Source organism: Erigeron canadensis, chromosome 8, assembly GCF_010389155.1.
Source record: "Erigeron canadensis isolate Cc75 chromosome 8, C_canadensis_v1, whole genome shotgun sequence".
NCBI lineage: Eukaryota > Viridiplantae > Streptophyta > Magnoliopsida > Asterales > Asteraceae > Erigeron > Erigeron canadensis.
In genome coordinates, this window is record NC_057768.1 from 29,998,578 (window position 1) to 30,133,559 (window position 134,982).

Genomic DNA, 134,982 nt, shown 5'->3' on the forward strand with positions numbered 1-134,982 from the left:
CCTCCAAATTTAAATTTTGTCATGTATTTTTAAATTTTTCATAAACTTTTTAAAAAATTCTATAGGTTTTTAACATTTTGCCCCCTTTTAGATTTATTTTTCATAAGTTTTCTAAGTTTGTCCATTTTGAAATTTTTTCCTAGTACCGCCTCTGGTGATAGCCAATGCCTTAATGGTTTTTAAGATAAAAGTTTTTAAATGAATTGGAAAAATAAATAATTTATGCAGTAGAGGGGAAAAAATGATTAGTTGAGACTTAAAGAAAGAGAAAGGATATTATAGTTATCTTAGGTAAATATAGAATAAATAAGGAGACATTTTAGAAAAAAAAATTTTGAAACTGTAAATTTAGACAAGGGACATTTGCTTTATAATAAAGTATATATATAGATAGTGATAAAGTATACTAAAAATATTACTATCCTTTATCGAGTAAGTTAAATATCTTCATCTAATATATCTATAATATCTTAATGAAATTATTTACAACATACATCATTAACTCTTAAAATAATTACAAACCACATTTTATATTAATAACCACACCTAACGCCGCCACCGCCACCGTCTCCGCTACCACCATCACAATCACCGTCGCCGCCACCACCGTCGTCATGTCGTTCAACTCAGTGGCAGATCTTAAAAGTTTTAGCGGTGGGGGCCAAAATTTTTTTTTTTATCATCGTTATGTTCCGGTTATTATGTTATAGTCATGCAATACACATAATCGGATCGGGTCAAACAAAAATAACACTAATAATCTAAGTTTTCCATTCAAATTACCAATATATATTTTCTAACCAACAAAAAACTACAAAGAGTTATGAATATACCAAGAGGAAAGGCGTTGGATTGTGGGAGGAATACCTTGTTACGTGAATTGTGGATTGTTGGCTAAAACATAGAATTATGAATGGATTAAGTAAATTGTGAGTTATAAAAACTAAGAAGGTAAATTTTATTTTTTTTCCTGGAGCCTAAAAGTCAAAAAGGGAGGAAGACCTTGTTACGTGGATTGTGAATTGTAGGCTAAAACATAGAATTATAAATAGACTAAGTTAATTGTGGATTATATAAACTAAGAAGGTAAATTTTATTGTGCTATTAAATTTATTAAATGTATTAAAAGTTTTGAAAAAAATAATCCTTGAAGACCGACTTAATAGATATAAATTATTTTGAACGAAATACAGATATATTAGTACTATTAAACAAAAAACGGCGATGGTCTGGACCCTTACAGGTCCCTAAAGAGAACTGCCCCTGGTTCAACTACCACTTTAGTGTACTTTTAAAGGAGTTTATGAATTCAAAAAAGCAATAAGCTTTTAGGAAATATTTGAATTAGTCCAATATGTCGAAACTCAAGCATATATTATTTTAATGGATCCACGTTAAAGGCTTTTCTCGACGAGTAAAAAGTGACTAATAATTTTGTCGGAAGCATATATTAATCCATGTTAAAATTCTCACTACAGCAAATATGTCACTACACTTGTTTTTTCATACTTTTAAAAAGTGTGAAAATTTTTGTTATCTTGATCAGATTTAAAAATGTGTATAAATTTACATTTAAACATGTAGAGAAATTTAAAAAATCACAATAACTACACACTTATATATGTAGAAAAGAAAAGTTTATATTTTCAAGGGTGTAAAAATATATCAATTGTTCACACTTAAAAGTGTGAAAGTTCATTTGTAATACTTATTTTTTTCACAAATGAAGAGTGTGAAAAAATCATGTGTTATACTTTTAAGTATGAAAATATTTAACAATTGTTAACACTTTTAAGTGTTAACATTTTATTTACAAATTTATAAGTGTGAAAAAATTATAACTTTTGAAATTTATTCACATTTTTAAATGTATAATTTTTTTTACACATTTTTATATGTGATTAAATTCATAATTTTTTTCCATACTTTTTAAAACCAAATGTGGACAAATAAAGTGTCTTCGACAAACGGAAAGTGACTCACAATTTTGAACAAATAATCAATGTTCTTACCTGTTGTCTATCATCAGAGATATGAGGTAATTTTACATTGACGTTGTGTATCGTGATTAATGATGCACTTCTAACTTTATTAATCACAAAGTAAATTACATATGATTTGTAGTGAAGGATAACCTTTTTGGAATAGAGATCATGAATATAACAATTTGACGTTACACTTTGGCCCATATTATTAACTCGTTAGAGCACTTACGAACTCATCGTCACGATCAAGATCCATCATATATTCGGGCGATAGGCAAACTTCGACATCCATGCTCCCACCACCCTCCTGTCCCGGATACATTGTCATTTTCCCATCGGCTTTGTTAGCAAAACCACTTCGAGCCGCTATTGCTTTCCCCAGCCCGAATTCACATCCGTACATATCAAACCTTGGTGAACTCCCAACATGTACTAAATTTGGGTCAATCCACTTTTCCATTTTATATATCAATGGGTTTTTGACCCATGACTCGACAATTTCCTTTATTGCCTTATCATCGTAGTTTACTACGGTTTTGTGTAGCTGCAGAGCGGCCCAACTGAGCCCGTTGGCCATCAAATCTTGTACGTTTGCTAATGTTTTAACGGTTTTAATTGGGTTACCAAAATATTCATCAGATAAAGGCGGGTTCCGCCTACGACGGTTATTGATCACTAGATTACAATTGGTTTTACTATCAAGTGGTAGGCAATGTTTTGAAAACCGGACCGGACACTGAACCGGTTACACAATATTTTACTGGTCTGACCGGTCGGATCGATTGAACCGCGGTCAGACCGGATATTATATATATGTATATAATATACATATAAATATATTCTATATATAGGTTTTAGGTAAAATAATACAAATATTAAAGTAAAACAAATAAAACAATAGATTTTTATTAACTGAAAATCACTGTAAATCATGAAAATTATCGTGCATCAATTATATATTTGTGCTTCGTGAATCTTCGTGTATCAATTTTATGTTTTATTTGTTTTAATTTAATATTTGTTTTAAAATAATCAACCTCTTTATATATATTGGTTAATGAATACAGGTAATAAAAATATATGTAGATATTAATTTTAATAATAATAATTTTATACGAAGTATATATTTACTAATGAAATAGAGTAACTAGTTAGTTAAACATTTATAGTACATAGAAATAAAATATTAAAGAAATGTATTGAGCAAAATAGTCTACCACATGTTTTCCTTCTATCTTCTCTCTACCTTATACACTCTCATCGCCATCTCTTTTATTCTTACATCTCCATCTTTCTGACTTCCTCCATTTTTCGTATCTATCACCCCATAAATCTAGTCACCATGATGACCACAGCTCCATTACTTCGTTCTTGCATCCCAGATAAGCACTACCTTCAAAATACACCACAATGATCGAAACTCCGACCAGATCTACCACGACGGCGACGGAAGTTTTCCGACTATGGTTCTGATTAGATTCAAGTTGTGTGTCCCTTTTTTTTATTTTTACCCTCTAAAAATTAGACGAAAAACAAAAATTGGTCGCTTGACGTTCGTTGACCGACTCGAAACGGTTCGATTAGCGGAACGGTTCCGATCAAGACCGTCCGGTTTATACGGTTCAGGGCGGTTCTCTAACAGCTATTCAACTGGGAGCTTTCCAACCGGAAATCTAAAAAATTCCGGTCCGATCGCGGTCCAATCGGTCGGACCGGCCGGGTTGAAAACACTGGTGGTAGGCGCCTCACACGGGCTAAGCACCTCCATAAAAGCGCAATCACTGCTTGTAAACTTGAAATTTTATTCGTTTTGCATTCGGAATTTGCTTTTGCTTTGAGTCTAAAAACGGAGGTGGATGAGAAATGGAAAAATCTTTCCTTAAAAGGTGGAGGTTCGAAACGATCAATAAATTGATCGTGGTGGGTATATGGGAGACTTATAGGCAGTGTTTTCAACCCGGCCGGTCCGACCGATTGGACCGTGATCGGACCGGAATTTTTTAGATTTCCGGTTGGAAAGCTCCCGGTTGAATAGCTGTTAGAGAACCGCCCTGAACCGTATAAACCGGACGGTCTTGATCGGAACCGTTCCGCTAATCGAACCGTTTCGAGTCGGTCAACGAACGTCAAGCGACCAATTTTTGTTTTTCGTCTAATTTTTAGAGGGTAAAAATCAAAAAAAGGGACACACAACTTGAATCTAATCAGAAACATAGCCGGAAAACTTCCGTCGCCGTCGTGGTAGATCTGGTCGGAGTTCCGATCATTGTGGTGTATTTTGAAGGTAGTGCTTATCTGGGATGCAAGAACGAAGTAATGGAGCTGTGGTCATCATGGTGACTAGATTTATGGGGTGATAGATACGAAAAATGGAGGAAGTCAGAAAGATGGAGATGTAAGAATAAAAGAGATGGCGATGAGAGTGTATAAGGTAGAGAGAAGATAGAAGGAAAACATGTGGTAGACTATTTTGCTCAATACATTTCTTTAATTATTCTCTACCTTATTATTTTAATATTTTATTTCCATGTACTATAAATGTCTAACTAACTAGTTACTCTATTTCATTAGTAAATATATACTTCGTATAAAATTATTATTATTAAAATTAATATCTACATATATTTTTATTACCTGTATTCATTAACCAATATATATAAAGAGGTTGGTTATTTTAAAACAAATATTAAATTAAAACAAATAAAACATAAAATTGATGCACGAAGATTCACGAAGCACAAGTATATAATTGATGCACGATAATTTTCATGATTTACAGTGATTTTCAGTTAATCAAAATCTATTGTTTTATTTGTTTTACTTTAATATTTGTATCATTTTACCTAGAACCTATATATAGAATATATTTATATGTATATTATATACATATATATAATATCCGGTCTGACCGCGGTTCAATCGATCCGACCGGTCAGACCAGTAAAATATTGTGTAACCGGTTCAGTGTCCGGTCCGGTTTTCAAAACATTGCTTATAGGAGTAACGGACTATCTAAAAACCGGAGGACGAGACACCGAGCCATTATATTGATGTTTTGATCTAAAAATATCGCTCCAAGTAGACATGAAATGCCAAAAAGATGTACCATCCGCGACTAAGTGGTTAACAGAGCCAGCGATAAAGATCCTGTCTACAAGTTGTCACTTGAATAGATAACAGAGGAAGTGTGTGACCATCATGGTTGATGGCGTCATTAAGATCAAAAAAAGAATGAACGATGGATGGTACTACTATAGGGCCAAGTATGTCGGATACTTTGGCATCTGTCTTTGCGTAAATAAACTTAACTCCCTGGATGTTTTCTGGGTCTAAGTAAATAACATAAGGGGGGTTTTCTTCAATCCGAGTAGCAAAGCGGGCTGCGAGCGGATAGAAATGATCGAGGGTTGCGGATAAAAAGTGTTTGAGGTCTTGGTTTTCGAGTGGTGATGGTTTCGCAAAAAGGATCCAAAACGGATCCAAAATTAAGGATCCAAAATGGATTGATGCCATGAGACAAGAAATTAATGCATTAGAATCAAATATCACATGGACTCTTACCCCATTACCTGCTGGAAAAATTCCCATTGGTTGCAAATGGGTTTTTAAGATAAAATATCATGCTGATGGTAGTGTTGAAAGATTTAAAGCAAGACTTGTGGCTCAGGGTTTTACATAAAAAGAGGGTACTGATTTTAAAGAGACCTTTGCACCTATTGCAAAAACGGTCACTGTTAGAACATTACTTGCTGTTGCAGTCATTAATGGTTGGTTCATTAAACAATTGGATGTCAACAATGCATTTCTGCATGGTGATCTAGCTGAGGATGTTTACATGTCTATTCCAAAGGGTTATCACAACACTTTAGAACCTAACATTGTCTGTAAACTCAATAAATCATTGTATGGTCTAAAAAAACCAATAGGCAATGGTTTACAAAGTTGACAACCTTTCTAGCAACCCTTGGCTTCAAACAGGGTTATGCAGACACTTCCCTCTTTACCTATTCCAAAGGTTCAGATTTTTTAGCCCTCTTGGTGTATGTGGATGATATAGTAATTTGTGGAAACAAACAATCTCTAATAGACTCAGTCAAACAACAACTTCACAATCAATTCACCATTAAATCCTTAGGACCCCTTCATTATTATCTGGGTATAGAGTTTCTCAGAAATTCAGGTGGTTTAGCTATGAGCCAAAGGAAATATGCACTTGATTTGCTGGATCATGCCAACATCTCTCGTTTAAAGCCTGCCATAACTCCAATTGATCCTTCTCTGAAACTCACACCAAATACTGGCAGTCCTCTTGATGAACCATCTCTATACAGAACCTTGGTTGGGAAATTAGTATACTTGACCATCACTAGACCAGACTTGGCTTTTGCTGTCCAATTGTTAAGTCAATTCTCCTATTCACCAACAGACATTCACATGAAAGCCCTCATCAGAGTTCTCAGATACATCAAATTGAATCTTGGACAAGGATTGTTCTTCTCCAACTCAATTCCCTTGAACTCACAACCTTCTGTGATAGTGACTGGGCAGGATGCCCTATGTCAAGAAGATCAGTTTCTGGCTTTGCAATCTTCTTAGGTACAAGTCTCATTTCATGGCAATCAAAGAAACAAACTGTTGTTTCAAGATCTCCAACTGAAGCTGAGTATAGAGCCCTTGCTGACAACACTTGTGAGGTTACCTGGTTAAAATGTTTACTGCAGGATCTTCATGTTTCCATTCCCACACCTATCCTTATGATGTGTGATAATGCCTTTACTATTGCATTGGCTTCTAATCCTGTCCACCATGCCAGAACAAAGCATATTGAGTTGGACTGTCACTTTGTCAGAGATAAAATTAAAGCTGGCCACATAATTCCTCAGTTTGTTCCTTCCAAATTTCAAGTTGCTGATATACTGACCAAGGATCTTCTAAAAGTTCTTCACTACAATTGCATTTCCAAGTTGAATTGTTGCAACCCTTACAACACCTCAACTTGGGGGGGGGGGGGGGGGGGGGGGGGATAAAGATACACACAGTGTATCTGATAAATCAACTTCAAAAGATAACAGCAAACATGAGTGCCAAAGAAGAAGATTTTGATGCTCAGGAGTATGTATATATGTGACAATATGTAGTTTAGATAGAAATAGAATGGAAATAGAAAGTTGAAGGACCATTGCTCTATTTATGCCAAAGTGTGGCAGTTGAGTTTCTTAGGATAGTATAAATACTATGCACGTGTAATACTCTCTCTTCAAGAATTCATTTTCCAGAAATAATAAAAGTGTAAAATGTTATTTTCCCTCTCAAGACCTTTCTTCTTCATTTCTTGATAGAAAGATTTGGACCTTATCGATATGATAAGAACATTATGGAGAACAGGAGAAGTTTATTTTATGTTACGAAAAGAATTAATCTTTTTAAGGGTGTGTTTGTTAAGCAGGAATCAGACATGGAAAAGCAATACCCATTACATACTGAATCATATTCCTTCCAAGTATGGATTTTTTATTCCAGCCCAAAATGCTAGTTTTTTGCTCATTCCGTGCATGAATCAGATGTAAAAGACAAATCTGCCCCTATATAGATAACCAATTGCACGGTTTTTTTATTGTCACCCACATTCATTGCTACATAGCACCTGTTTTTTAATAAAATTTAATTTAATACGAGTATTATATTAACTTAATATAGTAATTTAACTTGTATACTTTTTAATTAATATTTTAAATAGAATTATTTTGTTGATAATTTTTGTCCATCCAACAAATTATAATTTTTATTTAAACTGTTTTCATATTGATAATACAATAAAGAAATATAATATGACTTTAAAAAATACGTTAATACTTTATTTTCATATTATAGGGTATTTTGGTCATTTTCTTTTTGATTTCATTCCATAGTTATTTAACAACCAAACATAACAATGAATGGTAATAACTCATTCAATTACCACGTTCATTCCATTACCTCTTTCATTTAATTCTTTTGTTATTTCATTCAGTCCAACCAAACATACCCTTAATTTATTAACCTAAAAATCCTTTTAATTCATATAATTGTAATGTATAAAAATTCAAAGGTAAAGATTATAAAAAAATTTAAAAAATTCCACTAGTCATATTCATAGATACATAGATATATAAAAAGAATATTTTGCTTCAATAGGTTAAAAAATACCAACCTTTGAAAGAAATAAGTCATTGATATAAAACGCTTTTTGATAGCTTTGTTTTGATGGAAACATTTTTTTTCGAAGACTTGTATAAATGAAAATTTACTTATATTTTATTTTTACATCAATTTTAATACCAAACACTTTGATTTTGACAGGATATTCTTAAATAACTAGTCAACTGATTATACATAATCAAGAAAAAAAGGTTATAATTGTAATTTTTAGCCACCTCAAAATTACAATTACTCTAGTTAGGATAAAAACAAAATAATTGGATTTAATCTCATATATCGATCATCTGATACCTACTATTCTTTCAGTCAGGTTAGTGTTCAGGTGAATTTCAACCACTTAATAATTATTTAATTATCTTAAATTTGTCTTTAACAAAGCTCAAACTCATAATTCTCCTTAAAAAGTGACACTTTGTGTTCATTGGGTTATTACCTAGTGGTTTAGTTAGGATACTAAAATCTTTAAATGTAGATAATTGTAGTTGATTATTCAATAATCCATCAACATCTCTGACCAACTAATTTTGAATTTTTGACTGAGAAATTATTAATTGGTTTATACTATTTTTGGATAGCTTTTTACATAAATGGACGTTTGTACTTTTTTTTTTTTTAAAACAAAACTGGTTAACCCTCTTGACTAATTTGGCATGACCACGTCCTAAAGGCCCGACAGTGATATGATATCTCCGGTCTAAAACACATGACAAAGCCCGGCGATAGAAACGCCAATTTAACTGTTTTTATAAAGAAAAAAATTTTAACGTCCATTTTTGTAGAATTATATTCAACAAACACCATTAAAATCTTTGACGAATAAATAAAGCATATAAAAACAAGAAATTGTAAAAGGCCTTGGAGTCACGTGATGATTGGGCTGTTGCCTGTTGTGATAAAAAAAAAACAAAAACAAAAAAAAACAAACAAATAAACAAATAAAATTACAAGAATGTTCGATCACGCTACATTCCATGTACTAAGTTGTTCAATTTAACCATTCAAAGAAACCAATGAGTGTATGTCATGTACTTATGTATCAGACATGTGATACGAGTAAAATTTAACTACTTGTGTGTAAAAGTATTAGAATAAACTTATGTCGCGTTTGTTAAAGGATTGATAACGGGTGTTTGAGGTTTTGATATAGGTAATAATAAATTCACAATAATTATTTTCATATACAGCAAAATATAAATATATTCTAATGGGAGAATGACATTGCTAAAACAATATTTAGCCATCTACAACAATAAATGTATCATATAGTTATATACTATACAATAAAATTTGTACATTTATTATAGATGACTAATTAATGTTATAGCAATATCACTCTCCATTCTAATATATATATACCGCTGTTTAAACCAATAATTATTGTATGATAACAAATTATCATGAATTTACTATAAAAGCTTTTGATATTGCTATGAAAAAAAAAAATAGAGATGTGTATGATTATTTTAAAACTTTTTTGTTTTATTAGTTGGATTTAACTACTGAAACTACCTCTTTCCTAAATTCACTAATTTGAATATTTTCTTTTAATATACCTATAGGGATTAGTTTCCTCGAATGTAAGAAACTTTGAACGAATGTCTATAATAGGAAATAACTAAAATTGTGTGTATTGTATGTAAACAACTTTGAAATAATGTTTATTGTATGTAAGAATTTCGTTTCAACCAATTAAAATCTGACAAGTGGTACCTGTATATGGTTGCCACATATTACATACAATAAATATTTTTTCAAGTTGCTTACATACAATACACATAACTTTAGTTTTTTCCTACTATAGACATTCGGTCAAAGATAATTACATTCCAGAAAACTAATCCCATACCTATAATACTCTTAATAAAATTATTTACAACATATATCCCATAACCCTTAAAACACTACACTATCTCATTTTATATTAATTAGTTTTACATTAATAACCAAACTGCTATCACCAAAGTTGTCGTCACCACTACCACCCATTTTTATCACCACCACCACCACACCGCCGCATCATATAGACATATGACTATTCTAATAAAGTTTGCAAGTTCATTACAATTACTATGAGTTTTAGATTATCTATTAACCGGTGCATTGAAGGAGATGATTGTCATTTGACCATTTTCTCCACAATTTTGGTTGGATCTAATGTAAATAACACCAATTTCATAACACTTTCATTCCAAGTGAAAACTTTCTATGGAACTTTGACAAACTCCATAAGCATGTTAAAAAAAAAGCAACTTGTGAACTCCTAAGAGCACTTAAGAACTCCTCGTCACGCTCAAGATCCTTCATAGATTCCGGGAATAAGCAGACTTCTACATCAATGCTCCCGTCTCCTTCCCGACCAGGATACATTGTCATTTTCCCATCCGCTTTGTTAGCAGGCCTGCTTCGAGCCGCTATTGCTCTCCCCAGCCCGAATTCACTCCCATACATATCAAACCTTGGCGAGCTTGAAATGAGTACCATGTTTGGAAAGTAGACCGAGAGCCTATTCTTTTTATACACTACCGGGTTTTTTAACCACGAATCAACCCATTTCTTCACTTTTACATCTTCGTGGCTTGTTACTGCTTCATGTAACTTCAATGCTGCCCATCCGAGCCCATTTGTCACTAAATCTTTTACAGTTGTTGTCCCGCTTACTCCGCCAATGGGGCTACCAAAATAATCATTAGATAAGGGCGGATTCATCCTATGTCTGTTACTAATAGCAAGTCTACAAACTGTTTCACTATCTCCTGTTGCCCTTTGTTGTCGTACTCGAGTTACACACTTCCATAAAAGAGCGGACACAGCTTGTAAACTTGAGATATTTTGAGCATTATTACACTCAGCATTTGCTTTTTTCTTAAGTCTTGCTACGGATGCCGATGAGAAATGGAAGAATCTCTCTTTAAGATCATCTTGTGGACGTTCGGATCGTTCAATGAATTAATCCTGATGTGTATACGGAAGACTAATAATAATAGGAACCGAACCTTGTAGCAGAGGCTTAATCTCTCTTTAAGATAACACGATAAGGGCCGTTTTGATCATCTATATAAGAATTTAAGAAAATTTTACTCCAAGAACCCATGAAATGCCAGAAAGATGATCCGTCCGGAATAAGGTGGTTAATCAAGCCACCAATGAAAATCCCATAAGTTAGCTCGGTCACCTTAATGGACAACAAAGGCAATGTATGACCATCATGGTTTATAGCATCATTGAGGTCAAAAAACGAATGAACGATGGATGATACATACGTAGGGTTAAGTACATCATATATAGTGGCGTCTGTCTTTGCGTAACTGAACTTGACTCCGGGGCTGTGTTCGGGTCCGAATAAATGACATATGAAGGTGGGTTATATTATATTTGAGTGGCTAAACGGGCTGCAAGCGGGTAGAAATGAGTAAGTGTTGCGGATAGACAGTTTTTGAGGTCATCCAAGAAGGCGGTTATGGAGAAATTTGTGTTTTCGGGTGGTGATGGTTTTGCGAAAAGGAGACCTTTTTGGATGTAATTAAAGTTGAGGAAGGGAAGCTCAAAGGGAGTGAAATAAATTGGTGTTTTTGTTTCGGGTGAGAGGTCGTGAAGTGGTTTGACAGAACATTCCGATACAAGTGTTACCGCCGGCGGCGAAGTCATTGTATAATATATAGAGGGTTTGCAAATTATACAAAATCCACATAAACATCTGCCAAGGCAAATTATAATCCATAGCCATATTTAATTTGTTAAAATAAGTGTTGTATAATGAATATTGAAGCGTATATAGCCCCACCCGTCTAACAAATGGATGGAGAGGGGAAAAAAACAAACAAGAAAGATACTAATTGTTGACACCGTTTGAGCTTTACTTATATGATTTGTCTAAATAATAAATAAGTTTATCTTTGGTAGGCATGGGTATCAAATTTGATATGTTTGGAGCATAACTTCTTTATATGGACACTAATTTATTGGTTTGCTTGCGTTTGGTATATCCTGTCACTTGATAGAAGTTTTTGTTTTAAATGAATATCAAAATTTAACTTTTTTATGTGGACTTTAATTTATCGGTTTGTTGGTGTTTGGTATATCCTGTCACTATTAATCAAAATTTAAATATGGAAGGTGATATTCGGACCATTGTTCTTGATTGATGTACCACAATGTATAAGTTTTACAACTGACTGTACAAATCAATATTACAATGGTACATCAATCAAAACAAATGGTACTAATTCCCTTAAAAGATTGACTAGGGTCATTGTGCCAAAAGTCCCTAGTCAGAATATAATCCGTTAACGGAATTTCCAGCCTATCCGTCAATTCTTGATGCACGAACAGATAACTGAAAATTCAATATGTAATTCTATAATTTTGCAAGTTCATTACAATCACTATAAGTTTAAGATTATCTATTGAGAGGTGAATTAAAAAAAATGATTGTCATTTGACCATTTTCTGCACAATTTTGGTTGGATCTAATATAAATTACACCGATTTCATAGCTAAGTGATCTTCAAGACTTTGCAGGGTTCCACATCCAACTGAAAACTTTTTAAGGAACTTTGACAAATTCCATGAGCATTTCCCTAAAAATCTACTCAAAATTGTCTCACATTATCTCTAGATTCACAGTCTATGTTTGTGTAGTTTGTTGTTTGGATACTTGGTGACAGTTTCCTTATATTGTTCTACTAATGTTCTACTAACCTTTTGAGCAACGATGGCTGGCACAGCCAGGTCCAACTCACATGTTTTCTATGTTTGACGTTGGTTCAAGTTCTTCAGCTAGGTCCCGTTTTGGGAGATGTTCAATGCTTTTCTATCTATTTTGTTCCTTGTCTAATAGTAACATTAACACATCCCTGCATAATTAACTAATTACGTATTTAAGCCCATGTCAAAGCGCTTGTGAAACTAGCATACAATCAAACAGTCAGATTCTTTCTCAATTTCCGAGTCTAATTTACAAGACATTAACTTAGGACACATGTATAATATATCACCTAGGCTATCCAATGATCCCGGACTGTGGATAATCAACACAGACTTTTGCCCTAGGAGGTTTCCAAACTGGATAATAACTACAACAAAATAGCAAGCCATGTAGGCAACTCACAGTTTAAACTATAAAGTGCAGTGGTAAAAAAATTTACCTCTGACCGCACCAGAAAGCATAGTGTTCATCTTTGCGATTAATACTAACAATACCTCCACAATGCAAACAAACAAAGCTAGTTCCATCAGAGAATGCGTCCATTATGACTTGCTTTCTTCCAGTCTCTGCTAATATAGATGTTCCAACAGCATCTTGTTCTGGGGATTGGTTATTGTAAAATTGGGTTGGCTCTTGTATTTTAGGCAAAGCTTCAGCAATAGCACATTTGGCAAACAAAGAAGCCAACTCATCAGTAGCATTAGCTTCGTGTACCTTGTCCTTATACAGCTCTTTTGCTCTATTCAGAGCATGAATGGCAGCTGCTTCACCTCCAATCGCTCTCAAAGCCGCCACCACCTGTAAACAAGGATAAATAATTAAACAATATCCTCAAAACACCTATCTTAAGGCCACACTACCCCACATATAAGTACATAATGATATATTACAATTACTATATGCTGCTTAGAGCTGGCAAAATGGATGGCAGGGATGGTTCTGCAACGGGTTGAAATAGTAACACGTTCACTGCAGGTTGGGCCGTATCACGTCAAACCTCAAATACTTTTTTGATCATTTATTTTAACTTTTTGTAACTAAAGTTAAAGCTATAAACCAATTATCATAGTAGCTAATATATGAAGTACACAAGTAATATGGAGGTTCTTAGCATTAAATTAAGCTTCGGACGACTCTCAGCACGTTTGATATATTCGACACATTCACCAGCTTCTTTTTGGCTAAACTTATTATCTAACCCAACTGACTCGTTTGATATCAATCATAATCCAATCGACCAGTCCTTCAGTAAATGAGGTCGAAATTGCAATCTCTATACTAACAGAGTAACAGTACATGGCATAGGTGGCTGAGGTTAGTACACTCTCACACTCATCAAACATAAAGAAGACAAGTCGTGGTTTTATTAAGCTTTCTACTTCTCCTCAAGTAACAAAATGAAAAGTGAGAATTTTCAGTCTATAAAAATGCAACAAACTGAAAGAAGTAATTAATATGATGATTATGCTGACATTCAAGAAAAAAAATGATAAGCATAGAACTACAAAACAAGAAACTGTTTTTTAACTCTACAACGTCATGTTTTACTTATCTATAGCCATATGAAGGGCATTTCATGGAGTAAGAATATTTTAAGTATCTCTGATTTTAAAGTTGACATATGTATAATATGCAGTTAGCCTATGAACCTTTTGTTCATGTAATGTATGACTATATTTCAATGAATTTTTCTGCATAATTATGAATATCGAATATATGTGAAATAGCATACAGATCAACAAATTTAAATAGCTAAAAGGGGTTACTTGTTTGTTCTGTTCATTTCACCTGTTTATCTCTGTTATTTAAGCCCTGCTCCTTAAAACTTTTTTCCCCGCTATATGTTAATTTCTTCTTTTTTGGCAAGACAAACACGTACACATTTATAACCATGTGATTTTTACACTTTCAATTGTCTCCAATGAAACTTGAGCTGACAACCTTAAGGTTGACGGGCCACCCAAAAGCTCTTTTATTGATCAGGGTAATCTCCACCACTTAAATGAGTTATCTCACCGGAATATGTTATCTCCACCACATTTATGACCATGTGATTCCATATATTAGTTTTTCGTACTAGTTTGCGTTTCCCGTACCGTATTGTACTGCGTTTCGGTACGGAGTGTACCGTACAAAAAACTTAGGTGCGTTCCCGTTTCCTGTGACTATGGTCCAAGACCTTACTTTTTAGTATTTTGCTTCAATTGTGTTGCGACAAACATTATTTTTCTAGTTTAGACACCACCCCGGTAACTCAGGGTTCAGGGGCTTGGAATGAGGTCAGCCCTCACACACATAACTTGGTCCTGGATAATGACCACTTTACGAAAATGATAATGTTTCACAGTATGAGAGACAGGACACTCCTTTTAGCGAACCCCAACTACCCAAGTCCAATGTGGAGCAGAAACCCCATATTTTCCTTCCTCGTATTGTCCTCTTGAATCGCTACAAACGTGGCCTAAGGGTCAAGTGTCTTGATAGAGGTCTCAAGTTAGGGCTTTTTGCGATTGCTTATTTATAAACAGTTTTTCTGCTAGAAAAAAAAAAACAACAAATAGGTGCCCTATATAAAAAAGGGCTTATTCCTTATAAAATCAGCAAATAATCAGTTTCTTACAGAGTGTTTGTTATTGCTTACGGGCTTAAAAAAACAAGCAATAAGCAGAATAATAAACAACCTAAACACCTCGATGGTGACCATCTGGGTTACAGCTGGCCACCTGCCCCTAAAAAGCATTTTGGTGGGAATACCACCCAGGTTCGAATCCCTGCAAAAGCATATTCAACCAGCAAGGTTTACGAGGGTCGCTAGCTTGAGAGGAAAATTTTCGTTCTTGGGCATTTACCCTTTTTTACCTATTAGTCTAATAATAAAACAAAAATTATACAAATAGTATTCACCTTTATGGCCCAAGAAAATAAAAGAAACAATTTTTTTTTAATAAATAAAGAGGGATTTGAATTTGAAACATAGAAAACAAACAATTATATAATAAATTGAAATAACATCTGTATTTGTAACATAAACAAAGAATTACCGCTTGAAGAGCTTGAGAAGGCTTGCCCTGATCAAAGTGTTGGCGAGCTAAACTCAGCAATCTTTTAGAAACTTCAAGTTGGCCGGAGGCATGTGGAAGCTCCGGCGAAGGTGCCGGAGATGTCATCGGAGCATCTGAATCCATCATATCAGTGTCCATTAACCCCAAACAAAAGTGTTGTGTGTGTGTGTGTTAAGTTTTGCGTATGACACCCAAACCAAAAGCAGAGGATGTTTCTAGTGATGTCATCGGGCTTATTTTTGTTTGTATTCGTTTTTGTTGGACATAAATAAACACCTTTGAGGAAATAAACGACAGACTAGTTATGATTTTTTTTTTTTTTAAAAAAAAAAATTATCACAAATCGTCCCTGTGGTTTGATCGATTCGCGTTTTTGAGCTATTAATCTTAAACTAGCAAACTCTACGTCTAAAAATATACCAATTAATCTTAAACTAGGATATGACAATCAATTGTTTTCGAGCTATTAAAGTTTGAGCTCCTTTGAATCAATGATGAGATTAACTATTTCATGTTTAAGTGAATCTCGAACTGAGTTATTGAATTCGAGTAAATATATAATCAAACTTAAATAAGAGAATTTTTGGCTAGGCTCTAAAAGATCATTTAAATGTTTATAAAGTGAGTCGAACGAGCTTTATGAGCTAACTCTACATGATTAAATATATTCTTTATATATCATGTTAATATGGAGATTGAAAATACACTGTTAAAATGAGTTACATGATTAAAAATACTCTTTATATATCATGTTAATATGGAGATTGGAAATATACTGATAAAATGAGTTTTATATATAATATCTGTTTATACATGATCACAAAGGAGATTATTCGAGCTTGAGTTCAAGTAATTAGACAGTCTATCGAATTCAAGACCTTAAATTAAATATAGCTAAATAAAAGTTTAAAAAATAATAAACAACTATCAAGCTCGAATGCATTTTAAATATTTATACGAGCTAGAGCTTGATCCGGATAATAAATAAACGAACAAACCTAAAATCTCTGAAACTCTGCTCGACTCGACTACTTCTCACCTCTAATGTAAACTATTTCATCATCAAATATTGAACTTTGGTCTTTATTCCAAGAGTTGAAGGTGGACTAGCCCTGCATTGATTAATTTATATAAGGAAATGTTAAATACAGCCCTAAGGGCTGCATTTTAACGTGCATAAAAAAACTTGTACATTTCATATTTAAAGCTCGTCCTCTGATTTTCATGATAAATGTACAAACAATTTATACACCTTAAACACAGCCCTAAGGGCTGTATTTAGCAAACCCCATTTATATATATATTATTATTGTTTTTGCACACGACGCTGGTTATAATTTATACCACTTACTACAGTTTTAAAACTCATGCGTTGCATGACATGATTAAATTTTAATTGGTTGCATGTATAAAATTTTCACTTTTAAAATCCGTTTTAAAAGGGAAAATAATCCGTACTGCATGACTTTATCTATCTTAGTTACTGTCATGTTTAAAAAAGTTACAAATTAAACATTTGAATTTGATAAACATACATAACCCCCTAAGTTTTACATAATCCCCCCCCCCCTAAAAATACACTTGTTTTACCTAATATAAGTACTACATGTTTTACCTAAGTTTTCCCAATAATAGAATGTAAGAAAGAAACATGTTCTTATCACGACATATAACTTAAATGAAACTGTAAATGACGAAAAAGATAAAACTTATTTTACCAACCTTTACGAAATTTTCTATGATCATATCAGATCGGTGTGAATTTAACGTGTTGATTGGAGCAGCTCGCATTTCTTCATATGTACAGTAAACTAATTATAGTATAACAAGAAAAGATCCAACAACGATCTATAATCATATCATGAAAATTAGAATACTTAAAATTGTAAGAATAGAAAGTGAGCTTAGATTATACGTACCTTTTCCTTGCCTTGATGAAGAAACTGCAAAAGCGAAAGCACAACAACAAATAAAAAAAAATCCTAAAAGTAAACCGACATTGAAATTAGCATTTGTTAGTCAAAAAATCATGTGCTACTTCTAATTCCATACAACTTCACAAATTTCAGATCATTTATTTGTTTCAATTGAAACCACGAATTGAAAGTGGTGATTCAACATTACGATTTATTATCATTTATTAAATTGTTTCAATGAAGAAGAAGGAATTGAATATGATAGAACTTTATTAATAGATGGTCATAATAATCAAAGTTTAACATTTATCAAACCATCTCCACAATCAAGTTTTAAGATTATAGATTGTCAATGGTATCACTTCCAAAACGACCGTACTATATTTAATTACAGAGATATTTTGTGATACCTATGTATTATGAAATTTCATGTCGTACATCTAATCAAATACTTGATAGCTTTCAGACTTTCAAGTTTCAACTAGGATATGTTCAAAAAAGTTGAGAGTAAAATATAGAGGACTAATCAATATATATTGGCGTGTAGTATATATATATACTAGCATTGGCTTTCCTATATATACATACAAAAACTATTCATTCGTGTGTGTGTGGTTTTTTTTTTATCAAATTAAGATTCACTATAACATATACACCTGAAATAATATCACATATCATACATGAAATAGTTATAGTGACCAATCTTTAAATCTTGAAATGGCATGGGTTGGTTTGTACAAGTGTTAATGCACACAAGTATTGGCTATGCATGCAACAAAGGATTGTAACATGATGGTTAGTAAGTAAATACAGAAGAAAAGGAAGGCTAGAATAGTAAAATGGAAACTTTCAGTTTAGGGTTAAGTTTACCATCAATTACTTTTTCTGCACAAAAAAGTAATGTATAACAAAAATGGAAAGAGTCATTGTCTCATGCCAGCATTATGAGTGATATGGTATGTAGGAATTTCAATACAAATATATACACATTTTATTGATCAAGAGAGAGAGAGCTAGAGAGGTGAATTTCTTGAAAGGGGTGTTGTTTCTTGTTCAAAGGTACTGTTTTTGGTCTGATTATATATGCCAATTTTACATGTTTATATATATATATACAGATTCTAGCTGGCTGGTTCCCTCTTACTTTCATCTATATCTATATGTATGTGTATAGCAAGTTGTAAGGTGTTATTTCACTCTCTGCTTGTTGTTATTAATTCATCAAACTTCATGGAAAGAAAAGAGTAGGAGCCAGCTTTTGTTTTTGAGGAAAACAAGTACCTAGAATTTCAGTAAAACAATATGGAGCTTATGCCGGATCAACTTCATCAGGTTGACCAGACATCATCAAGAGATCTATATGCAAAGCTAGAGAGATTTGTGTGTGTGTGTGTGTTTATCACTTGTTATTATATATTCATTATTTAATTTTTAGTAGTAATTGTAGCTAGATATGATCGAAATGAAAACCCTAAGGTTGAAATTCTTTAATGTTTAAGTGAAAAGTAGTATTTTCAATTATACAAGTACGTAACTCACTTTTGCTCTTTGTGTAGTGAGGCTTGTAAATTTCCTTTCATTTGATTTGGGTAAAATATAATTAATCAATCAGCCTAGCTAGCTAGCTAGATTTTGGGAATGAAGTATAAACGGATCAATAATTGATCTGTATGTAACATTTGATCATCCAAATGGCTGGATCCTATACATCAAGGATTAATAACTTGGAACTACAAGCTAGTTAATTAGTGATCGAGTCAAAACTTGTTAAAAATTATAATTTCGGTCAACAAACTTGCTAATGATTAGATCTGTATATATCTCTTAGAAAGAAGATGGAGTTTGGGGACGAACTTACAGATCTGGCCTTCCTATATATATAATATAAATATAAATATCTGGTTTTTCTCAGATAATTGCTTCCTTATTTAGCTTAATGTATAGTATATAACATGTATTGGCTAATAGAGATCTTAAAAATGAGCATGTTTAGTTAATATATTAATTAGCTATGTGTTTAGTTAATTAACGAATTAATACATGTATATATGTTGTATAATAGGAAAACGAAAAGATGGGGAGAGGAAAGATCGAGATCAAAAGGATCGAGAACAACACAAATCGACAAGTAACCTTCTGCAAGAGGAGAAATGGACTTCTGAAGAAAGCATATGAACTTTCGGTTCTATGTGATGCTGAAATCTCCTTGATTGTCTTCTCTAACCGAGGGAGACTCTACGAGTATGCAAATAACAAGTAATTTACCAGCTGCCTTAAATTCATTGCTCTTCATTTAGTTGTCTTTTTTTTTTTACTTGAATCTTACAGAGGGAATAAATTCATTTGAAATTACCATCATATTTGTTTATTTATAATTGTTATATTTATTTCTCTTTTGTTTTTTGTTTTTTTGGCAAATTAAGGAAAACATTTCATTTCAAAACTTATTAGTAGAACATTCACTCATTACTATTTAGAGCTAAATGATGTTTTAATAACTTGTGTATGCATGGTATAGTAGTCATTTTAATCAAACCTTAAAAGTATATGTTGTGTTGGGAATATTCATTAATTACAAACCTTAATGAAACATGTTGGGTATGTTCATTCTACATGATTTAATTGTCTTCCATTCATGTCAACACAAAACATTTTTAGTACATTATATTACATCATACATATAATATAATGTATTTAGATACCTCATAACTAAGAAGAGTAGTTAATTGTTATTCTAGCACCTATTTTATTTAATATTTCTGGTCATATTGGTGAATAAACTGTCGCAACTTATATTCGGACTTTACTAGAGAAAAGGAAAAAAAGAAAATGGGTAAAATTAAATGTAAAACGAGTGTGGAGGATTTGAAAAACTACAAGTTTTTGGTAAATGTTTATGGTTTCCTGCCACATGATGATTATAAGTTGCACCAAACTATTGAGTTATCAGGATGACTTATGGATGGTGAATATATACAAGAAATCCTTTTAGCCAGTCAATCGATACATTATTCATACTTACACACAAAATAAGTGTTCTTTCATACTTCTAGTGTGTGATAGTAGGTGTCCATAAATGGAAAGACAGAAAACTTATTGAGTTATAATGGTAAAAATTCAGAAGTAATAATCTCCCATATATCTTTCCAAATCAAACTTTTACTACATTGCATATGCATGCCATGGTTTCTGCAAAAGCAAAAGACTTTTGTTTAACATCGTGTCACTGAGAGTGGCCTTGTACCAAAATGGAAACTATATACCAAGAACTTGTAGTTCCCAAATCCTCCACACTAGTTTTACACTTTTACTCTTTTTTTTTTCTCTACTAAAACTTTGAATATAATTGGGCTAGCTAGTTCCTCATTTTATTTTAATTGTGACAATTTATTCACAAACATAACCAAAAATAATACGAGTAAATGAATTAGGTAGTAGAATAAGAATTTATAAATACTAGAATAACAATTTACTTACTACACAGTATATATATATATATATATGATGTAAAATACTAAAATAACACTAAAAATGTCTTGTTTTGGCATGAATGGGAGATAAATCATGTAGTATAAATATACATTATATATCCAACATGTTCTTTAAGGTTTCAAATGTTTATAAATATACATTATGATTATATATAATAAATAATTTTGGGCTGATTTCATGTCTATAGCATGAAATCAACTATAGAGAAGTACAAGAAGGCAACTTCCAATGCACCAAACACTTGTTCAATTCAAGAGATTAATACTCAAGTAAGTTTATATTAATTTCAATACATACATATGGAAAACATAAATAAATTTTATATGTACATTCTAGGAAATATTTCGTAATGATTAGAAGTGTTATTTTTCCTATCGATATGATCTTGGCTACATACATGTGCTTGTAGTATTACCAGCAAGAGTCGAAGAAGCTACGCCTGCAGATACAAGCTATTCAAAACACTACCAGGTGAACATATATGCGCGTGATGAACTCCTATATATTGAACATAACAAACTTAAGTTAATGCCACTGTTTGGAAATGATAATACTATTTCTATCACATATTACTAAAAGTAGCAGAAATGAGATTCCTATTATATTAGTGAGAGAATAGAACAAAAATGATATAATGTCAGATTTTGAAATAAGTATTATATGAAGTTTATGAAGATTTCAGTAATTAAGATGCCCATATATACGCTTATTATTGTTTGATTTTCAGCCATCTTATGGGCGAAGGGCTGAATTCTTTGAGCTTTAAGGAACTGAAACAGGTGGAGACTAGACTCGAGAAAGGAATCTCAAGGATCAGGTCCAAGAAGGTAAACATATAGTGTGTGTATATATATATATATGTGTGTGTGTGTGTTTTAAAAATCTACCAATAAAGTAGTATATATTCGTAATTTCACTACAAGAATAACCATGTGCGGACCGCAACGACAAAAGTCATTGCCGAAAACCTATTGCGGCGAGCCATAGCCTCGCTGCATTAGGCTTTTAGCAATATGACTTTAAGGATAATCTGAGCGCGCACACAAAAGGTAATAACTAGATAGCTAGGCGAGTTGTGTTAAGTTTGATAATAACTAATATTGATGGTTGATAACTTGATATAGATGGTGTGCATAATATTTGTGACCTAGGTGTTCCTAAATTCCATTTTGTTTGGTTTTGATTTTCTTGTTTTGGTCTTATATATATATGCTCTTACAAATATTGTTGTTCTTGTTTGTTTAATTTGATCAACAGCATGACATGATTCTTGCAGAAACAGAAACCTTGGAAAAAAGGGTAAGTCATCACTCCATATTTCTTAGGTTTAAATGGTGTAACCTTCATATTTCAGTTTTATTAAAAAGTTAAGTATATCTCCTTTGTGACTGAAAAGTTGTTAACTTTGTAGAGAATCCGAGATTCTCATGTCCACAGGACCTAAATGAACTTAAGAGAATATGATTCTATTATATCCAACAATATAGTTCACATTGTTATTTTGACACACTTAAAAACGAATGCTATAGTGCATAAACGAACCAATTGTGACTCTTCAAAAGTCACGACTTTTTTAGACATAACCGTTTATGACTTACTATAACCAACTATTCGGTTATTAAATATTAGTATATCTAATGGACTAATGATGGAGGCCCAAGTATAGAAGCCCAAGCCCTATTGTATTTAGAAGGCCAAAACATGATGAAAAAGATGTCTTCATTAAAATGGGCATAACTTGAGCTATAGGGCTCCGTTTTGGGCCAATGACAAGTCAAAACGATCGCAGAAACGAGACGAATCAAGCTGCGAACGTTGAAGGCAGTTTGGTCGACTTTCGAGCCCTGAAACGGCCTTTTTCTATGACTTTTGGACATTTTTTTCGGTTTTTTGGACTTTGTTTTGCTTATAACTTTCGGCCCACTTGTATTTTAGGGCCCATTCGAAATTCTCCTATCTATTTATATGTAATAGAACCTAGGGAAGTGATCAGTTGATCATAAATCAAAATTTTATTTTTTCCCTATTCAGAGTGTGTGTTTAGTGTGATAGTCCAGATTATCGGTATTCAATCTAAATCAACGATAATTTGAAGAATTGTTCCTGGGTATTCTTATAATCAACAGGTTCGATTTGTTATCCAAAATTTCCGTCTGCGTCAACTAAGCCCTATGACTTATATATGTATTTACGTAAGACACTAAAACACTTGACTCCAACAAGACTTGTACAGTTAGCTCCAACAACCTTGGCTTTAAAAACAATCAATTTGCAAGTGCAACAGACTAACTGTGTGCAAATTGTCATATTACTGATCATAACTCATATAATTTCATAAAACTGTAGCAGGGGATCGAGCTTGAACATCACAACACGTTCCTGCGCTCTAAGGTAACGTCACCTAATCATGGAATATTCACGAAATTAATGAAATGTTGTACAAATATCAGTTATTTTAGTGATTGGACACCATATGGAAAAAGTACAAAACTTCATAAACCTGATGCTCAAATAAGAAGTTATCGCATTTTTCGTGAGAATAATTAACCTGTTGTTTGCAACAACAAAAACACTGCAGATCGCAGAGTGTGATCAGAGGGTGCAGCAGCAGCAACAACAGGTAGATTACAATGCAATAGAAGCATATCTTGCTAGGAGCAACCTTCATCTGAATATAATGGGACCTTTGGATCAGGACGACGCACCTAATTCTCCTTATCCCATTCCTCCCAACAAGTCTCTTCACCTTGGGTATGATTACATTAATTAATTTCCATCCATCATATAGATAATTAGTACGAGTAGTATATTTGTAGCTAGGTCTTAGCTAGTGCTAGTATAATCAAAAAAATTCTATGCATTTTATAACATGAAATGATGCTAATTTTCAGATGATTTGGCCATGGAACCACATCAAATGCACCGTCTGTCCATCCATGATACTGAATGAAGATGAAAGGTCTGCTTGAATAAAGGTTGCTTTTATGTTTGTTAGCTTATTATTATGACAACTGAATGTTTGCATAACCTTGATGTATTTTATCAACTATGATTATGAATGACACTCGTGATTTTTGTGCCATCTCCTTGTGACTAAAATTTGATGTATTTTTTTTTGCCAAGTTTTCTTCAATATAGAGATAAATCTAGCTAAAACAGCTAATTACCTAATCAATCGTGAGATGTTAGAACCGATGTTTAGCTCATCAACAACGTCCGACTGTGCAACATGTAAGTTCGATTAATGGGGTCACTTTTAAACTAAATGGTAATTAATAAAAATGTTTCTACTTACTTTTTTGATAGTTATTTAAACTAAACAATAAGTTTCCCAAGCGCGATCAAAGTATCGAACTGAACATTCTGGACTTGGACCAAGAATCGAGCCCCATGAGGTTGGCCTAATAAGTACATGGCACTTTCAAGTTTCTTTAGGAGCTGATGAGCCCATGTGATGCGAATCCCTTTTGGCTTTCTCTAGATTCTCATCGAGCTTTCGGAACTAGTCATTCTTCCTCTATGGGCTCTCTCTGTCTATACATACATTTGGTTTCTCGTTCCATAATTATCCTTGGTCTGTACTCCGGTCTCCGTACATATATCGTGGTAGCTATATTCGTATCATTCAGTCTACCCTTGAATCCTCATCTTCATCAAAGTCAACTTGTCAAAGAGTATTATCATGAAGCTTAATTCTCAGATCTTCTAAATAAAGTTTTGTAAAAAAATTAATATAAATTGAAGTCGGATTTTTTGTTAGAACAGAAATTTCTTCAAGGACACACCAAAATGTCATAATGAGAGTCCATTTTCGGTTTGAAGAAGTCTTGAGGATGTTTTAGTCAAATGAGACTTTGTTTCCAGCTCATGTAGCTAGGTATCGAGACTGGATGAAGACAGGATGCAGATAGCACCTTCGACAAAACTGGCCGCTCTTGGGCCAAGGACTACTGATTATCCAGGTGGCTCTTTGACCAGGGGACAACCAACTAGGCAGCATTTTCAGTCTGCGTTCATCTTTACTGGCTAAGCTAAACTCAATCGCATCTTAGCCTAAGTGGAACTCAAATGCTCAACAAGCCTCCATGATGCAAACTAGTTCAGCATTACAATAACAAGCTAGGTTCAACAATTCAAGAACTCAAAACAGTAAAACGTGAACAAGATCAAGTTGAGATTAAGCTTTCTATGAATTGGACAGAGTCCGGCTAACTCAAAACAGTAAAACGTAAACAAGATCAAGTTGAGATTAAGCTTTCTATGAATTGGACAGAGTCCAACTCATTTGTAGCACTAGCTGATGACAGCTATATAATAGCACTTACATAAGTAGTGCAGTCCATGGTGCACTCAAAGCTCCATAAGAACTCAGTTAAAATGTTGTAAACTCAAGCTCTCAACTCATTTTGTGTATTCAAACTCCATAAAGCTCGAGGTTAAACTGGAGTTGACTTCAAGCTTATATGAATAGATAAATGCTTGACTAACTCATAGCCCTAGTTGTTCTCTAGACCATCATAAGTAAATTTGTAGATTTATATCATATATAAGTTGATAAAACATGCAGCATACCAGTGAAAGAAGGTTTTTGTTATCCAGCGGTTATGAACACAAACAAAACAATATACATAAAACTGGAAGCCCGGAATTACAGAATAGCACACTTGCCACTTTCGGCTCTCTTTCGAAACTCATCACTCTCCCTCTGGGCTTTCTCCAGATTCTCTCTAAGCTTACGGATCTCATCATTGGATTTCTTTTGAGCAGCTTGAGCCATCTCTTCAGCCTTCAACCGCGCAACCTGCTCTTCTGCCAATTTTTGTTCTAGTCTGGCAGTTGTTTCCTTTAGCCGAGCCTCGACCTGTAAAGCAATATGCCACCACCAAAATATTTACCAGAATAATCGATAATTTGAGTTGAATTCAAATATTATATCTAACTACATGCTTACAGTATGCCTTTTCGTATCCCAATTCAAATAAGGCCAACAAAAACAATAAACCAAATTTAAAACCTTATAATAGGTGCAACAAAACTTTTCATTTCTTTTTTCTCTCTATTTTCAAACGTAACCTACTAATGAATGGACAAATAGTTATAAAAGTTGGTTTGAAAGTAAACATGTCAAATTGGTCAAAAGTCTCCAAAAATTTAAATTTATTGCATAAAATCTCCAATACATTCCAACCCTCACTGAAGAATTACCCATTTTGACTTGTTACTGGACCCACCAACCCATGGCCATAGCTCTTTTCCGACATTAGTTTTACTCTCAATTAAAAAGATTTCACAGCCCTCGCTTAGCTAATAAGCATTGGCAGATATTTGCATTGAACTGATCGGAGAAGAAGCGAAGGAGCATTTCTCAGTATCTGTTAAGTCGGTATGAAATCGGGGGCTAAAATGCAGCTAAGGTTCCATTTTTTACTCGACTTACCATCAGAAGAGAACATATCTGCTATGGTTTAGTGTCGTCTACCACTGGTGTGTTGACAGACATTATAATATATCTTTGGTGGAATCCCTGGGGCCTGGGCCTATATATAGGTGCATGACAACTTTTATAAATGACTGAGGCCACTAAACCTATTTGCCAACGAAGGGGCCAATGCAGACATTAACTTTCGTATGCTAGTGGCATAATCATTATAAACCAAAGAAAATATAACTGAGGCAAGTTGATTTCTGATCAATATGCAAATGGGCACTTTCTCCACATCCAAGTGGTTGTGGCTTCAAAACTTGTAGTGGACATTTCGATTTAGTATTTTAACAGTTCAGCAGCTGAACTGTTCAAAAAAAAAACAGACAAGCAAAAGTAAAATACCATTTCGGTGATTCGCTTAAGCTGTTCCTCATATGACCTATGCATCTGCTCTGTCAGCTCGGATATTTCCTTTTTGGTGTACCCTTGTAAAGACTGAACCTCTTCTGTTTGTTCATGAAGCTTCTTAGTCCCTCTCTGTCAAAATACACAGATAGTTAGACCTAAGAGATAAAAGTCTAGTTATAATAGGTCTATTAAATAACTTGCAAAGAAATGAGAAAAAAAACTCATGCACTACACCTTCAATTCACTGAAGATCTCATCGGTGTATGGCTTTCCGTTATTCTTTGTCAGCACCATGTTGACAAGAGACAGGAGTTCTTGCACTTGCAGTGTTTTCTTCTGTTGATCTTTTGTCTTGTTATCGAACACGACATATCTATCTCCACACATGGCAAGGGTTTCCTGAAGCAATCGTCATTAATTGGCAAAGCGTTTCAATTAAAAATATTAAACCTTTACAATATAAGGAAACACCAGTTAACTATTTACTTCACATGTTGACAAATGCTTCAGATACTAACACGGTCCCATCCAAGATCAAATCCCTACTTGCTTTACACGGACAAAGAAGTAAAACAATTATATATGGGTATCACCAGTTTATAGATGAAGTAGAAAAGATGCGACTACTTAGGATTTGAAAGCAAGAATAAATCAACATTTTTCACATGAAACAATTTAAGCCTCACATGCAAGAAAAATACCAGGATCGTCTTATATTTAAGAAATAAACAAAACAAATTCAGCGGATAAAACTAAAACGCAAACCCTATGCAAGAGTAATTGCTCTTTTGACATATATATCAAGGGTATTATCACAATTTATCACAGTACTTGCCTGAGTTGAGCACAAGAAAGGATACAAATGAGCCTGATGTAATGTAATTACTGGTGATGAGAGAACACTATAAAATGGGCTACACGCTGTTTATCCAAATACGAAATGCAGCATAAGCTACACGTGTTATGTTTGGCAGTAAATTCAAGGAGACCACGACATGACAACCAGAGATAATTCAGTGTTTATCGAAGCAAAAATTTCTACTTTAAGATTTTTCAAGATTTTACACTAGTGAGACCTGTAAGCAATTATGACTAAGAAAATAATAAGGCAACCGCAACCAACAATTAAAAACACAAAAGAGCCTCATGAAGAACGCCGAGTAAAAATAGCATAAAAAGAGCATATAATCGATGGCCAACAATTTGCATTAGACAAGTTTCCAAATAAAAAATAAAAAAGCATCAGTGAAAATGTGTTGGCCAGCTGCCAATGCTCTACCTTTAACGATAAAGGACAATCTTCTAAGAAATCTTCCAAAGTCTGCTCATTATCTTCAAGTTCATCGCCACCGGTAAAAACAACTATCATATAATCATTAATCTTGCTCCCAAACAAAGTACGCAGGCTACTTATTGCAGCTTCTTCTTCTACTGAAAACCGATTCCGGACTGAGAGCACCACAAGAACACCATGTATACCCTCCCTGGCCATATTGATACATTTTACAATCTCCTTGCCAATAAACTCAGTGTCAACAGAAGAATCAAACAACCCTGCCATTCCATAACAACAATAAATAACTAAGTTGGTTAACTAACAACAGAGAAATTACGGCATATGCCATATTTTCTGCAAAAAAAAGTAGTTTGAAGAGCAAATCCAAGGGAGTATCTTATAAATCAGCTTGGAAAGGAAAGAAAAAAACAAGGGCGCCCAAATCTCATCATTTGGAGTCTCAATTATTTCGTTGAAGATTTTTACCCAATTCTTGGAATTTCTTTAAATGCTTTTTAAGCAGATTGCATAATATTGGGCTGTCATTAAAGCATGCATTTTCTTAGTGGTCGAGTTTTACTTTGTTTTTTGTCAGTTTTAAGTTCCAAAATATTGGCAATGCCTGCCAAGTTTAAAAACCATTAGGGCATTTACAAAGCGCTTGTACACATTGTGCATCATCGTTCTGCATCAGTAAACTATCTTAGTTTTTTAAAAACATACACTGCAAACCGTCGATTATATTTCAAGCAAACAACAGATTAACAGCAAAACCATAAGCACTATATAATCTTAATCGGGTATTTCAAAATAACTTCAATACCAGGAGTATCAATCACATTAAGCATCTGGCCATCTTTCAGTACAGTTGTCCTGAGCTCGGACGTACTCGTTACACCAGCCGAGCTAGCCCTGGATAAAAATTCCTTCTTTCCAAGGATGCTATTCCCTGTTGCACTTTTCCCGTTACCTGTCCTTCCAACCAAAACAAGAGTCCGAAGCGCATTCAAAGGCGAAGTGAACTCCCAATCGTCATCAATTGAACTTCCCCCCATCATATAACGTAGGTCTATAACGGAAACTTTCCGTTAGTTACAATTCTATCCTTATACACAAAGTCAAGTGATCAAGTATGCTCTATATAAAACATAACACCGATGTAAACACTCAAACTATAGCCTCGAACAAACTTCATCGTTATGCTAACCGAGTAAAACAATGCTTTACCAAAAAGTTAAGAGCTTTAAGGCCATAAGGTATATAATAAATAAGCAGCTTATTGAAATTTATCAACTTGCTGAACTAAATCTATCAATGATCAAATATATGAACCCTAATAATCATACAGAAGATAAAAAAAATAAAAAAATAAACATATATAACACAGCTAAAATCCATATATAAACCCTAATAATAGCACGAACAGTAAAAATACAAATCATCAGACAATAATATATACACAATTTATAATAGCTTAAAAAGACTGCGGAAATTATAAGAAAATAAAAAGTACCTGAGATTAAAAAACAAGAGAGAGATTTAAAGGGGTTTAAAGAAGACGAAATTGTGATCGGGTTCGGAGGGAAGGGGTTAGTTGGTTTTTATAATATTAATTAATTTGGGTTTTGGGGATAAGACGTCAGGAATCGCGTGGCTACTCAAACACCTACACTTACAGTAACTTGTTTTACACAATACAAAAATTTACATTTTTTTTTTTTTTTAAGAAGTTAATAAATCTAATTTTTAGCTTTTTAAAGATATCTAAACTAATCTTTTAAGAAGTTAATTAATAAATTTAATTTTTAGTTTTTTAGGGTAAATCTACATCAAATTATTGTAGATAATCTCTAATGCAATATTTAGATTTATTATTCAAAGGAGCAATTCTTTAACCTAACATATTTTTTAAAAACTTTATTTTTATTTATTGTATTATTTTTTATTTTTAATTCCAACTCATCATTTTAAAATTTCAATTTGTACTATTAAGTTAAAAATCCACATTATCTTTGTTATTTTTCGTTCAATCTTAAAATAAGTAAACACCTTATGTTAATAAAAATATAATTTTGAAATCTATAAAACTAATTGATAAAATTTTCAAACTAATAAAAGTGATAATTAATGTCACATTGAATAAACAAGCTAGCCAAAACAATGATTTATATCCCACCTTAGTGGATTACTGTTTTTCCTGAAATCTAAGTTTTTCTTTTCTTTTTTTTAACAACGGTAGTGATTGTATTTAGCGGCAAGCCTCTTCATCATTCGGTAAAGACCGACTACGTCACCAGCACAGTCAATCCGAAGGCATGACTGGCGGTAGAAGTCTCACTACCATTCTTGAGTAAACTAGCTAAATGCTAAAGAAAACTTTCATGCCCCACCTTATTGGCAAGGACTTCCCAATATGTCTTTCAAATGTTTCAAACCTGTGACCAACATTTGGCTGAAAGACATAAGGGTATTAAATGTTCAGTTGGGCTAAATCCCAATGACGAAATCTAAGTTTTTCTATTATGGGAATGTTTTGACAAATGTTGATGGAGCTTCTCTTTATGTTTTGTTTAGTTATAACTTTGGCTCTGTTTGATTGTTTATCGTTGAGCGTTATTTTTTCATAACTATCAATCAAACAAAACAAAGTAATCTTGTTCTTGTATTCATTTTTGTTACAATTCATTGTGAATCTCATACTAGCGTGTGTAAAGTTATTCTACAAAACTTACGATGGTTAAGATTTTATTATGGTGTAACATCCCACCGTTGGCGGAAACATGAGGTGTCATGAAAAGTACAGCACGACATGGAATTACATAGATACTGCTAAATGAAATAGAATATAATAAATATATTCCCAAAACATGAGTTCAAAGCCATAATTATGCTGAAACAACTCAATACAATAAGTCCATAAACGGTATAGTCCAAGGCATGTAGCCTTAAAGTCTGACAATAAGCAATGGAGCTTAAATCTCCAAAGTCCAGTCCTAGCATAGAAGTCTTTATCCCTGATTAGCCTGAGTACCTGAAAAGTATACTAAAACGTGTCAACACAAAGGTTGGTGAGTTCGTAGGTTTTAGTCAAAAAGTCCAGTCAAGAAATAAGTCTTTTGTCGATTGAGAGAGAGGGGGGAGGGGAAGAGGTCGGTTGAGAGAGAAAGAGAAGGGAGAGGGAGAAGTGAGATGGGAAGTGTGTGAAAAATGGGAGAAATTAGGGTTAGGTTAGGTTTTGTTAGTCCCTCCCCTAACTTTGACCAAGATTTGACCCAACTTTGACTCCACCAAAAACTCGTTTAACTCGACTAATTAAGAATACTCGAGACCCGTTAATTCACATCGTCGACACATTCAAATGTAACTTTTTAATAGCTTCCTAATGGATATAAACATGACTATATTAACTTATTAAATCTTTAATAGATTAAATTTAAGTATTCATTTTATTTGGCATTTCCACAAAACAACTAGTATTCCTCTGGTTCTCGAGTCCATGCACAATCTTTCTAAAGTCTAAATGCTCAAAGAGTCCAAATAAGTCATAAATCCACCTATTTCATCGCTAAAGTCTTAAAATCTAATGACGTACATAAGCGAAACGAACTAAAACGACCAGAAAAGTATATCGGAAAATACGCTCAGATGACGGTTGTCACAACATTACCCCGTTAAAAGAATTTCAACCCGAAATTCAACTCGAACTAGTCCCATTAAACAATTGGGGTATTTTGTCTTGAAATGATCTTCCCGTTCCCAAGTATACTCAGGCCCTCGCTTTGAATTCCATCGAACTTTGATAAGTGTATACTTGGTTTTCTTTAGTTTCCGCACCTTGCGATCCACAATCTCTAAAGGTTCTTCAACGAAATTCAACTTATCGTCAATTCGGATCTCGTCCATAGGCACATGACGATCTTCTTCAGCTAGACATTTTCTAAGGTGAGACACATGAAATACGTCATGAACTCCCTTAAGCTCTTCTGAGAGTCCCAATTGATAAGCTACTTCGCCAACTCTTTCTAATATCTCAAAGGTCCAATAAATCTAGTTCCAAGTTTTCCACTCTTGACAAATCTAACCACTCCTTTCCAAGGGGAAACCTTAAGAAGTACATGGTCCCCAACATTGAACTCTAAAGGTCTACGCCTGACGTCAGCACTCTACTTTTAACGTTCGCGTGCTAGTCTAAGTCACTCTTTAATCTGAATTATTTTCTCAACGGTCTCTTCAGTAAGTTCAGATCCAACCAAACGTCTATCACCAAAGTCAGCCCACGCGACATGTAATCTACGCTCCCGTCTATACAATGCCTGGAAAGGTGTCATATTAATACTCGCATGATAGCTATTGTTGTAAGAGGATTCTATCAAATGTAGATGGTTATTTCAGTTATCTCCAAAGTCTACGACACACGCTCTCAACATGTCTTTTAAGGTCTGAATCGAACACTGACTCTAACCACCAATCGGAGGGTGGTACGCCGTACTCATGTCTACCCTAGTTCCAGAAGACCTTTGCAACCCTCGCCAGAAAGATGAATTTGAAACGAGTATCTCTGTCTGAAATAATCGAAACCTGTACACTGTGCTTTGACACGATTTCCTTACATACTTCTTTTCCAAATTCTCTATGGTGTCTTTCTCGCGAATAGCCAAGAAATGAGCAGGCTTTGTCAGTCTATCGACAATTACCCAAATCATATTATGACTCTCCTTCGTTCTAGGTAGTTTTGTAATGAAATCCATAGTCACCCAATCCCGCTTCCATTCAAGAATATGTAGTTGTCTGACTAATCCAGCAGGCTTCGCATGTTCTGTTTTCACTCGTAAACATGTCAAGCATTGACTTACGAACTCAACAATATCCTTTTTCATGTGGCCACCAATATAACTCACGCAAATCATAGTACATCTTGTCGGTGCCTGGATGTACTGAATACCTTGTATTATGAGCTTCGTTTAATATCAATGTTTGTAAAATCGCCAGTGGAAGGAACCCATAGCCTGTCCACGAAATACAAGCCGTCATCGTCTCTTCTATCCAAATGTTGTTCCATTCCTTGTAGTTCCTTCTTAAGAAGATCTTTATCGCCAACAACCACAAATTGTGCTTCTATGATCTAATCTCTAACACTCCTTTGCACTGTAATACTCATAACACGTACTCGTCTAGGCTTAACCCTTTTCTTACGACTTAAGGCATCGGCCACTACATTGGCTTTCCCTTGGTGATAAAGAATGTCACAGTCATGCTCACTGAGTAACTCAAGCCATCTTCGTTGTCTCATATTCAAATCTTGTTGATTGAAAATATGTTGTAAACTCTTGTGATCCGTGTAGATTACACACTTGGTTCCATACAAATAATGCCTCCAACACTTTAATGCAAAAACCACTGCTCCTAATTCCAAGTCATGAGTTGTGTAATTCTTCTCATGGTCCTTCAATTGTCGTGAGGCGTACGCAATCACTTTGCCTCTTTGCATGAGCATACAACCTAATCCTTGACACAATGCATCGTTGTACACTACAAAAACATCTGATCCTTCAGGCAGACTTAAAATCGGCGCATTGCACAACCTATCATTCAAAACCTTAAACGCTTTTTCATGTTTCTCATCCCAAGCATACGGTCTGTCTTTCTATGTCAATTGCGTTAGCGGCAACGTAATCTTAGAAAAATATTCGATGAATCTTCAATAATAACCGCCAGACCAAGGAACTGTCGAACCTCAGTCGGCGTCTCTGGCGTTCTCTAATTCTTAACTGAATCAACCTTACTAGGATCTACATTACATGTATTCTATCCTTGCTCACAACATGCATCAAAAGTGCACCTCATTCAGCCAGAATTCACATTTAGAGAACTTTCCATACAGTTTTTCTTTCCTTAACAATTCTAGTACCTTTCTCAAGTGTTCAGTATGTTCCTCTTTTGTCTTTGAGTAATTCGAATGTCATCGATAAATACAATAACAAAACTTGTCCAAATACGGTCAACACACTCTATTCATCACATGATCATTGTCGGAGTGTTAGTTACTCCAAAGGGCATCACTGTAAATTCGAATCGTCTGTATCTTGTCCTGAAAATTGGTTTTTGGTATGTTGTCCTCATGTACACGTAATTGATGATACTCTGAATGTAAGTCAATCTTTGTGAAACACTTTGCACCTTGGAGCTGGTCCAATAGGTCATCAATCCTAGGAAGAGGATAACAAGTCTTCACTGTTAACTTATTCAGCTCGCGATAATTGATACACATACGAAAGGAACCATTCTTCTTTTGACGAATAGAATAAATGTTCCCTAGAGTGACTGACTAGGTCTAATAAATCCCTTGTCTTGAAGTTCTTTTCGTTGCACGACCAATTCTTGCAATTCAATCATTGCTAGTCTATAAGGGGATTTTTGCTACAGGAGTCGCGTTAGGGACAAGACTAATACGAAATCAAGTTGTTGAGACGGAGGTAAGCCGGGTAAATCATCAGGGAAAAACATCCTGATAGTCACGAACGACGGGCACATTAATCAAGCTAACCTCCTTAACAGACGTACTCATGTCACGGCCCTCAAGAGACTTAAACTTCTCGCCATGGACTCAAAGTATCTCACCATTAGGTAAGGATAGGAATATGGCTATGTAGGAAACTTTAACGTCGATTTCTCATAGAGCATGAAGAAGATAGAGGATTGGTAGTAGTTACGACCTTTTGGAACCTAGTCTTTTGAATCAAAGGTTATAAGGGGATCTTAACGATTTTTGGCACTACATAGCATCGTCGCATCGACCAAAGACATCCAGTCCATATACCAACAATAATGTCAAAACTCCCATTTTCAAAAGGTATTAAGTCAATAAAGAATGCATAGTCATTAAGAACTAATGTGCACGAACGAATGACCCGGTCTAGTCTGATTAGTTCTCAGTTAACCATTTGTACGTCAAGATATATATACATTAGACTCGGTCTACTATTCATTAAGGAGATAAAACTAGTCACGACAAAACTATAATCAGCTCTCGAGTCAAAGGACAGTAACATAAAGATCATCCAGAGGAAGTTCCCTGTAGCACAATCGAATCGTTACGAGTCTCTGTTGCGTTTAGTACGTAAGTATGACCTCTAGCAGCTTGAAATTGATCGCCTCTATTTGACGAGTCCAGCAATCTATAGCTGATTAGGATGAATGTCCACCTGAACCTGCAGCGCAACATACTGAACTAACTCATCAATCATAGCCTCAGGTCTCCATATAGTCTCTTCCAGAGTAGGTGGTGAACAACAGTCATAGCCGACCTAACCTGTGGGATTAGCCTACGAGGATACTTTTCAATGCCTTTACTCTTGGAATTACCAAACGTACAACAAGCCTTGACAATTCATTGAGACGTGTAGCGTAACCAACATGATCAACACCAATCATCTTATGCTCCAAAAGTTTTCGATATAACTTTATCAGTTCAGTTGCCGTACAAAACTTTCTCGTCAACAACTCCTAAAAATTTTTACAAGACATCGCCTCAGTCACTATTCTGCCTCTAACTCGACACTAACCATTCCACCAAGACAACATATCCAAGGTAAAGAAATTTGTCACATACCTCACCCTCTGACCAGTACACACCCACTAATGCCAATCACAGCTTCCATCTATTTAACCATTGAATAAACTTGACTACTCCACCCTGCCATCATAATTTCGCACACCACAGTCCTTGAATTTTTGTAAGTAAAACATATGTCGCCACTTCTAGGCTCTTTTAGTGTATTTCCATTACGCATTTTCTCGTTAGCGTCTTCATAGTATTCACCAATCTCCTGTATCATTGTTTCCTCATACTGCACATCCTCTGCTTCATTAAAAGTCGGCCCTTCATTCGTCGCATTTTCGGTATCTCGTGCAAGGACAACATTGACGACTTGAATAATCACGTGGATCGCCTCTGTTTCAAAGTAGCTCTCGTCTCATCGCTATTACACACACGTTAGTATATCTCTTGAACGTTAGACGCGAAGAAGCGCTCGAAAAGGTCAATGTCTATGTTACATACTACACTCAGAAAGCTCTCTCGTCTTATGGTCTAGGGATGCTATCTAAAACTTAAACTACTCATGCAGTCTATGTCGATGCAACACATATATATACTAGTAATATATTACCCTAAATCGCAGTTAAAATGTGGTCCGAATCTACCACCTACATCCGTTGCACTAGTGGTGTATGTATACAGGGTGTACCATCGGCTAACCCTCCACGCCCCTAGTACATCTAATGCAAGGTCGGATCATGGTACCGGTATGCTCTCTAGGTATTGGCTCGGTATGTATACAGGGTGTACCAACGGCTAACCCTCCACCTAACCAATACCCATTAAGCATCTCAGGGTAGCTACCACACTCTCACTACAAGTGCAATCACTGATGTCAATAACTGTCGCAAGGCATGGCGGTAATCATAGAATAGTTGATCAGGCTTTTCTATGATTATCGCTATGCGATACTAGTTAGCGCCATCACTTCATCTTGTTCTAATACACATAAATAAACACAATAACACTGAAAGCACACAGTCACCACAAGTACACAGTCACCAAATGACAACCATAGTCAAAATAAGCACAGAGATAATAAGTCTCAATAGAACTTGAACTCAAAATATAAGTGACGTTAACACGTCTAGAATGCATCTATAATTCCTATCGTAAATGCTATACGGGGTTCTTAGGTTATAGTCTAGGCTTTTCCACCTAATTCTCTACAACCACGGCTCTGATACCATTCTGTAACACCCCACCGTTGGCGGAAACATGAGGTGTCATGAAAAGTACAGCACGACATGGAATTACATAGATACTGCTAAATGAAATAGAATATAATAAATATATTCCCAAAACATGAGTTCAAAGCCATAATTATGCTGAAACAACTCAATACAATAAGTCCATAAACGGTATAGTCCAAGGCATGTAGCCTTAAAGTCTGACAATAAGCAATGGAGCTTAAATCTCCAAAGTCCAGTCATAGCATAAAAGTCTTTATCCCTGATTAGCCTGAGTACCTGAAAAGTATACTAAAACGTGTCAACACAAAGGTTGGTGAGTTCGTAGGTTTTAGTCAAAAAGTCCAGTCAAGAAATAAGTCTTTTGTCGATTCTTTTAAGTACAAAAATAAGTATTTGTTCAATATATAATGAGCAGAGTTACGCCATATAAGTCAAAGTACACAAGTCTCAAGTCCAAGTCTCAAAGTCCAAGGTACTCAATGTACCCGAAGTACTCAAAGTCTCAATGTCTCAAAGTCTGGCCTTATGGTACCTGCCTTAGTCCATAGTCTCAAAGTCTCAAGTCTCCATATAAAGCACGTCAAATAAGCACGTCATCAAGCACAACAACACACACATAATCATACACATACAACAAGACAGAAGCACGTCAAATGGCATAAGTAACTCTATACGCACAAGCTCGATATTGAACATAAACAGAAATCGACAAACTGTTTAAAAAGAACAAGTATACTTTTCACCCCAAAAACTTATAAAAAGAGGGGCTACGAAACTCACCTGAAAACAGCACAAGTATAATACCCTAAGTCAATGAACAAGAACAGGAACAGTCGGATACACCTGAAACATGCACACTATCTGTCCAAAAGCCCTACATTGTCCACAAGTCATCCAGTAAGTACTTACTTAATTGCACAAGTCCATGTCCTATACTAGTGTCTTAGGAAATGCCATTATGTCTTTCCAATATCTTAATATATATAATAGTTCTTTTGTGCTTATAAGTTGTCCACGTAAATAGTTCGTTTAATAATATCACGATTTATTGTTTATATCCCGTCAAGTCCTCGTATGAACGTCTTTATAAAATATATTGAGTCCGAAAAATCGTATAATTTGTACATTGTCTTTACAAAGTCCTTTAATCTTTGCATTTATATAAATATACATATATACATATATTCTAATGAAATTAGTTCTTGTATATATATATAAAATTGTCCATTTTAATTAATCTGTATATATATATACTTAGGTCCAATGTCCATGTTAACTTCCGATGTCATGTCATTTTGGATCCAATTATACTTTCACTTTGACCAAGAAAACTCTAGTTTTGACTTTTGACCAAAAACCTAAATCAATTTTTGACTGTGACCAATAAGAAGACTAATCAAATTTTTTACCAAGAATTGCTAATTAATCCCCAAAATTAACTTTAAACCCAAAAATACATTTTAAGACAGGATTGACCGGCGTTGATCGACAAGAAAACAACTTACAAACATTAGATCTAAATAACAAACACAAAACAAAACAATTTTTGAAGCCAAAAGTGTTTCCTGGCCGGTTTAACCAATGGTTGACCGAACCAAAAACCAAAAACAAGTCCAGATTCGAACACATTAACAACCCAATTCACTTTTCCATCCAAAACTAAACTAGATCTAACCGAAAACAACCATATATCATTCATATTTTCGGATCAAACAAGATTTCGATTTGTATAATTATGTATGAACCGCAAATACAAGGAAACAAGCCAAATCTAAACAAGAACATGATTTTCGGATCTAAAATATCCGAATCTTAAAGGTTTTCGGACTAATTTTGGGTTATATATACCTTTTCGGATCTTTGCTTTTCGGATTCAAGAAGATTTCGGATATGACAAGATTTCGGGTTTATATTTTCGGATTTGAAGAAGATTTCGGGCTATTCATCACAGATTCAAAGGTTTTCGGTTTAAAGATTTTGGATCTAACCGATTTGTGTCTCAAACTATTCGGATCTTTGAGTTTTCGGACCAACCTTCTTGGATTTCAAAAGACCTCGCATACATATACTCATATTTATACTCAAAACCGAAAAGTATATATGTTTTTGTCAAGAAAATCGGATCTAAATATATATATATATATAATACCAAAAGTTTGGATTTAAGAAAGGAGGAAGAACAAGAGCCGATTTATACATATAACTATTAAACTTTTCGGATCTAAATATATATATCTATATACTTGACCGAAAACGTATAATATATAAGAAAAATCACGATTTTTGATGATGAACCACCGATTTAATCTTGGATCTATGAAAATCTTACCATAAACACAAAGAAAAATAGAAAAAGATGAAGAAAATGTGAGAAGTGGTAGTGGTTCGCAGTGGTAGGGCGGCGGCCGGATGGTGGTTGTGGGTGGCGGCCGAGAAAAGAGAGGGGGGAGGGGAAGAGGTCGGTTGAGAGAGAAAGAGAAGGGAGAGGGAGAAGTGAGATGGGAAGTGTGTGAAAAATGGGAGAAATTAGGGTTAGGTTAGGTTTTGTTAGTCCCTCCCCTAACTTTGACCAATATTTGACCCAACTTTGACTCCACCAAAAACTTGTTTGACTCGACTAATTAAGAATACTCGAGACCCGTTAATTCACATCGTCGACACATTCAAATGTAACTTTTTAATAGCTTCCTAATGGATATAAACATGACTATATTAACTTATTAAATCTTTAATAGATTAAATTTTAAGTATTTCATTTTATTTGGCATTTCCACAAAACAACTAGTATTCCTCTGGTTCTCGAGTCCATGCACAATCTTTCTAAAGTCTAAATGCTCAAAGAGTCCAAATAAGTCATAAATCCACCTATTTCATCGCTAAAATCTTAAAATCTAATGACGTACATAAGCGAAACGAACTAAAACGACCAGAAAAGTATATCGGAAAACACGCTCAGATGACGGTTGTCACATATGATTTCGTAGTGTTAATAATATTTGTGCTGTTATTTTCAATGGTTATGGACTAGTTAAATTCGTAAAAACTCAATTTTTTTTGGTGTAATCTTGAAGGATGTTTATTTGTATACTACCCACTCTGAAAATAGAGATACCCACATTAATAGCGGGTCAGATATATCTGGATATATTCATCATTTTTTTGTTCAATTGATTCAAACGTCTAGTCCATCACACAAATTGTTGAGAAAGGTTCTAAATTTGGTTCAAGACAAACTAGTGTGGGGAGTTTACATAACTAATTTGGTCCTAAGGTAAGGAATAATCGGTTACACCAAAAGATGTAGTTAATACACTCAGAATCACACCTGTAACCATTCATCAACATATGTTACTTCCTATATTGGATAAAAATGCAAACATATAGTTGCGGAAGTAGGAATAATGGCACCCGAAATAATATTGTTTCCATAAAGTAGAGATCCAGAAACAGGTTCACGAATACCATCAATATCTACTGGAAAGTCCCCAGGAGGCCTTACTTGATCCATGATTTATGTTTCCGCTTTCGTTTACTTTTCGTTTGTTTCGAGAAAGAAAAATTGTCTCTAAAGTCTCAATTCTATTTATAAACTCAGTATGGATTGATTCAGATTAATATGGAATTATTACCACATACACACTCATTCTATATTTTCTCTTATACTAGGGGGTCTGGGAGTAGTATTACTTCCCAATCCCATTTATTCTGCCTTTTCATTGGGATTGGTTTTTGAACTTCTTATCATAGACTTATAGTGTGTGTTAAATATTTGAACCATGTTAATGTGACTGTTTATTTTTCTCGATACGATAATTGACAATAACTAAAATCCATTTGTCTAGTAATATACGATGGACGTATTTACTCTTAAAGGCATACTATATGGTTTTTCATTGGATGATTGAAACTATGAGGACTAACAGTGCGCACATTAAACACCAAATGAGTTGAATATGTAAATATTCTCATTATAAATAAAGAGTCAGTAACCATACTTTAAGGCTAATCACTAACTACTCTCCTTATTAAATTTGTGTCTCTCATCTGATAAATTCGTGCATCACTTTCAGCCGAGTTTATAATCTCATTATCACTCAATCATCATGTTTTGATAATCCGAAATCAATGACAAACATGTTTAATTCAAGTTGTTTAGATTTGGAAGAAATGATATCTCATTGTATTTGTGAACCAATTTTAATGTGATGGAATCTTGGTATATATTAACTAAAATAAAAAAGTGGCAGTTTAACTAAAATCCATTTTCAAATAGATGAATGATATTATGTTATGTTACTTTTTGTTACTACTGTTATATTTGTTTATATATTATTATTAAAAATTCGTAGGGTTTATAAATATTAGTGGGAAGCCATAATATTGTGGTTCCTATTTTTTTAGCAATAAGAAAACTAATCTTATCAAAGATATAAAAACCAAAGTGTTTCAATGTCTTGAGTTACTAAAAATTATTATTTAACTACTAGTACTTTTTGTATATAAGATGTGTGATATTGATATTTGCTATAGTTTACAATCAAATATTTTAGTTGAATTTGCCTAACAAATACATAAAATATATGAAAATTTCAAATTAAATTCCATCAAATTTTGATTTCTTTAACACATTTTTATCTTAACTTTTTAAAAATTTAGAATTGAGATGAGGTAACAGTAATAAAACTTGTTTTGAACGACAATAAAAGTAATAAATACAATAAAAATTTTATAAAATAATTTTAGCTAGGACTAAAAGATTTCATTAATGCATTCAATGAAATATTATTATATCGATAAATTAATAATTTATTGATTTTAAAGAGTTTTTTTTTATAACTAACCTTAAAATTTCAAAAAATAAATTACAAAAACAAGTTTTGAGACACATTTCGTTCTCATGTACATTAACACATAGTTAGATATACGGAAAAACAATGTTGTAATTGTTAAGTTTGAATGAGCAGATTTAAAGATAAACTCAATATAAATTTGATGTTAAAAAAAGAGTTAATATGAATTAATTTTTGCTAGACAATTTTAAAATTCGAAATCAAGTTACTAACTATTAACTTATAGTTTTGTTCGAATCATTGTAATTGTAATTTTAAAAATGTTATTAACTAATTATCTTATAGATTGAGGTCTAAATTTATATTGATCAAATTAGAAGGGTACTCACGTGATGTGGCAGCGGTGTGATGGTAACAGGCAGTGGCGGGCGGCAATGGCAATTAGTGGCGATGGTGGCGGCGACAGCGGCGAGTAATGTAGCTTATTGAGGTAATGTCGTTTTGATGAATTATTGAATGTTGAAACTTAAAATTCAACAGAATTAGATTTGCTTTATAATTAATATATACGTATAGATAGATAATTAGCTTAGGGTTTGACGGTAGATTTGTGTGGATTGAAATTGTTATGGGTAGTTTGAGTACATTTAATGGATAGTTGAGAAAAAAGGTTGAATTTACGAGGGTAATCTGAGTATTTCAAATCTTAATTAAGTAAGAAGGTGGATTGGATTTGTTTTTGAAGGGATCATAGATATTATGACCAGACAAATTATTATTAACTAGTACGTTACCCGCGCAATGCGGTGGTGGTCGTGGCAGCGACGATGTAGTGGTGGGGGCGAATGTTAATGATAGATGAGGCGTCGAGTGGTGTACATAATTAATGTAAAAGATTTAATTGGAGATATTTTAAAAAGATAAAAGATAAATAGTCTAATTTAATTATTAATGTTAAAAGAGTATTGTAGGTGTATGTATATTAAGGGTACTAAATAAAAATATCACATATTTATCAATACTTTCAAAAATAAAAAGCTTTTTTTTTTTTTATAATGTATAGACTTTATCTAAATTATTAATTTATGAAATACTAGAGGGTGTTTGGGATTGCGTTATAAAGTGATTATTTGATTATTACGTTTGTAAAACGCAAATAATCTAAAAAAGTGTCTATATGAAAAAGTGATTATTAGCTATGAAAACGCAGTTTTGGAGAAACATGTAGCTACATGCTTTTTCAAAATGCAGTTTTTGTTTAAGAATCGCAATACCAAACACCCTTAATTTGGTTTGAAAAAGGTAAAATAAAAAAAGAAGTATAACTGAAATGAGGTATAAATAGGGCAAAAAACAGAGTCGGAGACCGTCTTTTTACCCTCTTCATTCGCTTTCTTACATAAAACCCCCCTCTCTTTTTATATTCCTTCTTGTGCTGCAACTGCTGTTTAATTTCATTCACCACCACCTGCGACTGACAATCACTGGTTCGATCTCTCTCTCTCTCTCTAAAACCCTTAATTATTTTCCTACACACACACACTATGTTTGTATATATAATTATATAGACATTAATTTTTAAAATTTAGAGTTATGGGAATTGTTCTGTAGTATGACATAATCATTATGTCAATGTTGTTTGCTACTGTTTTAATTTGTTGGTTTTTTCTTTGATCCTCAACTTTTGGGGAAAAACATGTTCTTTTTCTGTTTAATGTTGGATAATGTTAGGGCTGTAGATATAGGGAGATGAAGCATATTTTTAAAGCGTATTGCTTTAATCGCCTTACCATATGTTGTTTGGATGAAGCTTATTCTATTCCCTTATTACTTTGTAATTGTTTTTATCCTGTCGATGACATGCTCGATATGACATTTCAGACATTCTTTATTTTCTTGGATGGCAAATAATTCTCAGTATCCTGGCATACAGGTAGTTTATATAGCTTATATATATGTATATACTCTCTTATGGTTAATAAGGTATACCCGTTTCTTATTTTTGCATTTGCTTGTTAATAAAATAGCCGCCCCGACCACCTATTTCTCCTATGGGGCCTCCTCCAAACGCTTATCCACCGGTGCCAATGCAAGTAAGTGTTTGTTTTATTTATGTAGATTCTTCTTAATGTTTACCAATCGATTATAGATCAACTGGTACCATCACCATGCGACCACATGAGCCCACGGATGAAGGCTGCAAGTTACAAGTTCAAATCTTGCCAAAGGCAAGTGGAGAAACTATATCTTGTGATCCATGTGTGAGAATGATGAGTCACCGGGCATGAGTTCTATGCGGTGTGCGTTCTGGGTACCAAGACTCCAAGATGGTACATGGGACCATGGGGTTCCACCCGTTTACCTTTTTTTTTCTTTCAGATAATGTTTACTGACGCGTTTGTTCTAATGTTGGAATTTGGTGTAGTTCCGTACAGCAGGTCCCCCACGACAACCACCTCCATATATGCCGATGATGTCTCAGCAGTTTATGCCTGTAGGGAGGCCAAATATGATGTCTCAGCCAATGCAGCACCTACCTCCAAGGGCTGCATTACCGGCGCTTGGCATGGTGCCACCTCCTTCAACGCCACCTGCACCCCAATCTTTTTCAGGGCCTGATGGTCAACCTAGCAGGCCTGTAATGTCTGTATCACCACAGCCCCAACATGTGGTCCCAATGCCTAATGGTTACATACCCGCTCAGAGTGGCCCACGTGTTGCTCCTCCGCTAGCATACAATGTATGATTACTGCAAGTGAATTGCTGTCAAGTTGTAAATATGTTGAATCATCAATATCATTCACTGTTCATATTAAATTTGTTTTTGCAGCTATCCACATCAGCAAATGCACCAGTACATGGAAATGCGGAAGCAGCTAGCCAGTACCAACCAACACCATTGATTAATATGCCTAGTTTTCCTCTAGGTGTATCGACTGGGGCACCTGTGTTGCAGCCAGCCGAGCAGACTTCAGCTGCACCCACTATCCTAGTATGGACAAGTGATTTTAGTTTGTTGTTTGCTTGTCACTCTTTTATATATCATACAATCTTTTAATAAGTTACTACATATGCATGTTGATTTATTAGGCTACAACGGATTTACCCAAAGCTGTTGAAAGGCCTCCTTCAGATTGGATTGAACATATTTCTCACAAAGGGAAAAGGCATGTTTATGCTACCTTCATCATATATCTTACATTTTTATGTTACATATGAAATTACTGTATACTGCCACCATAATCAGTATCCTTGTTATATTTTGCTCTAGTTGAATAACGAAGTTACATGTTTTTTATTCGTTTGACCTTAATGATGAAAATCTATGACAGTCATGTAAGTAATAGTGCTTTTGAGCTTTATGTTGATAGAGGCAATTATAGATAGTGGAATTTGTGGGAAAACTAGGACTTAATATGTAGAAAAAAGTAAGGGAAGTTGTTTAGGTGTACAACCTGATCATCAGTCCACAAACTTGGAATTTTTGCACTGGAGAAAGAGAGAGACACTGTATAACTTGCCAAACTTTTTTTCACATCATTTGGCAATAAAAAAAAGGAAGCTAATTGCTGCCGTTGTGAGTCTAACTTAATTATTAAAAATTATGCTCCTTCATTGTAGATACTTGTAGAAGTAATTATCATTAAATATAATGCTTTTCTAGTCCGTGCGGTACGTATCAAGTGATGCATAAGTGGAACTGCTTGTGGTGGAATTAGTTATCTGATTCACTGTATCATCTTGTCTTGTACTGATAGAGTTCATTCCTATTATACGTGTAAAATGCTTATTTGGCATCACATCAAGCTCATTTTGTAATTGTTCTTTATATAAGAAAAAGTACTCGATGTTCTGACAGATATTACCACAACAAAAAGACAAAGCAGTCTAGCTGGGAAAAGCCTCTTGATTTAATGAGCCCGACTGAGGTGTGTGAACATTTGAGTTATTGCTTTGCCATACAGATTTATTTAATTCTCTGTGTGCCATATCCTGTGGTGTGATATTGAACAATCAGTTGTAACAAAATAGGTTGTAGTAGATGGTGTTTAATGTGCTTCTGCTGTTGAAAATTGTAAATCGCCTCAGTTGGTTTTGTTTAGCAAATTTCGATTATATATGTAACTAATGGATAAAATGATTAAAAAAGGCATTCTCGTGAAGAAAAATTAGACTTCTTCGAAATGGGAGTAAAAATCTTACAGATTAGGCTAAACTTTTTGATAATCAGCTCCACTGTTACCGGTTTTTAAGAACTGTATGTTTAACTTTTATACAATGACGTTTTGAACAGAGGGCTGATGCAACTACAAACTGGAAGGAATGTCATGCTCCTAGTGGGAAAAAGTGGGTATTCTTGGACACTCTTTATCATTGCATATGTATCTTTTATCTAGGTCTCACTAAGTTCCATATTGGCAGGTATTACTACAACAAGGTTACTAAGCAATCAAAGTGGAGGTTACCTGATGAACTTAAGGTCATTTTTTATTTTCAACAATCCACAATTTTACATGTACTTTGGTTCTTCACTAATGCGACTTATTAACATATACAGTTGGCTCGGGGACAAGTGATACAAAAATGTACAGTTGAAGAACAGAAGTCAATGAAGCATCCTGATAATGAATCCTTGATTCCATCAGTAACTCCTGGGGCAGATAGTCCATCTTCTCGACCTCATGAACCGCCATTGAGCCCAGTTTCGGTGGCTCCTTCTATTGCAGCTGTGCAATTAGGATCTTTGGTCACTTCTGAGTTGTCAGTGGAATCCGTAGAGCCTTCTAAACTGACAACAAATGAAGAAGCAGTGGCGCCTGCTATGCTGCCCAATCCTGTTGCACCACCACTGTATAACATGCTCTCATGGTTCTTTTCGTTTAGATTATACTTTTTTTTTTTTGTTATATGAAAACACCCCTTTATGAATATTGTAGGGATAACACCGAGGATGTTTCAATGGAAGATGCTATAATCCATGAAAATGAAACTCCTGTTGGTACCATTGAGGTGAGTTGATTTGCTGGCTATTATTTCACAATTAATGTAAGGTAAGAGTATTTATATGGTCTAGATTAATCAAAACAGGCGGTCTGGATAACAGGTCATTATGGTTTCATGTCTAAACGGGTGAGTTTTTGCGGTGGTCAAATTGGCCGACACACCAGTTTTTTTTGTCCATCATAAGATATCTAAACACTTAATGTGATAAACATGATTAAATGTACCATATGATTAAAGTTATGATTTAATTTCGTTCAAGTAAAACAATTCAGGGCATTGTAAGCATTTGTATATATGTGAAGACGAGTTTTTACCCATTTAACCTGTTCGCTCGACCCATTTGACCTTTCTTATTTGTAGATATTTTATTGTATTTCACCTATTTGACCCTTACCAAACATATATAATCTGAATTGCTGGTTTATATTATTTGTTTGGAATTCACACCTTTGATCTTTTGTAGTTTTTAATTTGTAGGAACCCAAGGGAAACATTGTAATGAATGATAGTGCTAATGTTGCTGCTTCAGAAGAAAATGCAGTTGATCAGGAAACCCAAGTTTATGACAATAAACAGGCATTTGCCTTTCTTAGAGCCATACTCAATTACATAGCTTATGAATGTTATGTTTATATGCTGTAAATGTTGTAGGAGGCCAAAAATGCATTCAAGGCACTTCTGGATAGTGTAAATGTTGCTTCTGACTGGACCTGGGAGCAGGTATATTCAGACTATGTGTTTGTTTCTTCGCCTTTCAGATCTTGACATCTGTTATCCTTTTATTAGGCAATGAGACTAATCATCAACGACCGGAGATATGTTGCTCTCAGATCACTTGGGGAGCGAAAGCAAGCTTTTACTGAGGTATCATTGACTAAAAAATTGTATATTTTTATTTGCCACGTGTACTTGGTTCATTAGTCTAATATTTTTGTAATTTGATGTTTTAGTATGTAGGTCAAAAGAAAAAACAGGAATCAGAAGAAAGGCGGAATAAACAGAAAAAGGCACGAGAAGAATTTAAAAAAATGCTAGAGGTAAGTTATTTTGCTTTTCTTCGGACTTGATTTAATTTGCTTGGATCTTACCTTATTTTCTTAACTTTTTAACAGGATTCAAAAGAGATTACATCATCAACTAAATGGAGGTCTGTATAGAATTCATAAAATGTTATATTCTCTTTTACGTTTGTTTAATTCACAGCTAACAGGGTTATGCTTTCCCTGTATCAGTTCACTTATGTGTATAATCTGGAAACTAATCTAAATCCTATTACTGCACACTATTCTTATTAATTTTCTGTTGAACCTTGTGTAGCAAAGCGATTGCAATCTTTGAGGATGATGATCGCTTTAAAGCTGTTGAGAGACCAAAAGAGCGTGAGGACATCTATGACGAGCATCTAAAGGAAATTGAGAAACAGGTTAATTGCTTAAACATTCCTGTGTGTTTTTTAGAGCTGCTGGAAAGTTTTTGTGACCTTAGTTTTTGGGTGAACTGGTTATCAGGAGCGGTCTAAAGCGTTGGAGGAGAACAAGAGAAACAGAAAGGATTACATTGAATTTTTAAAATCTTGCGACTTCATTACGGTACCCACACCCTAGATTATATACAGGAGATAGTTTTGTTTTATTATTACAATTATTTTGCCATTTTCAGTTTTTTTATTTATTTATTTATTTTTATTTTATAAATTTAATTCAATTATCTTCAGGCAAGCAGTCAGTGGCGGAGAGTGCAAGATCGTTTAGAAGCGGATGAAAGTTGCCTACGCCTTGAAAAAATTGACCGCTTAGAAATTTTTCAAGTAGATGCAATCAATTGCTTTTGTTGAGTGATATTTTTCTCCATTATTATTTTAACAAAAATGGTTTTTTGGTTTGTCTCAGGAATATATACGTGATTTAGAGAAGGAGGAAGAAGAACAGAGAAAACTACGGCTGGTAACCTCAAATATCTAGACTTCTATATCTATACTATCTATTAAAAAAAATAGCCCTCTATTTATGGAATTGTTGAGAAGGGTGTAATATTTCCACTTAACACACTTTAAAGTATTTTCACCTACACTACCCCCTTATTAATGATTAATTTACACTATAATTCCTTTACCTTTTAAAACATCTCCATTAAGTCTTTACATCAATTATCTACACCACTTGACGCCATCTCCACCACCAACAGTCGCCCCACCACTACACCGTCGCCGCCACGACCACCGCCGCATTGCGCGGGTACCGTGCTAGTAGAAGTTAGTTTTATTCTCCTGGCCTACTTTAGAATTGTTTTCCTCAATTGCCATTCACCTATGCAGGAAGAATTAAGGAAAAATGAACGAAAAAACCGTGATGAGTTTCGCAAGTTGATGGATGAACATATTGCTTCTGGCATGCTTACTGCAAAAACTCACTGGCGTGACTATCTTATTAAGGTGGGTTCCACATCGTCTCTATGCTTCAGTTACCCCATTTTCAGAATATAACTACTTGCATGAAAGGACATGGACATTTTAGTGTTTCACCTTTTTATTGTTTCACTCTGGCTTATAGGTAAAAGATTTACCTGCATATTTTGCTGTATCGTCAAACACTAATGGTGCCACACCAAAAGATCTTTTTGATGATGTAATAGAGGAGCTAGAGAAGCAGGTAAGTTTAGCCCATTGTAGGTAGTAACTTTGTATCGTGCATTTTTTTATAATTAGAACATGTTTGATAATGTTTGTTATTATATGCTTTGTTGTATATTGCAGTTTATTGACGACAGGGATCGAATAAAAGAAGCAGTGATGATGAAAAAGGTTACTTTTATTCTCAGGCAGTCATGCACTTGTCAAGGGTCTGTCACATCTCCAATTCTTGGTGATTTCAGGTCTCTATATTATCTACATGGACTCTTGAAGACTTCAAGAATTCAATTGCTGAAGATATTAGCTCACCTGCAGTTTCAGATGCTAATTTAAAGGTGTGCTATAATTTCTTGTATATGCAAATAGTTTAGAGTTAGGATCTGTTTACTTTCTATAAAACAAGCGCAAATGCTACAGAATAGGAATTAACTTTTCTAGAATGTCCCCTAAGGTAATTAATAGTGATTAAAGTCTGTTTACATAGTTGTAACTTTGTTTACCATCTAAGTTATTTTTATTGACATTTTACCATTTTACTAGACGGTACAAAAAAGTTATAACTACTTAATCGGGCTATAAAAACTATTAGTTACTTATATGGACATTTTCGAAAATAGTTTATTGCTATTCTGTAGCATTTACCCTTAAACAACGGTAACAATTTGTCGGGCGTTCTTGAATCTTGGCTCTCTATATTTGGAAAAGCTAATATACTTACCTTTTCCTTTCCTTACAGATTGTATTTGATGACTTACATGAGAGAGTTCGAGAGAAGGAGGAGAACGAAACTAAAAGGCGTAAACATCTTGCAGATGACTTTTACCGGTCTTTGACTACCTCCAAGGTTTGGTTAGATGTATGGTCAAGCGATACTGGAATATGCTGTTCCTCTTATACTAAGCATTTTGTTGGTGCAGGATATTAGTTCATCTTCACGCTGGGAGGACTTTAAGCCCCTTTTTGAAAGTAGATTCCAAAACTGGTACCAATTTGTGCTGTTCCGAACGTCTGATATAATTTATTATTATGTATCCGTAAATTCTCTGGTATGTGTAGCATGATAGCATCGTTGGTTGTTATTATGTAGGTTTACTATTGAAGAAAGCTTTTTTAGAGAAATATATGACAAATACATAGCAGAACTAAAGAAAGAAAGAGAAGAAAGGAAGCACCGGGAGGATAAGGTGAGGAAAAGTGTGGTTTTATATATCTAAATAATTGTGTTTTCCCTATCAACTTGATTATATGACAAGTGTAATCCACTAATTATCTTTCCATTGATGTTAAAAACTGTCATGATCAAGTTGTTAAAAGGATTATTAGGCTGATCTTTTAGGAGGATTATTCTTTTCCTTTTGTATATGTAAGTAAAGATAAAAGTAATGTCGATCTTTATCGGATATGACTTGGGCAGTTAATGATATCTAACATAGGTAATAGGTTAAGTATCTGCATTTAGCTATGGGCATTGACTGATAGCACTGGTTTGCATAGCATGTCCTATGCATATACAACAACAGTTAAGTTTAAGCTTTAGTGTTTAAGATTAATCTAGTACAATCTTTAGTTTAAGTCAGAAGATATATGTATAACTTATGAATATTTATATCATATAGTGTCTCATTTAGTCTCTTGCCTGTTATTTATATTTATATTTATAACTACAAACAACTCTGACTACACAGATTTTTCGACGTTGGTTCCACGTAGTAGTATACCGTGTATTATATAGATGAAATTATAAGTGATACAACAACATAATTTACTTCTATTTTAAGAAACGAATACCCTTGTAAGTAATATGGAGATGTATACAACCACTAAAACCTTATTTATGAACAGTAACTTGATCACCAAAATCTCTTTTAAAGCCTCTAAAAGACAATCTTGTTGTTGTGAATGTATATCAGCATAATGTATAATGGATAACTTAACATATTGTTTCAGGCTAAGGGTAGAGATAGAGATAGGAGAAGAAGGGAAAAGGATAGAGGTAAGAAAGATAAACGTAGAAAGGATGAAATAGATAATGATGATGGTGATAATAGAGAAGACAAGGAAAAAAAGCATCGGAAGCGTCATTTGGATGATACGAGCTTAGATGAGACCAGAGATACTCATAGACATAGTGCTGAACGAAAAAAGTCAAAGCAGGTTATTTCTTTTCTTCTTTCATCTTATTATCATACCCTGGAGTAACTAATGGGAAGTTCGGGTGGGTTGGGTAATCGGATCAAAGCCGACAGTTTTCTTACGTGTCAAAACGTACCTCGAGCAACCCAAAATGCTTTGGTTTCTGAAGTTTTCGTATATTTGTAAACTAGTTGGTGTTTGAGATAAGATTACAAAAATACTATAACTGAATTAATAATCTATAAAATGATTTAGGAGGTTATATGGGTCAAAAGTTATTTTTGGGCTACTATAGAGCCCATTTTCTTTTTTGATAGATTTATCATTTTTATAACCCGAATTGAACCATTCGTAGGTTTACGAGTCGAAATAACCTTTATTAGATATAACTTGGCTCTGTTTGATTTTGTTGCTTTTAAACCCGTATAATCTGCTTATCAGTTTGTTAAATCTAACAAAGCTGTAAGTTCATGTGATGTAGTTGGAGCAACAATCATCTGCTTTGGTAGAACATGAGAACAGACACAAAAGACACAAGAGAGACCATAGACGTGGTGGTGACCACGATGATCATAAAGTAGGTGAAGATGGTGAATTTCGGTAGTTATTTTTAACTGTTTCTCATATGTAGTCATGTAGATAATTGTAGCCTCTATATAAATCTTACCAGTTGCCGCTTTTGTAGATTATATATCTTCCTTCTTTACTTACCTACCTTATACATATGTTTTCTGTTGTTACATAGCTTCTAATACTCAGACGACTGCTGTGATTTTTGGCAGTAATCAAATTTTTTCAGTAGGTTTCGTAGGAGCTTTTGGGATTTCAAGTTTTTGTTTCGTGAAAGTTTGAGTTTTTTGATATATGAGGAGCTTATTGGAGCTTTTGATTTTTAAAACTTCCCATTTATAAAAATCTTAATTTGTGACAACTCCTTGGAGACCTTGTATTAGAAACAAAATAAAGCATAAGCTACTTAAAGTTGTTCGTTTACTTTGTTGCTTCTTTTGCATAGTTTATATTATCAAATTCTAATAATAAGGATTAAGATCCTCTAAAATTATAGACAACTTTACTGGTAAAGTAGTAAAGTTGAGGATTTTGATCATTGGATTAAAATTAATGGTCAAAATCAAAAAGTCATTTTTGAATCATGACCTTTGATTTTTATTAAAAGGTCAAAATTTCATAACTTTATTAGTAAATTTGTTTTCTAACTTTAAAGGAGCCATATAAATATATAATAATTGAAAAAAGATAGAAGTTTGCTGGCTTAAATTTTATTTATTTATTTATTATAGAACTTATATCTCAAAATGAAATGGAATTAGACTCGATTTTTTCCCTGCAATTTATACAAATTAAGTTAGAAAAAGAAGGTAAAACTCTTGATTTGTTCATAGCAAACCATGAACAAAGATAAGTCATGTATCGATTTTAAAGGATTTAACACATGTGCATTAGATTGTGTAGATTGAGCCCCAGTTTTAACATCCATTATGCAATAGGACGAACCTAAACATAGACCTGAACCTAATCTATACAATACTAAGTTACGAGGCCACACACAATGTGTTAGCTCAACTGGTAGTAGATTCAACCATATTTTGATAACTTCTGGACAAGCAAAAAGGTGGTTACAAATAGATCATTGTGCAAAGAGTGCATATTCTTTGATTATTACTAGCATTTCAGAATTATCTGAGCACCCAATCAAGATTGGAGTCGCAAAATAAAATTAAAAAAAAAAAGAAAAAGAAAAACTAGTAGAGTTAATGAAATTCTTGAGATATTGGAGCTTTATATCAACACTGTCTGATATCCGTAAACTTCAATCTCTGAAAAGTTTGACTCAAAGAACCCAATCCAGTAATGTCATTCCTAATCAATGAAGAAAAAAAGTTACGATATTTTAGTAACACTGCTCTCATAAAGTAGACAAGCAAATATCATAGGCATATCTAGCTTTCTAACACAGCTCATACAAACACTTACATACTATTGTGTGATGCCCTATTGGAGGTGTATATACAACTTACAAAAACACAGATACATACTATTGTCTGACGCACTGGCGGCGACAACCATACTCACTTTTGGCATATATAAAGTAAATGATTCATTGAACTTATGAGCAAATTATAATGTGTACAAGAATTATTGATTTTGATAATTGAAAAGGCAACTATGTTCAATGTACACACAAGTACACTCCGACTTCAGTTTAACAAATAAGTAGGCCTTTAAACCTACAACAATATGTAAAATCCTTATATTTTATCGATTGCCAGTTAAAATATATAAAGAAAAGCAGTTACTACTTTAGATATAGGAACCGGTCTTGCATAAACTTACCGTGGTGTTGGTCAATATTAAGAGCACAAACTTCGTTTTAGAATATAAATTATAAGGGTGTTGGTCTGTACCGAACATCAAACCAAGTTCATATCTAATATGCTCAACTGGCGACAAAATACTTGTTAAAGTCCTATATTAGTAACCAAAAATAGCAATAAGAGATTTGGCCTATGGAAAGTTTATGACAATGAAGCTAGTATACACAAAGGGTATATTACTTGAATTGATTATCGGATCTGTTCAAGTTAACTACACAACGTAGAATAAACTGATATGTACTCTCTCTCTCTGTCTCTCTCTCTCTATCTATCTATCTATCTATATATATATATAGGTTTTAGGTAAAATAAAACAAGTATAAAAGTAAAACAAATAAAACAATAGGTTTCCATTGACTAAAAATCAACGTGCATCATGAAATTCATCGTGTATCAATTGTTTTGTGAATCTCCGTGCATCAATTTAACCATGATCTAAGGTTCAAGATCTTATCTTATTTGTTTTACATTAATACTTGTTCTACAATACACTATATAATATATAAGATCTTATCTTATTTGTTTTACATTAATACTTGTTTACAATACACTATATATATGTATATATATATATATTAATAAATAAGCTTGGAACTAGATTTTGTTAAGTAAGAAAACCTTATTCCACATGTAGTAAGTGTACTAGAGCTATTGGAACATATAATTTACAAAAACTATAAGTTAAGAAAGAGTATTTCTTTGTGCTGATATCCAGATGAGATTATCATTACTTAAAGTGTGTAGGGAATTACATATAATTGTAGCTATTTACTGTAGAAAACCATTAATTACACGAGTATTTGACATTCAAAAAATCAGAACAGGCTCCAAAGTATATGACTCTAATTGGTTGGTTATAACTACCAGACTTTAGGCCTAAAACTTTGAATCAGGGATCAGTAAGCAGCAAAGACTGGGTGCATAAGTAATGGGCACTCTGAGCAATCCGCACCGGTCCTTGTGCATCTCTATATCCAATCCACCCAAGATTACCGCCTCCACCACCCTACTAAATCTTCCATTTATCGTGAATTCAATCTTAGCACAAATATCACTATACCTCGAACTTTTTGCAAGCCAAATAAAAGGGGAAAGGCAAAAGAGAGTTGCAAGGAGGAGCAGTTTGTTGGTTTTAGTTAGTTGACATTAAATAGTTCACGAAAGCACTACGGCATTCCCCATGGAAGTGAAATGTATTGGTTATGTCATTATAATATGGTAACAATTGGCCTATATTATGGGGCATAACGAGTTAGGGGGGGTCTTTGGGAGTGCATATTTTTAAGCACTTGTGGCTTAAAAAGTTTGTTCAAAATGTGTACACTCATTCAGCTTAGAACTAAGTAAGATTTTCACCTAAAACACATCGAAACACTTCATAGTGCAATTTAACTTTTAGAAAACCAATAAGCTATATGCAATTAAGATATTACTATACTAATTTCCAAATTCAATGATTTAATAACATCACATCAGATTATTAACATTAGTTAGCAGCTTGTAAAATACTGAAAACTGAAAGGCACACATATAGTTCCTAGAAAATACAACATAATTTATGTGAACATGCAAAAATGAAGGTAGACCTATAAACAATCTTTTTCTTTTTTTACCTATAAACAATCTTATTGACAGAGTATACGTTATGTTAAAAAAAAATAACACCAAACTACCTTAGAATCAACACCATCAAATTTCTGAGCGCACTCTGAGTATGCAGATCCAATACCCACTCCTGCACCAAAAGCAATTGATGCCCAGCGTGTCACGGGGGAGCCTGGAAAACATCACAAGTTATTTCATCAAGTATGCTGGTGTATGGTGATATTATCTATCAAATACTTGATGCATTATTAGTCAAAAATTTAAGCTGAGAATAAATAACACAAATGACCTTTTAAACAAGTGTTTAACATTTAAGTTCATACACTAGAGCAGACACAATGGAAAGTTGGGAACCAAACGTTATTTGGTTTTTCCATGTATATCAATATACCAGAAAAGAATTATAATAGTAAGCTTCACACGTTTATACACATTTTTCAATATACAAGGTGTTAAGTTCAACGCCTGGTCCCGATTTCAATATGTTATTTAAAACTTTGAAATTGAATTCATTACTCATTAAAGACCTTAATCCAATACCAAAAGACATCAGAACTGAAAGGTAAGTATGTAAATAAGACCTGTGATCTGAAGACAAGAAGAAAACACAGACACACAAGAGGCCACCCAAGGTATTATTACACCAACTTAGGTGGATAGACAAATGCATTGCTATTTACAAGTTTAAAACCTATTCAGAAGAGATGAAAACAGACCGACCCGAACACCATCAGAGTTTGCAACTGAAGAAACGTTAGCAGTAACACGCCTAAATAGTTTACTCAAAATTTGTTGTAAGCAAAGGTGAAGTCTGTTCAGCATTCAGCTTCTATAGAGTACTCATGTTATATTGTTGAGGATGCTAAAAATATTTGAGAATCTGGTAAGTGGACTTTTTTTGCTAATCATATTTAACTATTGATGTGACCCCAAAATTATAACAAACTAATAAAGAAGCATAATTTCATGCCTTCCATTTGCCTCTCTTTTTTTTTTTTTTCCGAAAGAATGAGGCTCAAGAGAAAAGTCTCCTTATGGAGGAAAGGGTAGGCAAGATTATGCTATGAATCTGCACCACATTTTCCCCCAAACTGAGGCACCATATTTTATTGGCATCTAACACATGTCACCACCAAAAGCTTTCCTACCATTTTCACCGTAAGGTGCCTTGTTTTCCAATCCATTCCCAATGCATGGATTACAAAGCTTAAAAAGACGATACATGATGCTCACGGTCAGACACACAGATTCGGATTGAAAATAACATTTAAGCAATGCTTACATCACTATTTGAGCACTTATTTCTACAAAAGTCGATAGACACTTATCATGCAAAAAGAAGGTCCCAGAATAAAGAGGCCAACTACTAATATAGAATTCAATTCAAGTGTCTCATTACTCATTTCCCTCCAAGATGATAGAACATACAACTACACGCGTATATAAAACTGCAATACGCCTAATATCTAGGTCAATAACCATGTCAATGATACTCAAACATGCCATGAGCAATATGCAGATATATAGTATATGTCAGAAAGCAAAAAGCATACACGAATATGAAGCATATAGGCATACAAGCTTGTAGCTTTTTTTGTGTGTTTGGATTGGCTTATGTTGATTATGAAGCTAAAAAACTACTCAAAAGAAGCTTATATAAGCTTCTTAATAGCATAAGCTTAAAAGCCCATCCAAACACTTAAAAAATAGCTTATTTATAACAAAATAAGCCTAAAAAGTAGAAAAACCATAGGCAACCTAAAAAAAGCTAAAACAAAACACCTCCTCATTCAACAAATTATTCAACCAATAAGTGAATATATGAAGTGGGTATGCATCCATTACTACTGTATAAAACAGAATTACAATAAAAAGAGCAAAATAATTTTATTTTCTTCTATTTTTTTCTTTATATAAGTGTGAATAAATTGAAATACGTACGGAAGAGAAGAAGGCCGGCAAGAGCGCCGGTGGCAGAAGAGTAAACGAATCGACGAAGACCCAGATCAAGATATGCATCCCACTTTGCATTCACATCGTAAAGTTCTTTGCTTTCTGCCATTTTTTCAAGATTTCAGATTTCAAAGGGGGAATCCACAATTTTCTTTTCCTTGTCTTTCTCTCCCTTTTGTTTCGTTTTTGTATACACCTAGTTTTGAAGGATTTTAATTTAATTTAATGGACTATATATGTCTCTTCCTAAATTAAAAAATAAAGTAAAATAAACGTAACATAACTAATTATAAATGTATGCACTTTGAAAACAAATGAAAACACACCGATTTAAGAATTTACGATAATTAAATTATCCATTCAATATAATTTCATCTTTAACATTTGTTTGTGAAAGTTTTTCTTTTAAAAAGTTTTATCGGGTTAAGACAATATAATCTTACCTAAATGTATAATGAATAGAAGTTATTCGAAATATATGTGACACAGGTAGGTTAGATATTTGTTTGACACTTATAACCTCTTTACATGTGTGCATTTGTTAAAACACATAAGCTGTCCAAGACACATAGGTTTGTATTTTAAAGTCTATGAATTGATGGTCCATTGGTAGTTTTTTAGACCTTATGAAAATTTATTAGTGTTTGAATTTCACTTTATATATTTGTAAAAGTGGATTATTGCGGATATTTTGCGAGAGTTCTTGATTTATCTAAGATACGTGTATTTCGAGTTTTGCATACTGTGACTTTTTCAAATGCTAATTACTAATTACTGATCCATTGTTAAAAAAGATAAATATTAGTTTAAATGGCTCAAATATGTCAATTAAGAATATTAGTTTGCACCCACTAAGTATAGTGGGTCTTATGGGCTTAGCTTGTGAATGTCTAGTTAGTTGTATGGTTAGCTCATTTTGTAGCTTGTATTACTATTTTATAAAGACAACTCTGAAATCCATAACCTCATGTCTTTTTATTTCTTCTACTAGTCCAATAGTTAGGTCTTAATGTCATGTCAACGACAACTATGTCTAATGACCTGGTTCTTGTAGATACCTTGGTATCGTACGATGTGTTTCAAGCTGTATATATGGTTATTCTCACAAATGGCATTACATAGATACGTTGAAACAATCAAAACTAGCACCGGAATGCCTTGGACCAGGGATAATTATACCAAAAACTTGTACACGTGACAAATAGTATAATTGGAAAAGAACTCATATGTCATGTAAGGAACTCATAGTAGCCACAATGTAACAATGGTAATGCGAAGAAACATTGTTGAAAACGAAGAATAACCACAAGGCAGCCAACATTTGACTAACGAGATCTCAAGGGACACCTAGTAGGATCACAATATCCTAAGAAATCATTTGATACAACCCAAGAAAAAATATTTAAGTTTCAAGTGTGGCGACAAGACTTTTTGGGTGCGTTGCTAGAAACAGCTATGTCAAGGCAATAATTAGTCAAAAATCAACGAGTACAACTCGCCATTTTTCGAAGTTCCAAAAGGCAATCTAAAGTACAACTCGACAAACATAGAACAATGATACGATTTTGCATTCAAACAAGAGTCAACCTAGTAAATTTCAAAATCATCTTATTATGTTCTAAAGACTCCAAAAGTTTCTTAATTAAGAAAATAATAACTACTCGTATATGAATACTTCCTTGATTATCTAACCAAAATTCAACTTAAACCGCCAATTGTTTTGGGATAATAGGATTCAACTGATGGGATATGACTACTTCCATAAGCCACTCATAACCTTCTATCATTTTCATTCATATATATTCAAGCAATTCTATATCTTTTGTACTCGCATTCAGTCATGCCTTCAATGTAATAATTTACAAAACTATATATGATTGCACACCTTCTATCCCCTTATCTCTATTTTCATTGACTTTGCAAGAATGCAAACTTTTAATACGGAGTAACATCTATATGACACCTCATGTTGATCTCTAAGAATTTAACCATAATACTAATACGTTTTATTTAATTTCTTGTGTTGTTGATTTGAAATCGGTTGACAAAAGCCGGATAATGAGTTAATTGGTTATCCTTCTTTTTACATTGCCTTCAAGTTTTGTATTCAAGTGACTTGTTACATTTCATATGTATATATACATTAGATATTTAGATGTGTTATTGGGCTTGAACACGTACAATTAGATATTAGTATCAAACAAGAGGAGTTATTTAGCCGAATTTCACGTCGTCGAAGTAAGTTGGCCACTGGTCACGGCGGTTATAAATGCTAGAATTTTAACCTAAAAATACAAAATGATCACTTTATTCAATTATATAACCTTTTCAAAAAAATTATGTATAAGTTAGCTAGAATAAACAGCCAGTTAGACTCCAACCACCTACCTTAGCTGGTTTCTTCGCTATATAGGCTGATTGATTCATTAATATTAATATAGATATAGAAGTCGATCTTAGATAATAGCATTCATCAATAAATAAGAAATCATGTATCATCTGATGTTTCATTCAATCACGTAAATGTTGACTCATCATAACATATTTGTCATTTTGTATTTTACATTAATATTAATATAGAAGTCGATCTTAGATAATAGCTAGCACTTGGTTGTGTTTGCAAAGTATATATGATACGGAGTATAAATATAGTTTGATAACTACACTCTGGTTCAAATCGCCTATTGGCCGTCCTTCCCATAATATTGTTCTTGTTTGGTTGCATGTCACAAGAGATCCCATTATTCCATTGCTTACTTAAGTTACAAATATATTTTATATCTATGACTCAAGGGAATAAGGGATTAGTTAAATACATGTATATGTGATTCGTATAATTTTTTTTAAACAACGAGTTAGTAGTTAGTATTTAGCATCCGATACAACACAGTAACATCCAATTGGATAGTATGCGGAGCTCGAACCACACATGTCTACAATGAAACTCATGTCTCTCGAAAACCCCCCTTAATATATCTAAAGCTGTAAATATCTTTTGAATTTCTAGGTAAAATAAAACAATTTTGTAAGTAAAACAGATAAAACAATAAGATTTCGTTTACTGAAAATCATCGTGCATCATAAAAATCTTCGTGAATCAATATATATATTTGTGATTCGTGAATCTTCATGCATCAATTTTACCATGATCTAAGGGCAAAAATATTTGTCTTATTTGTTTTACATTAATACTTGTTTTTACAATAACCAACCCCGAATTTTATACTGTAAAATCAATATGTTTTACACTAACGACATATAGTTCAATTAGTAATAGTAATAGTAATAGTAATGGGTAAGACATATTTGTCACGAATAGAGGTTCAATCTTCCTAAAATAACTAAATAAATTAACAAATTATATGAAAATAGTAGGTACTTGAAAATGATATATTATTTAATGATAATATACATAACATTAAATATACATAAAGTATAATTTTTAAGCGCAAGTAGTAACGAGGATGTGACAGAGAATATGCACTCATCAACAATCATAACATTGAAAGTAAAAGATTCCCCAACCCCCTAATTTTCATTACAATCCACTTTTAGGTTGGAAGAGGAGGTTATACAACTTATTACTAATAATTTTAAAGTTTATACTTTAAATGAATTTAAGCTTGTTAAATTAAAAGCTTTGGTCATCATCAGGTTAAAATACAATTCCTAATAATAATTAATTGTCTTGTACATGCGTGAATACTTACAAGGAAGGCTAGCTAAAGCGACAATAGTGATAGTGGTAGTAATGGCGATAAGAAATAGGAGGTGAGTAACGACTGATGATGGTGGTGATGTTGACAGCGAGATGATGGTCTTGTAGGTATTTATGTGTTGACATTGAAAGGGTGTATGTATTATAGGAAATAGCTTGATATAACAACAATAAAAGATATAGGTAAAACATGCACATAAGTTTTCTTTTTATGATGAGGAGAGAGACGGGCTATAGATAGGAAAATGATTAATTATCTTAAATCTTCTACTAACAATCAACCTAAACCCATCAAAACATGATATGTGAATTACACTAACTCTCTTTTCAAATCTCGATATTGTTATGTTATGATCTTGTAATTAATTCAGAGTATTTTTAAAATAATAAGTTAGAAAGATATATCCTTAACTATCAATAAAAAAAATAAAAATATAGCATGAGAAGATTGAAATCAATAAAAAAAAAATTATTAACATTTCACATATGATGTAGAGAAACATGAGTTTGGTCCTTTATGATACCCAAACTATGTGAGTATTAAATGAAAATATTTTACTGATATCATAAGATTTACGAAAAGGCTATGATAATAATCTATTGTGGTTTTGAGACACATTGTCTTCTTTTACCCTTTTTATACTATTTATTAATACATGAGATAAATAATATGAGTAAGAAAGAACAATAGCTATTTTACGGTAACATATACACTTTGATGAAATAGAGTTAGATAGGTTTAACTAATGCAAATGAACCTTAATACTAATACTAGTCTACAATAGTAATTAAACTACTCGTATAAGTATATTACTAGCCATTAGGAAGCTGGCCACTCACAAAGATGTCGATGATGATATGTATTTAAAGTTGAAAGCAAATAGGGCCGACAATATAATTCCCTCAGCACCTGTTTAAATTTAGTTTAATTCAAGAGTATTTGTTATCATAAGTGTATATATGCCTTTGTAGTACGAAGTATAGTAGTTTGATTTTCAGAGTATCCGTCTATATAGTTAGATGAGGTTGTTCGAGATTTGATTATAATTTATTTTATTGCGTATTGACAATGTTACTGAATCTAGCTTACTGATACAGAAATATTGTGTTAATCTTAATGATGTGGTTATATTGTGGTGCTAAACTGCTAACGTGACGGTTATGTTACGTGGCACACCAATTTACTGTGGTGGTGTGAGGTGCATGTGACCTTTATTAATGGACAATAATAAATCTTCAAACACTTTTTAGTCATTTACAACAAATATAAATATTATATTGTACAGAGTACAACTGTATAAAACATAAATTGATGTGGATGGCTAAACCTTGTTATTGATTTTTCGTTTCCCTTTATTAATACAATCATGTAAACATGGACAACAGTTTCGAAGTTGATTAAATCGATTAGGTTACAGGGCGTGCAGTTGTGGTGTGACATGCTTCAATGAGTTGAATTGCTGCCCATATGATGCTCTAACTTAACCTTTAGGAATTATAGCCAATATATATACTAGCTAAGTTATACTTTAATAATTACAATGAACTTTTAGTATCGCGTGGTGATATTATAAAGCCATGTTTAGACTTTTAGTGGTTTTGTTATTATTGAGCTTGTGTCGGGTACTCGGGTTTGATTTGATCTATATGGGGTGATCTAGTTAAAGGTTATTTTAGGTTTGTTGACTTGAACATCTATAATTTGCATTTTGTTAAGAGTAATTATAACAATAGATTAGTGAATAACTCTCTTTAGAAAAAAGTAAAAACTCATCACAGATATACTATTGAATATTGATTACACCCTTACTAAGGAAAAAACATGCAGGTATATATATGAAAAATTAAATTTTTGAATAATTGTTTTTGAGAAGGAATTGTACATAGTTACCCATTAGGAGAAAAAAAAAACTAAGCCGATCAACAAAGAAACGCCTTAAGACCCAGATTAGCTAGTTTTCGGTCAAAGATCGTATAAATTATAATTGTTATCAATATTTAATGAAATTAGCTGGTTTTCGGTCAAAGATCCTACCGAATTATTTCTTCTCCTGGCACAATTTAATGTTATTCTAACAAAATAATAATGTAGAAAACGAAGAAATAATTGTACTACAAATTATACACTCCCAGTAAAGAAAAGACGTGTTGAAAGTAAATAAGATACAAACGTTACTGGATTGCCGGCGCACGGCGGACCTAACGGTCGAAAGTCGCATTGTGGGGTCCTTTAACACATTATCATTGCTCCCATCTCACCAACACCAACATTTGAGCTGTTTTTTTTAAATATTTTTTTTAGTTTAATATACATTTTTTAGTTTTAATCTTAACAAACTGCAGTTTTTGGACCCCACGTTTTTTAGTATTCATTAATAAATTAATAAATGAGTATCCGTAATGTAGGATGATTTTAAGACAAGTTTATTATATACTGTACTTAAAATTAAAATTCGTAGGCTTCATTTTGTATACGAGTCGAAAGATGATAATGGCCGATATACAACGACCCCAGTTTTAAAATTTTTTGAATGTAAAACAATATATATATTGAAAAAAGAGTTAGTAGTTAGTAATTAATAATTTAGCATTCGAGACACCACAGTGACATCCAATTGGGCAGTATGCGGAGCTCGAACCATGCATGCCTGAAATGAAACCCAAAACTCTTGAAAACTAATCAACTGATACAAATGTAAGAAATGAGATTCAACCCCTGATGGATTTTTTGAATGTAAAACAATATAGATTATTTTAGAATATTTATAAAAGTAAATAATTATGTAAATTAATATAAACATTAATGGTAGGTGAAAGTAATAATATTTAGAATTTTTATTTCAAAGATAGTTTATAAAATAATATAGATTAAATATTTTAATAGAATGAGTCAAATAGAAAATTTCTTATTTTTAAAGTAAAAGATCAAACTTCAATTTTTTTCCTTATCAAATGTTAGAAAGTTCTTAAAAAATTAATTTCTCATATTTTCAAGAAAACAAAATTGAGGCGTATTACTTTTTGAACGGCATATACCTTATTCTAATTTCATAGAACATTCATTTTCGAAAACCATTTATTCCAATCAAGATTGGTGGAGTCATTAGACGCTCTCAGACTTTAGACTTATGTTGGGTGTATTTACACCGATTCGGGACAAATTACTGCCCAACCTTGTAGCTACTCGACTAGGCTCTTAGAGTATTTCCAATTATATGAACATTTTTTTTTATTAATAATCATACAAAAATAACAAGACTCAGTCTCTGCATACGGGGTATGAGAAAGATGAGATGTAGACAGTCGTACGTCTTACTTCTATCTAAAGGTAAAGAGACTTCTTCCATAAAGATATCCGGCCAAAAAAAGACAAAAAGTATAAGAATACAAAAAGTTTAGTTACCATAATTGTCGGGCGGATATCACCTGACAACATTAAGAATAGGAAAAAGTAACAAACATACCACGTAATACATTTCGTTGCACATCTGACAATATACATAATTAATAGGACATTTGAACATACTAAACGACAACATTAAGACGTAATGGATGTAACCACCTGAATCAAGCATGTGTTGTGAGAGCAACAAATACAAGTGGCATGTGTAAGAACTCTCCTTAAGCTCTTCCTAACAAGTCATAGTAACAAATAGCAAAGGTATCAGCCAAACATATATACATATTCGAAGAAATTATCTATGGAAGTCCTGAGGTCCAAATGGGCTTAAATAAATTAACATGTGCTAAACAACTTATGAAATAGAGTAACTTAGGCCGCAAGACAAATGCAGTACCATTAAGAGGTGAAAAAATCATACGACATAAAAGAAAGATATCATGCAAGACATCCCCATATATAAATAGATAAACTACCCTAAAAGCTTTAAAGAAATTACTTATTTACCTTAGAGCCTCTCCAATGATAAAAAGTTTTTCTAAAAGCTTTTTACTAAAAAACTTTCATAAAAGTTTTTGTCAAAAAGGCTTTTACACCCGATGGTAAAAAGCTTTCATAAAAACTTTTTATAACAGTAACAAGTCTTAAAAAAAACTTTTCTAAAATACCATTGGAGTTATTTTCTTAAAATATGAACATTTTTTATTAATAATTTATATTTTCCTTAAATTCCATCCCGTTTATAAACCCCCTTTAAAACCCCTTCATTCCTACATCATTTTCTCACTCAAATATTCATTGCTTTGTCTCATTCTAAAATTTACATTCCAAAATTAATTCATTTGTTTCCAAAAAATGGCTGAGGAAACACTTGTAACACCACCACCACCACAATGTGCCGAGGTTGCGGTTGTTTCCGATGTCCCTGAAGCCGAAACATGCGAAAAACAAACCGTCTTGGCCGACCCAGTAAAAGAAGTCGATATCGAAAACGATAAGAAAGTTACCTCAGTTGGGTCATTCAAAGAAGAATCCAACATTGTTGGTGATCTCCCTGACCCACATAAGAAAGCTCTAGATGACCTCAAAAAATTGGTCCAAGAAGCCCTTAACAACCACCAGTTCACCGCTCCTCCGCCGTCCACGGCGGCTCCGGTACCGGTAAAAATTTCCGGCGAAACTCCGGCGATCGAAGCGGTGGTGGAATGCAAAGAAGAGGAGAAAGTTTCGTCTGAGGAAGTTCCGGCGCCGGCACCGGTGCCGGAAGAGTCACCGGAAAAAGAGGTGACAGTGGATGAAGACGGTGCGAAAAAGATAGAAGCGATACAAGAAACGATAGTGAAAACCGAGGTCCCGGAAAAAGAATGTGCTCCGGCGGAGGAAGCTCCTCCGGCGCCGGAGGAGGTTTCAATATGGGGGGTACCATTACTTGCTGATGAAAGGAGTGACGTCATCTTACTAAAGTTTTTAAGAGCTAGAGACTACAAAGTGAAAGAAGCATTGGCAATGTTGAAAAACGTGGTGGCATGGCGAAAAGAATTCGATATCGAAAAATTAGTCGAAATGGAAGAAAAAGATGATGAAAATGGAGAGAAATTTGTGTATATGCATGGAAATGATAAAGAAGGACATCCAGTTTGTTACAATGCATTTGGTAATAGTAAAGAGACATTTAGTGATGAAGAAAAAGTGAAAAATTTTATTCAATGGAGATTACAGTTTCTTGAAAAGAGTATTAGGAAACTTGATTTTACTCCAAATGGTGTTTCTACTATTTTCCAAGTTATTGATCTCAAAAATTCTCCCCCACTGTTTAAGAAGGAGCTCCGACAAGTGTTTCAGTGTTTCCAAGATAATTACCCTGAGTTTGTTGCCAAACAGGTAATTTTTTTTTTTTTTTCCTTTTTACTTATACATATACATACACGTAAAGTTTCACCTTTAAATTATAAATTAATGTTCATATATGAAAAATGTATGTGAATAAACTCGTTTAAATATAAACAAATTAAGTTATACATAATATTATCTTTGACTCTTTGTTCTATGTTAAAATGATTATTGCATATAATTTTGAAGGAATAATATTCTGTTAGTTTATTTGGATAGGAAAATGACAGACAGAAAGACATGTTGTGATCTTTGTACTTTTGACCTGTGGTCCATGGTCAACTCACTTTGCAACATGGTTTTGTTCCATTGCTCTGCCATCACTCCATCAGGGTATTATTGTGAAAAAGTAAAAACATGGGTTATTAAAAACAAATACAGTAAATGTAGGTTTTTAGGAAAAAAAAAAGAAAAAGGTTGGAATAGTTTTGTGATGAATTATGTTGTTTTTATCTAACCTCACTTACTTCATGGAGTCTTAAAATAATAAAATCAATTATTCAATGTTATTTTTCTTATTTTTATTTTAGTGGGTCGCTGATTCGACCCACTAATTCACAGAATTTATGCATAACGTCTACACATGCGGGAATGACTTAGTGAAATGGATTTACCTAGATACATTCAAACTTTAGACCTACAACCTTTATGTTAGCGTTGTACGAGTCTATGCTATTTTCTTAAACCCAACTTCCATATTGTTGTTAAAAATAAATGATATTGAGATAAATTTGGTTGTATTGTTGAAGGTGTTCATTAATGTTCCATGGTGGTACATAGCTTTCTACAAGATGATAAATCCATTCTTTACACAAAGGACTAAAAGCAAGTTTGTGTTTGCTGGTCCTTCAAAGACTACTGAAACACTCTTTAAGTAAGTTCTTTAATGGATAAATTATCATAACAATCCTATTCTTTCCCATAAATGTATATAAAGTTACTAACTTTTGTTGATACAATTTCAGATATATATCACCTGAGTTGGTTCCAGTTCAATATGGTGGGCTTAGCAGGGACGGTGAGCAAGAATTCGCCGCCACTGATTGCATCACAGAGGAGGTCATTAAGCCTTCTTGTGAACACACAATCGAGCTTCCTGCTCCCGAGGTACTGTCATTACAAATAGATTTTTTTTTTCTCTTTTGTATCTTTGTTTTGGATTTCAAAGACGTTTTTAAACGAATGTCATTGATTTTTTTTAGGTCTGCACAGTGGTATGGGAGGCCAGAGTGGTCGGATGTGACATATCATATGGGGCAGAGTTTGTGCCGAGTGCAGAAGATGGATACACGGTTATTGTTCAGAAGTCAAGAAAGGTTACAGGTGATGAATCGGTGATCAGTGGAAGGTTTAAATGTGGAGAAGCAGGGAAAGTGGTGCTTACATTCTACAATCAAAGTTCAAAGAAGAAGAAGGCGTTGTATAGGTTCAAGACAAAAGTGGCATCAGAGTAAAGACTGTTTCATGTTTCATCTAATACATTATATTCTTGAATTTATATTGATATTTGTGATTTGATTTTGTTTGTTTGGTTTGCGTTACCAAAATTGGGATGTAATGTTTTTGAAATTTGAACATAAGAGAAATGGATTGTGACCATATACTATTGGGTTCATTTGATATGTGCATGTCTATCAAATCTTTAGCCGGTTTTTTTCCACTCAGGTTTGACTGTTTGAGTTCATTCAACTCGGTCAAACCATACAAATATCCTACTGAGGTCGATTTGAGAAATTCGACCATTTGATTTGTGCATGTCTATCCAGTCTCTAGCCGATTATCTGTTTGAGTTCATCCACCTCAATCAGACCATTTCTGAGTAGGCTGCCGATGACAAAATCTGATATGTTGGATCCTTATAAAGTGGTATCTTGTGGTTCATAACAATGTTCTTTCATTCGAACTGTCAGGTTAAAACATTTGTAACTATCACTTTTATAATCGTTAAGATTTAAATCATTCAAAATACCATTCAGTCTTCGTTCATATTATATAGACGCAAAAGAGAGGTTTTTTCTCATTTATAACACCAACTTATCCAAGGCCATTTGGTATGAGTCTACACTCTAGACAAAAACAATTAAAACCAAACCAAACCACTGACATGATCAACAACCAAAACCAAACTGAACCATTTAGTTCAATTACCCATTATACAATTTTCGTATATAAATGAATACAAATATAAAAATATGCAACAATTATACTGTTCCATATAAAAATTCAATACAACACACTTACACCACCACTACCAGGGAATCTTCATAAGCTATTTGCACGATTATATATGTAAGATTTAGCAATATACAAATAGAATACATATGCAACGGTACTAATACCAGCCAGAAGCCAGTAGAAATAATCAAGGTGACCGCGGTTCAAATTATCTGCAATCCAGCCATCTTCACCATCTCCACCTGTGGTGGTCTCTACTACTGAGATCAAAAAGCTGCTTAAAAAGCTACCAACACCGAATATGCTAAGGTAAAGTGCTAGACCTATGCTTCTCAGCTCATTTGGTACTTGGTCATAGAAGAACTCTTGCAGGCCCACCATTGTAAACACATCAGCAGCTCCCGTTAGCAGGTATTGAGGTATTAACCACCATACCTTCATTGGGACCGTTGCATTTGGGTCATCTACTAACCCATATTTCTCTGCGGTTTGAAGTCGTTTGATTTCAACAAGTGCTGAAACCGCCATTGAAATAATAGATATAAAGATGCCAGTTCCGATTCTTTGAAGCATTGTTAAGCCAGATGGTTTCCCGGTAATGGATCTAATAATAGGAACCATGATTCGATCATAGATTGGTATGAGGATAACAACAGTCATGCTTATGAAAGATTGTAGTGTCGCAGCTGGAACTTCAAAGTTTGACCCAATTGACCGGTCCATAGTTACTCCTTGTTTGGTGAATAAAGTGGAAAATTGAGCAAAGACGACTGCAAAAGCCAAACAACTAACCCATATTGGAACTAGTCTAAGTACTGCCTTGGCTTCTTCCACCTCAGTGATGCTACAAACATTGCCTTCTTCCTTTGATCCATCGGGTGAAACTAGGGCTTTGTTGAGAAATCTGTGGCAAGCATAATATTTTGAACCATGTTTAAAACTTATTCAATGACAAAAAAATATATATATAAGAATACTACAGCATGTTTTATTTCCTAGTCTAAAAATGGAAATTCACAAGTAAATGAAGCGTATTTTATTCCATTTCTATTCAGGATTATTGCAGAAAAAGTAACATAGTTTGGTTTGAGTTCTATTTACAATAACCAACTCATTCAAGCCAGTAACTGGTTTCGTGATGCAACACCATAGCCCAACATGAGGTCATATTTGCATCATCATTTTAACCAGCTAACTTGTATGAATAACATTATATAACGTTTGAGAACTTTTATGAAGATAGCGATGGTTACTCATAACAAAAACCTGACCAAACTATGTTATCTTTTTATGCAATAAACCTTTCTATTGCGGGGAATGTGAAGTGAATCCAAATTAGGGGTCAATGTATAAGATTATAATAAGATAAGAGATGCCATAAAAAGAAAAAAGAAAACATAGAATGTGATCGAACAAAAAACTATAAAATAAATGCTACCTAAATTGCTGAGAACTTCGATGAGGTAGGGTTCCAGAAGCTTCCTCTTCCAGAGAAATTGAAGATGGCGAAGTTCTTCGATTCTGGAATGCTCTAACAAACACCTGCCCGATTCTGACAAAAGGACTTTTTTCATTAACTTTTTCCTCGTAACGATAAGTTACAGTTCCAGCTGAGAATATAAGCAACGCCAGACCCATAACAATACAAGGAATCCCAAACCCTAGGCCCCAACTATAGTTATCCTGAATGTAATTCAGAACACCTAAAGCCATTAATGGACCACCACACAAGCCAAGATACCACCAGTTGAAGAATGAGCTTTTGGCTTTGCGTTCTTCTAGATTCTCAGAGTCAAACTGGTCGGCTCCAAACGCTTGTACGCAAGGCTTGTGGCCACCTTGTGCAAATGCCACAAGATATAGCGAAAAGAAGAATAAAATCACTTGGAACTGAGGAGGTGAACATGATGTGGCACCTTCACAGTCAGGATAAGGAAGCAAAGCTGAAACGGTCAATAACCCAAGTGCCTGTTAATAATTTAAATGCAAGATAAGTATAACTAATAATAGTAAAAACATAAAAGAAATTAAACAATATGTCAAGTCAAATATTGCAGTTTTTCCTCCGAGGAATCATATTGAAAACCAAGGAAACAAATAAATCTTGTGACACTGTTCTTAACCAAAAAGGTGGTTAATAAAGCAAAGTCAAATGGGAGATATGGTTGAATACTTAGATTATATTCCAGGACCATCATGTTGTCACAATGAGCCCGAATGTCTCCTTAATAAAGTCAGACAAAAACTTAATTGATTAAGTTTGTGTCCACCCGTTATCAATTTTTTTCTATGATCATTGCTGATGCTATTTAAATCACAAAACAGAACTCCCGTAAACAATGATAGATATACCTAGGGGAAGGTTCACATTGGTTTTGATACTTCATACTTGCATTCGGCTTAAGAAGAATTAAAGTGCTCAACTAGATCAGTACTTTTAAATACATAAAAAGGTAATGAAACACTTAACACTAAATATGCAGTGAGATCCAAATTCTCAGGTTTAAGATGGAATGCACAAATGACGAACTATTAAAAGTCGCTTTGTATGTAGGTCAATGATATTGAAAGGCATATATGGGGATAGTCAGTTAGTGAAACCAAAAGGTATTGTTAACTAAGTTTAGCCTTCGATGAGTGTATGCTTGTATATGAAAAAGGTCTCTACAACACGAATAACAAGATCGCAAAATTCTTCTCAAGAAACAACAGTAACATTATGTAGCTGTCGGACAAAAGATAATAATGCTTCGGTTACACAAGATGATAGAAAAACTTAGATAATAACAGATATAATATAGTTCAATACCGTGATATTCACAATATAAGAGCAATAATGATACAATTAATTAACAATAATATGAAACTTAATTCCAAAAAATTATAAAATATATAGATACAGAATATAACAGCAATAAGTTAATAAGTGACTAACCAGTATATAAAGTGAAGAAGCAATCAAAATAGTAAGATATCTTCCTAAAAATGCATCAGCAATAAAAGCACCGACAAGCGGCAAAAGCGACGCCGTTCCGGACCAAGCATTCACATTTTCGGCTGCCGTAGCCGTTGACTGACCCAACGGTCCGGTCAAATATGTAATCAAGTTTGAACTTATTCCATAGTATGCAAACCTCTCAGCAACTTCAACACCTATTCATATAACAACTTATGAGGCTTTGACTAACACGGTCTAACCGGAGTATTATATATACATATACATATGTGTGTGTAGTGTTTGAATGTAAAAAATATGTATGAAAGTGGTGGTTAGCTGTTACCTATAATGAAATAAGCGGATCTCCAGCCGCCGGATTTGGATCTGATGGCTGGACGATTTTTGTAGTCAACGAAGCGGTCAACGGTTCCGTCTACTAATGGAGTTTCAATTCCGGTTGTTTCCATGAGAGAGGGCGGGGGCGCGGATAATGGTCCCGTCACGCCGATTGACCCATATATTATTACGGAGTATTATTATTTATTTGTTAAAATTATCACGTTTGTCATTATATATCTTCTAAAAAAAGTAACTTACTATGTACAACTTATTATGCTCATTGTACATTGTGTCTGCTGTACAGCTTTGGTTGCATTTTTTACCACTTTCAAACATAAAAGTATCTACATACATCTAACATTCTATACTATCTAAAAATGTCTTCTCTTTACCTGTATATATAGTTTACTCAAAGAAATAGCAGTATCCTACTTCATTCAAAGTATATGTGTCTTCCCACTTTTTATAACAGCAGTAAAGTTCTAAAGCTATCAAGTATGTTTCTTTCTTTTATATTTTCCATTACTAAATTAGATTTACATTACTTCAAACAAAATACAATTCAAACAGAAATTAATTTTACTGTTCTTCTTTGATAAATTCAAACATCAATTTGTTTTATTGTTCTTTCTTTTTTTATTTCTCAATAAATAAAGTTTTTAAAGATTTCTTCTTTTTTAGTATAATACTAAAAACCAACTTTGGTTTGTGAGGGAGAGTTACTGTAGCTAAAAGTACTCACCGTTTAGCATAAGGTACAGACCTTTAAAGCATCCAACATGATTAACAGACTTAACGGCAGTTAGGTAACAGACTTAACGACTGTTAGGTGACGGACTTAACGACCTTTTTTTTTACTACATAACTTTTACTTTTAAAACTTTCCACCAAATTTTATTTTATTTTTTACATTTCCCCTTTTACCTTTCGTCACATAACTTTTGTTTTTTAAACTTTCAACATACAAACTTTGTTTTTTAGGTATAAAGTTTCTTAACTTTTGTAATTTTTTTCATATAACTATGTTTTTAAATTTTGCTCGAAAGTTTTCTTTCATTTTCTTTTACGATATAACTTTTGATTTCTAAATTTTATTACCAAAGTTTCATTTTCTTTACTTTGAACCACAACTTTCATTTTCTTAACTTTTGTCACGCAAATTTTGTTTTTCGGCTTAATGTTTTTGTAACATTTGTCACCAGAGTTATGTTTTTCTCCCGGGGCAACGCCCGGGTAGAAATACTAGTTTACAACTATTTTATATAAGTTTCTCTATATGATTATAGCTATTAAATTGGTTATCAACTTGCACCTAGAATCCAATATTTCGTAACTTGTACCTTTAATCAAGGGCCGAGATCCTCCCAATTTGACTAGTCAAGTTGGGAAAACTTGAGGGCTCACATTCCGACAAATACTATCAAAAATTAATATTAATTAAATTGTTTATTTTTACAAGATAAACAAACTTTAGGTTTTTTTTTCTTTTCCAGCAATTTGTCATTTTCATCGGCTATAAATCACTTTCTATATACATTCATCTATACTACCACGGTACCCGCATAATACGTCGGTGTTCGTGGCGGGGGCAAATGTTAACGGTGGAACCGACGTCGAGTGATGTAATTGATGCAAAAATAATTGATTTAAAAGGTTAATAGAGATACTTTAAAAGATAAAGGATTAATAATATAATTTTATCATTAATGTTAGGACTTAGGAGTAATGTATGTAAAAATATTTTAAAGGTAATACGTGAAAATATTACATATTTTTTAACGATTCCAAAAATAAAATGTTATTTTTTATAATATAATATAAATATTTCATTTCATGTAGAAATTTGCTTTGTATTAAAGAATTCCTTTCTCGTCTCCAAAGTTCAAACTACATACACACTTAGTTGCATGACAAAGAACTTTGGACTACATTTTTTCAATATAATTATGACACTTTTGCTTGCTAAACGAGTCCTTGATCATCTCCTTCATTTCCTTCCTAATATACCCGAATAGTCACATTCAAATTTGATCACTAAAATAACTTAATTTAACTTCATCGTGATTGTACACAATCCAGCTGCTCAAAACTTAATAAGAATGAACTTATATAATTTCTCAAGTTCTTATATACAAATCCAAATACGAGATGCAATAAACAAGCGAATCATTTATTTTAGTTAGTAGTAGACACCCCTTTTTTTGTTCATTAGCTAATTTCTCTAAAAATAATTGTCACAATCACACACACAAGAAAAAGAAAAAGAAAAAAAGGGAAAGATTTTCTTTTAAAGTAATAGTAACAATTACCTAAAATCATACTATCACGTAAGTATCAATCAATTTAACCCCACAATGCACTTTGTAAAAGATAGAACGATGTCTTTTTCGTTGTCGTCACATATTTGCGTCCTAATCTTAAGCATGTGGATGTGGATTTGACGTCTATTAGAATATCTCCAAAGCATGTGTCCATATTGTTCATACTTATTCATATTTGTTCATGACAATAAAGTATGTCTAAAATTATGGTGTTCGATCTTGTTTAAAGATATATTTGTAACATGTTTAGCAGGCGGTAATGTAGAATATCTTATCTCTCTATATAACTAAGAAATAATAGTTTAACGCTAATGTGACATAATTCTTTGTTTGACAATTAATATTTTTGCTTACTTGTCATTTTCTCATGCAAATACTTATTGATATTATTTATTGTCAAGTGTTTATGTGGAATTAGTTATTAAAAAAAATAATAATAATTTAAAGTTTTAAATTTTAAAACCTAATAAGTTATCTTACTTTAACAAAATGGCATATTGAATTTAATAATCTTTATATTCTTTTGCATATATATTATTTTGATCTTACTTTTCATTCTATTCGTTTTTTTTTTATTTGTATAAAACGTATTCTATTTTAAGTTTTAAGTTTAAGTTGGTTTTATTATGAGTTTATTTAATTTGTCTTAATCTTGTAAACTTTTATGTTTGTGTTTTGTATATATGTTTTTATTGAGAATATAACAAAGTTGGTTTTTAAATTTATTTTCCAATGTATGTTAATGATAATGGCAATTTAAAAGAATTGAGTTTTCTTTTTAAGTAATTAAAGATAATTTAAAACTTATGTAATATCTTGTGTAACATCTATTAAAACTTAGTATTAAGTTAAGAAAAATGTCAAATGCAACCTTTAAGGCTGCACTTAACAAGTATAAAAATATTGTATTTGTCAAAATAAAAGTTCATATTTTGAATTTTATGATAAGTATACAACTATTTAATACGGAGTACATCTTAACTTAACTGCAACCCATATGACTTTGTTTAACAAGACCTTTAAGCTAAATTCTAATTTACAATCTTTTTAAGTTTCTAAACCATGCATAATTATATTCTCCATTCTTCAAGTCTTCACCTTTCTATCTCTATCTGTATTTGTTTACAAATTTTTATTATAAATTGATTTACCATATAACACATCTAAATAGCATATATTGGAGCATATATATACATACTACTCGTATACCTTAGCAAGTGGATTTTTGTGGATTGGCAGGAAGGACGTCTTTTAGATCCTCTATCTTATCTTATATGGAGTATATAATACAAAATCCATTCATATCATTGATACACCTTCGTAATCCGTAAACACAATCCAATGTCTTCACCATCGACCGTAACAATTGTATCGGAATGCTTTATCAAACCACTTCACGACTTGTCACCCGAAACAAAACAACCTCTCCATTTCGCACCCTTTGAGCTTTCCTTTCTCAACTTTAATTACATCCAAAAGGGTCTCCTTTTCTCAAAACCACCCGAAAACAAAGGTTTCTCCATAACCGCTTTCTTGGATGACCTCAAAAACTCTTTATCCGCTACACTTACTCATTTTTACCCGCTTGTATCCCGTTTAGCCACTCGAATTCAAGATGATCATAACCCGCCTTCCTATGTCATCTACTTAGACCCCAAAAACAGGCCCGGGGTCAAGTTTATTTACGCAAAGACAGACGCCACTATATTGGATATAATCAATCCAACGTACGTACCATTGATCGTTGGTTCCTTCTTTGACCTTAATAATGCTATTAGCCATGATGGTCATACATTGCCTTTGGTGTCCATTAAGGTGACCGAGCTAACCGATGGGATCTTCATCGGTGGTTCCATCAACCACGTTGTGGCTGATGGAACATCTTTTTGGCACTTCATGACTTCTTGGAGTGAAATATTCAAATCTAAAAATCGAGAGACTTGTATAATCTCGCGTACTCCAGTATTCAAAAGGTTGGCTCTTGAGGGATACGATCCTAGAGTTAATCTTCCGTATACACATCACGGTCAGTTCATAGAACGATCGGAACATCCACAAGATGATGATCTTAAAGAGAGATTCTTCCATTTCTCATCGGCGTCCGTAGCAAGACTCAAGAATAAAGCAAATGCCGAATTATCTAATAATAATAATACGCAAAAAAAGATCATCTCAAGTTTACAAGCTGTGTCCGCTCTGTTATGGAGGTGTATAACTCGAGTAAGACGCCAACCAGGAGATAGTGAAACGGAATGTGTACTTGCTGTTTGTAACCGACGAAGGATAAACCCGCCTTTATCTGATGGTTACTTTGGTAGCCCGGTGCTCACAGTCAAAGGAACAAAAACAGTAGAAGAATTAATGAAAAATGGGCTTGGATGGGCCGCGTTGTATCTACATGAAACGATAACAAACCATGATGATGAGGCAGTGAAAAAGTGGGCCGAGTCATGGTTTAGAAACCCGGTAGCGTATAAAATAAGTGATATGTTGTCTCCGTTTTCAAACGTGGTGCTTATTTCTAGCTCACCTAGGTTTGATATGTACGGGTGTGAATTCGGGTTGGGGAAAGCAGTAGCGGTTAGAAGCGGGCCTGCTAACAAAGGGGATGGGGCGATGACAATGTATCCTGGTCGGGAAGGAGGTGGGAGTATCGATGTTGAAGTTTGCTTATCGGCCGAAACTATGAAGGATCTTGAACATGAGGAGGAGTTCATAAGTGCTCTTAAGGAGTAACTAATTAAGGAAATATACCAAAGTACAATGTCCAGCAAAGAATAAGATTGCTGAAATTATTATATGGTAATTATTAAAGAAAATAAAATGTTATTTTCTTGAATGGTGTACCAACAGTTTATTCGTTACAAATCTTTAGATAACCTATTAATTATAATAGTCTTTTTTTTAGAACGGCGTGTTAGTTGGTTAGTGATCGATTCGAAGCATAGCGGTAACGTCCAAACGGACATAATTATGTGGTTGGATTACTTATTGATTATAATAGTTTGTATAATCATTGTTTAAACATGTGTTTCCTGAGCAGCAAAAGCCAAGTCGATCAGTTTCTACGCATACAAGAAATACCAATGATGATGACATTTAACCCACCCGCCCATCTTGCCACCTCTGAAAACAACAAAATCGATACTGAAAGTTACTGCACGTCCTTTGGCAGTCATGAATTAGCTTTTTAATTGCAACCCGCGTCATATGGTAAGTTGAAACTATATGTCAATTAATGATGTTTGTAAATTTGTGGTTCATGTCATAAATTCGTTATGACGACCCAAAGTCCAAAGTTGATATATAAGAACCATCTCACACCCGCAAAGCTTATATATAAAGGTTTGATCATCCCTTAATTAGAGGGTCACTGCAGGCTTGTCAACCATAGAGGCTAGCTCGGAGGCTCTTCACCTCGTCCAGCATCGCATTATTTTACTAGCATTAATTTTTAAAAATATAACAACAGTTCGTCCAATTTTGTTAGAGTGTTTAATTTGTATGAGAAAGTTGATCAGGATTTTTAAGCCTGGATTTGTTTTTATTTTTTCTAATTAACATTTCTTTTTTTTGGTGGCTCATGTAAATTAGTTTTTGAAAAAGGTTGACTTACAATTTTTCAACGCTTGTAAAAGTGTGGGATGACTCAGCCAAAACAAGGAAGTCAACAATTACGACCGTGGAGTTTTTTTGAATTGTCGATATATTAAAAAGTTTTAGTGAATTATTCACATTATAAACGCCACAATTACTACATGAAAAAAGTAATCGTAATAAACATAACATGATCTTCAACGTAATTATATACCAAGCCACTATGAAATCGAAAGTTGTTTTGTTACACAATCAAATTCAAAGTAACGAACATATATATTTTTTGAAACTACATATATATATAACAAACTACAAGGAGCATGACTTAACCAAGCTTACGGAAACAAATGGAGCCAAGCCAAAGGACTCAAGCACATGTATATATATATATATGTATATTTACACAAACTAAAATTAACCTGGTTTTTCATCGAAAAAATTAATGAAAAACCGTAGTATTTAAGAAGAAAGAGATAGAAAGAATTGGTTAGGTGACCGCAGAAGCAACGGAATGAGCCCAAAATCTTAATAGACCTTTCATCTCGAGATCACTTTTACAATACATCAACGCTACGGGGACAATCTCATCTTGGTCTTTTTTCGTCGTCGTAGTATTTGGATCATTATGGATTTTCGTAACCGGATTGCTTGATAGGATATGGTGTTGAAACCAATATGAATCAAAGAGGTTGTAAATGTATTCTTCCGGTGGTGTCATTTGAAAAAATTTAGTTGTGTTGAATTTGAGTCTTTGATTTTTCTTTTGGTATATATATAAGGTATGTGTTTGAAATGGAATAACGTGTTGGAACTTTCCTAGCAGTTGAAAAATAATATCACATAGATGACTCGGTTCAATTAGCACCTCCACGCCTCCACCAACCAGATTCTTAAGAATATATTTCACTTAAAATATACGGATACATGTCTCCGATATATGTGACTATTTTTTGTTTTGTTTCTTGCTAGTGATTTCTTTATTAAATAATTTTATAACTTAGATGACTTGGAATCTATATTGTAAAATACAAATGGGTAGTATCTGGTTAAATTGTTTTGATAACTTGTATTTTTGAGGGTACATAATGTGTAATTAATAAACTTACTAGTCGTAATTTGTTAAAATTGTTGAAATTGCGTTTGATACGAGTTTTTTTTAATTGGATCTGAAATTACTTTTTAATATTATAAAATAGTAAACAAACACTCGTTTGTATATTCGTTAATACAGTTAACAAAACACAAAATAGTCGAATCAAAAGGGTGTGAAAGGTGTTATGTTTAAGTTAGTTATTTTAACCGATAAAGATCAAGTGGTCATTAGTAAATACACTTGACGACTAATTTTTAGTTGGAAAAAACAGCCACTATGGCCCAAACTTGACGTTGCTTGGCCTAGTGGACAAATAGAAAGGTGGCCCATTCAAGAAGAAAGTTCCTACAAAGTGACTAAAATATATAATTGTCGACGTATTCTTTAGTTTTCTTCTATCTTCGACAGTTTTCTCATCTAGTACTTTTTCCTTGTTCTCTAGTCGTAGGTAGATAAGTGTAAAGGTTAAAGATATGTAAAACACATCAAGGATGGTCGGTCCTTAAAAAATCAAATGACTGCAGAGACGAGCTTGAAAAAAAAAAAAACTCATGACCCTTAACACAAGTTAAAATCATAAAAAAGAAGATATTTATGAATGACGATTGTTTCCAATTTTCTTTGTTTATTTTTTCTTTTATATGACGATAAATGAAATTTTCATAACTTTTGTTATTTCATGTCATGGCAGTCTTTAGCATTTCGGCATTTCCCAATCCAGCGATGGGGCATGACCAATCGACCATTACAACATTGGAGAGTCTGCGAGATATTAATTTAACTAAATTAGATAAATGATACATCTTTAAACGATGGATATGAGATTGGGAAGAGTTTGAAGTAGTTAAATGTCAATTACTGCATCAAGGGTGTAAATTTTAAGCCACATGTCTCATTTTTAAATTTTTTGAAAATTATTCCTTAGTGTTATTTTTTAGTCCCTGTGACTTTAGACCCCTCTAGTTAGTTTTTTGATGTTACTTTTTTAGTTTCGTGACTTTTCAACCCTACTTTTCATCTTAAGCTTCAGCAATATTCAACATTATAAACGATTGTCGCTGTTAGTCACACCTTTAAATGTATTTAATTACAGGTATTGGTACATATTTTGATGAAGCAACGCTTTATAAGTCTTAACCCCTTCATAGATGAGGTTGTCTTTATTGAAATACATTGCCTAAATTATAGAAGTGTCACTAGAAGACCAAGTCATGAACTTTTATTTACTACATGTTTTATTTATTTTCATTTATCTTAAGTATTTTGCTTAATTAGACTTAGTCTAAGTTAGTGGTAGTATGGCAGTCAGTTATGCCAGTTTTATCTCCTATTTTCCTGCAGTCATTTGAATGATGAGAATGCCCAAGTTCATGTATTTATATTCTTGTTTTATGCTTAAGTTTTTCAGTTTTCATATATCAAGAAAAGCTCCTTTGGTTTGAGCAAATATCTCTGTGTTCTTTTTCATTTAATCCATTGTAAAATTCACAACTTCAAATCCAATTAACTTCACATTTGGCATCAGAGCCGTAATGGCAGACCTACAAATGGTTGGAGGGATCAAGAAACTCACTCGGTCAAACTATAACTCATGGAAAACTTGCATAACTTCATATATGCAAGGCCAGGATCTGTGGGAAGTAACGAATGGAGGAGAAGTTGAGCAGCCATTAAGAGACAATGGAGATTTTACTATAAAGAAATGGAAAATTAAAGCAGGAAAGACACTGTTCATTTTGAAGACCACCATTGAAGATGACTTGTTGGAGCATATTGAAAATGCTCAAACACCGAAGGAGGCATGGGATGGTTCTCCGTGATGTTCTCTAAGAAGAATGATGCAAGGCTTCAACTTCTAGAGAACGAATTGATGTCGGTGAATCAACAAGATATGACGATCCCACAATACTTTCATAAGGTGAAAACCTTGTGTAGAGAAATTGGTGAACTCAATGTAGAATCAAAGATTGGAGAACCAAGAATGAAACGTATCATCATTCATGGGTTGAAAGCAGAGTTTAGAGGCTTTGTTACAGCGGTGCAAGGTTGGGCAACGCAACCATCTTTGAGCGAGTTTGAAAACCTGTAAGCGAGTAGGAGGAATTAGCCAAGCAAATGGGGAGCTTGACTACTGGATCGTCATCAAAGGTAGAGTCTGAAGTACTGTTTGCTGGTAAGAGAAAGGGACTATTTAAGTCAGCAAATCGTTACTCTGATAAGAGCAAACAACAATGGAACAGTGATAAGAAAGATAAGGAGCATGAAAAGAAGGACACTAACAGTGAACGCAAGAGCAAGTTCACAAAGAAGAAGTCCAATTTCACGTGTTATAAGTGTGGTAAGTATGGCCACATTGCAAGAAATTCCAGGTCACCATCAACGGAGGAAGGTAACACTGCAACAACCCACGATGAAGAAGGTTGGGATGCCGAGGCATTTATTGCCCATACTGAAGATGTATTTGCTTTTACAGCAACAACCGAACAAAAAGAAAATCGGTTGGAGGAATGGATAGTTGACTCTGGATGTTCAAATCACATGACCGGAGAAAGAGGGAAGATGCAGAATTCGAAGAAATACGAAGGAAGCCAAGTTGTTGTTTTGGCAGATAACTCAAAACATTCGATAGATTCTATCGGAGATATCGATATTTCTACAGGTGACAAAAGAAAAGGTTTAGCCCTCACTGACGTGTTCTATGTGAAGGGGATGAAGAAAAATTTATTATCGGTACCTCAAATTGCCGATAATAATCATTATATACTCTTTGGGCCGGATGATGTGAAGATCTTCAAGGAATTTCAAACCCCTTCGATTCCAATCCTTCATGGAAGCCGAAGAAGAAACCCATATGTGTTGACAGCAGAGTCGATGTATGTGAGTAAGACTAAAGGTAATTCAAGTATAGACTTATGGCATCAAAGGTTGGGCCATGTTGGCTAACAAAAGTTGGGCTTGATGGCAGAAAAGAGCTTAGTGAATGGGCTTCCTCAAATTCAGATTAACAAAGAAATTGTATGTGCAGGCTGTCAACTTGGAAAAGCTACGCAACAACCCTTTCCTCAAAAATCCAGTTACAAATCAAGCGACGGGTTGGAGCTTGTACACTCTGATGTATTTGGGCCAGTGAAACAACCTTCGATTCATGGTCACCGGTACATGGTAACATTTATTGACGATTTTTCTCGTTACATCTGGTTATATTTTATGAAAGAGAAGTCACAGGTGTTTGAGAAATTCAAGGAATTTGAGGTAGATGCAGAATTGCTAACCGGAAAGAAGATACGTTGCCTGAGATCAGATAACGGTGGCGAGTATATTGCAAAGGAGTTCAGTGAATACTTAAGAAGTAAACGAATCAAGCGACAATTGACGTGTGCTAACACTCCCCAGCAGAATGGAGTCTCAGAACGGAAAAACCGTCACTTGGGTGATGTATCTAGAAGCTTGATTCATGAAAAGGGTATGCCGGGAAGATTTTAGGAAGAAGCCATGAGTATTGCAGCATACATAATTAACCGATTGCCATCCCAAGGTATGAATTATATATTTCCTTTAGAAAAGCTGCTTGGGATCAAACCAAACATTTCCTATTTTAAGGTTTTTGGGTGTGTTTGTTACGTGTTTGTACCGAGTCATCTCTGTCATAAAATGGAGAAACGAGCAGTTAGGTGTATCTTTGTGGGTTATGATGCAGAAAAGAAAGGATGGCGGTGTTGTGACCCTAACACAGGTCAAATGTATGTTTCTCGTAATGTAATATTTGACGAGAATACCTCTTGGTGGTCAAAGGATGCACAGGTTCTCCCAGATTCTCAAAAGTTAAAAGAAGATGTGGAAATTGCAAAATTGCAATTTGACGAGTCTGGCCAAGAAGAAGAAGTCAGTGATCCGAGTCCAGATTTGACCAATGAAAGTAGCAGTGAGCCCAAGAAGATCAGAGCGTGTGAGAAAACCAAATCCAAGGTATGTAAATGCTAATGTTGTCACACTTGAAGATAGGTTGACGGAACCTGAAACATTTGAAGAAGCTGTTACTATGAAAAAATGGCAGACGGCTATGAACGAGGAGATGAATGCATTGATGGCTAACCAAACATGGGAGCTAGTTTCAAAGCCTAAAGATGCAACATTAGTGTCATGTAAGTGGGTGTACAAGCTTAAGAAGAAGGTTGATGGCACCATAGAAAGGTTTAAGGCACGCCTAGTTGCTAGGGGATTTACTCAACAGTTCGGCTTGGACTACGAAGACACTTTTAGTCCAGTTGCTAAGCTAACTACTGTACGTGTTCTACTTGTTGTTGCGGCAGGTAATGGTTGGGATCTATGGCAGATGGATGTTAGTAATGCCTTTTTAAATGGCGATTTAGATCATGTGATCTACATGACTCAACCATTAGGATTTGAAAGTTTTGAGCATCCTGATGATGTGTGTAAGCTCAAGAAATCTATCTATGGGCTCAAGCAATCACCTCGTGCCTGGTTTGGTAAGATGGGTGAGTTTTTAGAGCAAAATGGTTTCCAGATAACAAATTCAGATGCTAGTTTGTTTGTAAAGCAGGTAGGTGAAGATATAGTGGTGGTGTTGGTCTACGTGGATGATTTAATAATCACAGGAAATTGTGACAAAGAAATATGTCAATTGAAGTCTAATTTGAGTGTTAGATTCAATATGAAAGACCTTGGAAGGCTCAATCATTTCTTGGGGCTGGAGGTAAAGTACATTGAGAACTCTCTTATTCTTCATCAAACTAAGTATGCTAGTGAATTGTTGCATAAGTTTGATATGGTGTATTGCAAACCCGCTGCTACACCAATTGATCCGAGTATGAAGTTGTGTGCTACTAAAGGGAGAGTTTTGGATGATCCTACGGTTTACAGGCAGATGATTGGTAGCTTAATTTATCTTACTTTAACTCGACCCGATATTTCTTTTGTTGTTGGGGTTTTGAGCAAATACATGAAGCATCCAAGAAAGCCACATTTAATTGCTGCAAGACGGGTTTTAAGGTATGTGAAGCACACTGTAAACTGGGGAGTATCATTTAAGAGGGAGTCAAACATCAGATTAGGTGGCTACTGTGATGCTGATTATGCTGGAGATAAAGACACTCGTAGGTCAACCACTGGGTATTTGTTTATGTTGGGTTCAGGAGCTGTTTCATGGTGCAGCAAACGACAACCAACAGTGTCATTATCTACTACCGAAGCTGAATATAGAGCAGCAGCTATGGCTGCTCAAGAATCTACTTGGCTGATCAGGTTGCTGACAGAATTGGGTCAGAAAGTGGACTACCAAGTAGAGTTGCGATGTGATAACAGGTCAGCAGTAAAACTTGCAGAAAATCCAGTTTTTCATGCAAGGACCAAACACATCGAGGTTCATTATCACTTTGTTCGTGAGAAAGAGTTGATGGGCGAGATTAAGATGAAGGATGTTGGAACTGATGAGCAAGTTGCAGATTTATTCACAAAGGGACTGTCAAGTGTCAAGTTGGGAAAGTTCAGAGAAGACATGAGGGTGATACAAGTAGGCAATGAGAGGGAGTGTTGAAATACATTGCCTAAATTATAGAAGTGTCACTAGAAGACCAAGTCATGAACTTTTATTTACTGCATGTTTTATTTATTTTCATTTATCTTAAGTATTTTGCTTAATTAGACTTAGTCTAAGTTAGTGGTAGTATGACAGTCAGTTATGCCAGTTTTATCTCCTATTTTTTTGCAGTCATGTGAATGATGGGAATGTCCAAGTTCATGTATTTATATTCTTGTTTTATGCTTAAGTTTTTCAGTTTTCATATATTAAGAAAAGCTCCTTTGGTTTGAGCAAATATCTCTGTGTTCTTTTTCATTTAATCCATTGTAAAATTCACAACTTCAAATCCAATTAACTTCACACTCTTAAGTCTTGGTTTAATTGTAATTTGTGTGAGTCTTAATTTACTGCTAAAGGTCGATCCTATGAAAAATTAAGTTTGTGTAATTTTTTGTAATTCTAAATTATTGTACTTTATGGTCTCTAACAACTTGCAAAACAGGTATTTTATAATGTAACTTTTGCCATTAAAAAAAATCTCTTTGTTAATTTTTTGGTTAACTTATTTTGTACGTTGTTCAAAAGCTAGCCTTCGATTCTTCGATGGTGATGTTTTTTTTATCTGTATTAATGAAACATAACTTTCATGCATGGTTATTGGATAATCATCACTAAAAGGTTTTCTGGCCATTTTTAATATTGGATAATAAAAATTATCATCATATCCCTAATTAATTAAGAAGGCTAAGTTGTCAAGTGCAAATCAAATTACTATACGATTTCTAGTCTCCCCATAAAATTAGAAATAGGAACAGATTTATATATGCGACAAGCCTATAACATACAAATTCAAATAATTTGAATGGAACTATATATATAAAGCATGAACTTAGCCTTAACAAATTTATGTAGCCAATGGACATGATTCACAAGCAAATATGTGTATGTATGTTGTACACAATTACACATTAAAACAAGATTTATCACTGAAAAAAAATATATGAAAAATCATGTACTAGTAAAAAAAAGGAGTCGGAAAAATTATTAGCTAGCAGGCGACTGCGGTAGCAACGGAATGAGCCCAAAATCTTAGCAAACCTTTCATCTCGACATCATTTCCAAAACTCATCGCAGTTTGCAACGCTTCGGGTACAATCTCATCCTGCTCTTTCTTCATTGTAGTACTCGGATTGGTACAGATTGTCCTAACAGGATCGCTAGATAGTATACGATGTTGAAACCAATATGAATCAAAGAGGGTGTAGACATGTTCTTCAGGTAGTGTCATTTTGAACTTATGGTTTTATGGAATTTGTTGTTCACGGAATAGAATTGAATGGTGTTTGATTTATAAGGATATGGTTTGGTTGCGTGTTGAAACTTTCTTTAATTTGTTTGCGTATTATAAAATGTCAACATATGACTTGGTTTTCTTTGGTTTTGCCCCTCCACGGCTCCACCTGCTAAATTCTAACGAATAATGTTTACTGAAAATACTCGTGCTATTTTTACTCGCCTAATGTAACGGTAATGATTATATATATCTTTTAAATAAATCTGTTTATTCATCTACATTCAAGCATTTTATGTCGAAATGAAAGACAAATAGGCAACAGATTGTGACATTAATTTTTTTTTTTTTTTTAATTTTATAAAGTAAAATCAAGACATTCATAGATCTTTATGTCATAACATGGTTGCGCATGACTTGTTGGATGGTCAAATTTGTAATATTTGATAAAAGAAAATTTAATAGGCAACATGTCATTACAACAAATTCAAATAGTGGTTAGTGTGGATTAATATTAGAGAGATGATATTAGTACCACATATCTTAATTAATTTATCATATTTAGGCATTATTTACTTTTACAATACTTGTATTGTGGTAAATCTATCAAAATCCATGATACTTTTATCATCGTCTTTAATATTATAGCTTCATAGTTTTTTTTTTTTTAAAAGTATATTTCGACTCAGACGTGGCTGGAGGCAATTTTAACCAACTATCGTTGGACCTCGCGAGATGCTGAGCATAAGCTGCAGTCTCTCAGCCCCCCTCCTTGTGTAAAATTCCTAGATGGGAAACCCAAAGATCGTGTCAGCCGAGGATCGAACCCACAACCTTAGGAGAAAACCCACCGGGGCCCAACATAGTGGGAAGTGTAAACACCCCTGACCACTAGGGTATAGCTTCACAGTTAAATTGATATTAAATATATTTTTCTAGAATTGCTAATGTTATTTTAATGGGAATGTATATTGGGAAAATTGAGTATGAGGCTGTTATGCACCCAACTTGGGTGAAAAACCCCTCACATACTAATATTTTAATATTTTAAATAAATACATGGCCCCCCATGATTTTTACCTTTTAAAAAAAGGTATGTGAGAGCTTTTTTCACCCAACTTGGATGCCTAACAGCTTCATATTCCCTTCCCCATATATATTTTATATTGAGGTGAGAAGTTTATTTAAGGTTGGTTTACATTATATATATATATATATATATATATGGAGGTAGATACGTAATTTCAAATCTTGAAAATTAAAAAAATTAGAATTAATTGAAAAAAAATTTATCTACCAAAAAATTTAAACAGGATTGAAATGTTATTAAAACGACACGTGGCGTAATCCTTGATCAACACGTGTCCTTTTAATTTATTTATTTTATTAAATTAGTTGTTTTAGTTTTATATAGATCCATTTGACTTAGAATTAAACTATAACTCTTGGTTTATAGATACAAAACGCATTATAACCTTATTTGATTGATCGTTTTTTCTTTAAAAAAATTGTCTTTTTTTCTTTATCAATTCTTCAACTCCAATTGCTTATATTACTTATAATAAGTTATTAACATGAAAACTTCAAAAATTTGAGTTTACGATCCGAAATCCCAATGCTATTTGTTGTCATCCACTAAGCTTAGAAGTTCCAATTTTGATAGTGATTATAAAAATTTAATGTAAATCCAAAAAAAAAATATTATATTTTCATTACCGTTTATTATAACTTAGCTTCATCGGTTTAATTTAACCACAATTTATTTTATACTCACGAATCATGTATGAGGCATATTCAAAGATATTTATAATATATATATATATATATATAGGGTAGAGATCCTGGAAGAAGGTGTCTTAAGAAGAGAAGGGAGAGAAGGTCCTATGAACCAATCAGAATGCGACATGTGTCAAAATGAAAAAAATGCGCGTTGGCATTTTGGTAAATAAATCAAACTTTTCTGAAGTGATCAGCCTGGGTTCCGATCAGCTAGGGTCTGGGTCAGCTTGGGTTCTGATCAGCTTGGTTGGTCAGCTTGGTCAGCCTGGGTTCTGATCAGCTTAGGTCTGGGTCAGCTTGGTTGGTCAGCATAATCAGTTTAGTAAGCTTGGGTCTGGGTCAGGTTGTGTCAGGTTGGGGTCTGTTCAGGTTGGGTCAGCTTGACACAATTTACACATAATCTACACAAATGTAGATTATGGGTTTTGGGCAGCTTGGGTCAGGTTTGGGTCAGCTTGGGTTCTGATTAGCTTGGTTGGTTAGCATGATCAATTTGGTCATATTGGGGTCAGGGTCTGATTGAGTCAGGTTGGGTTAGCTTGGGGTTGGGTCAGGTTGGGTCAGCTTGGGGTCTGGGTTAAGTTGGGTCAGCTTAGTTAGCGTGGGTTGGGTCAGGTTGACACAATCTACACAAATGTAGATTATGGGTTTTGGGTCAACTTGGGATCAGGTTGGGTTAGCTTAGGGTTGGGTTGGGTCAGCTTGGGGTCTGGTTCAGGTGGGTCAGCTTGGGTTGGGTCAGCTTGACACAATCTACACAAATGTAGATTAATCTACACAAATGTAGATAATGGGTTTTGGATCAGCTTAGGGTTGGGTTGGGTCAGCTTGGGGTCTGGGTCAGGTTGGGTCAACTTGGTTAGCTTGGGTTGGGTCAGCTTGACACAAAACTACACATAATCTACACAAATGTATATCCCAAGCTAACCCAGATTCCAGGCTGACTAAACTGGCCCATAACCCAGGCTGACCAATCTGACCCAATCAAGCTGACTAACCAAGCTGATCAGAAACCAAGCTGACCCAGAACCCAAACTGACCAACCAAGCTTACCCAACCAAGCTGACAAACCAAGCTGATCATAACATAAGCTGACCCAGACCCAGGCTGATTCAGTACCAGGCTGACAAAAGTTTGAATAATTTACAAAAATGCCACCGCGTTTTTTTTAAATCCACATGTCACGTTCTGATTGGTTCATAAGACCTTCTCTCTCATCTCTCCTTAAGACACCTTCTTATTTGATCTCTCTCCATATATATATATATATATGTACTGTACATTATATGGGTATTATAACTAGTAAGAGAATATAGATGAAACGGATACACGGCTTGGACTCTAACGAATGGATATTAATATGAAGTTGTTGAATCAACACAAATATACAATCATTTTGTCCCAAATTGACGTTTGCGGCTTAGACTCTAATGAATGGATATTAATATGAAGTTGTTAAATCAACACAAATATACAATCATTTTGTCCCAGATTGACGTTTGCTTAGCCTAATGGACAAAAACTCTACAACGTTTTAAAAATAATGGAGCGACGTAATGTTGAGTACTTTTAATTATATATATATACGTTAGAATCTTATTATATTTTTCTTCTGACATATATATTGTTGTGCACCTTGAGTTGAAATACTGTTGTGAGCAAAATGCTATCAGGAATGGAGACAACTTAAATTTGCCTTAAAAAAAAAAGAAAAAGATATCTAACATGTCATTAGCGTTTCTTTATCATATATTCGTTTTCCTTGGTTTCTTGTCTTATATATATGTAATCTAGTTGATAATTGATCAAATCGCTAAAACACAAATGATGTGAATTGTAAAAGAAAAGATACGTAAAGCATATTAACAAAAATAAGATTATTTAAACCATGTCATATGTTTAATAAAAAGAAGATGGATACATCCTTTCCTTTTCTAAGGAGGTCACCATCTCCTTATTAAATTGTTGAATATTCTTCGAAGTTTTCTTGTAAGGTTGAATACATATTTCGATAAACATAAATATCAACATTAATCATATTTTACTGAAAACTACACGCATGTTATCTATCAATAACATTTGACATTCATATTCATATATATTTATAAATATATAATCAACAATCAATATTGATTTGTAAGTTCAAACATGTGTATATGGAGTGGCAAAACAAAGATTCTTGTTGACCCGTAACACAAATTTTTAACCTTAACGACTAAATTGATATGATTCTTAAGCGGGTTTTACGGATTCTTGGCTATTTATAATATTTAATAAGAGTATTACCACTTTCGTTAGTTTTCATTTCTCATTTAGTGACACAAATACATCTCTATAAGTTTTATTTCTATAAAAGTCTTTCAAAGGTGTTAGAATTATCTACATTGACCGGTATCCTAAATTTTTTTGACTCGTAACAACATTAAAAAAACCAAGATAATTCAAAAATTTTTACACTAAATGGGTTGAATAGACTCGTAGACCTGACTATCCTTTGTTAAAGGTAGTTCCGCCTTAACATATGTATATGTATTGGTATCATCATACATGTAGGCTCGTGTTAACATAATAACACGTAAGTTGCAATCATGCCAACGTTTGCAAGGTAATGGACCCAAAGTTATGCAGGGCTCAATTGCCACACTTCAACGAACTGAACTTAATTGTAAGCTGAGTTTTCCATCCTTAGTCGGGTTATTATCATTCACTGGATGGTATTCGGGATGCCTTATGAATTTACATAGTTGGAAACACCAAGTCTACCTAGCACTCCTACTTCCCAAGTCCACCGGTTTATACTTTGCGCAAATCAAATAGAAATATGAATTCTATATCTTGCGAATAAGACATGCAAATCAAACTGAAATATGAATTCAACATATCTAGAGAATGATCTTCTAAAGCTGAAGCAAATTTATTAGTAAAGATAATAGGATAATGACTTTGAATCAAAATCAATGATTGAGATTCAGTAATAATTTCTGAGTATTGACATTTGATTTTGAACCAAAATTAAACGTTCCAGCGTGGTAGAATCCCTTGCGAACAGGACATACACTTTTGGTATAAAAATAAAAATCATGTAGTAACGAATAATAAAGCTTCTTATTTGATAAGAACAAAAGGTCTTTTTCATTAGTTATTTGTATATGTTAAAAAAACGAAAGCTAGCACCCCTATAAACCACTCGGGCATCAACCAAACACATAGATTGATTGGATAAAAAGGGGTTATCCTAGTCGGATTCAAAATGATTTTTCATTGAATTTTTTTTTAAGAAAACATTTTATAGCGCAAACTCCGAGTAAGCCGATATCTAGGAACCAAGGCCCGTTATTCCCACATATTCATGTGCATACATATGTGATATGTGGTTAAAAGTACCAAATTTAGCATTGTTGATCATTATTCCATTTTTTACAAATTTAAACCTCCAAACTTAATTCACAGGGCTTTCTGGGACTTACTGCTACAAAATTTGGCCTAACAGAAGGGCTTAATGATTTGCAGTTGTAAGTCTAGACAAGAACTTTTACTATTGAAACAAATTTATCAAGTCTAGACAAGAACTTTACAGTTAAATAGGTTATATAATTGCTTTCCAGTGGGAATTTAACAAGATTGGCTAGGAAGATTCAACTTTTGAAACAAATTTCTGAAAGCCCACAGAGTAGCAACAAATCCAATAAACCCATCTTACAAAACTTAAGTTTTCAAACTATTCAAGAGGGCAGCATGGATAACACCAAATGAGTCCAAGGCTAAACAGCTACATAGAAAAAGCGTAACAAAATATGCTCAATATTAAGTCTTCGAAACCTATTAGCAGAGAATAAGATCTTCAAGCACGAACTGGAGCAGGACCAGCAACACCACCTAGTCGGGGACCCTGGCCAGGTCTAGGAGCATCATCCTGTAAAAACACCAAACATAAGTACGCACTCAATTAATACAAAAGAAACCACACCTCTCCATACAATGATATATGTTACAATATCAAATCAACTTCAGTATGTAAATTTAGAATGGCAAGTATATCAAATATAAGTGTCAATTGATACTCGATCATATTGTAGATAACTATGACATGAATAATGAGTTGTTTTACAATTGATCAGCAGAGTGCTCAACCGTCAAAATTATGAAACAATCCTACTGGATGCCTTCTAAAAGAAAAAGGTGTATCTATTGGTTAAAAAATCATTTATGGATTACCATAGTTGTATGGTTGGCGTAACCAGCAATACTATCATCTAAAGATTGAAGTTTATCAAACCATTTTAATCCAACAACCACAAAGTTGAGCAACATACCCTTGGGCGAGAGAAACGCTTTGGTGGCTCACGATTCCTCCTTTCAGTTCGAGAGCGAACCCTGACAACTTTAGAGTGAATTGCACAAGACACACAGTATTGCATCTTCGTGTACAGCTTGGGAAGTGTGTACTCTGCAGCAATTAATACAAAATATTAAGAAGAAAAGCCATTAATCAAACTTTACATTAATAACTAATCAAAGACAAACCATGCATACAAAAAAAGTAAAAGAAAAACTTACGGTCAAAAGCACACGCTTCTTGAACATCCCTAACAGCAGCTTGTTCCACTACGTTCCTCACTTGAAATCTCTTGATAGCCTTGTCCTGATCGATATACTTAAAATTCATCTCATCTTACATGTAACAAAGCTTAAATTCTAAACTAAGTGCACCACACGCCACCAATTATACTCTCAGTTTGCGGTCAAATTTCAAACAATCATCATAACATAAAAAAAACACAATATATATAATGTGAAATTTGAACATAAATATTCATTCAGATATATACATTACCTATCAACTATACATATACACACAGATATATAATAAAAGAAGAAAGGTGAAAGTACCTTGGGACAGCATTTACCACAATTGGAGCAACGAATGAATTTGACATGGCCACGTCCATGTTTGTTGCGTCCACCGTTTCTTCTCTTGAATGTCTGCGCGCACATTTGTTAAATAATACTCCCTCCGTCCCATTTTAATTGTCCACATTTGACTTTTCAAGTCTTTTTCTTTAAATTTTGACCGTAAATATCTTTGTTTGTGTTATATATTAGTTGGTGTGATTTATATCAATGAAAAGTATATCTAAAACTCAATCCATTCATATATTTTACATTAAGTGTTATAAAGTATAAACAAAACTATTTACGGTCAAAGTTAAAGACATAAGACTTGACAAGTCAAATGTGGACAATTAAAATAGGACGGAGGGAGTAAATACATATATATACGAAATTTTTGTATATGTATGTTTAGGTTATGGTGACCGGGAGGTCGGAAACTAACCATGTCGCCGCCGAGATTCTTCTAGGGTTACGATATCCGGCACCGCCGTCAGCTGTGATTTTATAACATATTCGAAAAACAACGAGGATTTTATATGCTAGGGTTTGTGTTTGCTTTACTCTTTACACAAACAAGCCCATCTGGCCCAATACTCAAAAAAGTATAACTATTTGGCCCGGTAGTTAATTTTGCGAGCGATTTACATGTATATTGAATTAATGCAGTTTTATGTTTTGGGCTTTTATCTTAACTTTAATCTTTTTATTCTAATTGTGTCACTTGTATGTTGGTAGATTACTATACGTAGTTGTGGTTGTGGTCTTGTGGATGGTTTTTTAGTTGAATTAAATATAAATATAAATATAAATAAATATTAATATACATATACATATAAACATAATAATAGGTAAAGTGATCACTGGCAATGTTTTAAAAACCGATATTTTAGTCATGCCGGTGTGAAAAAATTTTCCAGTATTATCAGTATTATACGACTATTTTTAATTTATCATTTTTTTTTGTAAAATCTTACAAAACTTGTTACTATTTAACAAAAATAGTCAAAATATAATTATAATTCACTTAAAAATTATATCAAATATGTATTTCATTATAAAATATAAATTTTAAAATTCACAAATAACAAAAAATAACAATAAAGTATCATAAAAATAATTCTAAAAAAAATCAAAATTTATTTTTTAAAAATACCGGAAATACCGGTATGGTAATACCGGAAATACCGGCCGGTATTGAATAGTGAAAATACCGGACTTAAAATACCGGCGTTGTATCTGGTACCGGTAATACCGGCCGGTATTTACCGGTATTTAAAACATTGATCTCGATCACTGGCTTTGGATTGTGTTTGTTATTTGTTAAAAGAGCATATTAGATAAGATAGATATAAAAGTAATATAAAATAAGAATGGTAGGGTACGTAGAAGATTAGTATAGTAAATTAAATTATGGTACTTCAAACTTTAAAAGTTAGACGACCTCGATCATACGCGTATAATAAGAATTGTGATAGATTGTGAAACACTTTATAAGAGAGTAATAGATAAATGTAGATCAAAATATATATAGATCGATTCTTAACATCAAGTCTCTTGGGTACTAATTTGATATTAGCTAGATTAGATCAAAAAATAGATCGATTAGAGGAGGAATGGTGTAGTTTGCTGTAATTTAAGTTGTATTTGTATGTATTGCTTTCTCATAATTGTGACATACATTGTACGTTGTGAATAATAGATACATTTGGAAAAATGAATTAGATAAGCGTGAATATAAATGTATACATTGAACTGGCTTAAGAAATTGTTTTATGAGGTGTAACGCTATATATACGTGGTTGTTATATTCACTTGTAATTAAAGTTAGAGTTAATTACTGAAATGGTACCTCACGTTTGCGCCATATTACTGGTTTCATACATTTTCCTTCGAAATTACGCTGATCATACCTAACGTATGCAAATCTCCACTCGGACCATACTGGAGGCTAACACCGTCAGCTGACAGTTAAAACCTCCCCCACGTGACTTGCACGTGAGGGGTAAATATGTAATATCGCGTTTCCTAATTACTGAAATGGTACCTAACGTTTGCACGATATTGCTGGTTTCATACCTATATGTTTCTTAATTACTTAAATGGTACCTAATGTTTAGTTATTAATTTATTTATTTTTTTTAATTTGTTTTATTTTTTTTTTATAAAAATTCTCCAAAACTTATTACAATTTAATGAAAATAGTCAGAATACACTTATAATCCACTCAAAAATAATACCAAATAGCTATTTCATAACAAAATATAAGTTTTAAAGTTCACAAATAACCAAAAATAACAATAAAGTATCATAGAACAATTTTAAAAAAATTTGCGAGGAAAATTTTTTTTTTGAAAAAATTCCGGAAATACCGCAATGGTAATACCAGAAATACAAGTCAGTATGTACTGCGACACGAAGCTTAAAGCAATGTTTTAAATACCCGTAAATACCGGCTGATATTTCTGGTATTCCTGGATATTTCTGGTATTACCGTTGCGGTATTTCCGAAATTTTTAAAAAAGAAAATTTTATTTTTTTAAAAAAATTATTTTTATGATACTTTATTACTATTTTTGATTATTCGTGAACTTTAAAACTTATATTTTGTTATGAAATAACTATTTGGTATTATTTTTTAGTGGATTATAGGTGCATTTTGACTATTTTCATTAAATTATAACAAGTTTTGGAGAATTTTTATAAAAGAAAAATAAAACAAATTTAAAAAAATATAAAAAAATTAATAACTACACATTATGTACCATTTAAGTAATTAAGAAATATATAGGTATGAAACCAGCAATATCATGCAAACGTTAGGTACAATTTCAGTAATTAGGAAACGCGATATTACATATTTACCCTTCACGTGCAAGTCACGTGGGGGAGGTTTTAACGACCAGCTGACGGCGTTAGCCTCCAGTATGGTCCGAATGGAGATTTGCATACGTTGGGTATGATCAGCGTAATTTCGAAAGAAAATGTATGAAACCAGTAATATGACGCAAACGTGAGGTACCATTTGAGTAATTAACTCTTAAATTATTAGCAATAATGGAAATGGAAAATGATTGCTCTTCGAGGTATGCAGGAAGAGTTGTATTCCAAATTATGTGGTAGTAATTGTGTAGTCATTCTTGGGACTCTTCCCGGGTTACTGTCAAGACTCAAGATCGATGTGAATAGATCGAGTGGTTCTATTCCCATCGACTTTCCTTATAGGACTCCCAATGCCCTAGTTATGGGCTCATTATCTTTTATATATTATATATATATATATATATATATATAGATGATTACAATTACAATTCACAAGTTTTTTTAATGATATATTTATAAAAAAAAGGAGCATCACTATATATTGACCACAAAGGAAAAAGAAAAATCAAAAAGGAGCCGGAGCCGGTTCCGATAAATCCATATGAGAACTTCTGAAATGGGGCAACCAACAAGGAAGGTAATGGTACGTTCGCATAAACGAACAATATCTTGGTTCTGCAAAGAATGCAGCACACTCTCTAAGTGATCTTTGTCCAGGCAGCCCGGGTATGCAATTCTTGCTGACATCAAGCACCCCTTTCTTTATCAAGTCTCTACAAATCGGGCCAACTTGAATGAAATAGTTATTAGATAACGAAAAGTTAGCTAAACTAGGTATGGCACACACCACTTCTGGCACCACTCCGTACAATAAGTTCCCTGCGAAGTTAACAACTTCGGCTTTCCTTAAACACCCTAATGAAAATGGTATTGGACCCGTTAAGAGGTTATTCCCAGCGTCAAAAACCACGGTTTCTTTTAAGAATCCGAGCTCGTATGGAAGGCAACCACTTAACGCGTTGTTTAGTAGCAAAACCTCAGATAAGCCTGACAAGTATTTAGCGATGGAATGAGGAATTGGGCCGAAGAATTTGTTGTTGGCTAACGTGAGGTAAAGAATATGGGAGTTGCCAAGAATTTCGGCTAGTTTTTGGATGAAGTTGTTGTTGTTTAGGAATAAAAGAGATAGGTCTTTTGTGAAGAGTTGAGGTGGTATAGACCCCGTAAAGAGATTATATCGGATATCAAGAAACGATAAGGTGTTCATTCCAAGGATTGGGGTTGGAAATGGCCCGGAAAATAAGTTGTTGCTTATGTCAAGTTCATAAAGGTAAGGAAGCTTAGTTATGTTTGTAGAAATGGTGCCCGAGAAGAAGTTTGAGTTGGCGTGGAAGAGTGCAAGGTCAGGCAACTGGTCAAGGAAGCCATCAAGACTTGGAGCCGTAAGCTGGAATCCGTTGAAGTCAATAGAAGCAAGTGTTACGGCGGTGTCGTTGTCTGGTGGGTTGTCGCAGTAGAACCCTCTGTAGTTGCATATATCTGACCCCACCCAAGATCCAGTGATATTGAGGGGGTCAGACGTTATGGTGTTCTTGAATTTTTTAATTAGCGGATAGACAATAGAGAGTCTTTGGTCGATGAAAACTAGTCCATCGAGTTCATCTTTAACTACTTTGAGAGGGTCTTCATCAACGATGGGAATTATACCTCCAAGACTATGGTCGACAAGAAAAACGAAGACAATAACAATGAGATTTGAATAGAAAATGATTGTTCTCATTTTTTTTGTATGAGATGATATCTTTAAGTTCGAATGCAAGAATGCATATATGAGAAAAATGATGATAGAATTTTATCAAAGTTGCCATTAAATACTAATCATCCTAAGGGACCACTTAATCATTCTTTTAAGGTTCATAGCCGTCTTGTTTATGGAATACAATTATGCAATACACTAGTTGAACATTGTTTTGGTAGTGTAGTAAGACACCCGAAAGTGGATCATGAAGGCTGACACCAGGGCTCAATTTTTACCTCTTGACACTTTTGTTGATCTTTTTTTTCATTAATCAAACAACATAATTACGGCAGTTAACAATCTTTGGAGCTAGACTTGTGTTCTTATCTTAACAACATACATAAACTACACATACCATTTTCCAATTTCCATTTCACTTGGAAACAAATAAACATGCAAAAATGAAAGAAAGAACGGAAGTTTTTGATATTACTTCTAATAATAATCCTAGTTAGGTGAAAGATGATTGAAAATGTACAATTGGTTGGCATAGTTTGTCTTCCACTTAAAAAGGAAGAGAAGAATAAAGCAAGAGTAGAAGCCTTTTGAGTCTAAAGACATATGATTTGTTATATTAATATTTTGTGTTAATGGACTCACTCCACCAATGGAAGTTCATTGCAATAGGTGCCATTCAAATGACGCCAACTCGATGTCACTACTCACTTTAAGATTTCAAAATCTTTGACAAAGAACTTTTATTGGTCGAGAATGTTTAACTTAGGATAACTATATATTAGTAATTGGATTTAAATTATTTTAATTATATTCTTGTTAAAAAACTAATTAAGATGATAAAAAATTCTACTAAATAGACAAACTACGGTTACTCTTAATTGGAGGCTTATTCTCGATCATCTCCCCAGTCTGCAATATTGATTAGGGTGAGTATGGGTCGGTTTGAATTGGTTTTTGGCTAAAACCGATCTTTGAACCGATCAATTCGGTTTTTAGAAAATCAAAACCGTTGGATTCGGTTTTTGTTCAGTTCGGTTTTTCCGGTTTGGACCGGTTTTGTTTTTTGTTCGGTTTTTTTTTTTTATTTATTTTACTTTTTTGTTTATGATGTTATATATTTAATTTTCAATTATTAAAAAAAAAACTATGATATAGAAACTAAAATAAAGATATGCTTTTTAGTAACTAATTATACTTTTTAGACGTTAAAATTGATATAACTTTTATAAAACATTAAAAAGACAAAAAGTTTAAATATATTAACATATTTACAAATTATAAGCAATAAATATAAATGTAATATGATATAAATATAAAATAAATTAAAATATAATGGTATCGGTTTTGTTCGGTTTTTGATCGGTTTTTTGGCATATGAAACCAAAAATCGAACCGATCCGTTCGGTTTTTGGAAAACAAAAACCAAACCAATGGATTTCGTTCGGTTTTTAGTTTTTTCGGTTCGATTTTGTCGGTTTTTGGTTTTCTGGTTAGGTTTTTGCTCACCCCTAATATTGATCTCCACTTACACACTTCTGATTCTTCAAATAATTAAAAAATTAGTTTGATCACTTTTATGCATACTGAGCCGTAAGTTTGACCTGTTATATTCCACCGCTTCTTGATACTATTGATGGTTTGACAATCTCATACGTTAATCATTTACATGAAATTTCTAACAAAAAAAAAGGCTATTCCAAAAAAAAAAATGATTAGTAGACCTAAAATATGAACCTAAAGAACTTAGATTATTGACACATGTTTCATGAGTTTTCTCTTTCCTAATCTTTATAATTGATTATGCAATGTGTCATCATCTTTTTTTTTTTTGAACGGCAAATTTGGGCTCAGTAGCATGCCTTTTTATATACCCAACTTCAATTCCAGAGAAAACCCATACTGGGAAAACCCCTGTCTCCATTCCTGAGAGGATTTGAACCCAAGACCTCTCAGTCTCAGGCTCCACCAATTAGGCATATTGATCATTATCTATAAAATATTAAGCAAAGTCAAAATGGGTTAGCAAATATCGACCCACTGTTTTGACTGTAAAAAAAAAAAAGTTACTACCTTATAACTTGTTCATCAATTGGTTTTTGTCAAAACTGCTCACTATTTTGGGTATGTTTGGCACAAAAGTTTGAAGCTGAGGCTGTAGTTAAGGGCTTTTGGGGCTGGAGCTTGACATTGGGGCTAGGGGCTGGGGATGTTTTTCCAACTCTCTTCCTATGAGCTTTTATTTTAAAGACCTTTTGAGGCTTTTAGAAGTTTTTCGGGACTGAGACTTTTGATTTTTTATGTATTACCAAACAGGGCTATAATTTTCAAATGAACTTATTTTTAAAAGCTAGAGGCTTTTAAGCCTTTAAAAACCCCTTGCCAAACAGTACCAGATATCTCCAACATTATCCAAATTTCATATCGGTTAAACTTATACAAAATACAATATTTTAGCTTGTACAAATGAGTGATTTGACCCAATATACTGCAGATATCAGGAATGACTAATCTGATATCTTATTTAATACAGCCTACCATTCACCATTTCTAAAGTCAACGCTTGGCCTGCATTACGCAACTTTAACGACCAACTACCACACCCATTTCACAGTGTAGTAACCCTGCACCAGATAAATAGTTTTTGTACAAAACCTCTTTTTTACTTTTACGGTCCACATCTTATGTAAGTCTAATCTGCTTAGCTAACTATTCTCTAACATAATGGATATAAAGCATGTGCTTATAGGTTCTTGGAGCTTCTTGAAACATTCCTCATCTATAAGGACAACTTCTTGAAACTTCATCCCCACATCATCAATTAATTTATTATTTATCGTGACAAGCTAGTGAATAAAATCACTCTATTAAACCTATTGTACGTATTTAACTTTTATCGTGTGTATTGAACTTTTATTTTTTTAATTGTATGTTTTTGGCCTCGTATAACTTGTAGACGTCTCATGTGTCATCAGTTTATCGTAACACATCATATAAAAAAATAGTACAATTCATGTTTGGTAAATGTTTAATCCCTAAAAAAACGTCTTCAATCACTTTATGATTTCACCAAATCATCAACAAAATAAAAGTACATTGAGTCTCACCTCATTAAGTTCACATGTTAGATACCCTTCCCGTTTTCCTCGCGCGGAACATGGTGGATCTCGTAATTAATTTTCCACGTTTCGCCTAACCACACGCCCCCTTCACGGGGCGATACCGAACTATAATTCCATGAAAGATCAAATTGTACAACATAGGCGAACATGTATGGTTTGCTACGTATTCAAAGTGGTTTTTGTATGTTGTTTTACTATGGTCTATGTTACTAGTAAAAAGTACTGTACTAGGGGTGGTTGTGACTGACTAGGATTTTATTACATAAGACAATAAGTTAATTAATGGCTTCACATGCATTTTATCTGCATAGGGAAATCAATATACATACCATGACTACGGCAACATGCAATTTCCCTCTGCATTTACACCTTCACTTACTTACTCTTTCCCCATATATATATTCTGTAAAAGCAATTGTAGATCGGGTAATTTCATTCTTTATATATAGAAAGGAATCATTACTTTTTGGTTACATTTTCGTTTAACAAGTTTAAAAGAGGAAATACTAAATTTTTTTCATTTAAAATATACCATCCCAAACACCTATGTGTAGCTAATAATATAGTCATATATATATATATGCTTTTCTTATTCTCATCACAAGAGTGTGAAATGAAATGGTGATCGAAATATTGATTTCTTGGGTTGATGATATACACTATTTTGATAATAAAATAAAACAAATAAATTACTATAGAAGAGTTTTGGATTCGAACTTTATTGAGTAAATATCTTGTAATTACCAGGTAAAAAAAAAATAAAGTCTAACAAATGATCACAAAAAGAGTAATTCTAAATTTACAAATATTTTACAAACATAACTTCCACCGATTAAATCATGTCTATGTATTTTTTTTCTCTTGATTAATTGGACCGCCTCACATATCATCCTTAATGAAAATTAGTTTGTAAAATTTTTATTACTCTAGCATTGCTCTCTTCAACTTATATCCATACTAATTACGGAGTATCTTGATGATAGCTTCTACTACATTTATATCCCTCATAAATCCATCCACCCTTAATATTTTTGCTCATGTTTAATTTGTTTCACGTAAAACCTCTTTTCATGCCTTATATACAGTGTAGGGGTGGTAATTTGTAAACCTTTCATGATACATGATAGTTGTAAAAGTGTTTTACGATCGATAAACCAAGATCTAAACGAATTCAGATGTAAGGAATTCATCTGGTTCCATCTTTGAGGTTACATGCAAATTACGAAGTTCGAAGTATACACACAAAAATACATATATAGAACATGAGATACAACGTGCTCCTTTATTATTAATTAATCGAATGATACAAATAATCCATATGATAATACAATTGTAAATTATGGATTACAATGAACAAGACGACTCTTGATGATCAATTAAATGGTAGACGCGGGGCATAGATCTCTACCTGATCCGTGAATGACGCACTCTATGTTGCGACTGGAATCATCAACCTAAAACAATAACCTAAGACAACTATATATATATATATATATAGGCTAACATATATATGTTAATTTTGTGGGCCTAAAATACTCGTTTCATTCATGGAGAAATTAACAATTTTGCTAGTCTTATCTTATTTCGTACTAAAATATGTCTATTAAACAGCCCTAAAATTGAATTGCATCAAACACCAAAACATGACCGGCAATAGTTCACACTTTTGATATAAGTACTTGCTTTATTATTATTTTTTTTATCGGGAAATCATATGCACTGCAGCTGTTCGGAAGATACAAACTGCAACCCTCACAATCAAGGGGGGGTTTTATTATTTGTTTCATCATGGGAAAATTCAGGGGAAGTGTTGAGGCAGCAGTAAGATTATTTTCCTTTTTTTTTATTTAGTTATTTTTAAGGCAAATTATACACCACACATACATATCCTTAATTATTTACATATCTATTCATAGCAAGAGCTTCTAGTTCAAATTCTCTCTAAAACATACACATACTAAAGTTCTCAATATGTGGATTGTATCCGATGAAATAATTTGGATGATTGCCAAATTGATTGGATCGGGAAGTAAATACACGTACGTCTTTCAGAAAATTCGGTTTTGTTGGTATATCAGTGATATCCCTAATAGAAAGCACGTTCTAATTAAGAGTTATAAATACATGGTATAAAAAGACACACATAACAACTTGTACTAATTACCCAAAACATGATCCTTAGAATGGTGGTAGAATTTAAGATAAGTAAAAGTGGTGGCCATACTTATTACTACGGTCTATCCCATGCATTCAAATTTTACAGGTGAACACATTTACTCTACTCCAACTACCGCTAAGTCCCCTTTATTTACACCTCTTGTGTGTGTGTCAATTTTTATGTGAATCCCAATTCCCACTTCTTGAGTTTCACAAGTGACACAGAAAAAGTAGCAAGTATTATAACATTATGGGTGGTGGCAATATTAATAAGATGCCAATAATAATGGTTAAGTTTTCTTGCTTGCTATGGGTGTTAATGTTACTGAGTGGTGGTAATAATAATCATCATGGACTATTATTAGTCCATGGACAAGATTATGGGTTTGATGCTGCTGCACCGGAGAAAGAGATGGTGCCGGCTATGTTCATATTTGGAGACTCGCTTATTGATAATGGAAATAATAATGACTTGGCTTCTTTAGCTAAAGCTAACTATTTCCCTTATGGTATTGATTTCAATGGAGGTCCTACTGGTAGATTTTCTAATGGTTTTACTATGGTTGATGCAATAGGTATATATCTCCTCTCATTCTAGTTCCATATATATCTTTAATTTCTTTGTCTATACTAATTACATAGATACATATATACAAATTTATGCATGACTTTTTTGTGGATTAGCTTGTTGTTATTGTTAACCATATAAGTCGAACTTAAAGAAGCTAGTAATTATGTTCAAAAATAAGATAGGCCAAACAACCCAAAAGTTGTAAATATATGCGTTAGTGACATATTTTGTGACGAAATAATTTTCTGAATCCGCCACTAATGCATTCACCTATGTATGTATGTCTCATTTTAATTTCTTGGTACAAGTTTTTTACATATAATACATAAATGCAGCCGAACTATTGGGACTGCCACTGATACCGGCCTATTCACAAGCATCAAATTCAGCAGACCAAATGTTGCATGGTGTCAATTTTGCTTCGGCTGCGGCTGGAATTCTTGATATCACCGGCAGAAATTTTGTAAGTCTTCGATCGAGTGTTCCTTTCCATATATAGTTTGTGGTAGTTAAACCAAAAAGATGATCTTTCGCATTTATTCATTATTGTTGTAGGTAGTATATAGTTTAAATACACTTGGTTTCATGATTTTTTTAGCTTTATAAAGGCTTAAGTTTGGTAAAAGATGTAAATTGGAAGGAACACCCTGATCCCTGGTACCACAATTGATACAGACATGCGCAAGCGGCACAACTCATGACCCCAGTAAAACCCCTCCACCAAATACCCCACACTTGAGAGCAATATTTATGGTTAAATATCCTCAATCATGCTTAAGTTTGAAGACCAAAATTAACTAAGTTTAGATCATAATTAATGGCGTTTTTAGAAACTTCTAAAAGTGTTGAGTATAGCATTAACCCGTTTCACATGTAGGTGGGTCGAATTCCGTTCAATCAACAGATAAAGAATTTTGAGAATAGTTTGGATCAAATCAGTGATGCATTGGGTGCCGCCAATCTTGGTCAAGCACTTTCCAAGTGTATTTTCTTTGTAGGAATGGGTAGCAATGACTACCTAAACAACTATCTCATGCCCAATTACCCGACCCGGAACCAGTATGATGGTAACCAATTTGCTGATCTGTTGGTCCAAGAATACACAACACAACTTAAAGTAAGTTCTAAACAATATCTATGTAGACATTTTGAATCTATATATATTGTTTGTTTGTTTTGGTACTATGTAAACTTATGGTTTATGTTGTTGTGTTGTATATAGGAACTTTACAATCAAGGAGCCCGAAAGTTTGTTCTGGCTGGAATCGGGCTAATGGGTTGTATACCGAGCATTTTAGCCCAAAGTACAGAAGGGACATGCTCAAATGACGTGAACCAACTCGTCCTGCCTTTTAATGCAAACATGAAAACCATGATCAATAATCTAAGCACCAATCTCCCTGGTTCTAAATTCGTTTTCATCGATGTTCATAACATGTTCCAAGATATTCTAGCTAATGCTAGATCATATGGTACTACAACCACACTAATTAATCAATCTAGCCTTTTACTAATTGTTGAAAAGTTACTTAAACTATTGATGTTTATATTCAGGTTTTAGTGTGGTGAATAGGGGATGTTGTGGAATAGGAAGAAATAGAGGTCAGATAACGTGTTTACCGTTCCAAGCGCCATGTTTGAACAGGAATGAGTATGTGTTTTGGGATGCATTCCATCCAACAGAAGCTGTGAATGTGTTGATGGGAAAGAAGGCTTTTAGTGGCACTCCTGATCTTGTTTATCCTATAAACATTCAACAATTAGCAAACCTGTGATGTCCCAAACACATCTATGTCCACCCCCAAGTATGAAGAAATGTGTGTTTCTTTGTGTTTTAAGTGAGATGGATGATCTTTAGGATATCATCAAATGTTTTTGAATTTCAATTCTTTGCTTTCGTTTCAACTTTATACGCACCCTAATATACGTTACAAACTCATAGTTATCTCTTAGCTCCTAGCCTTCTGCATCTTTGAAATTCTATGGAAAAAATCCATTATAAATCCCTAAACTAAATTGCAGAACAATGGACATCTGAAACAATTATAATTGATTTTAACCAAAAATTACCATCTTTAGCAAAACTTAAGCGAAATACACTTACGTTCAGCACATAACTTGACATCTTCGTGAAAATTCCTAGCATGATAAGATCGTTCTAATGCAAAAAGTATCAAAATATATAGTTTTAATCTAAAATCAATTACGAGGTCCAAAATGTCACCCCAAAGCTCTAGTAATGTATTCAAGTAGTGTTGAAACAACGGTGTAATAATGTGTTATACAACTTAACACTTCTATGATAAGAGCAAGATCAATCTCAAGCCTAGTTTAAGCTCAAAGGGGTTCCTTGCCAATGTGGGACTTGTGTTTACACCGAACAATTCTCCCCATGCATTGAGCCCACGTATTAGTAGACACTAGACACGGCTTGTTTTAGTGTGAATATGAAGCCGTCGTTTTGGCAAATCCAGGTATTAGATCCCTTTAAAAATGGAACTTTATGTAAGACACCTGAGATTGGCAACTCTGATATTAGTTTTCAATACTCTTTAGCTACATGTAGGTGGTGGATGGGGTTTCGGCATACTCTGAAGCTTCAGATTTGTCTGAAACATGAGTTTGGCAAACCCGTGTATACTAGTTTTACAAATCTTAGAGGAAAACATAACCACTTCTGAAAAAAAATCACACATAAGACTATAACCCTATTAATGTAGACGGAAACGAAAGATAAACAATCGAACCTGTTGATCCAAATGAATACTAGGAACAATTGTAACTATCGTTGATTCAAAAAGAATACCAATAGTTAGGGATTTCACACACACGTAAGACTTAAAAGCTTCTCACAATGAAAAATCATAAAATAGAATAATTACATATGGTTTGGGTCGGGTTTATCCAGATGATCTGGTCAATGTTTTCCAGGATAGAACAATTATATCATAATTTATAAACATGCCATGTTTTAGGGTGTGGATGGAACCCGAACCCGGATAAGTTACCCTGCCAGAACCCAATCCAAACCCAATTTAAACTATTTATTCGGTTTTCGGGTAATCCGAATAAAAACCCAAACTGGTTATCGATTGGGTTAGTATTCGGATAATTTAGTTTCAAAGGGTAACCTGAATAACCTTATATTTGAACCTGGTATTATAACATAACCCAAAACCATTGTATTTTAGCCCAATTCAATTTGTTATCCAGTTGACAAAACCCATTATACTAAAAACTGATCTACAATCTGGTAGCTACTGTTATTTTATTGTTTTGTTATTGCTTCTGTTCTTTTATGTTCCAGCATCCTTATATGAATTTTGCTTAGCAAATACAACCCAGCAACAATAAAAAGGAAGCCCTGTACTTGATGTAATTACTTTATACTTCGACGTCTCATCGAAGTGTTTTCAATATAAATTGGCTGTTCTAAAAAAAAAAAAAAAGGAAGCCCTTGAAAGCGTAAAGAAAAGGTCCAAGGAAGCTTCAAAACCCAGTGCTCATTAGTCCAATTTCAGGTTAAATGGTTAACCCGAACCCAGTTCAGGGAACGCGTTAGTTTTAGTTAGTAGGAAGCCGACTAACCCAACCCAACTGACCAGAAATCCAGCCCATAAACCCCCTTCATATTAAGGAGACACTCTAGCAAAAGAGTATATAACATAAAAATATGCTCTACTCATTTTCAAAGATTCACCGAAGTCAGGAACACTAACATTGTAAATCACAGTCAAAAGATACATAGGCGAAGAGGTCAGGGGTGTCTTGCCATGAAGTAAACGGTTCTCATTAAATTGCAAGTTTTGAAATTTGAAACATCTTTAGAAATGACGTATCAAAACATCAACATAGTTTTCTGCTATACAGATATACAGATCAACATACCTACAAAAACAATCTAATTAACTAAAAACTACCCAACATTTTATCGTATGCAACCTTATGATCCCATTTACTGGCTGTCACTGAAATCGGCATCAATGACTTCACCATCTTCTCCACCAGAAGACTTACCAGCCTCACTTGCCCCGCCTTCAGCAGCGGCACCACCTGCTTGACTGTAAATAGACTGACCCAATTGCATCATTTCTTGGTTCAATGCAGCCATAGCATCTTTCATCGTCTGAGTTGACCCACCAGAAATGGCATCTTTAAGCTCTCTTAGTTTTCCCTCCACTTTCTCTTTCACTTCACCTGGTACTTTTTCCCCGATTTCTTTCAGCTGCTTTTCACATTGGTATACAACTGATTCTGCTTGGTTCTTCGTGTCAATGGCATCCCTCTTCTCCTTGTCCTCCTTTGCAAACTTCTCTGCTTCCGCCACCATCCTCTCCACCTACAAAAACAAAACCAGTATTTGCTTCACATACATGAAACCGAGACACTAATAACTCACTAGTTTAATGATAATCAAGCCAAACACATAATTCAAATTGCAACCAATAGAACAAAAAGGTAATAATCATACCTCATCTGAAGGTAATGTGCTAGCACCAGTGATTGTGATATCTTGCTTCTTTCCGGTCCCTTTATCTACAGCTGCGACTGAAAGGATTCCATTCGCATCAATATCGAACTTAACCTCAATTTGGGGAACCCCACGTGGTGCTGGCGGGATACCGTCAAGTCTAAAGCTTCCTAGAGATTTGTTGTCACGAACAAACTCTCTTTCCCCTTGAAGAACATTGATTTCCACGCTAGTTTGTCCATCAGCTGCTGTTGAGAAAACTTCTGATTTGGAGGTTGGCAATGTTGTGTTTCTTGGAATGATCTTTGTCATTACGCCTCCTAAAGTTTCTAGCCCCAGTGACAGTGGTGTCACATCCAACAACACGATGTTGCTCACATCTCCTGACAAAACTCCGGCCTGGAACACAGAAACACATCATCTAATCTCCCTACTGTTCTTGTAAAGAGGTGAACGTGGCAAGTCTGAGTCATTTACTTCGCTCGTGATGACCGATCCAGGCTCGTTTCATTTTTTATGGGTCAACCAAAGGCTTGTAATCACGTTCAATATGCTAACTGGTTACAAAAAAATTAACTAGCCAACAACCCAACCGAATTTCACTTGTAAGAGAGATACCCGTTTGACCGACTACCCAACCCAGCTGACCCACCCATTATGCAACCTGCAAAGAAAGATCGGATACCAACCTGGACTGAAGCTCCAAGAGCCACAACTTCATCTGGATTGACTGTCACATTAGGATCTTTATTAGTCATCTTTTTAACAAGCTCTTGAACTGCAGGTATACGGGTTGACCCACCAACAAGAACTACTTCATCAATATCTTTAAGGGAAAGGTTTGCATCCTTTAAAGCATTTTCGACTGGTGTCTTAAGCCTATGTCAAACAGACAGCAGAGCAGATTGTGAAAATTTTGAATCATCAACTAAAAAAACTGAATGACTTTTATGCTAATAATCAGACTACCTGTCTAATAAATCCGAGCACAGTTCCTCAAATTTCGCTCTGGTAAGTGTAGTATCGATGTGTTTCGGGCCATCTGATGTTGCTGTAATAAAGGGTAAACTGCAAGGACACTACCAATGATCAGAACAAGAAAGACAGAAACTTGGCAAGTAATTACCGATTCTAGTTCACAAATGAACGTGCACATACCTAATATTAGTTTGGGTTAAAGTTGATAGCTCCATCTTTGCTTTCTCAGCAGTTTCTGTAAGCCGTTGAAGAGCTTGTTTATCTTTAAGAAGATCTATACCCTCATCCCTCTTGAAACTATCAGCAAGCCAATCAACAATTCTCTGTTCAAATTTCAAGGAACATTCTCAACTATGATGTTCAAAAATGGTATAAATGGTAGCAAAACAACGCTCGGCTAGTGGTTTTACTAACCTTGTCAAAATCATCTCCTCCTAAATGGGTGTCTCCTGAAGTTGACAGTACCTCAAAAACTCCATCCCCTACTTCAAGAACTGCATAAAGATTGATCGATTTATTAAACTTCTTCTAACAGTCTAACAAATAACATATGACCTTAGATAAACATCAGCCTTACCTGATACATCAAATGTACCACCACCAAGATCAAACACTAGAATTGTTTCATTACTTTTCTTTTCAAAACCATAGGCTAATGAAGCGGCAGTCGGTTCATTGATAATTCTAAGAACTTCAATACCCGCAATACGGCCAGCGTCTTTTGTTGCTGTTCTTTGGGAATCATTAAAATACGCAGGCACTGTCACTACTGCTTTAGTAACCTTATCACTCAAAAACTTAGATGCATCATCCACAAGCTTTCGCAGAACCTAAATGTGATATCAATAAACAATAATTATAAATTCCGTATAACTAGAGGGCTTATTGCACCAGAATGCAACAAACATTCACCAATTGTCTCAATGATTTTTATTAACCATTGCAGCAAACCTTGATTCTGTTAGAAATCACCATAGCATTTACCAAAAGGTGCGTGTAAACCAAACTACGCACCATACAGGCGACCCAATCCATATATATATATATATATATATTATCCTTTATTAAAATAAGCTCATAACTTTTTCATAAGAAAATTTACTTAGTAGTTGAACATGGCCACATTTTAATCCAAAACAAGGTCTAAAGATGTTTCTTACCCAAACCCCAAATATGTGAAGAAAAGAAATGTAGAAAGATTATGGTTGTTGGCTCAAACCTAAAAGTTCGGTCAATAGCCAAATTAGCCCAAACATGCCGAAACCATGATCCAAAACACCTAAATGGAACCGAGCGGTTTTGAATCATAAACAACCAATACTCACCACTATTAGCCCCTACCACACTGTTATCTATATCAAAGGTTCCCAACATTTAGTAGCAGAACGAAAAACTAATGCATCCCATTATAGATGTTAAAGCAGCGTATCCTAATTTGGTTACTCTAAAATGCTTATTTACATAAACTAATCCTTTGCTTACATTTATTAATCAATTATCCAACAGGTCATGCATAGTAATGATATGACGCCACAGTAATCTTAATTTTGCTATACAAAACGGAGTGTCAGCCAATGATGACAACAAGCATCTTTGGTTTTATCCAAGGTCTTAAGTTTGATCCTTATATATGGCAAGTCCTGGGGTTTTTTCCTCCAAATACTTGTAACGGTTAATCATAATAATATATGTTTTTTGTTAAAAAAAATTAAAAAAATTATCTACCCTTCACCAACTACAATGGTCATTATTTTTATGTTAATTTCAAGGACAAACCAACATTAGAATGAAGTCAACAAGTGTTTAAAATTGCTTATCTAAAGTGCCTAAAATTACTTACGAGTATTATACACAAAATAAGCCTATCTATTTCTGATTGCTTATCTGATGAAATTAAAAAAAAAAAAAAAAATGTTTTAATTATTACCTGAGCTGATATTTCTTCAGGGGCAAACTGCTTACCAATAGCAGGACAATCCAACTTCACATTTCCATTCTCATCCCTCACCACTTTATACGACACCTGCTTTGACTCTTCATCCACTTCCATCATTTTCCTCCCTATAAACCTCTTCACCGAAAAAAACGTATTTTCAGGATTCACAACCGCCTGTCTTTTCGCAATCTGTCCAACTAGCCGATCACCACTTTTACTATACGCCACCACAGACGGCGTGGTACGTTGACCTTCAGCGTTTGTTATGATAGTTGGTTGACCTCCTTCCATTGCTGCCACAGCTGAATTTGTTGTACCTAAGTCAATTCCCACCACTTTTTCGTTCACCACCTTTAGAACAACATGGCGGCGGTTTTGTGGGTTTGATGGTTTGTGGGTTTTTAAAGATGGGTTGCCGTAAAATGATGTTTTTATTAAGTTGGGTTTTTGGGATATGATGTTGGGTTTGAATGGGTATGGAGAGAAAGATGTTGCTGACATGTTTTTTTTTTTTTTTAAGATTCTGATCAAGAATGTTTTCTGTATGTGTGTGTTTTTTTTAATGTTGTTGTGTGTGAGTGAGATGGAAGGGATTCATTATATGGAGTTTGGGAAAAATATGGGAGAAGAGTAGAGAGGAAGTAGGAAGAAATGAGAGGGTTCTAGAAAAATGGTTTTGTGAATTTCGGTGTTGTTTGTATTTTAATTTTATTTTCACTTCTTTTTTTCTGAATTGAAATTATATATCTGAAAGTTCGCGGAATAAATTATATTGTTTGTTTTTAAAATTTAACAACAATCTTTGTTCTTCCCTGAAAAGAAAAAAAAAAAAACCTAGTTAGAACGATATTGTTTGTTTTAAACAAACTTTAACACAATATCTAATAACCTTAAACAATAGGAAGTGTATCCCACCACAAAAATTAGTCATTCACAACATATGTATATGTTCTGTTACACAGCGTACAACTGTGTAAAGCAATTATTGTTGTGAAGGGCTAATTTGTGTGGTGGGGATGTCACTTTCCTAAACAATATATTGTATATAAGAAGAGTACACACACAATACGACGATAATGACGCGACGGTTGGTGGCGGGGATGGTGGTAGCGGCGACGCGTTGGCGTGGCCCTAACGATAGAGGTGTAATTGTTAACGTAAAAAAAAAAAAGATTAAAGGTATTAGATTCGTTTAAGGCTAATGGTATTTTGGGTATAAAAAATGTTGAATTTCTTAAAATAAAATAAGTTAGCTGTTTTATAAAGGATTATATATTTTTAAAAAAACGAACCAGTCATCATTTTTTTTTAATACAGGACTTGGGAAAATGTTTTTTTAAAAGAAAATTAGAATTTATGAGTTAAAATAGAAATTTTAGATATAAGCTCAGTAAAATTGTTTTCATTTAGTTTAACTTATACTGTTGCATGTTCGTGTCATGCGGCAGGTAGCGGCGAGTAATGTAGAGATAATTAATGTAAAGTGAATAATGTAAATAATTTAGGAGTTAAGAAATACATATTGTAAATTAGTTTTATTAATTTATTTAATGATATTATGGGTATATCAAAGTCTAGATGTTCAAAATAACATATAAAAGGTAAGACTATTTTAATTTTATCATAAATTATAGATAGATTTTTATGTAAATTTTTTTTAGAGGGACATTCTATTCTTGTCATATTTTTAAATTTCATAAATGTCTGGGATGTAGTTTCAGATTCTCAAAAAACCCTTTAATCCATCTCCACAAAAGTGGAGAGTGGGACTCGAACCCGGGATGATCAGTCCATGCTCAAAAGCTTTACAAATAGGCCACCACAACTGGAACGAAGATACTTGTGTTAATCTTTATATTTTAATTTATCATGATAGTGTATGATTGGATATCGTTATTATTGTTGTTGTTTGTTTGTTGTTGTTGATAATGTGTGAAAAGAAGTTATGTTATATATAAGTTATAACAAGTGTTATAGTTTTTCACTTTGACTTTTTTCTTTTTTCATTGAGTACATGTGGCAGTCAAACAAAATTAATGGGATGAAATCCATTAGTTTAAACTTTAGACGTTAGTAAATGTCTCCAAGCTGGATATTTTACTTGAAATGAAACCCTAAAAAGAAATTCTACATACTAGTACTTTGGATTCTTTTTACAAGATACATAGCAAAAGTTTGTAACAAAAATCTTTTGAATGATTAATAACAAATAAAGTATAATAATTAGTCTGCGACTACGATAGATAAGCTCATAAGCCCATGACAAAGAAACGTGACAATCGAATTAATAAAAAATATATAAAAAAAATACTTTTTTTGCGGCTTACACCAGTACGTGGGCCGTTCTTGATATCCTATATCCTATAGGCTAACCATCCAATATCCTTGTGAACTTCGTTTTGGGCCAATGGGCCAAACTGCTGGAGCGTCATGCCATTTTGATATAGAAAATCGAGTCTACATACAAGGAACATTAAAATAAGATCCAAATAAGCCTACAACAAAAACACTACGACAATTTTCTGAATCAACGTGAGACGACGAGATATAATTATAATCATATGACCATTCACACATTTACACTTAGAAACCTCCAAAATGTGTCCGGGCCTCCGGGGTCGGTTCAGGCGTCACTAACATGGGATCCAACATCGAACCCCCGATCATACCGCCAAATCTAGCATTCTCTGTCTTTGGTTTCAATCGGCATTCAAACATGAGACTCAGCTTCCAGCTTTTTTTATTATTTTTCTTAATTAATTGACGAAAAAGTTTTTTTCTTCACAAAATAGTCATTTCAAATCAAACGTCTTTTCATTTTATGTATAAACAAGTACAATGTTAATTTGTTTTTGAAAATAGCTAGCTAGATATATGAAACTAATTAGATGTACAAGAATATATATGAAACCGGCCGGATGTTTTTATTTTTATTTTTTGAACAACATTGGTGATTCACAGCCTTCCACGACTTTATTTTGAATAATGCATAATTTTGACTCTTTGCGGGTTTTGATCTTTTGCCACAAAATCTGTCACACGTTGTAAAAAAGTATCGATACAAGAAAAAAAACCAATTTGATGACGGAAATAAATTACTTGTCACCAAAACATAAAGTTTGTCACTATAGTCGTTTGGTGACTTAATTCTACGTTGTTACTAGCTTCTTGGTGTGTCGCTCATCTATGCAAATTTGCCAAATAGAAAACTTGGTCCGTTTGGTTCTTGAAAATGTTTTAAAGTTTTTCATTTATAATATTCTAGAAAATAAAAGGGGTTTTTATTTTCTAGAAAACAAATAAAAAGTTTAAAAACACATTCTAGTAAGATAACTAGAAAACATATTAGTGATGTGAGGGGAGAGGAGGAGGAATAATGAAATGAAAAATGAAAATGGAAATGGAAAACAAGAAAAAGATGTTTTCAAATTTTCTATGAAAAAGTAAAAACATTGTTTTTTGTTTTTTTGGAAAATATTCTTTAAAAACTATGATTAAAACGTGTTTTCAGTTTTTCATATTTTCTTGAAAAACAAACATGGAAAACAAGGGGTTTTTTCCGAACCAAACGCTTCCTAACCTTGTCTTTTAAGTTGTATTGAGAAGAAGGCTAGGGTGAATATAGAAGGCACTTGGTTAAGATATTATTTATATCATTGGTTGTCTGGTTTTGTAAAAAGTTAAGCCTATAGTACTTGTCTCATTTCAAAAAAAACTTGATTTGTTATTTATATAATAAAAAATGATTAATCCTTTTAACTAAATAGCTTAAAACTTTTTTTAATCATAAGATGAAGACAAGTGGCAAAATTAAGAGATAAGATTAAAAAAGATAGTAATCCACATGTCACAATTTTAAGGTTTTAAAAGAATTTGTTAGGCCAACTTTGAAGGATTCATCATTTCCCTTATATAGTACAAGTACTTGTCAAATTCCCTTTCATTTTCTTTAGATTTTCAAAGATCATGTATTTTATCTATAAACATACTTGTCATAACCAATCATTTAAACACATACATCCATCTATATTGCACTAAAGCTCTCTAAATTTTTCACATATCTATACTATATTAGGTTATACCCGGGCGTTGCCCCGATCTATTATAATTCTGACTGATTTCTCAAAGTTATATTCAACAAAAACGATCATAGAACTCAGGGGCGGAGCTACAAAGAGACCAAAGGTGGTCGTAGCAACCCTTCAATGTGTATAAAGTTCTATATTTTCAGTATTAGTGTAATTCAAAGCTAATTGATCTCCAACCAATTTAGAATCTCATATGTTTATCCTAACTCAGTTTAATATTACTGGTATATTTTATACAATAATGTACTTAAAATTATGCCTTCGTGTCTTCGTTGATAGAACTTGAGTAAAGGACAACATAATTATAATATATACCCAACATGATTATATATAGTCGTGTTTCATGAAAAAATTATTAATACTATTTTATATATGTTACAAAAGCATCAAATTTGTTAATATTAATTATAAATTCAAACTTAAAATAAAATTTTTATGTAAAAAAGAAAACAAAGTTTGTAATTTTCAATTTGATTATTCATGTGATTGAAATCATTCGAACTAAGTATATAAAAGCATTCATGTGTGATTTATTATTTTGTTAAAAAGATTTCTATTACATAGAAAAATATATATTATACCCTTTACATAATATATATATATATATATATAGGGGTTGGGTATTGTAAAACAAGTATTAATGTAAAACAAAAAAGACAAGATCTTGACCCTTGGATCATGGTTAAATTGATGCACGAAGATTCACGAAATAAATGATACACAATGATTTTAATGGTGCACGATGATTTTCAATGAAGAGAAAAACATATTGTTTTATTTGTTTTACTTTAATACTTGTTTTATTTTACCTAAAACCTATATATATATATATGAGGTTAGGGTTTATGTGACTGTTAGACACTTAACTTAGGTGTAAAACTCTCACATTTTGTTTTTTTAATCCATAAAAAATATGGGAGCCAAGCATTTACACATATTAAAAAATTAATATGTGAGAAATTATACACCCAAGCTTTCTTTTTTAATATATATATATAGATATGTATATATATATATAATACGAAGTTATAATATAAGCTTACGTGAAGAAAAAGGATTAAATAGCCTAAATAACACGGACAAACTAATCTTTATATTATATTATATTACATGACAACTGCTCTAATAGCTTTTAACCAATTACATCCCTCAATTTTCATTTTTTTAAAAAAAAAAAAACAAACTCTCACTTTTCTCACAATTTGAATTTTGACTTTTTATTATACAAAACATATGTATATTTACACATATATAACTATAAATGTCCAACACATATAAAGATAATTATTAGATTACTAAAAAATATTAAAAATATTAAAAATTGATAGCTATAAATTTCGTACATTCGTTATCAATAATATATTAATGTTAATATATCCTACCCATATGTAAAATAATATATTAGATTATATAATTATAATTTATAAATATAGATATATAATTTAATATATAATATAAAGCTATATGAACTATAGAAATTTATCCCAAACACAATAACAGAGATGATATACACCATTACTTTTTAAAATACAATAGGAATCACATAAGAGGGGGCGATCATAAAACAGAGTATAATAGACAACAAAGGGTTACTTGAATCTTAAATCCAAACTAATATGAACTCTATTCAAGATTAATTTTATCTCTCAATCAAAAAGGTATAATTTTCTCCCTTTTTATAGTGTAATAGTTAATGTTTATAATTACAATTATCACTTAAATTAGAGTCCTAATTGTTATCAAATATATGTAAACATATTTAACTAAGTATTTAAAAAAATATATTTAGTCAAATATGTTATTTAAAAATATATAATCAATAAAAACTTACAAATTTTAAACTTAGTCACCCACTAATTAATTATTTTAGCATTGAATTAGATATAACATAGTGATTTTTTTTTTTCATCTTTTAATTTTAGAAAAAAATTATGTTACTTTTTAGTTATTAAATAATAATCCAATATTTTATCTTAACAATAAATTATATAAAGTATAATATATATTAATTTCATTTATCGTTACATAGTTGCATGATTTAAAAATTATAAAAAAAAGTCTATCGACTTGTATTAAATATATTCGTTTATGATGTAACTGCCTTTAATAAGTAACTTTACATTTAAATACATTGTTGTTACAATATTGTCGTATACTTTAAATTTGGAAAATGTAAACAAATTTTTATGACAATAATTATTCACATTGCAATGTATAAATTTAATCTAGTAATCAAATATAAGAAAAAACTTTCAGTGGCGGAATGCGAAGCATGATACACATAAGTGAAATAGAATCTACTACTAAAATGTAAATAAGAAATATTTAATAAAATGCAATTTATTATTAATGATGTCAATTAATAAATGAATCTCATATTAAATGTGGATGGGAAATAATATCACAAATGGATATCTAGTCAATTGGCAAGACATACATATGTTGTTCTGCGTGTCATGGGTTCGAAACCCATTTGCAACATATGATTTTTGTATATTTATTTACTAACATTCACTTTAATTCCTAGTGTGGATGCCGACGAAGCAAAATAGGTGTCTTTGTGGATGTTGACGTGTCTTTAGAATTAATCTCGTGATGACATGTAAGAAAATGCTTATGTGGCGAGCTCAGAGAGTACTACGCGAGCACTTTTTGATAGGTTTATATATATATATATATACACTAGGTGTTTTACCCGCATGATGTGCGGTTATTAAATTTATTTTTTGAAAATAATTTTGACACGGATAATAAAAAGAATTGGTTTAATGATAAAAAATTTATTTATAAATTACCGAGTATAATTTATATGTGTGAGTAACAAACAAACTTACATGTTAATAATTTTATTGAACCTGATTAAGTTGACTATACATATAAAAATCTAAATAATATTTTTTTTTTGTCAAAATCAAACGATGACCATAAAAAATTTCATAAACCCCAAAATAGTTTATTAATATTTATATTTGATGAGAATTTATTAAAATATCTTTGCCATATATAGAATTTTTGGAATTCATTAAATATGTTTAAATAAGATAATTATTATAAAAATTTATAAAAATGACACATGGGATAAAAGCTTATGTGTCAATTTTTAAAAATAGCTTTAAATTGAAAGAGGTTTTAAAATGTTAGGATAACTACTCTTTTAATAGATATATATATATATATATATATAGATAGATATAGATTATAAATCTACTTTTTAACATTCAACAATCAATAATGTATACCATATTACCATATATAACCTACACTATACTTGATGCCACCACCACCAATCGCCGCCACCACACTTCGCTCCTGCCACCCGCCACCACCACCAATCTATGCTGCCACCACCGTCGCTCACCACCACACCTCCTGTCACCATCACCGCCACCACCTCCATCACCGCCGCAATATGCGAGTACATTTCTCTCATTTAACCAAAAGGGAAAAATAAAATAAAAAATTGTCGTCTTTACCATATGCAAGATTGAAAGGAAGAAATGAAGTTTGAAGAAAAGGAGTTTAATGTGACAACGACAAATCTTAGCCACTTGTGGAGAAACCCACTTAAATGCGCCATCGCATTTCAACATACTTGATCATCAAACGAGTAAAAATTTGATGGAAAAATATATTTTATGTTTATGTTTTTATGTTCTTGATGTTTATATCATTTTAATTCTAGTGATGCAACGTGATATAATATCTATAAAATGTGTTTTGACAAATAGTTTGTAACAAATGATGGTGTTCGGCATCAAGCATCTTCTAACATTCATAATAACCAAAAACTAATAAAGTGAGGAAAGCTTAGACATAGACTTCAACGTCGTCTTACATCATGGGATTAATTTGATGCTCTATTGTGTTAATAAAAAAACACTATGTTTATACAAACAATTTGTAAATTAATATGCAAACCTTTTCTTTTCTAATTCAATGACAAAAGCTTTTTCTTTGCAACTTAGATTAATCATGTGTTAAAGTTTATCTTAAAATATCAAACACTTTTAGTACATTGTCATATATATATATTGATAATAAAAGCCAGATAATGCATCAATTATTTGTCCACAAGAAGACATAATGCGCCCAACCCCATCACCACATTGCTCACTTTCAAAGTGCACTTGATTTTTTAGCACATGATATGGAATGGATTGCATTGCAAAGTCTCTTTCTTTTGATTTATTTTCTAAAGCCTTTGATTTCTTATCTGAATATAGGTAAATTTGTACCATCCATCTATTTTTGATACAATGATACATAAAGTTGGATACAATGTACGGTGAATTCTAGACATGTATATCATCGCTATATCTAAATTAGAAAAACGAAAAAAAATAAAAATAAATTATGCAACATAGCAATTCAACAAACTTTATAGATATAGTTTATTCAAATTATCAAACCCTAAATATATATAGGGATGATACCAATTGAATTTAAGATTTTACTAATAGTGGTATTCAAAGAAGTAGAGGTTTTATCATAAAGAAAGGAAATTTTTTTTTTGAAAAGTATAAAGAAAGGAAATGGTTGTTGTTGTGGGTGGAATTGGCCGATTGGTGTAATGTTGTTTTTAATTGTTCTAAAGGAAGGAAATGGTGAAAAACTTTGTAAAAAAGCATAATTGATTAATAATTTAATATGATAGTCATAGTATTTGTTTTGTTTCTTTAAGCAAGCTCATGTAAATGTTTAATCCTTCGTTTGTTTTGTTATAAGCGTTCCTAATGAGGTTTGGAGGTATGTAAATAATATATTAATATATCACGTAAATTAAAATATATGTTTAACTTATATTAGACAATAATGTTGTTTGATGGCAACGCAAGATAATATATATATTATTTATAATTTATAATTAAATATATACTGTTTTAACTTATTAGAATCTAACACATTACTTTTGGACTAAATTGTTAAGATACAAATCCCATTACGTAAAATATAATTATAATAATTGTCGATCATTCAGATGTCGGTAAATATTCAAGTAATTAGAAAAATATAGGGGTGTTCATCAAACCGTCAAACCGTCAAACCGTAAAAACCGGACCAATCCGGGATGTATGGATTGGTTTGGTCGGATTGAGTTACTAAAGTCTGGTCTGACAATTCAAGTTTTGAAAAACCGGGTTCATCGGTTCGGTTACAGTTTCAACAAAGAAAAAACCGCCATAAACCGGACCGGACCAAAGGTATATATGTATTTGACTTTTGATGATATCTAGCCATTAATAAAAGGAATCATATACATATACATGTATTTTTACGATAATGTATTGGTACTACAATGGATATAATATACATTATGTAAATATTTTGTTTCGACCTTGTATATTTTTAAAGAAATTAAACTTTCTCATGTATATTAAATGATGTGGAATCTATATGAAAATATTATATGATCGAATGTCATTTGATTGTTGACTCAAACATATATTATGTTTTAATAGTTTCATAAGTGTTCTAATTTTAAGTGTTTGTTATGACTCTTTGTCACAAATATACACAAAGATCATATGGAAATAGAAGAAAGGGAAATAATAATTTAAACCGTCAAACCGACCAAACCGGACCGGCTCACATGGTCTGGTCTGGTTCGGTTTGACAACATAGTTGGTCTGACTTGGTTTAATGTATATTAAAACCGAGAATACCGGTTTGGTTTGAGATTTAGTCAAAACCGGATCAAACCAGTCCGTGAACACCCCTAGAAAAATCAATGGTTGATCATTCACATGTCCGTAATTATTCAAGTAATTCGAAAAGCAAACTGAAAAGATGGTTTGTTCGCTAGCCATTTCACCCCATAAATTTTCAACCTGAAATGTCTTTCCATGTGGATTTTATGCTATAACTTATAAGTCACCAACTTATATAATTGTGATCAGAAACGGAACCATGTAAGTTATCTTGAGAGCACGAATCTAAAACGTTAATTTTATGATTTGTATGTATTTACTATATTTATTTATTTTGTCATTTCCAAAAATGTAAATTTTTTTACATTATTGTATCGAAATCTAAGAAAGACTGCCTATAAATATGTAGTCAGGGGTGTTTCACTAAACCTGCTATGCGGGGTCCCGGAGGAATTTACTCCAAGGTCTCGTGTTCGAACCTTGGTAGGTGCTCCTCGACGGTATTTTCCAATAAAAGAGGTAGTATGGTGAGAAAGACTATTTAAGATCCGCTTAGTGCGAGACCTTTTCGTTGTACGATTAGCACACATCATGCGCTTCTGTAACAAAATTCTTGTAAAAAAAGAAAGACTGCCTACGGCCCAAGCTGGCTGCTGATTGTGATGTACGGAGTATAAAACAGATTTGCAATAAGAGTATCAATTTTTATAGTAATATTAGGAAGTATATACGTGTTCAGAAACATTTGAGTTCAGAAACTGGTAAACTGGTCTTCACTGTATTGTCAACAGAAAGCGGCTTTCCTTCATTATTTTATGGGCCACGCTTTGTAAACAAAAAACGCCTTCCCTTTTCCTTCAATATTTTACTTTTCGTTTTTTTTTTTTGGTTTACGGACCTTTATAAGTATTGATCAATTATTTAAATGTATACATTTATCTGTAGTAATCATAATACTCATATCCTTCCCATATAACATGTATATGAGAACCATTCACATATGATAATAGATAATATCAAACATAACGTATTTGTTCATGTTGTTCATATATATCATTCACATATGAATATTATATTATAATTTTTCAATTCAAATAGTTCTTGCATGAACATTTTCATATATATATATATATATCAAATACTATCTTATAAAGCATTTTGTCATTTTTTTAAAGAAAATATGATTTGAACTACCAAAAATACTATTATTCCTTATTCACCAATTTAAACATCTCTACCTAATATAACAATAATAACTTTGAATCTCGACCACCACTCATTTTTTTCTCCCTCCTCAAATCTCAACCGCTTTTTTTTTCTCTCTCCTCCATAAATCATTTTATTTCTCTAATTCATTCAAAATCTTTTATCTCAAATACCGTATATCGATAAGTTATAAAAATTATATGGGTGTTCTTAAAATTTCATGCTCTTTCATTAGAGATCTCATTCGATATACTTTCGACGAATTTTTAAATCCGTGGGCGGAGCCCGTACGGCTAAAGCATTTGACTATCACACTCTATGACTTATCACCTCCTATGACCTATCACTCCACCATCTTACCGCTGTAACGCGCCATCACTATCTCTCGTATATATATATATATATATATATAACTTAATGTTTCTAAATATTTCACATATATATAATTTACTATACTATACTATGTTTTGTTATATATGAAAATGTCATGACTTTTACGAGTCGAGTCATGTTTTAAGTAACAAGTCATGGATTTTTTAATCGAGTTAGAAGTACAAGTCAACAATTATGGCAGTGTCTATCCTACGCACAGTCTGCTCTTACAATTTTTTTCTCTCCAATGTAATCATGTGATGAAGGTTGTGAAATGCATCTTAGCAATACAAATTATTTGCCCTTAAATTATATTATTATGTAAAAAGTTTTCTTAAAAGAAAAAAAGAAAAAAGAGTTAATATCATTAGATGCCCTTTGTGGTCGTTCAAATTTGTGCCCTATAGTTGATGGTAAAGGGTGGGTGGCATAATTACATCAATCATAGGGGCTCTTAACAATAAAAAAAATGTACAAGACAAAAACGATATTTTTAACAACCATAAAAACACCTAATAAAATTAAATAAAAAAATATCAATGTGTTTTGTCAACAAACGTAGAGGGCCAGGTGCGTATAAACTACAAAACTTATAGAAAAAAGGACTATGGTTTGTTAACTATGTAAAACAACCCAACCATGTGAGCACTTATTATGAACCGCTATTGTTTTCTTGCTACCTTTACAATTTTATAATACAAAAACGATAATAAAAATAGAAAGTGCATTACTTTTAAAATGAAATTGCCTTGTTGGAGCACAGAACATACAAGAGCAAAACACTTTAGTGTTATTGTTATTAAACTTGCAAATTGCAAAAGTTTAGATAGGGAATCATGATCTGTTTAGCTCATTGTTTACTAGAGTTTCTTTTTAAATTACCATTATTTACTAATCAACAGTGAAAAGTGAAAACATTCTATTATCTTAATATTAATAAACTAGCAAGGTACCCGCACAATTCGTCAATGTTCATGGCGGTGACGGTATGGCGGTGGGGACGATTGTTGGTGGTAAAGGCGACGACGAGTGATGCAGATAATTGATATAAAAGTAATTGATGTAAAAGGTTAATGAAGTTATTTTAAAAGATTAAAGACTGATAGTGTAATATAATTATTAAGGGTATTTTAAACATTTTTTCTTATATTACTTTCAACACAAGTTTATTCTTTTTATGAGATAATATAGATGTAATGAAGATATTTTAAAATATTAAAGACTGATAGTGTAATATAAGGTTATTTTAGACATTTTGTCTTGTATAACTTTCAACATGAGGTTATTCTTTTTACAAGATAATATAGATGACAATTGTCCTAAAAATACAAGAATTAACGAGAGACTTTATATTTTTAAGGGTTAAGTACAAAAATCATCTATGTGGTTTGTCAAATTTGCAGTTTTTATTCCTCCGTTAACTTTTTGGCCAAAATCATCCATGTGGTTTGCACTTCGTCCCTACTTCTGTTAAGTCCCTCCCATGTGCAAGCCACGTGAGGGGCATTTTCGTAATTTCACTCCATTTTTTCTCCCACTTCTCTAAAACCATCCTCGTGGTTTGTTCTTTTTACAATTTTCATCCTTGTAGTTAGTTTGTTTTTTTTTTTTAATTTCAGATATTTAATCAAATACATTGCATAATCTTTTATATATATATATGCGAATGTTATGATATGTATAAACAATGAGTCTCATTTAAAGAAGCAGAGTAATGGTCCGCTTTTTCGAAAAAGGATGCTTGTTAACATCGGTATTGAAAATACCTAGGTAACAATATATCATAAATGAGTGGTCGACAATTTTTTTTTCGAAGTTAGGAAAAGTATCAAGAACATCTTTTATCAACTATCCATTTCTGATACTTTGTTTGTCCTACAACATTAACCTAGGGGTTAACATATGACCCGAAAACCCGAGACCCGACCTAGGCCCTTCCGAACCAAACCGCTCGATAAGGTAACATGTGGGGTCACTGGTTTGGTTTTGTTGCGTAGCCGGGTTTCGGGTTGGGCCAGGTCGGGCCGGGTTATGACACGTTATGAACAAATGTTTGAATTACAAAAAATAATAATAACAGGGATGAGAATTGCAAAACGAACAAAGCACAGGGACGATTCTAAAGAAATGGAAAAAGAAGTGGAGTGAAATGACAAAGATGCTCATCACGTGTCTTGCACATGGGGGGACTTAATTGAAGTAGGGACGAAGTGCAAACCACATGGATGATTTTGGCCAAAAAGTTAACGGAGGGATGAAAAACTGCAAAACTTATAAACCACAAGGACGATGTTTGCACTTAACCCTATTTTTAATCAATCTTTACTACTCGTATTATATAAAACAAATTCTTATTCCCTCTTTTTAATTTTATATCTTTAAATACCCAATATGCTTTTAATAATATAACTAACATTATAACATTATCTATGAGCCTATCGATTACACAATAAACTTTAACTAATTTAATTTAGAATATCTATTCCTGAATTGCTGAAATAACTACTCAATCCTTTTAGATCAACAATCTACACTACTCACCCCGACACTAGTTGCCACCATCACCATGCTACCGATACCACAATTGTATCACACAGACATTCATTTAGTTAACTAAAAACCACATTCTATCTAAAGATAAAGTTTCCAATTTGAAATATCTTTATAATTGTTTAAATCTAATTAAATTCAACTTACTTAGAATTTTATCATTTTTCATATTTCATTTTTAAAAAATTAAAAACCTCAAATTATAATGCCTCTGCCAACCCTGAAGTTCTTCCTCCTTCGTCCTCACTGCCACATCAGCTTTTATCTTTCTTAAACCACTTCTTTCTCACTCGCTACCAACCCTACCTCTTTCTCACTTATTACTTATCTCTTCTACAACTTTTATATGAACTAAAATATTACACGTTAATAAAAACTACATAAAATTAGAAAAACTACATACAATAAAAACTAATAAAAATAAAACATAAAAAATGAAATTATAAAAAAAGAAGCAAAAGCATAGACAAATACATGGCCGCAACAAGTCAAAAATTTTAAAAAAAAGATACACACTTTATCTTCTCCACCACTCCACTCCACTGCACACACGCAAATACATTCAAACTATATATATATATATATATATATAAGGGTTTTTTTTGTTTTGGACTCAAACCGGACCCACATACACTCTTCCTCACTCGGAGATGGGGGGAAGAGGAAAGCAAGGAAGAGCCACACCGAGCCCCTTGCCAACCCAGGAAGAGAAGAAAGGTGTCACGCTGAGCTTCAAGAAGAGGCGTTGGCACCGGCCTAATAACTCTCCCTTACTCCCCCCGCCCTGTCCCCGCCCTCTATCACCCTCGCCCCTACCCTTGACCCCACGCTAACTATTGTTGGAGTGTGATCATTTTATTATAAATCGCATGTCTGGGAATAACTTAAACCTACGGGGTCACACGAAATGACACGGTAACTCGATAATATTAATTGATATATTAAAGTAATATATTAATTAGTTTGATCACGAAATGATTAATTAAATATAATTAAAGGTTAATTATAATTAATTGATTAAAAAGGAGGATTAAAATGTGAAAATTGGAAAATGGATTTTGGACCCAAAAGTGAGGGAGGGTCGTCCACTTCAAGGGATTGGTAAGCCTTGATGTGACTTATTTTTCAAGCTATGTTAACCCTAATTAAGCCCTATAAATAGAGGCTTAATTCTTGGTTTTTCACATACTTTTCACATAAGCAAATTCTGTCCTTTTTTCTCTCCTTTTCTTTGAAGTGGCCGAATTCCCTTTTCATTAAAGGTGTTCGACTTTGAAGTTAAGGTTCAAGCAAAAGGTTTGTTTGATTTGTGATCGGGTACTAGCATACGTTATTCGGGGTGTCTAGTGTGCGATCGTAGAGGGGTTTTGCTTTAAACCCTAAGCATTAATAATAATCTTATTATTATTATTTTTATTGGAGCTTGCATAAGGTACACGACTCAATTCTAGTCTTTGTTAATTAATTTGATTGCATATATGTTTCGATTTCTTCCGTTGCGCTTACTCGTGATTATATGGTTATTTATGTGTTCATATTCTAACAGTGGTATCACGAGCCACATATGTGATCTATTATTTACAAAGATCAAAACTTGAATGGGGGTTTAAGGGTTGGTTGATTTTAATTAATTGTTAAATAATTAAAAGGTTGTTTTTCTTATTTTTAATTAATTAAATCGGATCTTGATTAAATAAAAATTAGGGTTTTTTGTTTAATTAAATTTTCAACCTCATTCAATGGAGATTGAAACACCCAGACAAGTTTTGAATTGTGAATTGACATGATTTATGTGATGAATAATTGCATGATTATGTGTATCTTGATTATTTAAAGTTGTTAAATAATAGTAAAATCACAAGAAATTCATGCAAAATTTATTGTGATTTTACTGGATATATAGAGATATATTTGCAAAGCATGATGATCCAATAATTAGGGTTGATTATTAGATAATTATGTGACAATGTGAATTTTTCGTGTAAATTTTCTGGTTTGCGACAGTTTACTAAAAAATTCATATTTTTTAATCGGTAATGAGTTAGAATCCCAAATTCAGACTGTAGATTGTAGACTCATAGGGCTACAACTTTGTAGTTCTGGTCGAAAGCTGAATCTGACAAGAAAGAGGCTCAAACTTACTGGAAATTTCCAGTCAGCATGTTTTATGTGTTTATGTGCTAATTGTTAGTTATATTGTTTAAAGGCTTACGCAATCAAGGTAACTTGATGCATGTGGTCCTCTTTTTCGGTAGGGGGAGCCGGGTTTAAACATATGCATGAACCATAGTGACCATGTTTAGGTGGCCTACCTTAACTTGTTACTTGATTAAGTAGTTCGGAAATTAGTAAGTTTATTAATTTTTGTATTGTTTATAAGTTGTATAAAGGTGATGCAAAAATTGGTTTTTGAAATAAACTTGACTAAGAACTATCGAAATAGAGATTTCATTAATAAAATTGGAGTCTTGCAACCTTGAGATACATCGGCTCACCCATTTGAACAAACTCTAAGAGAGGTATAAGTCGGAGTGCGCTAGCCTTCTAAAAGGGCGGGTTTTTAATTGCGTTCATCGCATACCTTTGCCCTTGCACTTCTTTGTGCGTTCAAATGGAGCTACCGAGCTCTCTTGTGTTGTAAGACTATACAAATGATTTTATTAAATATTATGTTTCGAAGATTATGCATGAGTCTTCAAACATAAACTTTTGATTCACATCAAATGCATTACCCATTTAAAGTTAAGTCAATGCCACCCACTTTGCTAAGAACACTTGCCAGTGCTTTTTGCTCTACGTGAGACATAGGTGAATTGTATCTCTTCAAGGTAGATTACCACTCGTTGTGAGACAACGGTGGACTATCTACATGTTCTTAATTGGGCGACTTAAAACGAGTTAAAAGGTGAGACCTTAACCCGTGGCATAAGATGGGACAAAACATGTTTACAAAACACTTAATACCCCTTTACAGTGTTGTTGTAAGTCCCATAAATCTAGGAGTTGCATGAATGCAATTATCAATTCTCGATTACCTTTTGAATACCGTCATTTCTAGCAGATCAACTGATGAAATGATTGTATGTCAAGTTGGATCCTAGCCTTAGTGAAAGTAATTTGTTAGATGAATTTAACAAGGGTAAAATTACATTTCTTAAGGATAATTATCGGAATACTGATAATTGAACTTTTGTCTGTTTTGTAGATGGCAACAAACAATACCACTCAAAACATACATCAATCGGCATTTAGGTCGATGTTGGAAAGGGAAAAGCTTTCTGGGCCGAATTTCAACGATTGGTATCGTCAGCTCCGGATCGTTTTGAGAACTGAAAGGAAATACCAAGTCCTTGAAGAGCCAATACCCGTTGCTCCTGCTGCCAATGCTTCTAATGAAGCATTAGCGGATTATGCTGCTGCATATGATAGACATAATGAGATCGCTTGTCTGATGTTGGGAAGCATGAATGCTGACCTACAAGTCCTTGTCTAAGAATTTTGAAGAGTTTGGACGCAATTATACTATGCATAGCATGGATAAAACCGTTATGGAACTTCTTGCCATGGCTAATAAGTTTGAAAAGAAGTTGCCAAAGAAAACTGCTACTCCCAATTTTCTCATGATCAAAGGGGGAAAGGTCCAAAAAGGCAAACAACCGAAGGGAAAGGGCAAGGCTGAAGGTAAAGGAAAGCAAATTGCTGCTGCTCCTAAACCTAAGAAGACCCCTCCGGAGAAGAAGGAACATCCCGCTAAGAACCTACCTTGTTACCATTGTAATGAAGTGGGTCATTGGAAGCGGAATTGTCCCAAGTATCTTGCTGAGTTGAAAAGAAGTAGCCCGGTACGTCCGGGACTTCAGGTATACTCTTCACCATTGAATTATATTCATTTTCTAAGCGGAATTCATGGGTTTACGACACTGGGTGTGGTACTCATATCTGTAATTCTTTACAGGGGCTTAGAATGGGAAAGAAACTGAAACCGGGATCTTTACAACTGTTCGTGGGAAATGGCCTGCTAGCAGCTGTAGAAGAAATCAGAGATTATCATTTGGTTTTACCTAGTGGTTTAATAATTGTTTTGAACGATTGTCATTATGCACCTTCTATTACTAGAGGTGTTATTTCAGTTTCTTTCTTGAAAAACAACGGATTCGTTAATGTCTTTAATGATATTGGTATTTCAGTTTCACGAAATAATGTTCATTATTTTGATGCTATTGCTTGTGATGGTATTTATGAAATTGATATGCGTGGTTGTGATTCAAAGGATAATTCAATGTATAATGTTAGCAAACGAGTCAAGCCCAATTCGGACTCGACTTATCTTTGGCATTGTCGACTTGCTCATGTTGGCAAGAAACGCATTGAAAGACTTCAAAGGGATGGTGTCTTGCAAACAAATGATGAATCATTTGAAAAATGCGTATCTTGTGTTTCTGGCAAAATGACAAGGAAACCTTTTCAAAATAAACCGGAAAGGGCTAAAGAGCTACTTGGACTAATACATTCGGATGTATGTGGCCCATTTAGACATGTGTCAAGGAGAGGTGCTAGCTATTTCGTCACTTTTACGGATGATTTCAGTCGTTATGGTTATGTTTACTTGATTAAGCATAAACATGAAGTCTTTGAAACATTCAAGGAATTTAAAAGTGAAGTGGAGAATCAACTCGGTAAAACCATCAAGATCCTTCGTTCGGATCGAGGTGGTGAATACTTAAGTCAAGAGTTTAAAGATTATCTTAAAGCTTGTGGAATAGTTCAACAACTTACTCCTCCATATACTCCTCAACACAATGGTGTTTCGGAGAGGAGGAATCGAACCTTGTTGGAAATGGTTCGATCAATGATGAATCATACGACTCTTCCTTTTTCGTTTTGGGATTATGCCCTTGAGACTGTTGTTCGCATTCTCAATATGGTTCCAACTAAGAAAGTTGACAAGACACTGCATGAATTGTGGCATGGAAGTGTTCCTCATTTGTCTTACTTAAAGGTCTGGGGATGTGAGGCACTCGTGAAACGAGATACGCCTGACAAGCTTGCACCTAGATCTGTCAAGTGCATCTTTGTAGGATACCCAAAGGAAACGATGGGTTACTAGTTCTACTTTCCTACGGAAAACACTGTCAAGGTTCATCGATATGCTGAATTCTTTGAGGAGAAACTCATATCTCAAGAAGACAGTGGGAGGATTGTTGAACTTGATGAGCATCAAGAAGATGTGTCAACTTCTAAAGATACTAGAAATCTTCAACTTGGGGGGGGGGGGGAATGTTCAAAGAGATGAATCTCAAGATGAACTTCAAGTTGAAGATGAAGCGATTCCACTTCGTAGGTCCTCAAGGACAATACGTGCTCGCGATAGATTAAATCTTATGATTGAGTCTGAAGAACACGTGGTAGGAGATTTGAATGAACCTCCTAATTTCAATGCTGCATTATCAGATCCGGAATCTGACAAATGGCTTGAAGCTACGAATGTGGAAATAAAATCCATGAAAGACAATCAAGTCCGGAGCTTGGTTGATCTTCCACCAAATGGTAGAACCGTTGGGTGCAAGTGGATCTTCAAGAAGAAGACCGACATGTATGGAAATATACACACCTATAAAGCTTGTCTTGTAGCGAAAGGTTATACTCAACTCTTTGGAGTTGATTATGAGGAAACCTTTTCTCCGGTTGCGGACATTAGAGCTATTAGGATTATCTTGGCCATAGCTGCGTATTATGACTTTGAAATATGGCAAATGGATGTCAAAACCGCTTTCTTGAATGGTTTTCTAGACGAGGAAGTCTATATGGTACAACCAGAAGATTTTGTCGATCCTAAATATCCCAACAAAGTATGCAAACTTCAAAGGTCCATTTATGGACTAAAGCAGGCATCAAGGAGTTGGAATAAAAGGTTTGATGAAGAGATCAAAAAGTTTGATTTTGTTCAGAATCCTGATGAGCCATGTGTATATCGCAAAGTTAGTAGGAGTAATGTTACTTTCCTTGTCTTGTATGTCGATGACATATTGATAATAGGAAATCACATTCCAATGTTGAAAGACGTTAAATCTTATTTTGGAAAGTGTTTCGCTATGAAAGACTTGGGTGAAGAAGCATTTATACTTGGAATCAAAATCTATAGAGATAGAAGTAAACGGTTGATCGGATTAAGTCAAAGTGCGTATATAGATAAGATCTTGAAGAGATTCAAGATGGAAAATTCTAAGCGTGGGAACTTGCCTATGCAAGAAGGACTTAATTTATCCAACAAGAATAGTGCTTCTACACCTGAAGAGATGGAGCGTATGAAGAGAGTCCCTTATGCTTCGGCGGTGGGATCTATCATGTATGGGGTTAGATGCACTAGACCTGATGTTGCGTTCGCGCAAAATATAGTAAGCTGATATCAGCAAAATCCCGGAGAGGATCATTGGACTGCTGTGAAAAACATTCTTAAATACATGCGTGCTACTAAAGAATTGTTTTTGGTGTATGGAGGAAATCCAGATCAAGAGCTTAAAGTCACTGGATACTGTGATGTTGGATTTCAGATTGATAAGGATGATACCAAGTCTCAGTCAGGGTATGTCTTCATTTTGAATGGAGGAGCAGTAGATTGGAAGAGCAAGAAGCAATCTACCTTTATAAGGTGTTGGATTTAAATTAGGAATTAGAGTTGTTTCCTAATTCCATCTATAGGGGGATGGAAATTCTAGGGGTTCTAGAACCCTTAGGATTGCTTGTTCACCAAGATAAAAACCCTTACATATTAGCCTATAAATAGAGGGCTAATTCCAAGGGTTTTACACACACAATTTGCAAAGCAAATTTGTCTCCTCTCTTTATCTCTCTCTCAGCCGAAACCCCCTCTCCAAAGGGTTTTGTTTTTTCGGTTTTTAGCTAGGAAAAAGGGTTTTCGGTTTTAGCTAGGGTTTCGATTTAGAGGTTTTAAACAAAGGGTTGTTTGATTTGTGATTCGGGTACTAGCATACAGTATACGGGGTGTCTAGTGCGATCGTAGAGGGGTTTTACTTTAAATCCTAATTCATCATAATAATAATATCATTATTATTTATCGGAGCTTTGCATAAGGTACACGTTTCGATTCCTTTATTTGTTAATTAATTTGATTGCATATTTGTTACGATTTTTCCGTTACGTACTCGTGATTAGATACATACATTCTAACAATACAGTTATACACTATGTAATAAAACATGTATATTTGTTGTAGATGGTGTTGTAGATATTTTCACTTCACTAATGGTAATGGTAAAATAGTACGTAGTAATGATGGTAATGAGGTAATCCATCATAAATATGAATGTGAGGAGTGAAAATGAATGATACTGGTTTCATAGTCGTTTCCATCTTGTCAAAGTAAATGACATTTATAGCATTTTAATCGACAAATGCCTACACAGTACACATGCATTGGTTGAATATAGCTAATAACTGCAATTGTTTAATGTTAAAAATAAAATAAAATAACTACAATCGTTTATTAACAAAAGAAAACTGTTTCATTGTATCAAAATTATTTTTAGAGCATACAAGTGGGTTGGGGACCCAAACACCTAGTGACCAAGCACATCGTGAAGTCGGTGTTGTCTATTGCAACTTCGGCTTCTTCCAGCCTATGGTGGTTGTATCCAAGTTGTTTAGGTCTTTAATTACAGTATCACAAGAGATAAATTCTTTTAGTGATTTATAGACTTCATATGTCAGTCAATAAAAATGCATTAAGTTAACGTTTATTTTTGTATACAATGATTTTGATTATATGACACACAAATTAGTTTTATGTTGAACAAAATCATCTTAAAATTGTAAATTAACTTAAAAAAAACTATAATATTGTCTTTAGTTTTTTTTAAATGATTAAAGTATTTTCTTTTCGTAAGATTATGAGGATAAGGGTCAATAAACGATTATCTACGGCCTCTAGGGTCTCCAAAAATTGGACGACTATGACATTGGTTGTACAATGTCGGGGCATTGGACAGTGGCGGATCCAGGAAATGAAGACGGTGGGGACAAAAAAAATTTACCTTAAAAAGAGTCGAATAGCCTTATAGTAAACATCCAATAATCAGCTAAATAGCCTCATTGTAACATAAAAAATGGTTAGCTAGCTAATTGTAAAAAGGAAAAATAAAAAAAAAACACCTTGTTAACAGGGACGAAATAGAACAGTTTTAGATTAGCAAACCTCACCTAATTAATATATATTGCAGGGTTTTTTGGTTTTTATTTTGTTAAGACAACATGGTAAATTAAATTGATGTATCATTAAGAAACGGATTATTATTAGAATAAAGTAAATTTGTTATTCAAAGCAGCTTGTAATATTTACTCTAATTAACATGAAGTCAAACAACCACATGAACCACTATCCCTAATTAATAATTAAAGAATTAAAGGACATTATTCAATTTGAAGGTAAAATAATCAAAGATAATGTGATAATGTTATCCTTTTTGAATATTTCCAAAAATGAACCCACTGTCCCACTGCATGAAAATCACTGAACCCACGTTTTGCTTTTCTTTTTTTTAATTTGTAAACCAAGATGATTTCATTTTTTTTTCCAAAGCCTATCATTTTTCTTTTAACTGGGCTGGGTTCATTCTAAATTTCAGGATGGGTTCATTTCAAATAATCCATTAAAGTAAGTGGTGTTGGGCTCAATTGGCTGGGTTCATCAGCCCCCCATCTAGGCTATTGCATCCGCCCCTGGCATTGGAGAAAGGATAAATATGACTATGCCAAAGTTATATATTTACCTAATGTGTAATAAGAGAAGATAAAAAACTTGATTTGATGAAAAAAGCCTTCTATAAATAAATGTTGGAGTACTTATTATAACACTAGAATAAAGTTGGTTTTTGACGACGACTCAAATGTTATCGCCGAAAAACCGCTGAAGGACAAAAAATTCAAAACTTTGACTAAAAAAGTCAAAAAAAATTTGGAGACGACGTAAAAGTCGTCCTAAATATTTTCCGAATTTGTTTTTGAATTATACTTTTGTTGAAACCAAAAAAATTCTTGACTTTGACTAAAAAAGTCAAAATAAAAAATATGTGAACGACTATGTCATCACAAAAGTCTATTTTCTTTTAGTTTTTAATTTTTTCATTTTCCCGTCTAAACAAAAATTTCTCGCCATACTTTTAGGGACGACTACATTTTCAAGTAGAAAATGAAAGGAGCCTCTCTATTTAGGTAGAGGTAAGGTCTGCCTACGTTTTTTACCTTTCTCGTACACCGCCGAAGTATTAGGGCTTAAACCCGCGAAAAGTGACACTTAGCAGTTTTTTTTTATAATTATAATCAACAATATGTGAATATCATTACTATAGTTTTGAGATATTAAGTAACCATCACAAGGCAAATTGAACAGCGATTTGATATATCGTGAGATATGATTTCTTTCGAAATCTCTTGTCAATGCTAGTTATTCCACTAAAGCTAAAAATGTTAAGTTAAATAAATAAATAAATAAGGGAAGTAATAAATCTACAACATTTATATATCTATTAAAACAATAGTTATCCTAACATTTTAAAGTCTTCTATAATTTAAAGCTATTTTTTAAAATTGCCACATAGGTCTTTATCCTATATGGTATCTCTATATTTTTTTACAATATATAAATCTACAAAATTATATTATCTAAAACTATTAAATTAAATAAAAATAAAATCTATATATAAACAAAATCTTACAAAAATAAAAGTAAAAAATCACATTCTATATCATAATAAAAACCGCATGAATTTAAAATCTATTTTTAAAATTGGAAAATATTTGGTTTTCAAATTATTTATTTTTTAATTTTATTATCCAATATAACCAATATTATATATCACATTGTAATATAGTTTTTATCCTTTTCGTGGTGGTGATTTTACATTTTATAAAAAAACTATTATCAATTACTAGGTGAATTCAACGTAATTTGAATCATAGGTTTTTTCTTTGTAATCTAATTATAATTTGAATTTGGTTTCTAACTATATCTAATTAAAGCTTTTCAACTTTTACAAATTTTATTATTTGATGAAGTAAGTTTTATGAAACTATTTTCTTTGAAAGAGTGTGATGAAGTTCTAATAAGTCACTTATCACTTTGCAAAAAATAAAAGATCGTTATGATTTTACATTATATTTACATTTTAACTTCATTTTATGTTCATTAGTATTGCATGAAGTATAAGATGTGATAGTTAATATGAATATTTGATAACGTATATTTTTATATAAATGCAAAGACTTTCATAAATAATAAGAGTTATATTTTAAATTGATCTATTTCAATAAATGTAAAAATTTTCATTTAATGATAATATAGATTTATATGTACATGCCTAAATAATGTATAGTTGTTAAAAGTTATTATAAATATTCATACAACTAAAACAACATTTTTAAATAACCGCACATCGTGCGGGTAAAAGACCTAGTTATTTATATATTTAAAACAATGCATGTTTTATAAATAAATGTCTCCTTATATATTTTTAAAAGATATCAAGAGTATTACATAGACATTAAAAAAATGATT

The 134,982-nt window shown here is 33.4% G+C and overlaps 12 protein-coding genes and 2 pseudogenes across 12 annotated transcripts; 5 read left to right on the forward strand and 9 right to left on the reverse strand.

Moving 5' to 3' along the window:
* Positions 1-2,129: 2,129 nt before the first annotated feature.
* On the reverse strand, positions 2,130-5,498 carry LOC122610592 (annotated as a pseudogene).
* A 4,656-nt stretch (positions 5,499-10,154) lies between these two features.
* Positions 10,155-11,890, reverse strand: LOC122580293 (annotated as a pseudogene).
* Positions 11,891-13,094: 1,204 nt separating this feature from the next.
* LOC122580020 lies at positions 13,095-16,198 on the reverse strand. The gene is made up of 2 exons (XM_043752291.1): positions 15,930-16,198; positions 13,095-13,686 (listed from the first exon to the last, which is right to left on the reverse strand). Exons 1-2 carry the CDS (start codon positions 16,086-16,088, stop codon positions 13,324-13,326), a joined length of 522 nt encoding a protein of 173 aa, XP_043608226.1. The 5' UTR covers positions 16,089-16,198; the 3' UTR covers positions 13,095-13,323.
* Positions 16,199-19,934: 3,736 nt separating this feature from the next.
* On the forward strand, positions 19,935-24,128 carry LOC122610593 (agamous-like MADS-box protein AGL11). The gene is made up of 7 exons (XM_043783569.1): positions 19,935-20,122; positions 21,546-21,627; positions 21,768-21,829; positions 22,086-22,185; positions 22,616-22,657; positions 23,708-23,749; positions 23,937-24,128. Exons 1-7 carry the CDS (start codon positions 19,941-19,943, stop codon positions 24,126-24,128), a joined length of 702 nt encoding a protein of 233 aa, XP_043639504.1. The 5' UTR covers positions 19,935-19,940.
* Positions 24,129-25,876: 1,748 nt separating this feature from the next.
* On the reverse strand, positions 25,877-30,088 carry LOC122579058 (immune-associated nucleotide-binding protein 9). The gene is made up of 6 exons (XM_043751146.1): positions 29,981-30,088; positions 29,291-29,536; positions 28,471-28,745; positions 27,426-27,590; positions 27,186-27,320; positions 25,877-26,219 (listed from the first exon to the last, which is right to left on the reverse strand). Exons 2-6 carry the CDS (start codon positions 29,523-29,525, stop codon positions 26,007-26,009), a joined length of 1,023 nt encoding a protein of 340 aa, XP_043607081.1. The 5' UTR covers positions 29,526-29,536; positions 29,981-30,088; the 3' UTR covers positions 25,877-26,006.
* A 13,349-nt stretch (positions 30,089-43,437) lies between these two features.
* Positions 43,438-52,532, forward strand: LOC122579366 (pre-mRNA-processing protein 40A-like). Its single transcript, XM_043751532.1, has 29 exons — positions 43,438-43,534; positions 43,929-43,980; positions 44,075-44,140; positions 44,473-44,787; positions 44,878-45,039; positions 45,138-45,214; positions 45,907-45,976; positions 46,342-46,394; positions 46,470-46,527; positions 46,606-46,898; positions 46,985-47,057; positions 47,529-47,627; positions 47,703-47,771; positions 47,838-47,915; positions 48,002-48,088; positions 48,164-48,198; positions 48,369-48,474; positions 48,560-48,640; positions 48,766-48,858; positions 48,941-48,994; positions 49,366-49,482; positions 49,601-49,699; positions 49,804-49,851; positions 49,923-50,015; positions 50,417-50,524; positions 50,598-50,662; positions 50,768-50,864; positions 51,628-51,834; positions 52,295-52,532. The coding sequence occupies exons 2-29, from the start codon at positions 43,948-43,950 to the stop codon at positions 52,415-52,417; spliced, it is 2,859 nt and encodes a 952-aa protein (XP_043607467.1). The 5' UTR covers positions 43,438-43,534; positions 43,929-43,947; the 3' UTR covers positions 52,418-52,532.
* An 856-nt stretch (positions 52,533-53,388) lies between these two features.
* Positions 53,389-57,983, reverse strand: LOC122579761. The gene is made up of 3 exons (XM_043751989.1): positions 57,756-57,983; positions 55,883-55,986; positions 53,389-53,694 (listed from the first exon to the last, which is right to left on the reverse strand). The coding sequence occupies exons 1-3, from the start codon at positions 57,874-57,876 to the stop codon at positions 53,689-53,691; spliced, it is 231 nt and encodes a 76-aa protein (XP_043607924.1). The 5' UTR covers positions 57,877-57,983; the 3' UTR covers positions 53,389-53,688.
* A 7,699-nt stretch (positions 57,984-65,682) lies between these two features.
* Positions 65,683-68,376, forward strand: LOC122578962 (patellin-1-like). The gene is made up of 4 exons (XM_043751029.1): positions 65,683-66,766; positions 67,525-67,649; positions 67,741-67,882; positions 67,978-68,376. Exons 1-4 carry the CDS (start codon positions 65,741-65,743, stop codon positions 68,227-68,229), a joined length of 1,545 nt encoding a protein of 514 aa, XP_043606964.1. The 5' UTR covers positions 65,683-65,740; the 3' UTR covers positions 68,230-68,376.
* Positions 68,377-68,897: 521 nt separating this feature from the next.
* Positions 68,898-72,411, reverse strand: LOC122611211 (protein NRT1/ PTR FAMILY 5.10). The gene is made up of 4 exons (XM_043784194.1): positions 72,232-72,411; positions 71,886-72,103; positions 70,389-70,918; positions 68,898-69,854 (listed from the first exon to the last, which is right to left on the reverse strand). The coding sequence occupies exons 1-4, from the start codon at positions 72,353-72,355 to the stop codon at positions 69,038-69,040; spliced, it is 1,689 nt and encodes a 562-aa protein (XP_043640129.1). The 5' UTR covers positions 72,356-72,411; the 3' UTR covers positions 68,898-69,037.
* Positions 72,412-75,879: 3,468 nt separating this feature from the next.
* On the forward strand, positions 75,880-77,383 carry LOC122580255 (uncharacterized acetyltransferase At3g50280-like). Its single transcript, XM_043752535.1, has one exon. The coding sequence runs from the start codon at positions 75,890-75,892 to the stop codon at positions 77,282-77,284; it is 1,395 nt and encodes a 464-aa protein (XP_043608470.1). The 5' UTR covers positions 75,880-75,889; the 3' UTR covers positions 77,285-77,383.
* A 14,104-nt stretch (positions 77,384-91,487) lies between these two features.
* On the reverse strand, positions 91,488-93,281 carry LOC122580031 (40S ribosomal protein S26-like). Its single transcript, XM_043752301.1, has 5 exons — positions 93,183-93,281; positions 92,738-92,830; positions 92,405-92,489; positions 92,161-92,294; positions 91,488-91,760 (listed from the first exon to the last, which is right to left on the reverse strand). The coding sequence occupies exons 1-5, from the start codon at positions 93,183-93,185 to the stop codon at positions 91,689-91,691; spliced, it is 387 nt and encodes a 128-aa protein (XP_043608236.1). The 5' UTR covers positions 93,186-93,281; the 3' UTR covers positions 91,488-91,688.
* Positions 93,282-96,095: 2,814 nt separating this feature from the next.
* LOC122580384 (uncharacterized protein At4g06744) lies at positions 96,096-97,353 on the reverse strand. Its single transcript, XM_043752654.1, has one exon. The coding sequence runs from the start codon at positions 97,338-97,340 to the stop codon at positions 96,126-96,128; it is 1,215 nt and encodes a 404-aa protein (XP_043608589.1). The 5' UTR covers positions 97,341-97,353; the 3' UTR covers positions 96,096-96,125.
* Positions 97,354-102,208: 4,855 nt separating this feature from the next.
* LOC122579455 (GDSL esterase/lipase At1g71691-like) lies at positions 102,209-105,115 on the forward strand. The gene is made up of 6 exons (XM_043751639.1): positions 102,209-102,256; positions 102,699-103,167; positions 103,499-103,626; positions 104,041-104,280; positions 104,386-104,635; positions 104,718-105,115. Exons 2-6 carry the CDS (start codon positions 102,843-102,845, stop codon positions 104,936-104,938), a joined length of 1,164 nt encoding a protein of 387 aa, XP_043607574.1. The 5' UTR covers positions 102,209-102,256; positions 102,699-102,842; the 3' UTR covers positions 104,939-105,115.
* A 1,816-nt stretch (positions 105,116-106,931) lies between these two features.
* On the reverse strand, positions 106,932-111,206 carry LOC122578745 (stromal 70 kDa heat shock-related protein, chloroplastic-like). Its single transcript, XM_043750772.1, has 8 exons — positions 110,540-111,206; positions 109,190-109,442; positions 109,027-109,106; positions 108,793-108,935; positions 108,604-108,702; positions 108,324-108,513; positions 107,635-108,033; positions 106,932-107,502 (listed from the first exon to the last, which is right to left on the reverse strand). The coding sequence occupies exons 1-8, from the start codon at positions 111,047-111,049 to the stop codon at positions 107,119-107,121; spliced, it is 2,058 nt and encodes a 685-aa protein (XP_043606707.1). The 5' UTR covers positions 111,050-111,206; the 3' UTR covers positions 106,932-107,118.
* Between the last annotated feature and the right edge of the window lie 23,776 nt (positions 111,207-134,982).

What these genes read in the sequence shown, in the direction of transcription:
- LOC122579366 (XM_043751532.1), top strand. Translation starts at nt 43,948, where the DNA reads ATGGCAAATAATTCTCAGTATCCTGGCATACAG. An exon ending in CTCCTCCGCTAGCATACAAT is followed by an intron (nt 44,788 to 44,877) that starts GTATGATTACTG and finishes TTGTTTTTGCAG; the next exon opens with CTATCCACATCAGCAAATGC. An exon ending in ACCGCTTAGAAATTTTTCAA is followed by an intron (nt 48,859 to 48,940) that starts GTAGATGCAATC and finishes GGTTTGTCTCAG; the next exon opens with GAATATATACGTGATTTAGA.
- LOC122578745 (XM_043750772.1), bottom strand. Translation starts at nt 111,049, where the DNA reads ATGTCAGCAACATCTTTCTCTCCATACCCATTCAAACCCAACATCATA. An exon ending in TGGTACATTTGATGTATCAG is followed by an intron (nt 109,107 to 109,189) that starts GTAAGGCTGATG and finishes ATCTTTATGCAG; the next exon opens with TTCTTGAAGTAGGGGATGGA. An exon ending in GAGGAGATGATTTTGACAAG is followed by an intron (nt 108,936 to 109,026) that starts GTTAGTAAAACC and finishes AAATTTGAACAG; the next exon opens with AGAATTGTTGATTGGCTTGC.
- LOC122580255 (XM_043752535.1), top strand. Translation starts at nt 75,890, where the DNA reads ATGTCTTCACCATCGACCGTAACAATTGTATCGGAATGCTTTATCAAA.
- LOC122579761 (XM_043751989.1), bottom strand. Translation starts at nt 57,876, where the DNA reads ATGGCAGAAAGCAAAGAACTTTACGATGTGAATGCAAAGTGGGATGCA. An exon ending in TGCCGGCCTTCTTCTCTTCC is followed by an intron (nt 55,987 to 57,755) that starts GTACGTATTTCA and finishes GATGTTTTCCAG; the next exon opens with GCTCCCCCGTGACACGCTGG.
- LOC122580031 (XM_043752301.1), bottom strand. An exon ending in GTGGTAAATGCTGTCCCAAG is followed by an intron (nt 92,490 to 92,737) that starts GTACTTTCACCT and finishes TATATCGATCAG; the next exon opens with GACAAGGCTATCAAGAGATT. An exon ending in AGAAGCGTGTGCTTTTGACC is followed by an intron (nt 92,295 to 92,404) that starts GTAAGTTTTTCT and finishes TAATTGCTGCAG; the next exon opens with AGTACACACTTCCCAAGCTG.
- LOC122611211 (XM_043784194.1), bottom strand. Translation starts at nt 72,355, where the DNA reads ATGGAAACAACCGGAATTGAAACTCCATTAGTAGACGGAACCGTTGAC. An exon ending in CTTCTTCACTTTATATACTG is followed by an intron (nt 70,919 to 71,885) that starts GTTAGTCACTTA and finishes AATTATTAACAG; the next exon opens with GCACTTGGGTTATTGACCGT. An exon ending in CGAAGTTCTCAGCAATTTAG is followed by an intron (nt 69,855 to 70,388) that starts GTAGCATTTATT and finishes TGCTTGCCACAG; the next exon opens with ATTTCTCAACAAAGCCCTAG.
- LOC122579058 (XM_043751146.1), bottom strand. Translation starts at nt 29,525, where the DNA reads ATGATGGGGGGAAGTTCAATTGATGACGATTGGGAGTTCACTTCGCCT. An exon ending in TAATGTGATTGATACTCCTG is followed by an intron (nt 28,746 to 29,290) that starts GTATTGAAGTTA and finishes ATGGAATGGCAG; the next exon opens with GGTTGTTTGATTCTTCTGTT. An exon ending in ATTGTCCTTTATCGTTAAAG is followed by an intron (nt 27,591 to 28,470) that starts GTAGAGCATTGG and finishes CGATTGCTTCAG; the next exon opens with GAAACCCTTGCCATGTGTGG.
- LOC122580384 (XM_043752654.1), bottom strand. Translation starts at nt 97,340, where the DNA reads ATGAGAACAATCATTTTCTATTCAAATCTCATTGTTATTGTCTTCGTT.
- LOC122610593 (XM_043783569.1), top strand. Translation starts at nt 19,941, where the DNA reads ATGGGGAGAGGAAAGATCGAGATCAAAAGGATCGAGAACAACACAAAT. An exon ending in GCTATTCAAAACACTACCAG is followed by an intron (nt 21,830 to 22,085) that starts GTGAACATATAT and finishes TTTGATTTTCAG; the next exon opens with CCATCTTATGGGCGAAGGGC. An exon ending in CAAGGATCAGGTCCAAGAAG is followed by an intron (nt 22,186 to 22,615) that starts GTAAACATATAG and finishes TTTGATCAACAG; the next exon opens with CATGACATGATTCTTGCAGA.
- LOC122578962 (XM_043751029.1), top strand. Translation starts at nt 65,741, where the DNA reads ATGGCTGAGGAAACACTTGTAACACCACCACCACCACAATGTGCCGAG. An exon ending in CTGAGTTTGTTGCCAAACAG is followed by an intron (nt 66,767 to 67,524) that starts GTAATTTTTTTT and finishes GTATTGTTGAAG; the next exon opens with GTGTTCATTAATGTTCCATG. An exon ending in TCGAGCTTCCTGCTCCCGAG is followed by an intron (nt 67,883 to 67,977) that starts GTACTGTCATTA and finishes GATTTTTTTTAG; the next exon opens with GTCTGCACAGTGGTATGGGA.
- LOC122580020 (XM_043752291.1), bottom strand. Translation starts at nt 16,088, where the DNA reads ATGGACACTGATATGATGGATTCAGATGCTCCGATGACATCTCCGGCA. An exon ending in CTTCTCAAGCTCTTCAAGCG is followed by an intron (nt 13,687 to 15,929) that starts GTAATTCTTTGT and finishes CCTTGTTTACAG; the next exon opens with GTGGTGGCGGCTTTGAGAGC.
- LOC122579455 (XM_043751639.1), top strand. Translation starts at nt 102,843, where the DNA reads ATGGGTGGTGGCAATATTAATAAGATGCCAATAATAATGGTTAAGTTT. An exon ending in ATATCACCGGCAGAAATTTT is followed by an intron (nt 103,627 to 104,040) that starts GTAAGTCTTCGA and finishes TTTCACATGTAG; the next exon opens with GTGGGTCGAATTCCGTTCAA. An exon ending in AATACACAACACAACTTAAA is followed by an intron (nt 104,281 to 104,385) that starts GTAAGTTCTAAA and finishes TGTTGTATATAG; the next exon opens with GAACTTTACAATCAAGGAGC.